A 144,179-nucleotide genomic window follows, 5' to 3' on the forward strand; every position below is an offset into this window, starting at 1 on the left:
TGCCGACCTTCTACCGATTAAAGCACAAATTTAGGGTCAGCTAAAAGCTCAGGTGGGAATCTGCTTTCTGCAACTGGGGAGCAAATACTGAGTGACTGTATCAATGCAGTTGAATGACAACGGCTCTCTTCCCCACCCCCAACCCTTTTAAGATATGTTTCCAGTAAATATGGGTGTCTGATTTGAAGGTTTCTTTCGATTCCTGAAACTGAACCGGGACTGTCTCCTTTAGAAACCAAAAGCGGATATTCGCGGTCCCAGGATTCCCTCAGTTGTCTAGGAAGCCCCATGTCCATCTCCCCTTTGCTCCCCCTGTGTACAACGCTTCGCCTGCTCAAACAAGCCAAGCAATCAGCTTATTCGGGGTGGCACGTCTCTGAGGACAGGGAGGCAAATGCAATGAGCCCGAGCAGACAAAAAAAGCACAGCTCAAGCGATTTAGAGATCAATGTCAGAATCTATAATATAAAATCCTTTTGCTGGGGAAAAGCTTAGCTATCTTTGGATGGCGTTGGCTTTCTCGGAGCAAAAACAATCTTAAAAAAAAATCCAGACAATGCACGTTAACGACCCGTAGCGAAGGAATGACCCCCCCCCCCATCTGATCTATAATGGTGTTCTAGTCTGGAGGGTTACTTAATTTATGAACCTTTATTTTATTTGCCAGGTAAATGAGGGAGCTGCAGCTGATGTTACACGGAAGGGGTATTTATGGCCTTGCTTACAGGCTTCCTCCCTCCCCCATTCATAATTCTTTGTTGATACAGCGCGAAATCTCGGCCATTCGAAGCAAGATCCAGGCAAACAGCAAGATCTTGCTATCCGCCGAGCGCGCAGCACTGCCTGCCCCCTTCCTCCACATGGGACTAACTAGATCCTAGATTCTCAGCTAGCCACATTCATTTCTCTTGACCAGCGTGGATGAGTCAAATTCTCCCTTACCATTGTGCTCTCACTAAAATGCAGATTTCCCAACGCTGCCCAGCCCGCCCCGTTTTGATTCCTTTTAACGCCTGTGAAATGGATTTGATATTTAATTACTGCTGAACTGTATAATAAACCCTGCGTGGGGAAGTCACTCAGAATCCAGAGCGTTTCATCACCTCTCTCCCTCTCCCTGTGTTGCAAATGAGAAATGACTAATTATTTCGGAACCAGGCAAATCTATGGTAAGATTTCAATGGAATCAGAGAACCACCTCCTTAAGCCGACGGGCTCTGTGCATTGGCTCCGACCTCAAGAATTTAAAAACAGACCCTTTAAGTAAGAAAAGTTGCTCACCAAATATTTTATTGTTGTTTTAGGCTGCTTCATACAGTATTGATCCTGCACATGCTCTACAAGTCACCTGTGCACATAGACAACAAGCCAAAATAATAATAATAAAATAATAATAGAAAAATCTACCATAGCAATCCCTTAAATAAGTAAATAAACATTATATATATAAAAACCCTTTAAAGTAAAGCAAAAAAAGAAAATAATAATAATAAAATAAAATAATAATAATAATTAATAACAGCGTCTTTTCAACATGAAATACCCACGCGGGATACAGGGCGGGCGCTCAGACATTTTGCAACTTGGCATTTTTGTTTTCGAGGCATCGTTTCAGCAGATCCTTTTAAATAAAGGCGACAAAGATTTCTGTTAATAGAGTCTCCTACGGGTCTAAGACGGAATGCGCCCGCCGTTTACACGGGAAGAGGGCATGCTCATGGATCATGGCGCCCTGGCAATTTGGCAGCCCGGGGTAGGCTCGGAGTGGGGACGCGAGCCAGGGTGTTCTGTAGGCAGGCACGGTGTTTAGCTCGATCTCTCTCCCCCTGTTTTGTCCTGGCTGTTGTGTCAGATGTCACATTCGCTGTCGCTGGATGTGATGGAAATGGCAGAGGTGGCCGCTTTGCTGGACAGGCTGGCTGCGGGGCTGGAAGCGGCCCGCAGCGGCTCCCCTGCGCTCTCCTCCTCGGTCTGCAGCGAGCGCACCGAGCCTTGGGATAAGACCTGCTGCTGTAGCCTGCAAGGAACCAGGAGACAGACACAATCACAGCGCAGCAACAGCCGTATATCCCACCCCGGTCACCCATCCCAGCCAGCAGCCACCAGCTCCCCCACCCCGGTCACCCATCCCAGCCACCAGCTTCCCCCACCCCGGTCACCCATCCCAGCCAGCAGCCACCAGCTTCCCCCACCCCGGTCACCCATCCCAGCCAACAGCTTCCCCCACCCCGGTCACTCATCCCAGCCAGCAGCCACCAGCTTCCCCACACAGTCACCTATCCCAGCCAACTATACCCCAGTCACCTATCGCAGCCAACAGCTTCCCCCACCCCAGTCACCTATCGCAGCCAACAGCCAACAGCTTCCCCCACCCCAGTCACCTATCGCAGCCAACAGCCAACAGCTTCCCCCACCCCAGTCACCCATCCCAGCCAACAGCCAACAGCTTCCCCCACCCCTGTCACCCATCCCAGACAACAGCCAACAGCTTCCCCCACCCCAGTCACCCATCCCAGCCAACATCCAACAGCTTCCCCCACCCCAGTCACCCATCCCAGCCAACAGCCAACAGCTTCCCCCACCCCAGTCACCCATCCCAGCCAACAGCTTCCCCCACCCCAGTCACCCATCCCAGCCAGCAGCTCCTCCACCCTACTCACCTATCCCAGACAACAGCCAACCAGCCCCCCACCACCTATCCCATCCACAGCCACCTAACCCCCATGCCAGCCACCTATCCCTTCCAACAGCTCCCACACCCCAGTCACCTATCCCAGCCAACCGCCAACCAGCCCCCATCATCTCTCCCATCCAACAGCCAACAGTTCCTCCACCTCAGTCACTTATTCCAGCCAACTAGCCCCCATCACCTATCCCAGCCAACACCTCCCCCACCCCAGTCACCTATACCAGCCAACAGCTCCTCCACCCCGTCACCTATCCCATCAAACAGCTACCCCACCCCCATCCCAGTCACTTATCCCATTCAAAAGCCACCCACTCCAGCCCAGTCACCTATCTCATCCAACCAGCTCCCCAGTCACCCATCTCATCCAACAGCCACCCCACCCCACACCAGCCACTTATCCCATCCAACCACCAACCAGTCCCCATACCCCAATCACCTATCTCTTCCAACAGCCAAACAGCCTTCGCACCCCAATCACATATCCAATCCAACCACCACCCCACCCCACACCAGCCACCTATCCCAGCCAACCAGCGCCCAAAACTCAGTCACCTATCCTAGCCAAGAACCAACAGCCCCCACTCCAATCACCTATCCCATCCAACAGCCAACCAGCCACCCCACCTCAGTCACCTATCCCATCCAACAGCCAGCTGGTCACACCACCCAACCACAACCTCCTCTCCCATCCAAGAGCCTACCAGCCACACTACCCCAATCATGTATCCCATCCACCAGGTAGCCAATCACCTACCACATCCTAAGAGCTAGCCAGTCACCCTACCATTTGCAATCAAACTAATTCCAGCAGTTAACTCTCCACTCCATCCAGTCTATCCCCATCTCAACCACCTATCTCATTCCAACAGTTAACCAGCCTCCACCTATACCTTCCATCCCCATGCCAAATCACCTACCCCAACAGCTGACTAGCCTCCACCTATACCTCCCACCCCCATGCCTAATCACCTACCCCAATAGCTAACCATCCTTCACCTATACCTCCCACCCCCATGCCTAATCACCTATTCTACCCCAACAGATAACCAGCCTTCACCTAGATCTCCCACCCCCATGCCTAATCACCTACCCCAACAGCTAACCAGCCTCCACCTAGACCTCCCACCCCCATGCCTAATCACCTACCCCAACAGCTAACCAGCCTCCACCTATACCTCCCACCCCCATGCCTAAGCACCACCCCAACAGCTAACCATCCTTCACCTATACCTCCCACCCCATGCCTAATCACCTATCCTACCCCAACAGGTAACCAGCCTTCACCTAGACCTCCTACCCCCATGCCTAATCACCTACCCTACCCCAACAGCTAACCAGCCTTCACCTATACCTCTCACCCCATGCCTAATCACCTATCCTACCCCAACAGCTAACCAGCCACTCCATACTGCCACCCTCGCTGGCCAAACCAGCCCCAGTTCCCCAGTCAGCCAAATCTAGCCACGTTGGACCAGCCATTTAGCTTTTGGCTGCAAACACACAGCCAGGACCCCCGGCTCCTGATGCTTCAGCCTGCGCCCACGCGTTGCCCCCACTCCCTTCCTGAAGTCTTTCCAGCAGCTTTAGTTCTTTTGAAAGGGGATCCCCGTACAGAGCATGATTTTGCCATTCACAAGGGCGGTGTGTCCTGCCCATGTTTAGAAAGGCTTAAATTTTTTCTCTTAAACAATTCCAGAAATAGGGATTGCGGTATTTTTATTTAATTCACAGCCGTCAGGCAATATTTATTTTTTAATTATGTAGTCACGTCTTTTCAGAACTCTTTTTGAACCAGTCCAGGGTGCGACCCATGCACTTTACCTAGTTATCTTCCTGCTGACTTCTGAAAAAGACAACAACCCAGGAATCACTGGCAGGAATTTGATCCATAATTTGGAGAGTCGTTTCCGCTTTCCAGGACATTTGCTTATGTCGCCAATTTCAGATAAATAATACAAAACAATAACATTGCAAAGGAAAAAAAAAACCCAAACAAACCATTTTCTATTGAAAACAACAACCACCAAAAATAATCCAGAAACGATTCCTAAGGGTTTAAAAGCGCCCGCAACTAAACAAAATGAAAAGATTGTGTCTTGTAAATAATAAGGCTATTTTAAAATCAGATCTTGAAATATGTGTACAACATTGTTTCCTATTAGAACAATTGATGATGTTTTCTAAAAGGAGCCTGCAAAATTATACTAATGGTTTAATAGATGGGTCTATTTTATGTAGCTTTCTAAATACTTTAAATCAAAACTTGGAATGCGAATAGATTTTTTTTAAATATATGTTTGGTTAGCTTCTTTATATATTTGATATTTAAAGGGCAAAAGGCTGGAAAATGAGTGACTGAGCGAATGTTCCCCATCTCTGTATCATATTCATTATATTAACTATTAGAAACCGTGCAGAAAATCCTTTTCTGATGCCCCACCTAAGGCGCTACTTCTTCAAGGGAAATACAAATCGTTTCTTGCAGCTAATCTATTAATTTAAGCTTCCCCAACACGGAGAATCTTTCAAGTATGTCATTTCCTATGTTGCAATCTGAAGAATAATGTAAAAGGCAAAACCATCCTCATAAAACAAAGCATCCCCGAAATGGCAACAAACCCCATGTCTTCCGCAATGGGTCCAAGACACAGAAATATCGTTCAGAGCTTTAATATTTGACATGGGGACAAAAGGCGAGCAAGTACTGGGATTGGGGAAAGGGCGCAGATTTTAAGGGACTAACTGCATTAATTTCCGCCTTCCTTCTGTATTTATGCAAGTGCCAGTGAAAGCCAGCAGCGTCCATGGTACGCATTGCAACCTTTCAAAGTATTAAAAAGCAAGTCTATCGCTCAGCTGGAGGGAAATGCGGCTCTGCCAGCTTTATTCCAGCCGCCAAGCATCCCCTGCTCAGCGCGGAGGAGAAGAACCAGGCTAGGGGCAGCTTGTTCTAAACCGAAAAGCAGGAAAACAGCAAGGTACCGACCTGTTCTTAGCGGCTGCTGCCCTGTCTCTTTGTCTGCGGTTTTTGAACCAGTTGCCCACTTGTGTAGGGGTAAGTCCGGTAGCCTGGGCCAGTTCCCGCTTTTTGCTGGGGTTGGGGTAAGGGTCCTGCAGGTACCACTCCCGCAGCAAGTGCCTCGTCCTCTCCTTGAAGCAGTGCGTCTTCTGCTCCCCGTCCCAGATGGTGCGGGGCAACGGGAACTTCTTCCGGACCCGGTACTTGTCCACGGGCCCCAGGGGCCGGCCCCGCAGCTTCTCGGCTTCCTGGTAGTGCGCCTCCAGCCAGAGGGCCTGCAGCTTGGCGTGCGACCCCTTGGTGAACTTGTGGTTCTCCAGGATGTGGTAGAGCTCCCGGTAGTTGCCCGTGTGGAAGGACACTATGGCCCGGGCTCTCAGCACCGACTCGTTCTTGTTCAGGGCCTCGCATGCCGCGGGGGCCACCGGCAGGGACCAGAGGAAGCGACCCAGGCGCTCAATGTCCCCGCTCTCCTCCAGGGTCTCGCAGACCCCGGCCACTTGCTGGGGGCTGAAATTAAGGGAGGGGAGCTGGAACATCGAGGCGGCCGCGGCAGCGTCTCCGCCCGGCTGGGGAGCGACGGGAGGAAGGGGAGGAAACCCACGCGCGGCGGAAGGACCCCGAGATTCCCCCCCCCCAGCCCCGCACACCCACACGGGAATCTGGGGGTACTGGGCGGATTTGCGGCTCCGCGTGCGCCTTTCCCCGGGCTCGCAGGGGCGCTCGGGCGGCGGCGGCTGCAGCGGTGGAAGTGGCAGGGAGGGGAAGGAATTGGGAGCGCTTAGGCGGCGGTTTCCAGGGGGGGGGAGGTGTGCGCGGGGGTGGGGGGATGGAGGAGGATGGCGTGGGGGGCGGGGGGAGAAGCGAAGAACACGCTGCTGTTCAGATGCTGGAGGGGAATCCTGGTTTGCTCTTGGACTGGGCAGATTGGCTCCCCGGTTTCCATGGAGGGGCCTGCCACTCACTGTCAGCCTCTGCCCATCAAGGCGGAAGGCAGCGCGCTGGAGAGATTTCAGCACCTCCCAGGACTCGACAGCGCCCAGCGCCCTTTGGTGAAGCGTTTGACTTTCAAAGGTATTTGCAAAAGCAGGAGGAGGTGCACCCACCCACCGGCAAGGGGAAGGACTCACACCGGCAGAGACGTGGGGGGATACTGTCTGCAGCTTTCCCCAGCAGCCCGTTGCCCATGCGTCTCAGCGGGCCGAGGGCTAGATCTTTCCCAAATCGCAGCCTGAAAACAAAACTAAAAACCAATCCCCCGCCTCCTCCCATCTCCACAGGCACGCGTGGGAAGGCTTTCTTCCGTGGAGCGGGCACCCTAACAGGGCCGCGAAAAGGAAAATAAACAGAGCACTTTGGGGAGCGGACAATATCAAATTGCAGTTGGAGTGAAGCATGCGAATGTCACCCCCACCCACCCCCACCCACACGTACACCCCCCGCCTCTGCTGGGTTCCAGTGAACCAGGGGACTTGTCTAGCTTCTTTCGAAGACTGCTGCGCCCACCCTTGTCTCCTATAGAGCCATCCAATCCAGGAGTGAGCTTTGCACTGCCTCCCAGACAGCTCTGCACAGTCTACTGCCAAGGAAAAGATGAGATCAGGTCCAACCAAGAAATCAGATAATAAATGAAGCAGGCAAGCAACCATAATGGAATATTGTCAGAAGCACTAAATGGGCAGCCAATATTCGACAGATCAACCTCTCCCTCCAGTGATCTCCCACCCAGGGCCCTGTGACCCCCCTCGGTAATTAGGGCGAGGGATTCATTTCGGGGAGTCCAGCTCCCTCCTTTGCCCAAATAAAGCTTTATATGTTTACATTTACAACCTAATTGGTTTCGGTTGAGTGGCCCAGAATAAACACCGAGAATAACCATCGAGAGTGAGAAGTCATTTGTAGGTCAAGTCAGCAACTTAAAGCAGATTTTAGGGATCTTTTAAAATATTGATGGCCTTCTAATAATCAGCTCCGACTGTTCCTAAACTGAGGGTGATGATTCTAGTCCTGGGAGAGAAGCGAATTTATTAATATCCCTTCCACTCCTGCCCAAATAAATAAAGAGATGCATTATTATCATGGCTGCCAGGAAAGAAATGAAATCACTTTCTGAACTGTTAAGATCCGTTGTGTTTTCTGGAGGGGGATGGGGGGAAAAAAGCAGCCAAGCTTTATTCTAGATGGGGCTGTTAGGTAGCAATTTGTTTGTGGGAACATTAGGAGCCAGGCTTGGAAAGGCAGCATATATTCGGAATTAAACTCAAGATGTTCTCTTACGCCCTGTGCGATGCATTTTTTCCCCTGGAACAGTTGTCAAAAGAAATGCCTTCCTAATCTGATTTTCTTGTGCTGTTGTTTCTTAAAAACAAAACAAAACAAAACAAACAAAACAGGGGGGGGATCTTTTGCCAGTTGCCTATAGACTGAAATTAACCAGATTTACAGTTTCTCCCATCATCTCTCCGCAGAAAGGCCCTGGACCGGAGCTCGCCGTCTTTTCTTTAGTATCAAGTACAGTTTGTCTTTTGCTTGTGAAGATTTGGTAAATCAGAAGGCGGATAGATAGCGCAGATGGTTGGAGGTGTCGGGTCAGATTATGGCATGCCTCAGTACCGTGCTAAGCTCATTCTGACGGAAACCCCTGATATTATTTTCACAGATCTACACAGTTCACTTGAAAAAGAAACCTCGGAGCCATTTACATCATTTATGTGAGGCTCACAGCTAGCGGGATGGAAAGGCTTTCAATACTGCTCATTTTCATAAAACCCGACAGCGCGGGGGCTGGGGCCGGGGGTGGGGAGAGGGAAAAGAAGAAGAAGAGAAGAGAAGAAGGAGAAGGAGGCGCATGCACACAAAATCCCAAGGTCCGAAACACGCCCTAGAAACTTTTGAAATAGAAGACTTTTCGGCTTCAACCTTCTACACCAGTGTTTAATTTGTGAGGATGTGTAGAAGGACAGGCCTCGGAGAAGACCTAGCTTGTAAACGCTTCTGAAACTCAGAAATCCAGGAAGAGATCCCCCTCCCTTCCCCTCCCCTCCAGTGTTGTGCAGGAGAATTAAAATGCGTGGCACAATTAAGGCAATAGGACTCTGTAAATGAAAAAATAAATCCCCCAGACACCCCCCAGCACAAACCATCATTCAAAAGAGCATCGGAGGGTGTGAAAATATTGCCGAGCAAGCGGGGGACAAGGTGCTCGAGTTTATAGAGCTGGCGGGTTTCCTGGTATTATTTTCAGCTTTCCCCCACTGTAACTAAAGCGCCGATAACTCGTCCCAACGATTTATCTTCCCTGTCTTGCCATTGTACGTTGAGATATCTCCAGACCCTAAGTTCATCGTAAGGTGAACGAGGCAGGCTGTCCTAGGCAGGTATAAGTGACCTTCGAGCCTCATTTACCGCCGCTGAGACCTTCCTGCTTCGGTGTGGCCGGAAAGTCTGTCTGGTTCACGGTGCTAACGCGGTAGTTATTCAGACTGGTCAGATTTTTAAAAACAAAACAAAACATAGGTAGGCTTTTAATGTGCACATGATCTAACAAGTGAATTACTGGGATGCAGTGTAATGACCATGAACAGAGTGGAGGCAGTCTAGATAATGAAAGTCCAGACCGTAGGCTAAGGAAATTCTAATGAAGAGATCCGGTGCAGCTAGAGAGGACAAGAATCAGCACAATGTTTTGGAAGGCTTCTTCCCCTTGTCCCAGTTTTGTTTCCCAGAGCCTGGGCTGGGTGAGAAAATGCTAGCAGCCCGAAGGGGACTTTCAGCACCTTCCTGAGGGGAAATAAAAGGCACTGTACATATATAAACCCAAATCGACCGGCTTAAATACGGCACTAGCTTCCAAGAAAAAGTTCGGGTCTCCAGGGAAACTTCTGAGCATTCAGTGCCCACCCGCCATGATTAGTGAGTCTTAAATTATGAGAATTAAATGCAAACCTCTGCGTTTAAATATTGTTACAATCTGAGGCAACCAGACACGGTTCTGAACTCGGTTGTGTCTTTGTAAAAGAGGAGTTAAAGACGGCGCACGGAGGGACTGCTTCTTTCTTTCTTTCTTTCTTTCTTTCTTTCTTTCTTTCTTTCTTTCTTTCTTTCTTTCTTTCTTTCTGGGGTTTGTGACACAACTGAAACACTACTTTAGAGGTGCATTAGTTTATTTTCTAAATAGATAGGACTTCCCTGATCCCTTCCACTTTTAGGGGATTTTTTTTGGCAACTTTCTGCGAAAGAAAAAAATTAAGGGCTGGTAAAAAATTAATGGTAAAAATCTTCATTCTCATGCTGGGAACCCCCACAATATTTGCTCTACAACTGTGGGGGCAAAATTTTGCTCTTTGGAAAGAAAACTTTGCATTACCATATAAGAACAATTCTGGGGGATGTATGTGTGACCAAGGCATTGTAATACAGCACATTCGCCTGCCTTTGGATTTGGCTGCTGGCATGGTTTCTAAAGCGCACTTCTCAGTACCAAATAGAGTTTTTTTCATATATGCTTTTTATGTGTACTGTGTGTCTTGATCGGTTTTCTAGTCTGATCAAGTAAATCACCTCGATGTAGCAGATAATAGATTCGCTTATCTATGAGTAGCTTCATATGAAAAACAAACGATCTTTAACTCCATGATATGTATGACTAGGAAATACCATCTCTCTCTGTATGTACTGTTTGTGATATGTAGGCGTATATATATACACGCAGAGAGAGGGAGGGAGACAGAGAAAGGTAAATGACTATTGCATTTATTCATAGTTTGTATATTACATGAATATTCTCATTTTTATTATTATTACATAACAATAATGATAATGATTTAGAGCCCAGTTCTGAACTCAGATACACAGGGATGGTTGTGGGGAATTATCCTTGTGTAATTGAAGTCAGAATTGGGCCCTACATGAAGGATATTCTTGCATATTAGAACTGAAGATTATTATCCCTATTATATCTTTCACAGATGAACATAATCCAATCATTGGCCTATGTGGGCCAGACATCCATGAGGAAGTGCCACAAAGCCAAATTATGCTAAGGAGTGATTTTGCTGTTTATCTTTAAATACTTTCACATGCAGAAGCAACTGTATCCCAAGGACTAGGCGCATTAGTCTGTATCCACAAAACCAACAAGGAGTAGGGTGGCACCTTAAAGACTAACAGATTTATGTGGGCATAAGCTTTCGTGGGTAAAAAACCACTTCTTCAGATGCAAGGACTGTTAATCACAGTCACTAGAGATGTATAAAATTTTAAAAATACATATGATGAGAAAATACATTTTGCCTTGCAGTGGGCCAGATGACAGCAAATGATAGGTATTCTAATATAAAAAAATCTTGGGGGAGGAATACTCCACTTTCCACTTCAGATTACATAGTATGTCTGAGGGGCATAGACACACTACAGGTTGAGAGGAGAAAAATCTTCCAGAGATGCTAAACAATTTTATGTTTACTGTTCTAGAGAAAGGTAATAACATTCCATTGAATATCACAGAAGTTACCATTTTACTGTACCACATTAGCTGGCATATATTCTTTTTAGGAGCAAAACTTTAACCATAGTTAAAAAATAAAACTATATACACCACTCCTGCACAGCACATGGCAATCACGTAACAGTAGCAAAGCAGTTACATGAAATAACACAAAAGTGACAGAAAAAGAAAGTTATCAGGTAACACATTTTCCATTCTCTTTCATAACATCTCTGTTCTTTCATGATGAATAAGAAGTAGCAAGCAGTGAAAAAAGAAGAGGAAGGGAAATCAGAAGGGAAAGGTGCAAGGAGAATCCCTAATGCCAAGAGGACTTCGTGTTATCTAGGGACCACTAACTGAAGCATCTTCTTTCCAAATATACATCCGCAGGCCTATCTGATAGTATCTCCTGAATTTAGTGTGGAGGACAACATTTCTGTTTTCCATATCTCCTCTGTGGATGCTGAAGTTCCTTCTGTCCAGGACCTGGTAGTTGTGGACCTGGTGGAATGCCCTCAGAAACTGGTTTGTCTCTCTTTTTATAGCAAATAATAAATCTTGATATTGTTGGTTTTGAAGGCTTGGTACCTTTACATTTTGGATGGAAGGAAATGAGAAGTACACAGGTTCTCCTTATTTGCTACTATGCTTCAGGTAAATCTTTACTGCTCTTCAAACTTGTAAGTTTATGCCAAAGCTCCCCTTGAAGGTCATAAGAACTGCCGTACTGGGTCCATCTAGCCCAGGATCCTGTCCCTGCAGTGGCCAGTGCCAGGTGCTTCAGAGGGAATGGACAAAACATGGTAAATTTGAGTGATCCATCCCCTGTCCTCCAGTCCCAGCTTCTGGCAGTTGGAGGCATTGGAAGACCTGGAACATGGGCTTGAGTCCCTGACCATCTTGGCTAATAGCCATTAGCGAACCTATCCTCCACTAACTTACCTAATTATTTTTTGAAACCAGCTCTACTTTTGGCCTTCACAACTTCCCCTGGCAGCGAGTTCCAGAGGTTGACTATGCATCCAGTGAAGAAATATTTTCCTTTGTTTGTTTTACACAGGCTGCCAATTAATTTTATTGGGTGACCTCTGGTTCTTGTGTTATGTGAAGGGGTAGATAACTCTTTCTCTACACCATTCATAATTTTATTGACCTCTGTCATATGTCAAAGTTGTCTCTTTCCCAATCAGAATAGTCCCTGACTTTTTAATCTCTCCTCATATGGAAGCTGTTCCATACCCTTAATTTTTGTTGTCCTTCTCTCTACCTTGTCCAATTCTAATATATCTCTTTTAAGAGGGGGCAACCAGAACTGCATGCAGTATTCAAGGTGTGGGAGTATCATGGATTTATATAGTGGCATTATGATATCTTCTGTCTTATTATTTATCATTTTCCTAATGGTTCCTAACATGCCGGTAGCTTTTTTGACTGCTACTGAACACTGAGCAGATGTTTTCAGAGAACTACCCATGATACTCCAAGATTTCTTTCTTGAGTGAAAACAGCTAGATCCCTCATTTTGCACCTATAGTTGGGATTATTTTTTCCAATATGCATTTCTTGGCACCTATCAACATTGATTTTCATCTGCCATTTTGTTCTTTGGATTTGGACAAAACAAGAGGAGAACAATTTATGGGGAATTGGGAATGAAGTGCTACCTTAGAATGAAAGCAAGGGATGTACAGAAGACTTTTTTGTCTTTATGAAAAATACAGTATGGCTCTTCAATGGATAATACTGAAGTTACTGATATTCCCTTGCTGGAGTTGTGGGCTATAATTAGGAAAACATATTTTAATAGAATATAGGGCTCTGCAGAATTCATAGGTTTAAAGGTGGTAGAGATAGTTGAAGAACCAGATTTAAATCCCATACTGGGAGAATGTGGTATCTATGTGGTTTTAGCTAGTTTAATTGCTTTCTACATTCTAAGTATTTGGGACTGTGAAGTCAGGAAGAATAGCATTTTTTTCCCAGTGTTAGAATATTTTTGATTTCCAGATACTCTTTTGGAAGTCAGTAGGATTACATACATGAGATCATGTGTATATCCTGTTTCACAAAGAATCCCCATTTCTGTTTCAATACAGTTAGATCAAGGGAGGATGGTGCAAAATGGAGCTCTGGGATAGGAGGGTTGATCTGTGAGGTAGAAGAATGTGCCAACTGGGGCATCTTATTAAGTGTGAGTACCAAGGTCTTCTTAGCCAGGCTGGAGTGATTAATATGATTGCTGCTCTTTCTGTTTGTTGTTGTTTGCAATTTGGGGAAGTAAAGGTATGGGAAGGAATGCACACATGGGATTTTGACTATTGATGAAATAGGCCATCTACCGATACAGATTTCTGGGATTATTCTCTTTGTTATTGCTTTATTATAAAGGAGGATATGTAATAATGGAAATCCCCTTCTGAAGGAAACACCATTTCCTCAGACAATGTGACTGCTGTGTCTATTTTTGGGATAAAAGGTGTGGAGCTAAGGGGTGCCTTAAGTTTGTAGAAATGTAATGCCTGATAGCTTAGCTTCTTTCCATTATCTGGGCATTCTCATTCTGATTTAATTACGTCCTCAAAAGAGGAGAACAGAGGCATGCAGGATTCTGATTTGGATTTAGAAGGAAGGTATTTGTCTGGGACATTTTTACTTTCCTCTTGTTTCATTAGCTGGATGCCTATGGTGTTAATCACTTGTCTGCATATAGTTTCTACACACTCTGGGGGGAATAAAGTTTCTATTTGTCATGGTATGATTGTTTAGCTTGAGAGGCTAATAATTCTTCCTCTTCAGGAGGAGAAATAGGAGAGGACTAAGAACAGAAGAAAGATGATGCTTCCTTGCTTTCTTATAGGATTTAGATTAAATTTTCTTGGTCTTTTTCAGCTATTTTTTTTATCTTTTTAGACTTTTTGAGAGTACCAATGACCTATAGACTTCCTCAGAAACAAATTTCCTATTACACTGGGATTGCACTGGATTTGGTTTTGTGTTTCCTGATCATCTCCACCATCTTGAGTGGAAGGGAAATGAAGATCTGAAGGCAGCTTTCCAGAGGACAGCTTCCTGAGGAGACAAATATATGTATGTACTCCAAAATGAGAGGGAAAGGGCATGAGTAATGAAGAAAAGAAAATTTAAAGAGTGGGTGTGTTAGAACAGTCTAACTGTCTGGTGTCAGAGGCAGAACTTCTTCTGGTCATTTGCCAGATATGTTGGAGGGGATCAGGTCCTGAGGACCTTTTCAAAGCACTGAACTGCCCACATCTCTCTTCTGAGGAAGTCAACCTACTCTTCATTGATTAGTGAAGGTATTATGAAAAAGAATTAACTCTTGCTTTCCCACTGATAATTGTTAGTTATTTATTGCTAAGTAAAGAATGGCATTTAAAAATATCAGGTGCACATAAAGCTTAAGATATTACAGTTTTAGGAAAATGTCTATTAGGCTTGCAGTAATGACACCTGGGTCAGGCATTTCCAAGCAATTAGTGAATCCTGGGTTAAAGGAACTCTTGGGCCATCAAAACTTCCAGTAGGGAGTTGATCCAGAAAGTCCTTACTTAAGTAACATGCTGAATTCAATGGAGGTCTTTGGAATCTGATCCAAAGTTTATTGAAGTCAATGGTAGTCCAATGACTTCAGGCCCTGGACCATTAACTTCAGAGAAATGCCCTTTCCAGTGACCACTGTTGCTTACATACAAAACTAAAAATCACAGAGATGTGCAAACTAGCATTGCTATAATTGAATGTGCACTACATTATTTGTATTACAAACTCCTATTTCTAGAAGTTTATAAGATTCCTGTTGACATTTGAACCAACACTGAACAAATCTGAAGCAATTTTTAGTGGATTTCAAATTCTAAAGCATTTTAGAGCAGTGATGTAAAATTGGAATTACTGATGCCCTAAGATCACCTACGGAGTAAAGAGCTCAAAGATGGACAGGTGTTATGGGCTACTTAAGCCCTCGTGAGTATGGAGACAAAGTCCCGGCATGATGCTATAGGCAGCAGTGATTTTTGTAGGTGACTCCGGATTAAATGGATGGACTGAGAGAGTGAGAGACTCTTAGGTAAGAGACTACGTTTACTGTAAGTTCTGAATTCCAGATACAAGGGGTGGTGGATGGTAACTCTCTTAGAAAGTTTTTGAATAGATACATCTATAAACATTTTATTTCTAGAAGAAATGACTGTCTTCTATTTTGTCTCTCTTTTTTCCCTTCATTTTTGACTGTAGGCCAGGTAAGTCAGCCCTTCCACTTTGCACCTGCATTTCCTGATGCTTGGTTTAGCTTTACTTGAGTTAGCATCTCCTGTTTGTAATTGACAAGAGGTGCTGTTTATGGCAGAATTAATTCTCTGCCTTTTTCTTCTATCTTAACATCTGCCTTTTTTCAATTTTTAGTGTCCTTTCTTCTTTTCCTGATGTGTCTTCTCTCCTCCTATCTGTTTTATTTCTTCTATTTATGTTCAAGCATTTCCCCGCTATTTCTCATTTATTTCCCTTACTGTCAGTCCTGTTTTCAACCCATCTCTGCTCACTCTCTATATGCTCCTACCTTCCTTCACCCTCATTCCATCCATTTCTTCTATACTCCTTTACTCTCTCTGCTATATTTTTTGAGCACCAATTGCCATATTACCTTGGTGAGTAATTCACAAACTGCAGTCCATGAACTACTGTGATCCACAATGATCACATGATGCGGACTCTCTTTATGTAAACTGCTTCTACTAAAGGTGTAAAGGATTTTGAGGACTGATAAATGCAGCTTTTGCTCACATGTCATTGACTTCAATGGGACTGTTTGCAAGAATATGGACTACTCATGTGAATAAGGGCTGCTAGATTGCATCTTATGGTTGTCAAAACTCATAATACCCCAAACAGCTTTGATTTAATGTAAAATTACTGTTAAGGCACTAGCCCATGATGTAAGCTATGATACTTTCATGTATTTTTAAAAAATCTTTTAAACTTTTTGGGCCAGATCCCTGGGTCTTGCCATGATGTACTATTGTGTAGGATCTATGGTTAGGGGTGGAGGGATAGCTCAGTGACTTGAGCACTGGCCTGCTAAACCTAGGGTTGTGAGCTCAACCCTTGAGGTGGCCATTTAGGGATCTGGGGCAAAAATTGGGGATTGGTCCTGCTTTGAGCAGAGGGTTGGACTAGATGATCTCCTGAGGTCCCTTACAACCCTGATATTCTATGAAGGTGGCCCAATGGAACCTTTCTGCTTCTCTCCTGAGGCTGCCAGGGGGGTCATTTTGGACCCTGGTGTAATTAGAGCAGAATAAGGCTTGCTCTAATTTAGGGACACAAGGCACTCCAGCCATGCTTCCTATGCTGGGCAGCAGGCTGGGGGCAAGGGAGCTAGGAGCAGGTAGCATAGGCTCAACTGTATCAACTTTTTGCCATCAAATCATGCTCATATACAAATTATAAGGCCTGAAGATACGTGGCTATTCACTTTATCTATGGAAAATATACAGGGCTTGAATCTCCTGTCTTGTATACTCCATTCACTTCTCTAGAGTTACTCCAGATTTACACTGATGGAAGTGACAAGAGAATTAGGCCCTTTGCAGTCAAAGGCCAAAGTACCACGCACAACCAAAAGCCAGTTTATCATATTAGGTAATAGCTTTTACATGTGTTGGATCAGAAAAGGAGCCCAATCCTGCAACCTTTATCACATGTGTAGTCCCATTGGAATTACTCCAGGAGCAAGGGCTACAGGATTGTACAATCGTGTGTGTTTATGTAACATTTTAGAAAACAGACTGGATTTCAAGAAAAGATTTGTCATTGTAAATTAGTTTAATACCTTAATTTTACAATTTATCATTATGTGTTTCGTATAGTGCACCAGTACTTTCTAAATCTTTAATATCAGTCAAACCTTTTTATTAGATATTACTTTTTCAGAAAAAATAAATATTTTCCTTTAAAAATGACTTTTTATTTTTGCCTTGGTCATGAATCTTACACAAGTTGCATGAAACACCTGGAATAACTTGACAACAGCAAATATTAAGGTGTACAATATGGAATTTTTTTTTGTTTACTTATTCAGTTTTTGTTTTGTTTTGAGATATATTGCACAACCTCTCCAGTAGATGGAGCATCTTCATTGCTTTTCCTGAAGTACTTGCAATAAGAATAGGGTACTCAAGGCAAAATATATTCCTCCCCCCAATTTTTTTATCTTTTGCTTGTTACTTAAGATTCGCTGTAAGAAAACAGAATTTCTGTTTTGGGAACTCATAGAAGCTGATCTTTCAGGGTTTCCACAGGCTGGAACCAACGGGCTATGTTGTAGGAGGACTATTCCTGCATTTTCTTAACTTCTGTTACAATGGGCATACTTCAGAGTAGCAGCCGTGTTAGTCTGTATTCGCAAAAAGAAAAGGAGGACTTGTGGCACCTTAGAGACTAACCAATTTATTAGAGCATAAGCTTTCGTGAGCTACAGCTCACTTCCTCAGATGCATATCGTGGAAACTGCAGCAGGCTTTATATATACACAGAGAATATGAAACAATACCTATTCCCACCCCACTGTCCTGCTGGTAATAGCTTATCTAAAGTGATTTCCAGCACAAATCCAGGTTTTCTCACCCTCCACCCCCCCACACAAATTCACTCTCCTGCTGGTGATAGCCCATCCAAAGTGACAACTCTTTACACAATGTGCATGACAATCAAGCTGGGCTATTTCCTGCATAAATCCAGGTTCTCACATCCCCCCACCCCCATACACACAGAAACTCACTCTCCTGCTGGTAATAGCTCATCCAAACTGACCACTCTTCAAGTTAAAATCCAAGTTAAACCAGAACATCTGGGGGGGGGGGTAGGAAAAAACAAGAGGAAACAGGCTACCTTGCATAATGACTTAGCCACTCCAAGTCTCTATTTAAGCCTAAATTAATAGTATCCAATTTGCAAATGAATTCCAATTCAGCAGTTTCTCGCTGGAGTCTGGATTTGAAGTTTTTTTGTTTTAAGATAGCGACCTTCATGTCTGTGATCGCGTGACCAGAGAGATTGAAGTGTTCTCCGACTGGTTTATGAATGTTACAATTCTTGACATCTGATTTGTGTCCATTTATTCTTTTACGTAGAGACTGTCCAGTTAGAGGGGCATTGCTGGCACATGATGGCATATATCACATTGGTGGATGTGCAGGTGAACGAGCCTCTGATAGTGTGGCTGATGTTATTAGGCCCTGTGATGGTGTCCCCTGAATAGATATGTGGGCACAGTTGGCAACGGGCTTTGTTGCAAGGATAAGTTCCTGGGTTAGTGGTTCTGTTGTGTGGTATGTGGTTGTTGGTGAGTATTTGCTTCAGGTTGCGGGGCTGTCTGTAGGCAAGGACTGGCCTGTCTCCCAAGATTTGTGAGAGTGTTGGGTCATCCTTTAGGATAGGTTGTAGATCCTTAATAATGCGTTGGAGGGGTTTTAGTTGGGGGCTGAAGGTGACGGCTAGTGGCGTTCTGTTATTTTCTTTGTTAGGCCTGTCCTGTAGTAGATAACTTCTGGGAACTCTTCTGGCTCTATCAATCTGTTTCTTTACTTCTGCAGGTGGGTATTGTAGTTGTAAGAAAGCTTGACAGAGATCTTGTAGGTGTTTGTCTCTGTCTGAGGGGTTGGAGCAAATGCGGTTGTATCGCAGAGCTTGGCTGTAGACGATGGATCGTGTGGTGTGGTCAGGGTGAAAGCTGGAGGCATGCAGGTAGGAATAGCGGTCAGTAGGTTTCCGGTATAGGGTGGTGTTTATGTGACCATTGTTTATTAGCACTGTAGTGTCCAGGAAGTGGATCTCTTGTGTGGACTGGACCAGGCTGAGGTTGGTGGTGGGATGGAAATTGTTGAAATCATGGTGGAATTCCTCAAGGGCTTCTTTTCCATGGGTCCAGATGATGAAGATGTCATCAATATAGCGCAAGAAGAGTAGGGGCTTTAGGGGACGAGAGCTGAGGAAGCGTTGTTCTAAATCAGCCATAAAAATGTTGGCATACTGTGGGGCCATGCGGGTACCCATAGCAGTGCCGCTGATCTGAAGGTATACATTGTCCCCAAATGTGAAGTAGTTATGGGTAAGGACAAAGTCACAAAGTTCAGCCACCAGGTTAGCCGTGACATTATCGGGGATAGTGTTCTTGACGGCTTGTAGTCCATCTTTGTGTGGAATGTTGGTGTAGAGGGCTTCTACATCCATAGTGGCCAGGATGGTGTTATCAGGAAGATCACCGATGGATTGTAGTTTCCTCAGGAAGTCAGTGGTGTCTCGAAGGTAGCTGGGAGTGCTGGTAGCGTAGGGCCTGAGGAGGGAGTCTACATAGCCAGACAATCCTGCTGTCAGGGTGCCAATGCCTGAGATGATGGGGCGCCCAGGATTTCCAGGTTTATGGATCTTGGGTAGTAGATAGAATATCCCAGGTCGGGGTTCCAGGGGTGTGTCTGTGCGGATTTGATCTTGTGCTTTTTCAGGAAGTTTCTTGAGCAAATGCTGTAGTTGCTTTTGGTAACTCTCAGTGGGATCAGAGGGTAATGGCTTGTAGAAACTCGTGTTGGAGAGCTGCCGAGCAGCCTCTTGTTCATATTCCGACCTATTCATAACCTCAGCCATGCGGAACGCAATGCCATCCACAGCCTCAGAAACAACTCTGACATCACAATCAAAAAGGCTGACAAAGGAGGTGCTGTTGTCGTCATGAATAGGTCGGAATATGAACAAGAGGCTGCTCGGCAGCTCTCCAACACGAGTTTCTACAAGCCATTACCCTCTGATCCCACTGAGAGTTACCAAAAGCAACTACAGCATTTGCTCAAGAAACTTCCTGAAAAAGCACAAGATCAAATCCGCACAGACACACCCCTGGAACCCCGACCTGGGATATTCTATCTACTACCCAAGATCCATAAACCTGGAAATCCTGGGCGCCCCATCATCTCAGGCATTGGCACCCTGACAGCAGGATTGTCTGGCTATGTAGACTCCCTCCTCAGGCCCTACGCTACCAGCACTCCCAGCTACCTTCGAGACACCACTGACTTCCTGAGGAAACTACAATCCATCGGTGATCTTCCTGATAACACCATCCTGGCCACTATGGATGTAGAAGCCCTCTACACCAACATTCCACACAAAGATGGACTACAAGCCGTCAAGAACACTATCCCCGATAATGTCACGGCTAACCTGGTGGCTGAACTTTGTGACTTTGTCCTTACCCATAACTACTTCACATTTGGGGACAATGTATACCTTCAGATCAGCGGCACTGCTATGGGTACCCGCATGGCCCCACAGTATGCCAACATTTTTATGGCTGATTTAGAACAACGCTTCCTCAGCTCTCGTCCCCTAAAGCCCCTACTCTTCTTGCGCTATATTGATGACATCTTCATCATCTGGACCCATGGAAAAGAAGCCCTTGAGGAATTCCACCATGATTTCAACAATTTCCATCCCACCACCAACCTCAGCCTGGTCCAGTCCACACAAGAGATCCACTTCCTGGACACTACAGTGCTAATAAACAATGGTCACATAAACACCACCCTATACCGGAAACCTACTGACCGCTATTCCTACCTGCATGCCTCCAGCTTTCACCCTGACCACACCACACGATCCATCGTCTACAGCCAAGCTCTGCGATACAACCGCATTTGCTCCAACCCCTCAGACAGAGACAAACACCTACAAGATCTCTGTCAAGCTTTCTTACAACTACAATACCCACCTGCAGAAGTAAAGAAACAGATTGATAGAGCCAGAAGAGTTCCCAGAAGTTATCTACTACAGGACAGGCCTAACAAAGAAAATAACAGAACGCCACTAGCCGTCACCTTCAGCCCCCAACTAAAACCCCTCCAACGCATTATTAAGGATCTACAACCTATCCTAAAGGATGACCCAACACTCTCACAAATCTTGGGAGACAGGCCAGTCCTTGCCTACAGACAGCCCCGCAACCTGAAGCAAATACTCACCAACAACCACATACCACACAACAGAACCACTAACCCAGGAACTTATCCTTGCAACAAAGCCCGTTGCCAACTGTGCCCACATATCTATTCAGGGGACACCATCACAGGGCCTAATAACATCAGCCACACTATCAGAGGCTCGTTCACCTGCACATCCACCAATGTGATATATGCCATCATGTGCCAGCAATGCCCCTCTGCCATGTACATTGGTCAAACTGGACAGTCTCTACGTAAAAGAATAAATGGACACAAATCAGATGTCAAGAATTGTAACATTCATAAACCAGTCGGAGAACACTTCAATCTCTCTGGTCACGCGATCACAGACATGAAGGTCGCTATCTTAAAACAAAAAAACTTCAAATCCAGACTCCAGCGAGAAACTGCTGAATTGGAATTCATTTGCAAATTGGATACTATTAATTTAGGCTTAAATAGAGACTTGGAGTGGCTAAGTCATTATGCAAGGTAGCCTGTTTCCTCTTGTTTTTTCCTACCCCCCCCCCCCAGATGTTCTGGTTTAACTTGGATTTTAACTTGAAGAGTGGTCAGTTTGGATGAGCTATTACCAGCAGGAGAGTGAGTTTCTGTGTGTATGGGGGTGGGGGGATGTGAGAACCTGGATTTATGCAGGAAATAGCCCAGCTTGATTGTCATGCACATTGTGTAAAGAGTTGTCACTTTGGATGGGCTATCACCAGCAGGAGAGTGAATTTGTGTGGGGGGGTGGAGGGTGAGAAAACCTGGATTTGTGCTGGAAATCACTTTAGATAAGCTATTACCAGCAGGACAGTGGGGTGGGAATAGGTATTGTTTCATATTCTCTGTGTATATATAAAGCCTGCTGCAGTTTCCACGATATGCATCTGAGGAAGTGAGCTGTAGCTCACGAAAGCTTATGCTCTAATAAATTGGTTAGTCTCTAAGGTGCCACAAGTCCTCCTTTTCTTAATGGGCATACTGTGACTTTAGTGGGAGCTGGTCTGCTTAAGTAATGCAAGTTCAGGCCTTCTGTTAGTGCAGCCTTCTGTGTGTATCTTTACTTTTTTGACCTGCTCATATGAAAAATGTCCTGCCTTTTGTTTTCAGTCAGGTGGAGCTCTTTCAGAATTCACAACTCAAAGCACAACCCTGTGCTATTGCAACCTTCCCTCTGGCAAGGAGGATTGGAAGCAGCTTCTTCCAGAGCCTGTTAAAGCTGCAATGAAGGGTTACATGGGGTGTTTTGACTTCCTGGGGGCAGTACTCCCAACCAAGGATCCTGCAGTTGTGCCAGTCAGTAACCAAAGGACATGAACTGGATTCTGTACCTGAATACCTAGTGTGGCAGCATGCTGCATTGATAATGGATGCAATCCCAGTAATCCCAACCCCAAGCATTCAAAAACAGGAGTTAGATCCCCCACACTAATGAGATTGGCTTAAATATAATGCGGTTTTTAAATAAAAATAATGCATTTGGGGTTCTTTTGTATGTACTCTTTTAAAAAAAGACCGTCCGAGGTACCTTTAGGCCTCACTTTCAACGCTTTCCTGTGCAACCATGAGGCTTAGAAACGTCTTTTCGCGACAACCCAAAAGTCTGGGGGGGGGGGGGGGGCGTCTCAGGTCCTGGCGTGCCGGTAGGCGCGCCGATGTAAAGACTTCCCCCACCAAATGTCTCCAGCAGCCCCGCAGTTCTTGCCACGGCCTCGACGGCAGAGGGCACCCGGGGAAGAGGGGAGCAGACAAGCCGCGGGCAAGAGCCACCGGCGTCCGTAGGTCCGATCCTGCTCGCCTTGGCCGCCCCTAGGGCTAGCAAAGGGCGGGGGGGCCAGAGAGAGCTCCAGGCTCGGGCGGGGCTCGCCTGCAGGCAGAGCTGAAGGGTCGGGTCGGGAGATTTGGATGAAAATGGGGGAGGGGAATCCCGCCCAAACCTCAGGACTCCCGGGTCTGGATCCTTGCCCCCCCGTTTGTCTCGTCCTCTGCCCGGCTGCCCCCCTCGGTGCCCCCCTTCACCCGGCTGCGGGCAGCCGCCGTCCCGCCTCCTTCCCGCGCTCCGCAGCGGCGGGCCGGGCCTTGGAGGCAGCGCTGAGGCGGTGCCGCGGCTTGGCGGGAGCTGCCCTGGGGGTGCTGGGTACTTGCCGCTCTCAGCCCCCTCTCTCCGCGGTGCCCTGGGGCGGGTGTTCGCCTGCCGGATCCCGCCCTCAGCTTAGTGCCTGGGATGGGGCAGGCCTGGGTATTTACCCCTGTGACCCCCCCCAGCTCTTCCTCACCGTGCCCCGCGGGGGGGGGCTGGGGTATTTACCCCCGTGATCCCAGCTCACTCCCCACAGTGCCCCGAGGGGGGAGGGGCTTGGGCAGGCCTGGGTATTTGCCCCTGTGACCCACCATCTCTTCCTCACCGTGCCCCGAGGGGGGAAGGGTGGGTGTATTTACCCCCATGATCCCAGCTCACTTCCCATAGTGCCCTGGGGGGCAGAAGGGCTGGGGCAGGCCTGGGTATTTAACCTGCTTCTCTGTCTTGTTAGTATGTAGGAGGGTGGGTTTTTTACTGTATTTTATTTTTATTCTCATGGAAGTTCATAGAATCATACAATATCAGGGTTGGAAGGGACCCCAGAAGGTCATCTAGTCCAACCCCCTGCTCAAAAGCAGGACCCATCCCCAAATAAATCATCCCAGCCAAGGCTTTGTCAAGCCTGACCTTAAAAACTTCTAAGGAAGGAGATTCCACCACCTCCCTAGGCAACGCATTCCAGTGTTTCACCACCCTCCTAGTGAAAAAGATTTTCTTAATATCCAACCTAAACCTCCCCCACTGCAACTTGAGACCATTACTCCTTGTCCTGTCCTCTTCTACCACTGAGAATAGTCTAGAACCATCCTCTCTGGAACTACCTCTCAGGTAGTTGAAAGCAGCTATCAAATCCCCCCTCATTCTTCTCTTCTGCAGGCTAAACAATCCCAGCTCCCTCAGCCTCTCCTCATAAGTCATGTGTTCCAGACCCCTAATCATTTTTGTTGCCCTTTGCTGGACTCTCTCCAATTTATCCACATCCTTCTTGTAGTGTGGGGCCCAAAACTGGACACAGTATTCCAGATGAGGCCTCACCAATGTCGAATAGAGGGGGACGATCATGTCCCTCGATCTGCTCGCTATGCCCCTACTTATACATCCCAAAATGCCATTGGCCTTCTTGGCAACAAGGGCACACTGCTGACTCATATCCAGCTTCTCGTCCACTGTCACCCGTAGGTCCTTTTCCGCAGAACTGCTGCCTAGCCATTCGGTCCCTAGTCTGTAGCTGTGCATTGGGTTCTTCCGTCCTAAGTGCAGGACCCTGCACTTATCCTTATTGAACCTCATCAGATTTCTTTTGGCCCAATCCTCCAATTTGTCTAGGTCCCTCTGTATCCTATCCCTGCCCTCCAGCGTATCTACCACTCCTCCCAGTTTAGTATCATCCGCAAATTTGCTGAGAGTGCAATCCACACCATCCTCCAGATCATTTATGAAGATATTGAACAAAACCGGCCCCAGGACCAACCCCTGGTGCACTCCACTTGACACCGGAGTTGTGTCAAGTTATGGTTTTCTATAGCATCCACCATAGTATCACCATTCCTGGGTCTCTTGTCAATACACCTTGGGTGAGGGGGCTCCCTATAGGTTTATTTTTTAAGGCCATTACTCCCTTTTATTATCACTCTTCATTAAGGCCCAGAACCCCCATTGTCTCCCCAGTGCTGGACTCAATTCATGGGCCTCAGATGAACAGTATTGTGGTGTCACCAGATAAAAGTGAGGCTTCAAGTTGCCGGAGGTGGAAGATTGTATCTATACATTGTCTTCCTCCCTCGTCTTGCTGACGGGAAGACTGGGGTAATGTGTGTGTTGAGGAGTCTCCCCTAGGTGCCAAACATTTATGTTGCTTTTGCCTAAAGGTAAAGCACAGGTGGTGCCTGCTGCTTGTGAGCAGCTTTTTGCTCCATCATCTCTTCTGTCTTGTTCCTGAAATTCTTTCAGAGCCTGTAAAGTTCTTTAGTGGACCATGTCCTGCTAATTTTTCAACACAGGGCCTAATAAGTGCTCCTCAAAAGTATATGCAGCCTTAGCAGTAGCACCTGCAAAAATTCACATGTAAAATTTTGGGCCTGCAACTGGCATCCAGGCACACATTTTTGGGGGTGCACCTTTTCTATCCTGCTTTGAGAATTTAGCATAAGATGGTTAGTATTTTAGTGCTTATGCACAACCAACAGGGTGGCCTGCAAGATTTTCTTTCTAATGCTTTGCAGACAGTAGACTCGGTTTTCAGTCCAGGGAAACTTCTTCATCAAAATCCTTCTATTTGGCACATTTCAGCAGAAATAGAGCATGTCAATCAAGTGATCATTCTGATTTTGTGAGGATTTTAGGGATATGTTGTGCTGACAGATATTAATGAAGACATTGCACATGAATGCAAAGAAAATATTTGTTAATGAAATACTCGTTTGAAAATATAAACGTTAAAAGTTGGGAAGTTCATAAATCAAGGTATCCTATAGTAATGGTTGCTCTGCCACATTAACTGTAATTATGAGTAGTCATATGAATACTATGAGGACTATCATTAACTGTAATTAATTGTAATCCGTCAGCAAAAGGACGTATATGTCACTATGGACAGCTCAGTGAAAACATTTGTTTAAGGCAAAGTGGTGATAAAAATATCCCCGCAAGATTCTAGGGTTGTATTAAGAAGGAGACAGAGAATAATACTGAAAGTATAATGCAGTTACATAAACAGATGGCATGGCCCTTACCTTGAATATTATGTTCAGTCTTATCTCAGAAAGTATATGAAAGAAATAGAAAAGGGTTGGAGAATGGCAACAAAAGTTATTAGACATATGAAAATAAATTGAAAAAAGATTAGAACTACTACATTTAGAGAGATGTACAAGAGAAGATATAAAAGAGTCAATAATTAGCAGCATAGAGTAGGTGATGCTACCATCTCCTATAACATACAAGGGGTGTTCCAATGAAATTTAAAGGCAGCATAGTTAAAACCGATAAAAATAAATACTTTTCACAACACATAAGAATCTGTGGAACTCAGTACCGCAAGATATTACTGAGGCTAATATTGTAGTAGGATTTTAAAGAATAGAGCATCATATGAATACTATGAGGACTATCCATAGTTACTCTAGCTAGGATAAATATGTGTAAGGGATGTTATTTCTTGTGCTTCAGGTCATAATCCAACCACTAACTGCTAGAGATTAAGAAGAAACTTGTCCCATAGCCATGCTATCCACTATGAGTATTTTTCACCTTTATCTGAAGCATCTAATATTGTACTGTGCTAGTAGTTAGACAGTATATAGGGCTACACTATTCGTATTTATTATTAGTATTATGGTGGTGCCTAGAGACCCCAGTCAGGCTAGATGCTATATAAACATACTGTTGGTCTGATCCATTATGCCATTTCCTAAGTATACATTGCAAGTACAATATATGGTGTTTTTATTACTGCTTATCGTGCTAACTGGGGCCTTAACTATGCTGCAGCTTCTCCAAGAGGTGTGAACAGAGCAGGGAGTAGCCTCTTCCCTGTTGGGATGGCCTTTGACAGAATGGCTAAACTGGGGGGAACAGTGGCTGCAACTTTTGTACAGGTATAACAAGGGGCACCATTCCCTGCACTGCCCTAGGCCTCTGAAGGTAGATATGTGTTTTAGAGGTATAATTCCTCCAGACAGCTTTGCTCAGGTGATGCACCTCCTTCTCTCCTCAACGTAGCTCAGAGTCATAATGGAGTCCATTACCATTTGAATGAAGTACATGTGAGAGTTCTATCAAAACAGTTTAGACAGTTTATAGTTTTTAAAATATTTATTTTCTTTTTATCTTAAATATCTGTTATTTTCTTATAATTTTGTCTTGTTTATTCTATTAATATGAGCTTTTGAATTTCTTTCAGTAAGTCCTTGTATTGTTTTTTTCTTTTGCTGTAGTTCACACAATGAATGACACTCTCTTAAGCAACTTAGACAAACTTCTGCTAGAGCTTGGTAGGTCACTATATATTATATTGAGAGTTCTGGAATTGAGTAATATTTTATGTGAGGACTGATTTATAATGAAGATTTCAACTTTAAGCAGTCATTCTTCATTTAAGTAATCAGTTTTTATTTTTGTCTTTATTTTATTCTGTTATGTATGGGGTTTTGTTGGAGGTTGGTGCTAGGAGTTAGTTAATAACTGGGGCAAAGAGTCCTGTGGCACCTTTATAGACTAACAGATGTACTGGAGCATAAGCTTTCGTGGGTGAATACCCACTTCTTCAGACATGCATCTGAAGAAGTGGGTATTCACCCACAAAAGCTTATGCGCCAATATGTCTGTTAATCTATAAGGTGCTACAGGACTCCTTTCTGCTTTTACAGATCCAGACTAACACGGCTACCCCTCAGATACTTAATAACTGGGCTATTTGTAGGGAGAGATAATAATTATAGGTAACTCTTGCTAAGATATAATATTAAAAAAGAATAAGTTGTGTTGTGAAATGTTAATTGTTTAATCATTCAATTTCTGTTTAGAAAATGATAGTAAACAAAAAATGAATATTTTTATTTCAGTTTTCCAGCTTGAGAAAACTTCTTATGCTAAGGAACATGTGAAGCACCAGATAAATTGTGAGTAGTCTTACATTATAAGACTTTTTTCAGACATTTGAACGTATTGCATTTAACCCATTAGTCCTAGTACATCAGAGCTGTTTTGAGCTCAAAGGGTGGATGAATGAATAATGAAAGCTGCCTGCAGCTACTCTTATTCTTATTCCTCCAGCAGCCTTTACTTTCTCCTTTCACTATTATCTCGTGGTGCTCAGTTTCTTCTGTACATCCAGGGGCATGCTGCTCAAACAACTGCCCCTGCCCAGTTGGCTGGCACACAGCTGTAGCTCCTCACATCTGGCTGGCACTTCTTCCGCTCAGCTTCCCTTGCTCAGCTTCTAACATCTCCCCTACCTGCCTCTCTTGTTTTCTCCAGCCTCTTTCTAGAGCTGGTGAAGAATTTTTTTTTTGATTGGTTGGAAAATGCTGTTTTGTTAAAATCAAAACTTTTGAAATTTATCAGTTTAGACATAATTTTTGTCAGGAATGTTTCTCCAAAATGGAATTTCTGGTCAAAACCAGAAAGAGATACCTACCCCAGAACAGCCAATAGCCTGGTTAGTGTGCTCACGTGGGATATGGGAGACTCAGATTCAAGTCTCTGTTTTGAATCAGTGAGGGTAGATATTTGAACTGTGTGTGTGTGTGTGTGTGTGTGAGAGAGAGAGAGAGAGATATTCTTGATATGATATCCTGTGGCACGTTAATTCATAATGGCTCTCTCCATTTATTTTTTACCCTTTCGGGGGGGGGGGTGTGTGTCAGAATTTTTAGACTCCTTGCAAACCCCAGCCTCAGCTGCAGGAAATAGCCTATTCACTGCAATATATAATCATTTATCCAACGTATCTACAAATACATCAGGTTATTTCTCCACAGCTATCTTTATCAGTAAATTGTGCCAAAAAGCTTACTGTATTTTGCAGAAGGTCAGAACAATACAGATTAAAAATGATAGAATAGACAAAAGTAAAACATTGGAAATATTATAACTACATGAAACCTCTCTTATAGACCTTCCTCATGTCTTAGAAGACTTCTTTAAAGAAGCCTTAATGCATATGGGGCAGTTCCTCAACTGGGGTAAATTAATAAAGGTCCTTTGCTCTCAGTGGAGCTACGTCAGTTGATGTCAGCCGAAGAGTACAGTTTTCCTCCACCTTTATTGGGAGACCACCTCCATTAAGCAACTTGTTTTTGTCAGTCCCTTGAGATAGGTTTTGCTATACTATGAATTATGTGACAGCAACTTAAATCTGCACCTCAACTTAAATATCACACTTTTTCTGAACATGTTTACTTGCTGTTACAAGAAACACTTAAGATGACTATAACTAACAGATTAGAGTAAAATATTTTGCTAATATTTTTATCTATTTTTTGTTTGTTTTGCTTTGTTCATTTGTTATTCTTTATAGTCAATGTCACTGTTACCCCTGTACAAACAGAGTCACATTCCCCTGTTTGTGTGGGTCATTCACCCAGCAGCAGGGGAGAGAAATGTGAATGGAAACCCACAAATACTGACATGAGGATTCAAAGGAAGCTGTAATATGTGAAACTACTTTTTACTTAATTTTAAAAACGGACTAGATTTTAAGTTGATGTAATCCATTTAAATTCTCTGCCAATTTATGTAACCACAGAATAATGGGAATTCCTTATTCATATTACAGTAGTACCTGGATACCACAGTCAGGATTGGAGCCTGATTGTGCTGAGATGATTCCTACCCTAAGAGCTGATTTTATAATTAAATCTTGTGTATATAACATGCAGAAATACTGCAGCTGGCAAAACCTCAGTTTATATTTTATTGACACCCGTCCCCCCACAAATAAGGGAAGAACAGAAAAAGTAAAAAAAAATGGGAAACGAGGGAAAGGTAAGGAAGGAAGGGGAGAAGAAGAGCAACATTTCAGTTTCCACCCACTAGGAATTAATCAAAGGTTTCTAAAAGGTTAGACCAAATCTTTTCAGATTTGTCTGATGTCCCTCTTCTTCAAGATTTTACCCGATCTTTAGCTGCTAGGTCAGCCAGGTCTCGGTGCCTTCTGTCTTTGAAGGCAGTCTGCTCTTCCATCTAAGCAACATGAGTCATTTGACTAAATGCACCGCTCTAGAGAACCAACTTGGAGAGTTTCCAAGATGATGGAATATATTCCAAAATACAGTTTTGGGACATAATTTTTAAGGAGATATGTATTATCATATTAATTCTCCTGTCTACTTCTAGCCAAAAGGATTGTATCCTGAGACATTCCCAAAACACGTAAGCCAATGTAACTCTGGGAGACTCACATCTCCAGGAGCAGTCTGTGGCCCATGCACTTTAATCTATGTGAGGACCAGTGTGAATGAAATATAATTTTCTGCTAGATCAGCCTAACCTCAAATACTTCCTTGTAATTGTTGGTAATTTCAGTTAGTACAACATACTGTTTCTTCTTTGAGTAGTGTTCCTATGGGTGCTCCATTTCAGGCATGCATATATGCCCCTGTGTCTTTCATAGGAGATGTGTGTCCCTGTGTGTGCTCCACTATCTGTCCTCCTTCCTCTCTGCTTCAGAGTTTTCTTTCAGGGACTTTGCGGTAGAGAAGCAACTGAAGGCAATTCACCTGTGCAATCCTATGTATCCTTGGTAGGGGGCACAAGGATGTGTAGGTTGCATGTGTGGACCAAAAGGACTGCTGTGCTACTGAAAATCTTTGATGGAAGGTGCAGGGGCACGTGCACGTTTGAAGTGGAGCATCCATAGAGACACAAATCTCAAAGAACTCCAGATACTGCACAAGGCCAGATCCTAGTATTATGTAAATCCAGTCTATTATTTTGTCTGTTGTGAGTGATATATGGTAAATAAAATAAACATATTCTTTATTTCAGTATATACTGCAAGTATTGTGGAAAGAAAGAATGAAATCTGTAGATTACATGAAAATATAAACAACAATAATGATGCAATTGTTTATTTGCACAAGCATAACAAGACTAGTAAGGACAATTGCAATGTGTAAGTATGATATAAGCTGAACTTTTAATTACAGATGGTTGTAACCATAGAACCACAGGGTTAGAAGGGAGTGTAAGGGTCACTGAGTCTAATGCGGCAAGAAGCTTTACCAAACAGTAGTCTAAAAGTGTGTGTATGAGTAATGGTCTCTAGTTGCAAAGGGGGAGGTTTAGATTGGATATTAGGAAAAACTTTTTCACTAGGAGGGTGGTGAAGCACTGGAATGGGTTACCTAGGGAGATGGTGGAGTCTCCTTCCTTAGAGGTTTTTAAGGTCAGGCTTGACAAAGCCCTGGTTGGGATGATTTAGTTGGGGATTGGTCCTGCTTTGAGCAGGGGGTTGGACTAGATGACCTCCCGAGGTCCCTTCCAACCCTGATATTCTATGATTCTCCCTGGTACAATGTCCTGGTTTAGCTCCTATGTAACCTAATTGATGTTTTATAAAAAAAAATCTTGTTTCTTTTGTTAATATTTTCTACTTAAATAAAAATGTTGGAATAAAAAAGTATACAACATATATTTGAAAGATTTTTGATACTAGAAAAATTAGGCTTTAACTTCAGCCTTTGAATGAAAAGTGTAAGTAAAAGGAGAAGTGATGAGAACATGAAAGTTCTTGTTATGCCTATTAGGAAAGAATAAATTAGTGCTAGAACTATCTAAAAGCCTAGAGAGGAAGGGGAAGGAGTGGAGTCATTGGTGACTGGAGAAAGGGAGGTGACTACTTGGTGGAATTAACTGTCATTGGATACTGAGCCGCGATTATGGTAATTTATGAAAAAAGGGAAAGGAAAAGACTTGAACTTGACAGGAAAGTTGTAGCCTTCTTTTATATTAACAATTCACCTCCAACATAGTACACAATGAACAGTTTTAATGAACTATTGAAACATTTTGCTTTGAATGTATTCCTCCAGACAGGTTTTAAATTCTCAGCTCCACTACTGGACACAGAAATAGAGACAAAAGTAAAGGAGGAACTAAGGACCTGATTTAAAATCCATTGATCTTCAGTGGGCTTTGGCTCAGGCTCTAAAAAAAAAGAATAAACTTTGACATTAACACAGGATGATTGGTTGAAAATGAGAAGTAACCTGTTAGTGGCTACAGTGTCCATATAAGGAAAATGTATTCAGAAAACTTCAGAATATTGTGTTTTAAAATGATGAAGAAGGCATTCAAGAATGCATTGAAAAGTATAATAAAGAAGCCTTTTCCATTTATTCAGACAATAAAAATGAAATGAAAGAAATAAGAGATCTGCTCAGTTAGAATCCCTGTAAACTTCTGAAATGTGGTCAGCACACTATTTAAAGATAATTGAGAAAGTAGGAACACTCTGGCCTCCACTGTCCTGCTATACAGAGTGAAAGTTCCTCAAGATCATCCTCATGGTTGGTTGACGTAAAAAGGAGGATTAATATACTAGCTTGTAAATAACATTCAGAGGAACTTTCAAGAAGATAGTCTCTACATTTGTATCCAAATACCATAAGCAGTGCTTAATTTGTAATGAAAGAGGTGCCAGGGCTCAAGCAATTTTTTTTTCTTTCATAACTGACTTGGCAAGCCCAGAGGAGCCGGTGCTATAAACTGCAAAGCCTAGAGGTGCTGGGGCTCAGCCCTGGCAAGCCCTGGAAACAAATTAAGCACGGACCATAAGCATATTGAAATTTGCATTGAGTATTAGAAGACTTTGAACGCAACACTGGATTCATTTTACACAATGGAATCTACAGAAAAGGAGGTCTCTGAGAGCTTTGACAGATTACAGGTGGATGATACCTATTGTCATATCTCTGTGGAAATCTTTCTTGATCTAATTAACAGGAAAGAACTGGAATCATACAAGGACAAAACTGAAAAATGGTTTAGAAAAACTTAGGTAACTTTTCCATTACCTACCCACCATGGGTGATCACAAATACAAAGGTTGAGCCCAGAACTGAAAGAAGAAGATGAAACAAGGTTGATGGAATCTAATCCTGATCTTCCTCCTTCTCTTCTAGCATTTAAATTTGAAAATCCAGATATTTATCCCAATTTTTTGTTTGAGAAGGAGACTATATCACAGTGTGTTGCATCAGAGAACTTGTAGAAGTAAAATCATAGAAGACAAGACAGATCAATCCAGAATTTCATTAGTTTTTAAAAACCTCTACTCTCATTCTGCTGGCTAACTAACAATCAGATGTATTTCTAGCATATTTGGACTGCTTTGGTTGAAACTTTATAATAGGCTGAGTGATGGAAAAGCAAATAAATGTGGTAACAGTGTAGTAGTATTTAAGGGAAAATATGAAAGTGATAAGCCTAACTTGTTAGACTGGTGTCTTGCATATTGCATTCCTGTGTTTTACTTCAGAATTCCAATTCTTCAGTTTGAACAGTGTGTCTTTTTTTATATCTGAGGAATAAATATGCTTGCATAGTGAGTTTAATAATAAACCTTTTTGTGTTTCATTTAATAAAAGCTTCTTGGTTTTTTTTTTCAGTGTTATTTTGTTTTCTCCAGAAGAAAAGCAGGGGTTTTGGTTTTTGAATTGAGGAAAGTCACAGCAATCCCTGTGTGCCAGTGGGTTTTTTGTGTGTGCACCATCAGTCTCTGCTGTTTAAAAACTTGGCCCTTTTTTAATGTGGCTTTTTGCCCAATTTGCAATACATGTAGTGAATTAGAATTTTGTAATTACATTTTTAGTCATAAATAGTATCAAACATTTATTACAGTAATATTAAGTTGTCTGGATGGATATTGCATTTTTGTTCACTTTTTATTTGCAACTTTAATGCTGTGGTGAATGTTGATTATATCTTCTTGTGTCTTCTCAGCACCTGGAATATATTATTTCTTATTCAAGGTTTTTGCAGTCCTGTTCAGCAAATTAAATGTCAGGTCTTTGTTCTTTAAATATTTGTCTTCTTGCTAGCAATTACACTAAATCAGCCATTATTGAAGTCACTATTTTGGTAACAGTCATGAAACCAACTATTTTTCAGGTTTTGGTTATATCCTCCATTTTTAACATTATTTATATAGTGGTATATGTATATTGACAATGTACAATAAGTGAGTTTCTGCCAAGTTACAGGATCTTGCCCTAAAGACCTTACAACACAAGCAGGGACAATACAGCACAATACAAATTGGGAAAGTTCTTTGAATAGATGGATATTATTGTTTTTTGAAAGAAAGGCAGGGATCTTGATATATGTATATTATTCAGAATAAAATAATCTAATTTACTGATTATATTCCTTAACCTAATATTTTTACAACTAGCAAACAATTAACACAAGAAAAAATGAAACGGTCCAAAATATTTTAAAGAATTAATTTGTGATTTTACCGACTATCAACAGGGATAAGTTCACTCTGCTGTTCTGGAGCCACAGAATCTGCTGCAGAATCTACTCCTGCTGCAGAATTGTGTAGCAGAATATCTCCTTTCATTTAAAAAAATAAGTTTCTAACTTTCTGGTTATTAAGAAAATTTTCATTGTGGGAATGTAAATGGATGGGATGCTGTTTTCCTTTGTCTGCAAACAGAGCGTGAATAAATACCTATTTGTGATGTGAACTGCCCCATTTATGTCACTAAGGTGTTACCTCTGAAATCTAATTACAATGACATAATTGCCCACAGTGTTAACTACTTCATGATGACTGTTTTAGTTGCAACATGAAACTGATATGCTTATCTCACAATTCCAAATCAACCCCTATGTTTTTCTAAGTGCCAAAAGTCACAAAAACTTCCTACTAGATTTCCAAAACATCCAGATTCCTCCCTGAGAACTTTCACAATGCAGTTTTACATTTTCAAAACAAAATTCTGCATCACATTTAAAACTGAAGATTTAGGGGCAGTGTAAAAAAAAAAGAATTTAATACTGAAATAAATAACAATAAATAATTTAACGATAGGATAATAAAGTATGCAAATAGTCCTAACCTAAGGTTTCAGAGTAGCAGCCGTGTTAGTCTGTATTCGCAAAAAGAAAAGGAGTACTTGTGGCACCTTAGAGACTAACAAAGTTATTTGAACATAAGCTTTCGTGAGCTACAGCTCACTTCATCGGATGCATCTGATGAAGTGAGCTGTAGCTCACGAAAGCTTATGTTCAAATAAATTTGTTAGTCTCTAAGGTGCCACAAGTACTCCTTTTCTTCTAGTCCTAACCAAAGGTGCTCATATGTTAATTTGGTGGTCTTAGTCCCATTAACAAATGACAGGGCCCACATCTCAAAAATCAGCATTACAGTTGGTGCCCTTGTTTCTAGCCTTAAGAGAAGCCAGAGGTTCAGTGAGCATGTGGATGGAGTTCTCTGCTTACTCGCAAAGGTCATTCTTTCAGGTAATGTTTGAGACTGAGCAAGGTTTGAGACATTAGCTATCCCTGGCATCATTCATGTTGTACCTTTCTATGGATAGATTTTATTTGTGCTAGTTTATAAAGATGCATTTGGCCCATGTTCTTGAGAACTTCATTGTCTAGTCCTGTCAGTCAGGTTTCTTTTCTTAAGACATTGGAGATCAATTAATTATTTTAGATGGTGCAGACAAGTAGTCTGGTTTGATTTTTCTTTGGAAAAAGAAACTAGGAGCTAGATTCACAAAAGCACCTATGTCCAACACTTAGGTACCACTCACATTCACAAAATCACTGTTCAGCTGCCACTTAAATCCCCTTAGGTGCCTAAGTTTCTGCTGGTGGGAATGCACAATGCCACCAAAGTCCTGACATTACTGAGCTGCTGGATAGCCTAGCTCACACTTGAGTTTGGGCGGGATTCTCAAACTAAGCATTCCCAAGCCTGTGTCACCTGATCCGGTAGGCATGCTCTTGAGCAAGCCTAACCTGCACAAAAGACAGCTGGGAGGCAGGTGGTGTGTACATGCATGCATCAGAATTCCCAGCAGCTAGGACACTCGTTACTTAGAACGTGTGGGAGAGACAGGTTTGAATCCCCACTCTGCTTGATTTAGTTTAGGGACTTGAACCCAGGTTATCTACGTCCTAGGTGATTGCCCTAACCACATGCTCTTGGCTATTCTGGGGTGGAGATCTCTCAATCTCTTCTGTTGAAGCTGTTCAACTTTATGTACCTAATTAAATAGTCATTGGAGCAGAGACTTGAACCTGATTTATCCCCCTCATAGGGGAGTTCCCTGACCACTGGACTATTTGGTTACATTGGGAGTGGTCTATCTCTTCATCCTCTCCCCACCTTCCATCTAAGCCAGGTCAGCCCTAACTCCAGGAGAGGGTTTATTGCTGAGAATCCTGAGCAGAGATAGGTGCCTCCCTCTGGCCTGTCAGTCATGTAAGGCCTAGATCAATGGGAGTTAGACACCTAAGGCTCTGTAGATCTGGGCCCTAAGCTGTCATAAATATAAAGGGAAGGGTAAACCCCTTTGAAATCCCTCCTGGCCAGGGGAAAGCTCCTCTCACCTGTAAAGGGTTAAGAAGCTAAAGGTAACCTCGCTGGCACCTGACCAAAATGACGAATGAGGAGACAAGATACTTTCAAAAGCTGGGAGGAGGGAGAGAAACAAAAGGTCTGTGTCTGTCTATATGCTGGTTTCTGCCGGGGATAGACCAGGAATAGAGTCTTAGAACTTTTAGTAAGTAATCTAGCTAGGCATGTGTTAGATTATGATTTCTTTAAATGGCTGAGAAAAGAATTGTGCTGAATAGAATAACTATTTCTGTCTGTGTATCTTTTTTGTAACTTAAGGTTTTGCCTAGAGGGGTTCTCTATGTTTTTGAATCTAATTACCCTGTAAGATATCTACCATCCTGATTTTACAGGGGGGATTTCTTTATTTCTATTTACTTCTATTTTTATTAAAAGTCTTCTTGTAAGAAAACTGAATGCTTTTTCATTGTTCTCAGATCCAAGGGTTTGGGTCTGTGGTCACCTATGCAAATTGGTGAGGCTTTTTATCCAACATTTCCCAGGAAAGGGGGGGTGCAAGTGTTGGGAGGATTGTTCATTGTTCTTAAGATCCAAGGGTCTGGGTCTGTAGTCACCTAGGCAAATTGGTGAGGCTTTTTACCAAACCTTGTCCAGGAAGTGGGGTGCAAGGTTTTGGGAAGTATTTTGGGGGGAAAGACGTGTCCAAACAGCTCTTCCCCAGTAACCAGTATTAGTTTGGTGGTGGTAGCGGCCAATCCAAGGACAACGGGTGGAATATTTTGTACCTTGGGGAAGTTTTGACCTAAGCTGGTAAAGATAAGCTTAGGAGGTTTTTCATGCAGGTCCCCACATCTGTACCCTAGAGTTCAGAGTGGGGGAGGAACCTTGACATAAGCCCTGGCTTTTTCCTCTGCATTTCAGTCCTAGGCAGGAGGGACTCCATACTCAGCTTGGTGGCTTCTGCAAATCCCTTTCTTAGGTGCCAACTTTCCCCATGCATTGTATGGGAAGCCTGGATGCCTAACTCAAAGCTGTGAATTCCACTGCATAGAAGGCTTCTAGGAGTTAGCATTGCAACACCTATGTCCCCTTTGTGAATGTAGCCCTGTGTTTTCTTTAAAAAATGAGTCTCATCAAACAGTAATCACTGGCAGGTTTTCTAAGCCATGTATGCTTTTGGACTCACAGCTGTAAAAGCTTTGGGAAAACAAATTTCTGTATATGAAAACCTTTACAGAAAAAATCCTTGCTTGATTTTCAAATAATAAGATGAATAATTCGTATGGATTAGCCCCAGTTAAATTGATTGATTTAATTAATCTTCTTGATGTGCTTAATTCTGAAATGACTTTTAATTAATAAAAAAAATCATTAATACACTTTTTAACTTGTGCCATAGCTGGAAACCAACATATGTAGTTCTTAGCAAGCATGAAGAATATTTGAATAACCGACTCAAAAACTGCCAAGAAACTACAGAAAACGACAAGTAAGTATGAGAATTTGAGATTGTTTTATGTTAAGAACACTTTCAAACAATGATAATAAGTACTCTAGCCGCTAAGTGTAGAAGTCTGCAAACAGCATTGCAGGGGAGCTATCATTTTTTAATTGATACTTTCAATTTTCCGGACAATAACAAATGTCTTCATAATTGAAAGAATATTCATTAGAGATATATGAGTTCATGCATATTCAGAACGTTCTGTCTTATACTAATTTTGGGACATATTTTATCCTTATGCTTGTACAGCTCTTCATGTAAGTATACAAAAATTAAGGGTCAAATGTGGCCCTTCATTAGAAATGACTCCAACTCCTCACTGCTTTTCAAGTACATATTGGAATATTTCAAACCCTTGCTCTACTGTATACAATTTAAGGAAAAAATTCCTCCTTGAAACAGAGACCAATAATATTTCAGGTTTGGCAGGCATATGTGGTAAAAACCAGTGAGTACTAATGAGAAACCATTTAAATAGTGTTAGCCTGATGCCTGCCGTGACTTATCTGTCATCACTATGACATATTTCTAAGTATACTGTAGTGTCAATAGTTTTAGGATAATACAGTAGAATCTCAGAGTTACAAACACCTCAGGAATGGAGGTTGTTCATAACACTGAAATGTACGTAATTCTTTGAACAAAACATTATGGTGGTTCTTTCAAAAGTTTACAACTGAACATTGGCTTAATACAGATTTGAAACTTTTTACTGTGCAGAAGAAAAATGCTGCTTTTAATCATCTTGAAATAAATCATAAATGAAACAAGCACAGAAACAATTTTTTACCTTGTCAAATCTTTTTTTTTTAATTTCCCTTTTTTTAGTAGTTTACGTTTAACAGTACTGTAATGGACAGCATTTGCTTTCTTTTTTTTTGGTCTTTGCTGCCTGATTGCATACTTCTGGTTCCAAATGAGGTGTGTGGTTGACCGGTCAATTCATAACCTGGTGTTCATAACTCGGAGGTTCTACTGTAGAGAAGTAGTTCAAGTAGTCTTTTTAAAAAGCATTCAGTTTTCATTTTTTTAATGAGATACATCACTTGACTGAAGCCAGTGAAGTGGGGCACCACATTCAGATAATGGTAATTACAAGTACTAAAATAATTCTGCTTCACTTTAGTGTTACTATTTAAATGTGATCATTATATTGCGTAGTCAAATCAACTTTTGTATACTTTGGCTCTGTATTTTTCAGAGTGCCCAAAGAGCATGCCAAATTGAAAATTGTGCCTTGAAGATTAGGGGATGTAGGTCAAGAAGGCCATTTCTGATGCCATGTTAAAGTTTGCTGGGGATGAGATTCTGGTTAGTTGTGACTATGCACACTGTTGAATGAGTAGTGTTCCACATAGGTTTCACTTTCACTTAATAGAGACATTTACACCTTCTGAAGACAAGAATTGTGTAGCTGCATAAAACAACTTCCATGTGATCAAGGACTTCTTTACGTGGATCTTAAGATTCTGGCCAAAATTTACAAACCTGAGTGCCCAAAAGTTAAACTCCTGTATCTATATTTGGGTACTTAGGCTACATCTACACTACAGAGTTAAGTCGATGCAAGTTACGCTGACGATTACAAACTGTTATAATTATATCAGTTGTGCATGTTCACACAACACTTCACGTGTCAGCAGAGTGCGTTCACAGTTGACGCTCTAGCATTGACAGTGAGAGCAGTGCACTGCGGGTAGCTATCCCATTGTGGAACTTTCCACCTTCTGCAGCTAAGAGTTGTGGGAAGGTGGAGTGGATTGCATGCATCATGGGTGGAGGCTTAATGTCCCATGATGCATTTTTTCTGTCCCATCATTCCATGGCCTTCCAGCTATATTTTCAGCAGCCCCTATATATTGCATCCCTTCCATCTCTGCCTGAATGCATGGATCCTGCACTGCTCTCCCGTCTTGTGGTCAGTGTTATGAACACGACATGGCTGATCATGCAGTATTTCATGAGCTTCGAATCTGAACAGGAATCCGTGGTGACTGCCTTGCTGTGTGTCATGGAAAGAAACAATTCCAGACTACTTTTAGAATTCATGGAGCAGCTGCACATAGTGGACCATTGCTTTTGGGCTCAGGAAACAAGCACTAAATGGTGGGATTGCATCTTTATGCAAGTCTGGGATGATGAGCAGTGGCTGCAGGATATTTGGAAAGCCACCTTCCTGGAACTGTGTGTGGAGCTCGCCCCTGCCCTGTCCCAAAATGAGAGCTGCCCTCTCCCTGGAGAAGCATGTGGTGATCACTGTGTGGAAACTGGCAATTCTGGACTGCTTCCGGTCAGTTGCAAATCAGTTTGCAGTCAGGAAGTCCACCGTGGGAGTTGTGTTCATGGAAGTGCACAGGGCCATTAATCGCATCCTGCTATGAAGGACTGTGACTCTTGGAAATGTGCGTGAAATAGCAGATGGCTTTGTGGCAATGGGATCCCTAACTGTGGTGGGGCTAGAGATGGCATGCAGATCCCAATTTTGGCCCCGGACCATCTTGCAACGGAGTACATCAATAGAAAGGAATACTTCTCTATGGTATTGCAGGTGCTTAGAATCATAGAATATCAGGGTTGGAAGGGACCCCAGAAGGTCATCTAGTCCAACCCCCTGCTCAAAGCAGGACCAATTCCCAGTTAAATCATCCCAGCCAGGGCTTTGTCAAGCCTGACCTTAAAAACCTCTAAGGAAGGAGATTCTACCACCTCCCTAGGTAACGCATTCCAGTGTTTCACCACCCTCTTAGTGAAAAAGTTTTTCCTAATATCCAATCTAAACCTCCCCCACTGCAACTTGAGACCATTACTCCTCGTTCTCTCATCTGCTACCATTGAGAACAGTCTAGAGCCATCCTCTTTGGAACCCCCTTTCAGGTAGTTGAAAGCAGCTATCAAATCCCCCCTCATTCTTCTCTTCTGCAGGCTAAACAATCCCAGCTCCCTCAGCCTCTCCTCATAAGTCATGTGTTCCAGTCCCCTGATCATTTTTGTTGCCCTTCGCTGGACTCTCTCCAATTTATCCACATCCTTCTTGAAGTGTGGGGCCCAAAACTGGACACAGTACTCCAGATGAGGCCTCACCAATGTCGAATAGAGGGGAACGATCACGTCCCTCGATCTGCTCGCTATGCCCCTACTTATACATCCCAAAATGCCATTGGCCTTCTTGGCAACAAGGGCACACTGCTGACTCATATCCAGCTTCTCGTCCACTGTCACCCCTAGGTCCTTTTCCGCAGAACTGCTGCCTAGCCATTCGGTCCCTAGTCTGTAGCTGTGCATTGGGTTCTTCCGTCCTAAGTGCAGGACCCTGCACTTATCCTTATTGAACCTCATCAGATTCCTTTTGGTCCAATCTTCCAATTGGTCTAGGTCCTTCTGTATCCTATCCCTCCCCTCCAGCGTATCTACCACTCCTCCCAGTTTAGTATCATCCGCAAATTTGCTGAGAGTGCAATCCACACCATCCTCCAGATCATTTATGAAGATATTGAATAAAACCGGCCCCAGGACCGACCCTTGGGGCACTCCACTTGATACCGGCTGCCAACTAGACATGGAGCCATTGATCACTACCCGTTGAGCCCGACAATTTAGCCAGCTTTCTACCCACCTTATAGTGCATTCATCCAGCCCATACTTCCTTAACTTGCTGACAAGAATACTATGGGAGACCGTGTCAAAAGCTTTGCTAAAGTCAAGAAACAATACATCCACTGCTTTCCCTTCATCCACAGAAACAGTAATCTCATCATAAAAGGCGATTAGATTAGTCAGGCATGACCTTCCCTTGGTGAATCCATGCTGGCTGTTCCTGATCACTTTCCTCTCATGCAAGTGCTTCAGGATTGATTCTTTGAGGACCTGCTCCATGATTTTTCCAGGGACTGAGGTGAGGCTGACTGGCCTGTAGTTCCCAGGATCTTCCTTCTTCCCTTTTTTAAAGATTGGCACTACATTAGCCTTTTTCCAGTCATCCGGGACTTCCCCGGTTCGCCATGAGTTTTCAAAGATAATGGCCAGTGGCTCTGCAATCACAGCCGCCAATTCCTTCAGCACTCTCGGATGCAACTCGTCCGGCCCCATGGACTTGTGCACGTCCAGCTTTTCTAAATAGTCCCTAACCGCCTCTATCTCCACAGAGGGCTGGCCATCTCTTCCGCATTTTGTGATGCCCAGCGCAGCAGTCTGGGAGCTGACCTTGTTAGTGAAAACAGAGGCAAAAAAAGCATTGAGTACATTAGCTTTTTCCACATCCTCTGTCACTAGGTTGCCTCCCTCATTCAGTAAGGGGCCCACATTCCTTGGCTTTCTTCTTGTTGCCAACATACCTGAAGAAACCCTTCTTGTTACTCTTGACATCTCTGGCTAGCTGCAGCTCCAGGTGCGATTTGGCCCTCCTGATAACATTCCTACATGCCCAAGCAATATTTGCTTGTGGATCACCGGAGTCGTTTCACTGATATCAGCCTAGGGTGATCAGGAAAAGTGCATGACTCATGCATCTTCAGGAACATTGGCCTGTCCAGAAAGCTGCAAGTAGGGACTTTCTTTCCAGACCAGAAGATTCCAGTGGGGAATGTTGAAATGTCCATAGTGATCCTGGAGACCCGGTGTACCTCTTACTCTCATGGCTCATGAAGCCTTACACGGGAAACCTGGACAACAGCAAGGAATGCTTCAACAATAGGTTGAGCAGGTGCAGAATGACCGTTGAATGTGCGTTTGGCAGATTAAAATCTTGCTGGCGCTGCCTTTATGGCAGGTTAGACTTCAGTGAGGAAAATATTCCCATGGTCATAGCGGCCTACTGTGTGCTGCATAATATTTGTAAGGCTAAGGGCGAAAAGTTTCCCCAGGGGTGGCATGCAGAGGCAGATCATCTAGCAGCTGATTTTGAGCAGCCAGATACCAGGGCTATTAGAGGGGCACAATGGGGGGCTATTCAAATCAGGGAGGCTTTGAGGCACCATTTTGACACTGCACACCAGCAATATGTCTTTTTATAAAGCAGTGGTCCCCAATCTTGTTCCGCCGCTTATACAGGGAAAGCCCCTGGCGGGCCGCACCGGTTTGTTTACCTGCTGCGTCCACAGGTTTGGCCGATCGCAGCTCCCAGTGGCCATGGTTCGCTGCTCCAGACCAGTGGGAGCTGCTGGAAGCAGCGCAGGCTGAGGGACATACTGGCTGCCTCTTCCAGCAGCTCCCATTGGCCTGGAGCAGCGAACCGCGGCCACTGGGAGCTGTGAACGACTGAACCTGCAGACGCGGCAGGTAAACAAACCGGTGCGGCCCGCCAGGGGCTTTTCCCGCACAAGCAGCGGAACAAGTTTGGGAACCACTGCTATAAAGCATTCTGCCATGTTTTCTTACCTTGCCGCCTTGAATGAAAATTTTGATCAGTGCTTCCTGACTATGATTTGTAGTGTGCAAATGTGACAGTTGCCATTGTGTATTAATTCCAGCAGCAACCACCATGTATAGGAGACAAATAAGGATTGATTATCTTTCAGAGAGTATTTTTTTATTAAGCAGCAATAACCAACACGCAAAAAACGCTTTCTTGAAAGGGACATAGCACTGAGAGGAGCATTTTCCTGATGGAGGCTTTCATTGCTGTGTGTAACTCCAGCTATCATTTGGGGTGGAGTGAACAGGGTACTGCGATGGGCCAGGAGGATGCAAGGAATATGTGGCAGGAGTTTGGGGAGGGCATGGCAATCAGTTCTATACAGGCTGTGGGGGGAGTGGTCAGGGAGAGTTGGGGGAGCACGCATGTGTTCTTCCTGCTGCGCAATTAGGGATTTCAGCATCTCCTTTTGGGCCTCCATCACTTTTATCATCTGCTCCTGGCCATCTAAAATTCGCTCCTGGCCCTGCTTCCTGTCCTGGCTATCTATTTTAAAGTTTTCATTAATTGTCGCTCTCCACACCCTCTGTTCTTGATCTACAGCATCAGAGGATTGGAGCACCTCCCGAAACATGTCCTCCTTGCTCCTTCTGGGTTGGTTCCTTATCTGGTGGACACACTCTGCTATAGAGTAGAGGGTTCCCCTCAAGGGCACATCTGCAGAAGCACAAGAAACAATAAACAGAGGCAAGATTGTTAGTGCACTCACAGCATTAAATCATAATAGTAAACTACACCTCTTTCTCACTGCCCCTTGGCAAGCACACAGCTTGGCGGAATGCCCTAAACATGGTGAGTTTCGCCTGGGGTCGGGGTGGGAGGCACAGTCAATATGGGGAAAAGGGTCTAGGTCAGTGGTGGGCAACCTGCGGCCCGCAGTCCATATGTGGCCCATCAGAGTAATCCACTGGCCGGCTGCAAGACAGTTTGTTTATGGCCTCCCAGTGGCCATGGTTTGCCGTTCCGGACAATGGGAGCTGCGCGAAGTTGCGCGGGGTTGAGTCAGCTGGCTGCTGTCTCCAGACCCCCCAAAGTATCCACAGGGCTCTTGGCGGGGGAGGTGGGGTCTCCACCGAGGATAGAGTCCGGCTCCTTATAGAAGTGGCAAGTATTCAGTGCAGCACCAGAGTGACTTGACAAAGCCCTGGCTGGGATGATTTAATTGGGGATTGGTCCTGCTTTTGAGCAGGGGGTTGGACTAGATGACCTCCTGAGGTCCCTTCCAACCCTGATATTCTATGATTCTATGATGGTTTGACTCCCTTGCCTTCTGATATGCCTGCCTCAGCATCTTGATCTTCTCACAGCACTGATGCCTGTCCCATTCGTAGCCTTTATCCAACATGCCACGACAAATCCTCCAAAGGTATCAAAATTCCTATGGCTGGAGCAGAGCTGAGATTGCCCAGCCTTCTCTCCCCACCAAGCCGGTAGATCAAACAACTCCAGTGTACTCAAGGTGGAAGATCGTTTAGTGCATGGAGCCACTGTGGTCAGTTGGAAAGATGTGATATGAGCAGTCCACACCGAGCAAACAGAAAGTGGAATTTCAGAAATTCCCAGACCTTTAAATGGGGAGGGGCGGATGCCTGTGTACCTGGGTGCAGGGCAGCAAAGTTTGAACTGCTGAGCAGAGCAGTCAGGATGGGTATACCTCCTAGGGGCCATTTACAGTGATATAACCAAGCGTAGTGTCTACATTGACATTGTGTTGATCTAACTTTGCCGCAAAAAGCTCTATGCCTCTCGCCGAGGTGGTTTTATTTTGTTGGCTTAGCAAAAGAGTTAAATCAGTGGGCGGAGCATTGAAGTGTGTACACCTCCACTATTTTGTTGACAAAAGCTGATTTTTGTTGCCAAAACTGTGCAGTGTAGACAAGACCTTAAGTAGAACTGGGCTTCTTTTTCAAGGTGCTTTCAAGTTCCCTTGAGTATCAGCAGAAGCTGAAGTTGCTTAGCAATGCAGCAAATCAGGTCAGATCTATTTAATACAGATTTAGGAACCTAAGTTTAGGCACTCAAGTTTGAAAATTTTGGCCTGAATTCATATCTTGTTGTAATTGTGCTTTTTGCCAATGGAGTCTATGATTACCAAAATAACATGATGTGCCTGATAGTCTTTAATTAACTCAGCTAGTAGTTTATCTGTCTTGTTACTCTTTAGAACTGTGTATTTGGTGAAAAACAAGTCCAAACTGGCTTTCGGTGAGTTTTTGGTTAAGCCATTCTAGCTTTCACTAATTTAAGGTGACAAGCCGGAGAAGCATTACTTTTAAATTGCTTGTTTAGTTGACTAGTTTCAATTCTAATATAAAAGTGTTTGATTTAATTTATTATTTTTCTGTGTCAAATTATAAGTATTGTGACTATTTGTAAATTATAAAATAAATGTAATGGATTTAATAAGTATTCTTTAAAAGTGGTCCACAATTTAAAAAATATTCCATTTATAGCTGTATGTGAGGAGTGATTCAGAGTCACATGATGGGCATTCAGCAAATTCTAAGTATAAAACTTGTAAAGAAAAATAAGCACATTTAAAACTTAATGTGTTGAATGCCCCACTTAGTCTGGCTGCTGGAGGCATTCAGCACATATTTGTACAGTTGGAGGAAATTTTTAAAAAAAAGATGGCTAGGTCAATTTGCATTTTGTTATTACAAAGTGAACATTTAATTAGGCTTGTCGTATGAAGGCTCTCCATTCTAAAAATGTTGCATTCTAAGAGAGTGTCTCTAATAGTGTTATTGTCCGTACAAGTAATTTTGGAATTGAAAAAATAGTCTGAAAATTAGTGATATAAAGCAGGAAAGAAGGAACAATCATAGAAATGTAGGGCTGGAAGGGACCTTGAGAGGTCATCAAGTCCAGCCTCCTGTGCTGAGGCTGGACCAAGTAAACCTAGACCATCCTTGACAAGTGTTTGTCAAACTTGTTCTTGAAAACCTCCGATGGTGGGGATTCTACAACCTCTTTTGGAAGCTTATTCCAGAGCTTTACTATCCTGATAGTTAGAAAGTTTTTCCTAATATCTAACCTAAATCTCCCTTGCTGCAGATTAAGCCAATTACTTCTTGTTCTGCCTTTAGAGGACACAGAGAACAATTGATTCCTGTCCTCTTTATAATAGCACTTAACATATTTGAAGACAGTCATACATATAACTTTAAGGTTTTTGATGGGTCCAATCTATGCCCATTGATGTTAACTGGGTGTTTTGTTACAGACTTCAGTGGGAGCAGTATCATGCACTAAATGGCAGCCTTTAAATCGCTGAGTCTGAAAATTTGGATTATTCTTAAGGAATATTAAAAACTATGACAGTCTTTCAAGGCTACTGGGGATATACTGCCAGAAATATTCATTTGGCTGGTGGTATTCTGGGAAATGTAGTCCTCTAAGAATTCGTGGGGATGGCCGAGTATTCTGACATTATTTTCAACAGCTTGCAATTTAGTTTTCTGAGTTATCCAAAATCTCTTTATTTTTATTTTATCGGTAATTTTTAAAATATCTCTGGGAATCAATAATTGGCTTGTCAATGAATTATTTTGTTGTTCTGCTACAGTCATCTTTATTTTTACGGGCATCTATTATAATAAACAAAATAGTGTTTTATATTTGTAATATTATTGATGTACATTTTCCAACATACATTTTCTAACTGTCACATCCAGCAAATCTGATACAGAGCCCAGAAACATTCAGTGAATCAAAAATGTGTTTGTAACCCAGATTCAAAACTATTCATGTACAAGATGGAAGACTTAAGGATCTACACATCAGATTTGAAATACCTAGCTTCCCTAGATTCACAGATTTGAATCCTGGAAGGGTCAATTTATAGCTTTAGTCTTAGACTCATAGACTTTAAGGTCAGAAGGGACCATTATGAGCAACTAGTCTAACCTCCTGCACATTGCAGGCCACAGAATCTCACCCACCACTCCTAACCTCTGGCTGAACTACTGAAGTCCTCAAACTTAAAGACTTCAAGTTACAGAGAATCCACCATTCATATTAGTTTAAACCTGCAAGTGACCTGTGCCCCATGCTGCAGAGGAAGGCGAAAACCTCCTACGGTCTTTGCCAATCTGACTCCGGGGACAGTTCTTTCCCGACCCCAAATATGGCTATCAGTTAGACCCTGAACATGTGAGCAAAACCCACCAGCCAGACACCTGGGAAAGAATTGCCTGCAGTAACTCAGAGCCCTCTCAATCTAGTGTCCCATCACCAGACATTGGAGATACTTGCTGCTAGCAGTTGCAGATCAGCTACATGTCATTGTAGGCAGTCATCATGCCATCCCATCCATAAATTTATCAAACTCAGCCTTGAAGCCAGATAGGATTTTTACCCCCACTGCTTCCCTTGGAAGGCTGTTCCAGAACTTCACTTCTCTGATGGTTAGAAACTGTATACTTTCAAGCCTAAACTTGTAGATGGCCATTTGTTCTTGTGTCCACACTGGTGCTTAACTTAAATACTTTCTCTCCCCCCACGCCACCCTCGGTATTTATCCCTTTGATGCATTTATAGAGAACAATAATCTCTCTCCTTAGCTTTCTTCTGATTAGGCTAAACAAGCCAAGCTCTTGAGTCTCCTCTCATAGAGTAGGTTTTCTATTCATTGGATCATCCTAGTAGTTCTTCTCTGCACCTGTTTCAGCTTCAGTTCATCTTTCTTAAAGATGGGACACCAGAATTGCACACAGTAGTCCAGATGAGATCTCACCTTAGTATAATGGTACTAACACTTCCCTGTCTCCACTTGAAATTTTTCACTTGATGCATGCTAGGACTGCATTACTTTTTTTAACAGCTGCATCACATTGGTGGCTCATAGTCATCCTGTGATCAGCCAATACCCCCAAGTCTTTCTCCTACTCTCTTGCTTCCAACTGATAAGTCCCCAGTTTATAGCAAAAATTCTTGTTGTTAATCTCTCAATGCATGACCTCGCACTTTGCACTCTTAAATTTCATCCCATTTCTTTTACTCCAGTTTACAAGGTCATCCAGATCACATTGTATGATATTCCAGTCCTCTTTTGTATTGGCAATATCTCCTATCCGTGACAATATCATAGCTTAATTCATAATTTTCAAATATAGGAGGAAATGTGAAAGCATTGTTAACTCTGCATCTATATATGCACTGCTTTTTATTACATTGATTTTTGAAGGCTGTACTAGTGAAAATTTTATCTTTGTAACAGTATAAACTTCCTGTAGACCCACAACTTGTATTATTTGTGGGTGGCCTTAAGAAACTAGAACTAGTTCCTAGTTTGAAAAATTTGCAATGGAAATGGTCTGCAATACTTGAGATATATTCAGCCAAATTATTGGCATACATTAAAGACTCATGCCAATGAGACAGTTGGAGATATGATCTGTCATTGGCCATCTATCCTATAAATAACTTGTAAGGATGAAGAAACAGACCAAAGTTAGTCATTTGCAACATGGTTTACCTTTATTGATTTAACACAGGATGATTACCTTTCTATGCAACGCTCCTTTTCTTTCCTGTGTTTTCCAAAGATGATATGGATCATGTTAGCACTTTTTGTGCTGAATGCTTCCAATGACATGTTTTCTATATTGTGTTTATTTTCTGTTTGTAGTAATGCCTACAAAAGCATTCCCAAACATTGCTGGTTTAAATTTAGAGAATGAAATAATTTTTTAATGTGGTCTCTTTTACTGATGCTATGTATCTTTTTAATTTTGGGGATGTGTACTCAGATGATTTCACTGGATTTATACCAGCATAAAATTGATTTCGGGTTCAGTCCTGCCAACTGGTGAGTGTTCTGGCCTTATCCAGCAAAATGTTTAAAGCAATGTGAATAGTTCCATTTAATGGGACTAATTTGTGTGCTTTCAGAGTGCTCAGTACCTCCTAAGAGAAAGCCCTTAAACGAGTTATGAATTAGGCCCCTGTTTGTTAACATAGAAAGCTGAGAAGCACTTAAGGAAGCTGGGCCATAAATTGGTTCAGCTCCATTGAAAGAGAATTTGGCCTCCTGTATGTTTTATGTTAAGCCATATAAAAATGAAACCATCTGAATGCTGCAAGGCTGTCTTTGAACATGTATATTCTGCATCACTTTCAGAACAATGAGAACTTATTGTTTTCATTTCACAACTGTGTACTCTGTTTTGTACTGCATAGTATTCCATGAAAGGGAATAATTACAGCCAGATAAGGTTGTACTAATTATAACCTGACCTTTTTCAACAGAGTAACAGATCTAATTTTGTTGATTTTTTTTTTTTACATAATTAACTTCTTTCTTAAGTTAAATGACTTACAATACATCAATGCAAGAAATATTCTGAATCAAAACATTATTCCACTTTGTTGTTTTAACAGGAAAATGTATCAGGATCACATGAATCAGTATAAAGAGATTTTGAAACAACACAAAGCAAAATATGCAGAAAATGCTCTTGCTCAGGAATATTATATGAAAAAAAAAGAGATTGAAGAAATCCAGAATAGAGTTCTGACACATTCTGAACAATTTAAATGGAAGGAAGCTACCCTTCTGGATATTTTAGGTACCAGTATTACCATATTGTACACTATTTGTATAATCTAAATAATAATAATTTATAGTGCATTGCAAATTAAAAGCATTGTACAAACATTAACTAACTAATCTCCTTCATAGGTAAGAATTATTTTCTCCATTATACAAATGGAGTCAGTGGCAAAACCTGGATTTCATCTCAGGGCTTTCTGAGTGCTCATTCCTCTAGGCCACATGTCCTTTGGCTTGTGGTAACAGGTCCTTAGAGTATTCCATTGCACTGGAGGCTTCTTTTACTATTTTGAAGTTAATTTTCAAACATTTATTTTATGCTGTTCCTAGTATTGTTGTTGTTCTACATCTGTATTATATTGCTCTTCTGTACAGCACTTCAGCATAAACGCAAAGTGCTTCCCCAACCAATTAATATTCTATATTAATTGTCTTTGCAAAGAATATGACATTAGTGAATGAACATCCTAAAATGCAACTTTATTTTTTCAGAGCCTGCTCCTTTTAGGTCACTTTCTGATTGGGCATTACAGATGTATCCATGACACATTCTCTATGCATTCTTTACTGGCTGGTTGGTAGAAAAGTTTGTTTGGCTTTTTCACTATCTTTGTAGCCTTGAATGTGATAATAGCCACAAGAAATTACTGTAATTAAATTACAGCTTTACACTTAGACATTATTTCTGCAGGAGTTTTGCCCGAGGGAAAATTGAGGGCCAAATAGTACCATCCATGAGTGGGGCCCCTGGAGGAAGAAAACTGAGGTTCCTTTCATGAAGTTTTTATCAAAATCTTCCAATAGAGAAGGGTGGGGCTTTGCTACACCATGGAAGAATAAGAAGATTTAGTCTCCAAACCTTGACTCAAGAGTCTGCTGAGGCTATCTGCACATATAGCATGTGCCTCTGCACTGGTTCCAAGGCCCCTGAAGCAGCCAGCTGCATAACTACATTGTAGCTGCACTACAAGGTAACCTCCAGAGCAGCTTGGGGGAGGAAATGCTTTTCTTCAATCCAAAAGGGTTCCGCTGAACCTCACTGGCTCTCCACTGTGGATCTGGAATCCGAAAGGGCTCCAGGAAATAGGTGTGTGTGCGCACACATGTTGGAAACAGTGCTGTGTAGCTGGCTGGACCCTTCTTCCCACTTACTGGTCAAATACTGCCATTTCTTACCCATTCACACCCCTTTTTAGTTAAAATGGCAGTTACATGCATACAATTAAGGAAACCTCTGGCCCTCAGAACTTACTCATACAAAACTCCCATTGGCTTTAAAGGGAGTTTGCCTAAGGATTGAGTAAAAACTATGGGCCAGATCCTTACCTCAGAGGGGTTGCCCTTTCATGAATCTCCCCATTTCTGCACATTATGGGAGATCAGCCAACTCTTCAGCACCCCCACCACCACCTGGGTGTGGCAGAACTCTTTCAGTATATCCAGTGTCTGCACTGAGGGGATAAGGGTGTGATTGGGTGGGCTGGGACTCCATGTACCTTATCTGGAAAAGGGAGTACAGTCCCAGAGTACTTCTAGTGCCCAGTCCCTTACTGTGACCAGCAGGGAGTCCCTGTTAGTGCAGCTCCAGTGGATTCAACACTAATGTGGAGGCACATAGCCTGCACGTAGATGACCCTGGTCTCCTTGATTCTGCAGGCTTGTGGGTGGCCCTTGTACCCTTTTTTTGTGAGTGGACACACTCTACTCCCCTGACAGACAATGTAGGAAAATCTCCAAAAACAAATTATCACTAAGATTTCCTCCCCCAAATCTCCCTACAGCAGGTTTTAACAGTGCAGGTGACATTCAGACCCTGAGTATAGGACTTCAGCATATGACCCAGTGGGAATTTTACCCCTTATAGGGATCATATAGGTGTAATTCATAGACTGTGTAGATAGAAACTTTTTCAGTATAATATACATACAGATTTAATAGTTTAATGTCTGTATTCTTTGACATGACTGTCAAACATGTCATGTCATACATATGATACTCACTGATTCTTTAACATAAAAGTGCTTATCTGAGGGAAAAAACACAAGACGTCTTCAAGCATGCTGCAGTTTTTACCCAGAAATCTTTTGAACTAGAGAAAGAAGCAGATGAAGTAGAAATGAAAATTAATTATTTCAAACAGGTAACAGTGTATTAATATATAATTTAATTATATAAAATTGTATTTTACATTTGTATATGCATGGATATACACTAATATGTCACTGTGTCTTTCTGTAGTGATAACAGTATATTGTGTTTCTTAGCACACAGGATGATTCCAGAATGAGTAATTACTGTATTGTTTCTGTTGCATTGTAAGTGTTCTATTTAGGAAAGGGGGTAATGTGACTCCATGAATTTATGGACTCTTGAGGATTCCCTTATATTGATCTCAGCTTACACCATCATTTTCCTCAAGGCACAGTGTCATGGTGGCCTCTCTTCCAGCTCAAGAAGGCTAAACCTATCAGTGCCATTCCTAAATGAGCCACAGTGCTCCCAGCTCCTGCTGGCATTTAAGATGTTTCAAGTTAACCTTGTGAATATGAATGCATTGTACCTAAATATGGAGTTCATTGTCAGAATGGCAAACATTCCTGTTCTCTTTTGAATAGATGTAATGCTAGATAATTCTCAGTCTCAGATGATCCTCACCTCCACAGCTTGTGCCTTTGCACCAGAGCTAAACATAATCCCGTTGGGTACCAGAAGCACTGCTTCCAGCTAGGTCCACCTTCCTAATGAGTTTCAGAGTAGCAGTCGTGTTAGTTTGTATTCGCAAAAAGAAAAGGAGTACTTGTGGCACCTTAGAGACTAACAAATTTATTTGAGCATAAGCTTTCGTGAGCGACAGCTCACTTCATTGGATGCATTCAGTGGAAAATACAGTGGGGAGATTTATATACACAGAGAACATGAAACAATGGGTGTCACTATACACACTGTAAGGAGAGTGATCAGTTAAGGTGAGCTATTACCAGCAGGAGAGCCAGGGGGAGAGGGGGAAGGACCTTTTGTAGTGATAATCAAGGTGGGCCATTTCCAGCAGTTGACAAGAATGTCTGAGGAACAGTGGGAGGGTGGGGGGGGGGGGGAATAAACATGGGGAAATAGTTTTACTTTGTGTAATGACCCATCCACTCCCAGTCTCTATTCAAGCCTAAGTTAATTGTATCCAGTTTGCATATTAATTCCTATTCAGCAGTCTCTCATTGGAGTCTGTTTCTGAAGTTTTTTTGTTGAAGAATTGCCACATTTAGGTCTGTAATCAAGTGACCAAAGAGATTGAAGTGTTCTCCAACTGGTTTTTGAAAGTTATAATTCTTGACATCTGATTTGTATCCATTTATTCATTTATGTAGAGACTGTCCAGTTTGACCAATGTACATGGCAGAGGGGCATTGCTGGCACATGATGGCATATATCACATTGGTAGATGTGTAGGTGAACGAGCCTCTGATAGTGCGGCTGATATGATTAGGCCCTGTGATGGTGTCCCCTGAATAGATATGTGGACACAGTTGGCAACGGGCTTTGTTGCAAGGATAGGTTCCTGGGTTAGTGGTTCTGTGGTGTGGTGTGTGTGGTTGCTGGGGAGTATTTGCTTCAGGTTGGGGCCTGTCTGGAAGCAAGGACTGGCCTGTCTCCCAAGATCCATGAGAGTGATGGCTCGTCCTTCAGGACAGGTTGTAGATCCTTGATGATGCGTTGGAGAGGTTTTAGTTGGGGGCTGAAGGTGATGGCTAGTGGCGTTCTGTTATTTTCTTTGTTGGGCCTGTCCTGTAGTAGGTGACTTCTGGGTACTCTTCTGGCTCTGTCAATCTGTTTCTTCACTTCAGCAGGTGGGTATTGTAGTTGTAAGAATGCTTGATAGAGATTGTGTAGGTGTTTGTCTCTGTCTGAGGGGTTGGAGCAAATGCAGTTGTATCGTAGAGCTTGGCTGTAGACAAACACCTACACAAAGCCCGTTGCCAACTGTGTCCACATATCTATTCAGGGGACACCATCACAGGGCCTAATCATATCAGCCGCACTATCAGAGGCTCGTTCACCTGCACATCTACCAATGTGATATATGCCATCATGTGCCAGCAATGCCCCTCTGCCATGTACATTGGTCAAACTGGACAGTCTCTACATAAATGAATAAATGGATACAAATCAGACGTCAAGAATTATAACTTTCAAAAACCAGTTGGAGAACACTTCAATCTCTTTGGTCACTTGATTACAGACCTAAATGTGGCAATTCTTCAACAAAAAAACTTCAGAAACAGACTCCAATGAGAGACTGCTGAATAGGAATTAATATGCAAACTGGATACAATTAACTTAGGCTTGAATAGAGACTGGGAGTGGATGGGTCATTACACAAAGTAAAACTATTTCCCCATGTTTATTCCCCCCCCCCCCGCCCTCCCACTGTTCCTCAGACATTCTTGTCAACTGCTGGAAATGGCCCACCTTGATTATCACTACAAAAGGTCCTTCCCCCTCTCCCCCCGGCTCTCCTGCTGGTAATAGCTCACCTTAACTGATCACTCTCCTTACAGTGTGTATGGTAACACCCATGGTTTCATGTACTCTATGTATATAAATCTCCCCACTGTATTTTCCACTGAATGCATCCAATGAAGTGAGCTGTAGCTCACGAAAGCTCATGCTCGAATAAATTTGTTAGTCTCTGTGGTGCCACAAGTACTCCTTTTCTTCTTCCTAACAAGGTGTGTGTAAGGACAGAGCCATAGCCCCACACTCCTAACACACTACCCAACTGAGCTGGCTTGGTGTGGAGGAAGGCACACTGTATACCTGTCAGTGGATACTCCAGCATGCACTGCCCAGGAGGCATTTTGGCTAACTTAACCAAAATTCCTTCTGTTGCCCTGTGGCTCCTCTGCACCCCGAGATTGTGGGCAGTGGCATTAAGGCACAGTATGGCCCATAATATCCAGGTTAGCTCACGGTCAATAGTGTTTCATCCAGAATACTTTTAGCATAATAAAATATATACTGTATGGGAATTTGGAATTCCTTAAATGCTTGGGAAATTTTCTCCAGTCCAGGACCTCTTGGTGATATCTTCCTGAACAGTTTATCCTGAGTTCTTCCTGAAGACTCCCAAAACTTTAGAAGCTGGGAAATTAGTCTCCAACCTGAGTATAGCATTATGTAGTTGATGCCTTGTTGGAATTATTGTAATACATTTATGCACGTTAACCAAAAAAGAATTAAATGTTAATGAATTTTTAATATAGACTCTTATAGTTCCACTATGAAGGTGTGAGAATTGGAAATCACATAAAAGGATCGGATTATCTAAAACATACACATCTCTTTGTAAATGTGGAAGCTATGGGAAGAAAGATTATTCTCCCATGTAAAGATTTAGCATTAGGACAGATATTTTTGTTTCATCTGATATTGGTTTCATGTTTCCTGTATATATTAGTCCAATTCTTTATTATTTGCTCTTCTTTTGATATATTTCTATTAATTTGCTACTTGCTGGCTTGCTGCAGATTGATAAAGGATTTTGAAGGGGAACAATAGCCTAAATTGATCCATCACTGATACAACTTCATTGTATCAAAGGCATAAAAATGATCAAGAAGCTGCATTGCAGTTCTATAAACTAAGGGACAGTCCTGATTCCATTAAAGTCAATGGCAAAAATTAAGTCAAAAGTGCAGTAGGAACAGAGTCAGTCCCTATTTGAGTTTTATTTATTTATTTATTTGTATTACCGTAGTGCCTAAGGACCCCAATCAGAGAAGGTCCCACTGTGCAGGGCTCTGGATAAACACTCAATAAAATGGCTTAGGGACAGTCATGTTATAATAATTAAAGAGCTAAAGAGCTCCTAACTATGAATGGATTTAGCAACATCAGCAGACGTCTGTGGCAGGGAGTTAATATTTTTCAACTTTTGACATTTATTTTATTCATTAATTTTTAAGCAGTTTGAAAGGAGTACAGAAGATCAAAATCATTCTAAAATTATTGAAGGAAAAAATAAAAAAAATCTAGAGAAAAGGAAGGAGCTTAAAGAAAGGTAAACTTTTAAACTCAGTTCTACAGTCTGTAGATAAGTGTGATGCGGCAAAGCCTGGAACCCTGTATAGAGCCTGGGATCTCTGTGGCACTAGAATTTTCCCACAGTCCTGTGCAGAGAACCAGCTCAGCTTCTCCACAGTGGCTTCACCAGCCCATTGGTGTAGTCTGACTTCTGTCTATGGGGGAGCAGCTCCTGTCAGGCAAATGGGGCTATACGTCAGGGAGAGGGGGTGGAATTCTGCGCCTGCCCGAGGCTTGCACTTTCGGGGGACAGTATACCACCTGCTCCCCAAACTACACCCATGGTTGTGGCTATGACTGCTGCACATCTCATCTCAACACAAAGGGATTTAATAAAATTTCATATATCTTGGGTTTTTAGTAAAAGCTGGGGAACACTTGATTTTAAAAAGCTGAATCTGTCTGAAGACATCTTATTCAAATCTGTTAGGTGTTGGTCTTTGATTCACACCACCACTGCTTAGATTTATGTATACATGTTGCAGCTGTTGAATATTGCTGCAGTTATTGTGAAATCAGAAGTAACAGCCACGTCGTCTTTGCCACACAAAAAGAGTTGTAAATATTTGGTGCATAACTAACAATCCAGGTTTTATAGGCTTCCAAATGTCATCTGTGATCAGTTCATTTTTTGAGCCACTTAAGAAATCTAAACCCTAATTTAATTCTTAAAAAAATGCATGATTGAAAGCTGTATAGACAGGATTAATGGCTTAGTAAATTAGTCAGTGGTCATGTACACCTAGTATGTCTTAAGGACTTGACCTGATCCTTGTGCATTAAATTGTCTTGCATTATGATCTCCTTGTAAAATGAACATGATATATTTTTAAAGCTTTTAAATTAGTGTTTATGAGACAAAAAATGGAAGCATTTATCATTTTTATTATCCTTGAAATCTCTTCCAGAAATCTCCACTCATTGAAGTCTCTGTTTATGTCTTCTCACAGACTTTGGATGTGTTCAAATAATTTCTGATTATTTGGACATGTACATCAGTTGCACCTGAATAAATATGTTAGTGTGCATCCCTGTCTCCTTTTCCCCCCTTTTGTTGGTAAGGCTTCAGAAATAAAGAGAAGCAAAAAAGGCTAACAGACTAAATAAGAACGAACTGAAACTCTTCAGGTGGGATTGTCAAAAACACTTAAGATCCAGATCCTCAAATTTCTCTCATTCATTTAAGTGTGAATTAGGTACCTAAATACCTTTGAGGACCTGGACCTAAGTAATTTAGGAACACAGATTCCTTTGATTTTTCAAAGGGATGTGTGCTCCCAAGTGACTCAGTCTCTTTTGAGAAATCCCACCCTCTGTTTATCAGTTATAGATAATGTGCTATTGCTCAGAAAGGTCAAAGTATTAAAAAATGACACTGACACATGTGGTGTTCATGCTCTAGGTCAGGGGTCGGCAACCTTTCAGAAGTGGTGTGCCGAGTCTTCATTTATTCACTCTAATTTAAGGTTTCACGTGCCAGTAATAAGAATCCATACGATCCAAGCTGAGCTGCGTCCCCTCTTGGCCCTGTCTGCACCCCTCACTGCCCCAGGCTGGGGCCAGAGGGCCACAGCTGGGGGCGGCTGCAGAGCCCCGGGCCAAGGCCAGGAGCAAAGTCTCGGGCCAGCGGCCGGGACACCGGGCCGGCAGCAGAGTCCCCCAGACCGGTGGCTGGGACCTGGGGCCTGGCAGCGGGCTGAGCGGGACCAGCAACCGGTACCCCAGGCCAGCAGCAGAGCCCCCTGGACCGGGCTGAGAGGGGCCGGCAAACCCCGGCTAGCAGGGGGCCGGCGGCCGGTACCCCAGGCCAGCTGCAGAGCCCCCCGGACTGGTGGCCAGGACCCGGAGCCAGCAGCAGGCTGAGCGGGGCCGGCGGAAGGAACCCCAGCTGGCAGGGGCTGGCGGCCGGTACCCCAGGCCAGCAACAGAGCCCCTGGGATCGGTGGCTGTGACCTGGGGCTGGCAGCGGGCTGAGTGGGGCTGGCGGACAGAACCGTTGCTGACAGGGGGTCGGTGGATGGTGCCCCAGGCTGGCAGCAGAGCCCCTGGGACTGCTGGCCAGGACCCGGGCAGTGTGAGTGCGACTGAAAATCAGCTTGCGTGCCGCCAAAATTGTTTGAGAGACAAAGTGCAAATTGTTTCCCAATTTGACTAAAGATTTTAATTCTCCCTTTGAGTATCTACAATATTTGTTTCCCAAATAAGAGATTTTTGTCAAAGCTGTCTGGAAAGCCTATTCCATTGTCTATAATTGTAATTCTTTCATCCTCTCTAGATCATGACTGATTAGATTTTATTTACTAGGAAAAAGGAAAAAGTTCATGATATGTTCCAGAATAAAAATATTCATAAGGGGCTTGTCTGTACTATGAAATTTAGAACATGACCTTGAAGAGTCAGTGCCAACCATGAAAGCACAGGCGCTGTAGGTAAGGACAAGTCATGTTCAGCATCATGTCAGCTAGTCATGGTTAAAAATACTCAGCACTACTTGTCTTTGTCTATGCTGACTGCAAAGTCACCGTGAGCATTGTGTTAATGAGGCTCTTCAAGGTTGTGTTCTAACACAATAAATATTGTAGTGAAGACAAGGCCATGTTCACTGATGTCTCGCAGCTTCATCAAGCTAGGATAAAGAAATTACTGCTGTGGACATGAGATTTTATTTTGGCTTTAGAGCCTCTACTTTTGCCATCTGCAAAAAACCAAAAGAATTATCTGTTTTGCAATTATGGTCAAGATAAAGATTTCTTATATACTCAGATGTCTAATAACAGTATAGCTGAAGTAGATACTGAAAAAAAATTATCCTTTTAGTTTGTGCTGCAATTTTGAAGCTTTTGAACTTCAGTCTGTAGTTTGATTTTTCATTTAATGATTATCAATTAAGTCAGAGAGAAGGAAAGACCATATGATTCCTATGGATTTTTCAATGGCATTTTTAGGGGGGAAGTATATAACCACCTTGTATATGTGTTAAGTTTAACTCCAAGCTGATTTGAAGGTCTTTATTCCTAAGACTTCATTTATATATTTATCTTTGTCATCTTAAGAAATTATGACATGTCACTGAAGTCTTGTTTCAGTAGCTGTGATTGAAAGATGTATTTTCCTGGAATGATAAATAATGTAAAAATACTTTATTCACATAGGGCCGGATTGTTAAAGGTATTTAGGCACCTAAAGATTTCAAAAGCACCTGGATGCCTAGCTCCCACTGGCTTTTGAACATCCCACTAGGCACCCAATTGCATCTTTAGGTATCTAAATACCTTTAAAAATCTGGCCTGTAGTATCAGGTAGTTTTTGCTCATAACCGCCATTATATCACAGCCTTGTCCAATTCAGTGCAGAATGAAGGCCTCAACAAGGTGTCACCAAACAGACTAATCCTGAACAAAATGCACCTAAGTAGTCCTAGCAAAAGCTCTCAGTTTATCTCCAACTTTATCCATGGTTGCTTTTCAGCACTTGCCATGCATTGATTTCTATGACATCTTAAAATGACACCATAAGCTTTAATATCACACTTCTTTTGGAAGATTTAGTATCCACTATTGCTAGAAGTAATACATATGAATACTATAGCCGAAAGATTCTTCTCTTTTCCCGCAGTTCGTTTATTTTGTGCATTAGACAGCACTTGGTGTATGATCACCTGTTTAGTTCATTATGCCTCAATCCAGCAAAGCAATAAGCATATGCGTAACTTTAAGCCTGTGAGTAGTCCCATTGACTTCACTGGAATTATTCACTTGCTTAAAGTAAACACTTGCGTTCATGTGCTTAAGTGCACTTATAGATCAAGTCAAAGTTTCCTCTTTTGTGTGTGTGTTGCTGTGTTATGTGGATCTTTCAGACAGCAACACGGAAGGAAAAACTTTTGTTTTTAATTAGGAAATTTTTATTTCAAAATGACAAAATAATGCAAAGAGGACTTGAGGGCAGGTACCTGAAACTACTTTTATTTTTTTCTTTTATAATGACATACTTTCAGATTGACTGTGTCCCTTTAGTTATGATCAAGCCATTGCTACTTTCAGCTTCTGCTGTCTTCAAGACCTCTTGATGCTTGGTTTGCAAGCTTTAAGGAAAGTTTGAAATCTGATGGATTTCTGGGCTAAAAGGGTTTGGATCTTTCTTGAAGTGTGGCTCTTGGGAGGAAAACACCTTTGAAAACTCCACTTAGAATAGTCATGTTTTACTAAATTTCATTTTTAATTGTTAACTCCATTTTTAATTTAGGATGTTTGAAGAGGTTGGAAATCTACATTTATTAAATGGGAAAAATCAACAGTATAAACCATTACGTCTGCCTTGCATTCCTCAGAAATTAGTCCAATCTGTACAGACCTTTAGACTGTCTTCGCAAAGGACAGAAACAGGTGCAGTGTGTGTTTCTAATGATATTCTTTCTTTTATTTGTTTTGTGGGGGGCCAGAGGTGTGTGGAATTTGGTTAAAAAAGTAATGAAAATATAGAAACCATAGTAACTTATCTAATCAATAGTCTCTACTATGGCACTGAATTTGAACTTTCAATGGGAGTTGGACATCTTACTGCCCTTTGTGCTTTGAAAATCTCCCCCACCTCTGATTCTTGTCTCTTCTCTGCCATAAGGGACATGATAGTATTTTACTCATTTTAGGTAAATCCAGTACAAAGTATTGAAATATTAGAAATTTTGCATTGATAAAATTTTTCAAATACAAATAAAATATAATAACAGCATACATTAGTTTACAGTAAATCGCCTGGTACTTCTATACTGTGCAATACTTTTCCCTCAGATCCATATTAAATGCCAAGTTGATTAGTTTTATTCACAAGTTCAATTTAATTATGGCACACTGTTTAAATATAATACTGCTAACAATGTTAAGTAATGTTTATTGAATAATGCAGGTGGAGAAGAAAGAGACAATTCCATGGACCATTCAGGCATTGCTAGTATTTCCTTGAGCCAAATGGACAATGAAATACAGGTATGCAGTTCTCCACTTGAGGACATGATGCCACAGAATGTGTTTTATTTGTTTAAATTAAAAGCACTTAAATATTTCCAGGGATACTGTATCTTAAAACTAGATAACACAGGGATGTAGATGGCTCAGGATTTGGTAAAAGGGTAGAGAATCTTTCCCCCTAGGGTTGCTATTTCAAATCAAACTCCAGTCACTAGTGACTGAATGCTTTTAGTCTCTGATGGCCATTATGAAATGAGATTGGTCATCATACAATGCATTCCACCATTGCCCTCTTTTTCAAAATCCAGGTCTATGACTATGCCTTACGCACTCATACATGGTATCCAAGTCTTTTAAATGACATCAGAAGATTCACTTGGGCATGTTTAGCAAGATCTTGGCATCCTAAAACAGGGGCATGTTCCTGAATCACTGAAGAATCATCAGCTGGCTACCCCAATAAAAAGAAAAGGAGGACTTGTGGCACCTTAGAGACTAACCAATTTATTAGAGCATAAGCTTTCGTGAGCTACAGCTCACTTCCTCAGATGCATATCGTGGAAACTGCAGCAGGCTTTATATATACACAGAGAATATGAAACAATACCTATTCCCACCCCACTGTCCTGCTGGTAATAGCTTATCTAAAGTGATTTCCAGCACAAATCCAGGTTTTCTCACCCTCCACCCCCCCACACAAATTCACTCTCCTGCTGGTGATAGCCCATCCAAAGTGACAACTCTTTACACAATGTGCATGACAATCAAGCTGGGCTATTTCCTGCATAAATCCAGGTTCTCACATCCCCCCACCCCCATACACACAGAAACTCACTCTCCTGCTGGTAATAGCTCATCCAAACTGACCACTCTTCAAGTTAAAATCCAAGTTAAACCAGAACATCTGGGGGGGGGGGGGTAGGAAAAAACAAGAGGAAACAGGCTACCTTGCATAATGACTTAGCCACTCCAAGTCTCTATTTAAGCCTAAATTAATAGTATCCAATTTGCAAATGAATTCCAATTCAGCAGTTTCTCGCTGGAGTCTGGATTTGAAGTTTTTTTGTTTTAAGATAGCGACCTTCATGTCTGTGATCGCGTGACCAGAGAGATTGAAGTGTTCTCCGACTGGTTTATGAATGTTACAATTCTTGACATCTGATTTGTGTCCATTTATTCTTTTACGTAGAGACTGTCCAGTTTGACCAATGTACATGGCAGAGGGGCATTGCTGGCACATGATGGCATATATCACATTGGTGGATGTGCAGGTGAACGAGCCTCTGATAGTGTGGCTGATGTTATTAGGCCCTGTGATGGTGTCCCCTGAATAGATATGTGGGCACAGTTGGCAACGGGCTTTGTTGCAAGGATAAGTTCCTGGGTTAGTGGTTCTGTTGTGTGGTATGTGGTTGTTGGTGAGTATTTGCTTCAGGTTGCGGGGCTGTCTGTAGGCAAGGACTGGCCTGTCTCCCAAGATTTGTGAGAGTGTTGGGTCATCCTTTAGGATAGGTTGTAGATCCTTAATAATGCGTTGGAGGGGTTTTAGTTGGGGGCTGAAGGTGACGGCTAGTGGCGTTCTGTTATTTTCTTTGTTAGGCCTGTCCTGTAGTAGGTAACTTCTGGGAACTCTTCTGGCTCTATCAATCTGTTTCTTTACTTCTGCAGGTGGGTATTGTAGTTGTAAGAAAGCTTGACAGAGATCTTGTAGGTGTTTGTCTCTGTCTGAGGGGTTGGAGCAAATGCGGTTGTATCGCAGAGCTTGGCTGTAGACGATGGATCGTGTGGTGTGGTCAGGGTGAAAGCTGGAGGCATGCAGGTAGGAATAGCGGTCAGTAGGTTTCCGGTATAGGGTGGTGTTTATGTGACCATTGTTTATTAGCACTGTAGTGTCCAGGAAGTGGATCTCTTGTGTGGACTGGACCAGGCTGAGGTTGGTGGTGGGATGGAAATTGTTGAAATCATGGTGGAATTCCTCAAGGGCTTCTTTTCCATGGGTCCAGATGATGAAGATGTCATCAATATAGCGCAAGTAGAGTAGGGGCTTTAGGGGACGAGAGCTGAGGAAGCGTTGTTCTAAATCAGCCATAAAAATGTTGGCATACTGTGGGGCCATGCGGGTACCCATAGCAGTGCCGCTGATCTGAAGGTATACATTGTCCCCAAATGTGAAGTAGTTATGGGTAAGGACAAAGTCACAAAGTTCAGCCACCAGGTTAGCCGTGACATTATCGGGGATAGTGTTCTTGACGGCTTGTAGTCCATCTTTGTGTGGAATGTTGGTGTAGAGGGCTTCTACATCCATAGTGGCCAGGATGGTGTTATCAGGAAGATCACCGATGGATTGTAGTTTCCTCAGGAAGTCAGTGGTGTCTCGAAGGTAGCTGGGAGTGCTGGTAGCGTAGGGCCTGAGGAGGGAGTCTACATAGCCAGACAATCCTGCTGTCAGGGTGCCAATGCCTGAGATGATGGGGCGCCCAGGATTTCCAGGTTTATGGATCTTGGGTAGTAGATAGAATATCCCAGGTCGGGGTTCCAGGGGTGTGTCTGTGCGGATTTGATCTTGTGCTTTTTCAGGAAGTTTCTTGAGCAAATGCTGTAGTTGCTTTTGGTAACTCTCAGTGGGATCAGAGGGTAATGGCTTGTAGAAACTCGTGTTGGAGAGCTGCCGAGCAGCCTCTTGTTCATATTCCGACCTATTCATGACGACAACAGCACCTCCTTTGTCAGCCTTTTTGATTGTGATGTCAGAGTTGTTTCTGAGGCTGTGGATGGCATTGCGTTCCGCATGGCTGAGGTTATGGGGCAAGTGATGCTGCTTTTCCACAATTTCAGCCCGTGCACGTCGGCGGAAGCACTCTATGTAGAAGTCCAGTCTGCTGTTTCGACCTTCAGGAGGAGTCCACCTAGAATCCCTCTTTCTGTAGTGTTGGTAGGGAGACCTCTGTGGATTAGTATGCTGTTCAGAGGTATTTTGGAAATATTCCTTGAGTCGGAGACTTCAAATCCAGACTCCAGCGAGAAACTGCTGAATTGGAATTCATTTGCAAATTGGATACTATTAATTTAGGCTTAAATAGAGACTTGGAGTGGCTAAGTCATTATGCAAGGTAGCCTGTTTCCTCTTGTTTTTTCCTACCCCCCCCCCCCCCCAGATGTTCTGGTTTAACTTGGATTTTAACTTGAAGAGTGGTCAGTTTGGATGAGCTATTACCAGCAGGAGAGTGAGTTTCTGTGTGTATGGGGGTGGGGGGATGTGAGAACCTGGATTTATGCAGGAAATAGCCCAGCTTGATTGTCATGCACATTGTGTAAAGAGTTGTCACTTTGGATGGGCTATCACCAGCAGGAGAGTGAATTTGTGTGGGGGGGTGGAGGGTGAGAAAACCTGGATTTGTGCTGGAAATCACTTTAGATAAGCTATTACCAGCAGGACAGTGGGGTGGGAATAGGTATTGTTTCATATTCTCTGTGTATATATAAAGCCTGCTGCAGTTTCCACGATATGCATCTGAGGAAGTGAGCTGTAGCTCACGAAAGCTTATGCTCTAATAAATTGGTTAGTCTCTAAGGTGCCACAAGTCCTCCTTTTCTTTTTGCGAATACAGACTAACACGGCTGCTACTCTGATACCCCAATAAAGAATTTAATAAAGAACTGACGCCAAGACGCATTAGACTCTGTGGTTGACAGCTCAGTTTTGAAGATTAGACAGGGAAAATAAACCAGGGCCCTATATCTTAAAGGCTCAGACAGAGCCTCTCCATACACTGGAACAACCTGTACTTACATTTTGTCTCTCCCTCCCATGCCCAGAAAAACAGATTTTGTGGTATATTGAAATGTATTACAGCTTAAAGCACATCCAGTAACTTTTATTTTTTATGGGGGAGAGGGATAGCTCAGTGGTTTGAGCATTGGCCTGCTAAACCCAGGGTTGTGAGTTCAATCCTTGAGGGGGCCATTTAGGGATCTGGGCCAAAAATTGGGGATTGGTCCTGCTTTGAGCAGGGGTTTGGGCTAGATGACCTCCTGAGGTCCCTTCCAACCCTGATATTCTATGATTAAAATAAATAGCAATCAGTAAAATGTACCTAGCATTCATATTTATATTGTGAATACAGGCTTTTCATTTGGAAAGCTGCTTATTTTATGCTGCCCCCGAATGTCAAAGTGCTGCTGCAGAATTTAATATTAATAATACATAACTGCAACAGATATACGTTGAAGCAATTGTCAAAGGAAAAGGTAGACTTATGGGCAGCTAGGTGTGTGGTGAGGGTGGCCTTTTGCATTTTTAGAAGAGTGAAAGAGGAGTATCTTTCAGCACTAGAAAGGTGATGGGGGCTTTCTTTTCCCTACTGCTTGTGGCAGTTTTCTTACCTGCAGTTCTTCCTTCTAGGAGAAAGGAGTATTCCCTGTCTCTCTGTAGAGGGAGAGGTATACATGGCTCTTTTCCCTCCTCCTCTTATCAACCCCAGCATTCTCTATCCCTATAGGGGAGTGGGATTTTCTATTGGCTCCTTCTTTCAATTCAGTCCCAGAAAGCTCTCATATCACTGGAGTCCACTGTCTCATGGTATGTCTGCACTGCAAAAACAGGGTATGTTCTTAATTTAGGTTAAAGCAGCAATGAAGACATGGCAACTCGGCTTTTAACTTTGGTTAGCAGCTACAGTCAAAGCCTGTAGAGGAGCCTGGTATTAAACTGTTAACCTGAGTTAATAGCCAAGTTGCTGTGTTTTCACTGCTATTTTAACCTGAATTAGCTAAACTCTGGATAGCTAACCTGATTTAAAAAAGACATTCACACGTGCATGCATACACACACAATGATCCTAGTGTTTTGCGGTTTTTTTCAAGCCAGTTTATAATTCAGCCCTCAGATCCACCTACTTCCCGTCGTGTCATCCCTTCAAGGACCATGCAAAGTATTATTCCAATTATAGTATTGATTTCTGGATTTCATATATGCCTTTATAGAAGAGTGAAAACCACAAATGCTGAATAATGATTGTTTTTGTTTTCTGTCAGCAAAGGTTTACACTGAATCAGACTATATACAGTATTGTAGCATTATGAAATCAGTACAGATTTTTTTTATGTTCTATAAGTTTTCTCTTCATCAATTTTCTGTATTTAATGAGTTAAGTTCTATTCCCATTTCTCCAAACATTAAGATAATTGACGGAATAGCTGGAACAATACAGTTAAACTAGTTCTTTCCTGGGTACAGATTAGTTCCAGATACATACAATATTAATTAAGGCCCTGTTTATGCAGAGGCTTTAAGCATAAACATTATTATTAAGCATGTGAATAGTCCCTATTGACAAAGTTGAGCAAATGTAAATGTTTTTGCATGATTGGAGTCTAAGAGGTCTTGGCATAATTTAACACACCATAATAGAACAAAGGGGGCTAAGCAGAGAAAAAGTCCAGTTATTTAGTAGAAACACAGTATACTGATACTTAACATAGGGTGTACTTTGGATTCACTGTTCACTTTGAGTCTAGTGAATCAGTTTTGAAAATGTCTCATAGCTAAAATATTTCAGATAGTGAATCTAGAGATACGCTGAACCACAAGGCTATCTAACCCATGAGTAAATTAGGTCTATTTTGGCCCCACAGCATTTAGCATCCACTAAACTACCTGGTTCCAGAATTATGAAATATTTTCTGGAAGATTTTAATGATCAGAATATGTAAAAGTCATACATCAGTTGCAGGATAATGCTTCACAGGGCAAAAGATGTAGAGAAACAGGAAACACACAAACTTAGCCATATTTTGCCATCTGTTACACCTGTACAACCTCACTGGTTTAAAAAGTGTTGCCCAGGAGTACCTGATCTTAGAATTTAGCCTATTAACTGTATTCTCTAAAATCCCAAACAGGGTGAGATAAGTTAATGAGTGTCCTCTTTTTGGTGCTCAGTTCATTTTGGTATGTGCTTTGCAAATAAAAAAAGCCTTTAAGCACCTTATAAAGTACAGTGTTTCTGCTACGTAGGCATTCCATTAAGGCACAGACATGTGCTACACACAGCGTGTAGGACCACCCCAGGGGGAACTCTGCTGGGCGGTATTAGTTCTGCTTTCTGGAACTCCCCAACACACAGGAACTGCAGGCTCACTGTATCTCAGCTTAGGAGTGTGCACACATCGGCCTTTAGAGATGGAGGCAGGCTATGGCCCCACTCTCTGCATGGCTGTGAAGGAATAACTACCAAGAATGATTTGGGTTTGCTAATAGACAAATCAAATGTGGGCATGAAACATGAAGTTGCCACAAAGACGCCAATGAGGTTTTAAGAGGGAAATTATAGTATTACTTTAGGAACCAGGAAATATTCCCCTCCGTACAACATTGTTGAGGTCATATTGGCAAAAGGACATCATTTGGGAATCCATACTGTAGAAAAAATGCTCATCTGGAGGTAATCCAAAGAAAAGCAGCAAAACAACAAGGTTTGCATGTTATGACCTATAAATAGAGGTTAAGAGGACAGAATTTGCACAGCCTAAGGAAAAGTCAAAATATCATTGCTGAAGTAACAATTTTGTAAATGCCTTCATTTGAAATATTTCCTGTGTTCTAGAAATTTAATGAGACTGCAGGGTCTAACAATCCCAAAATTGCCAAAGTTCCATCCATAGCAAGCTTGCAAAACCAAATGCAGTTCAGGTAACTTTTTTTAGTAAACTTGTTTTCATTGCTGAAATTATAGATGAAGATGAATTGCATGGAAATAATCCACATTCAGACAAACAGCAGCATTATTTCTGTTTTCTTAGGTTGCTAGTTCCTCAGAAGCAAACAACTTGCAAGCAATGGTTTGAAAATGAAGCTACAGTAATAGGTAAGGGGCTATTTGAGATTTTTGGATGGAAGGTGCTATCAAAATGCAAGCTCCTCTATACCCGGATAAAACATATGACATAAAAAAGATGAGAGGCCAAATTTTCATCCTGGAATAAATTGGGCCTCCATTTTTGCACCTGCAATTTGGTTACTTAGGCAATTTAGGTTTGTAGATGCAGTGAGGTTCTGAGACATCCAAGTGACTTAGAAATTATAGACACAAATTGGCTGCATAAAAATGGAAGCCAGTGTCTGAAACAGTGGTCAGAAAGGTGTAAAAAAATGGCAAGTAAAGGGCTGTAACAAATTAAGTGATTTTGCTGTCAAGAATGGTCGAAGTAAGATCTGATAAATAACTTATAAATAGAAGGGAAACAAACACTAAATAAGAGAATAAAAGACATAGGAGGGCAAAGAAGAATTGGGAGAATAGGCACAGTAACTGTAGTTTTTTTTGGTAAATTGTAAGGGAATAGGAATTTATTTGTGGGATACATGCTGAACAGGTACAAAATTAGAACAGAAATAAGAGAAGATAACCAATAATTTTAAAATCACAAGTCTGAGTTTTGGTTTCAATTGTATTTCCATGGTATTGTCAGGTTAAATCCTTGTCAGAAATTGTAGTGCAGTTTGTATATGTGAAGATCCTACCTATACCTCCCAGTACTGCAATGTGGGATCAGGATCCACAATATGTGGGACACTGCAAGTTTCACATTGTAAATCCTAAAATTTAGGACAAAAAGTCTGATAACATTTCCCATTTCCCTCTGTATCTTTTATCTTTCCCATCTTGTTTTTTCCCTATCGCTAGAGATTCCTCTGTCACTCCTTGTATGGGGATGCTTCCACATCAGCAGATCTGCTTCTATTCTTGTGTCTGCTACTAACATTCTCAGAGAGTAGTAGCATCAGTCAGGAGGAACAGAGAAAACCAGGCATTATGATAGCAGCCTAAGCAGTGCTTCCATAATATTGGAACAAGTGGCAGAATGATGGAAAACTACTTGGAAAATGGCCACAAAGTGGGATTCCATTAAGATTACAGGTTTCAGAGTAACAGCCGTGTTAGTCTGCATTCGCAAAAAGAAAAGGAGTACTTGTGGCACCTTAGAGACTAACCAATTTATTTGAGCATGAGCTTTCGTGAGCTACAGCTCACTTCATCGGATGCATGCCATGGAAACTGTAGCAGACTTTATATATACACAGAGAATATGAAAAAATACCTTCATATTCTCTGTGTATATATAAAGTCTGCTACAGTTTCCACGGCATGCATCCGATGAAGTGAGCTGTAGCTCACGAAAGCTCATGCTCAAATAAATTGGTTAGTCTCTAAGGTGCCACAAGTACTCCTTTTCATTAAGATTACAGGACACTTGAAAAGCATTGTCATGGAATTTGAATTGGTTTGATCATCATCAAATGCTTTGCAGAATCAGTAAGATGAATATACAAATTCAGCAGCTTCAATACAAATGTTACCCAAACTAGTGTAAATGGTGGAATCTCTGTAACTTGAAGTCTTTGGCTATGTCTACACTACAAAGCTTACAGTGGCACAGTGTACGGCTCCAGATGCGCTGCTGTAAGATCTCCTGTGTAGCTGCTCTATGCCGACAGGAGAGAGCTCTCCTGTTGGTATGATTAAACCACTGCCAATGAGTGGCAGTGGCTATGTCGATGGAAGAGCATTTCCTGCCAACATAGCGCTGTCCATACTGATGCTTTTGTCAGTGAAACTTATGTCAGTTAGGGATGTGTTTTTTTTCACGCTCCTTACCAACAAAAGTTTTACTGACAAAAGTGCTAGAGTAGACATACCCTTTCAATCATGATTCAGTAACTCAGCCAGGTCTATTCTAGGAGTGGGTGGGTGAGGTTCTGTGGCCTACAATATGTAGATCATGGTGGTCCCTTCTGACCTTAAAGTCTGCGAGTCTATGAATAGCAATGTAAAGTTAGTAAACATTTTCAAGTACCCTTTTCCCATATCAGGTTTCTCATTTTAGCTACAAGAACTATCTTTTTTAAAATAAATGCTATTTGTTATTTGTGATACAAACAATGCCAACTTCTTTGTATAGGAAACAAAGATGCTGAATGTGCAGATAAGGGAGCAGCAAGTAAGTCAAAAGATTCTGCGTATATATCTCAAGTAAGTTAAACATTTTTCTTGTTTAACTAGTTATTTTTTTTAGAATAATGAGATTACTCTGCCTGAAATGAGACTACTGGCAAGAACAAGGAGAGCAGGATTTAGTCCTTGGTTTTTACAGCCTTCAATACAATCATTTATCTGCACATTAAAGACTTTTTTTTCAATTTTAAAATGATATGTTCCTCCAATATCCAAGTCACCCCTAAAGATAGCTTAAGTTCACTACATATCCTCCAAGATGTGACAATTTTTGAATTAACATACTCATGATACTTGTAAAAAGTAGAGCTTTCTGTCAGGGCAAGAAAGTTTTTGGATAGTGGTCAGATCGCTATGAAATACCATGCATTCTTTCGGCACAGTCAGCTTGTTCGTGACTCTAGGACCTCAATGAAATGACTTACTTCTATAGTTTTGTCAGGGAGGAGAAAACGTGGTTACTATAATATATGAGTGTCCCTGAGATTCTGTTTTGTGGCTGATTGAACAAAGGAGTTGTTGCTGTAGCAAGCAAGCTTTAGTGTCTTCTTTTGTTTTGGATTATTAAAGATTAGTCCTCCTGGAGGGAATTTTTACTGAAAGCCATATCAGCTGGTAGTGAAAATTGTGCGTTTTATATCTATAAGAGCTCTGAACCTTTCTGTTATAAAATTTTTCTTCAGGAGGCTATGGGCTTTTTGTTGCACAATGAATTTCAGGTGGCTGAATAAAGAACTTTTATTAAGAAACCAGGGACTTCTTTGGTTGGTTGGTTGGTTGTTTGTTAGAAACAACAAGTGGGCCAACATTAACTTGTGAAATTTTCTGGTACATGTTTGTGGATTTTGGTATTAATTAAAGTCACTAAATAATTAGAGTGTTACCTAATATGAACCTATTTTGATTTATTACTGTATTTGTATTATGGTAGAGATGTGCTACATTCAGATTGCCATTGCACTAATAGTTTGGGAATTAATTGTATACAGAGCCTGGTTCAAATAAGGTGGTAGAATGAGGTACAAATTATATTTCCATATAACAGTTGATTTCTCTGCGCAATACAGGAAATTTACCTGGTGTAAGGACAGATGGTGATACTTCCTTGTTCCTTTTGCTGCATGAAGGCCATTTATTTTCTACAGAGGGTAGATGTTGAGAGGATGCACTGATTCATCACATACCTCAATCATTCTGCCTATATGCCCCTTCCTCAGCCAGCACTAGCCAATTTTGGGGCTATACTGACTCCTATAGTCCCGCAGCTGAGTGGTGCTTGTGGCAGCTTTCAGCCACTTCAACCTCTTCCCAGAAACTTTCTATCTTGGGACCCCTGTATCTACACTGGCAGAAGCTCAGAAGCTGTCCTATAAAATAAGATATTCAACATTTTTGTCCTTTCTACTTCATTATGTACAGACACATCACAGTGGCACCTAGAAGCCAGTGCTTAATTTGTGCCAGAGCTTGCCAGGGCTGAGCCCTGGCACCTCTAGGTGTGGCAGATCATAGCCTGGTGCCTCTGGGCTTGCCACATCAGTTATGAGAGTAAAAAAATTGCTTGAGCCCCAGCACCTATTTGCTTGAGCCCTGGCTGGCACCTCTTTCATTACAAATTAAGCACTGCTAAAGGCCCCAGCTGAGATCAGGCCCCATTTTCCAGCCATGCCAGAAGAAAGACAGGAGGCAATGCATGTGGTTTAATTAGGTTGCAGCTTTATTCATTTAAAACATCTGGGCGCATTTGACAGTAAATTGTACAGTGCAGGTCATCATCATTTTCTTAATCATTGGCACATAATCCCCAACCTGGTACCCTGCCCACCCCTTGTCTGAGGCAAGAAAGGAGCTAAAAAAGAGGTGGGACATCTTCCCACTGTACCAGACATAAGAGCCCCAACCCGCGCTTACTCAGATCTCTTTACGGAGAATTCCCTTCAGATCCTCTTCTAGTCCCTTTTGTCCAATAACCATATTCTTTCCATAATGAGTACATGCCTTGGACCTCCACCATGAGTTTTACTTACTGAGATGAGACATTATAACTTATCCCCTCAACCCCAGCCCACCAGGTCCCAGAACCGCTGTGGGGAAGGCAAAAAAACGCATTTCGCCTCCTCCAATCACGAGGTGAGGGAAAAATTTCTTCCCCACCTCCAGAAAAAAAGGGTATCTAGCATAAGCACACAGCAGGTCCTGATGAAACATGGTCCCTAGGCAGATTTTATGGGTGGGTGCTACCAGCCCAATTCAGGTAAAAGAGAGCGTCTCCAGGGCTGCATTGGGTATAAATACCACCCTCATATACTCCTCCAGTCAGCAGATCTCCTGCCTGGTCCAGTCCTTTCCTGCTTGTCCCTGCTCTGTACAAGTAAACTTTCCTCCCTTTCTCCATCTTTGCTACTAGTTAGGTGGGGGACCCTAATGGGACAACAACCCTTTTATTTGAGACAGCTGGACAGGGACACACCACATCAAACTGAGATGAGCACATTGTGCTAGGCGCTATACAAACACATAGTAAGAGACAGGTCCTGCCCTAAAGAGCTTGTAGTTTAAATACACAAGATACACCAAGGAAGTGAAATGACTTGTTTGAAGTCACACAGCAAGTCAGTGGCTAATCTAGATCTCCGGATTCCCAGTCCGTTGCTCTGTCCTCTAGCCCATATTGTATCCCCTGACTCCCTACAGTACCTTAACTATGCGGAGTTTGTGGCAGCTTTCTGCTATATGTAAAATCTCTCTTTCACACACATTAAATATAGCTTTATAAAATTGGTGCACATCAGCTTTTCGTCAAAGTGAATTACAATTTTTAAATATATATATTTTTAGAATTGCAAATAAACTGGAGTGAAACCCTAACCCTTCCCTGTTCCCACAAAGCTAGAGCAAATAGACTCTGTGCAGCCCATGTGAGTGAGAGTATGGGGCAGCTTCACAGACCCTGCACAGCTTCTCTATCATTGATTTCAATAGGAGCAGGATCCAGGACCGCTTTCTCTTGGCCTCATTTGATGCATATCCCTTTGTGGTGTGCTGTGTACAAGTGGTCACTTCTGCCATGTACAGAGGTTACAGAGCCCCATGCACCCCCATGCAGGGGAACAGCCATGTGCATGGGCAAATTTCACCCACTCAGAATAATTAATAATTAAGACATCTTCTACCAGATTAAACTAAAGTGCTAAATCCTCAGTTGTAATGGACAAAGTTGCTATAGTGAAAAGCAGCCACAGCCTCCATGGCACTAGATATGCTCTAGATCAAATAGGAATTATTTATGGAAGTTATATTGTCTGTGTAATGCAGGTCAGACTTGGTCCCTTCTGGCATTAGAACCTATGAATTTCACTGGGCTCTCTGGGAAGAGCCAGCACAATCTAGAAGAGCAAATAATGCTGCCTGTGAAGGAGGTATGGCCAGGTGGTGAAAGGATGTGCTGATTCAGTGTTTTGTACACAGATCTAAAAAACAAAAGAATTTGGTTGCTAAACACCAGGACTGCTTATTTCACTGAAACCACCACAGCCAGATAAAGGAGTATCCCATAGTCAAATATATATGTACTAACAACCATCCCCCAACCAAGTAATGATCATCCACAGGTTTCTGAATCCTTAAATTGCACAATCTAGACAAAGGTGGGGAAAACTGAACTTTAACTGTGTTAAACTACCAAGATTGCACTTTGCAACTTGTCATGGTAAAGCTCATTGAGTTTTCAGATAAATGCAATTTTTGCCTGAGTAAGGACTGTAGGATTTGGTTAATTAAGGACAGGCAGCAAAGGCCTCGATTCGTGGGAAAAGAGTTACATAGTAGAGGTCAGTTTAAGGATTCCAGGATTTGGCTTATTTAGTTAAATCAGGTTACTGAAACCCGGAGTGTGTTTGTACCTTTTTATTTCATAACTAATGTCCCATACAGTTATCACAGTAGAATTTTTGTAGTTGTTCCACTTGACTCTGTCTTCCAAATATAGGATTCCATTTATTGAGGTTCATAGATTCCAAGGACAGAAGGGACCAAGTCTGATCTCCAGTATAACTCAGGTCATAGAACTTCCCCAAAATAATTCCTTTTGACTAGACACTGCATTTTAAAAAGAAAATTCCAGTCTTGATTTAAAATTTGCCAGAGATTTAGATTCCACCATGACTATTGGTAAATTGCTCCAATGCTTAGTTACCCTCTCTGTTAAAAGTTTACACCTTATTTTCAGTCTCAATTTGTCTAGTGTCAACTTTCACCCATCAGAACTATGTTTTAAGTTCTAATAAAAGCTCTCATTTTGAGTGCTGCTTGTAGAGAAGGATCTCCTTTACAAAAATATCACCTGTGTCCTGGTGGAGATTTCCTGTTCAGAGTTCAAGTGTCCATTCTCATCTAACCTTTCCTTTGGGAAGAGAGAATCTCGGTGAACTGAAGTATGTTCTCATGGTGATGTCCCCTAATTCCACTAGAGAGTACTGAAAGGTTATCCCTTTCCACTGCTATTAAAAGCATTAAATCTAAATAGTTCCACTGTGAGAAATATAGTGATCTGTTGGAGATGGGTAAGGTTGAGGTGGCTCTTCCATTCTAAATCCCTATTTTCAGTCTTTTTATAAGTTTTCCCAGTTTCTTTTTGTGCTGCAATTTTTAATGTATGGTCTCAATCCAGCTGTGATTTTTTGTAAACCACATAGGTTAATATGCAAAGGTAACTATAGTGTGCATATGTAGTGGTGTTGGTCCCAGGATATTAAAGATACAAGGTGTGTGAGGTAATATCTTTTATTGGACCAACTTCTGTTGGTGACAGTGACAAGCTTTCGAGCCCTGTGTAAACTTGAAAGCTTGTCTCTCTCATCAACAGAAAGTGGTCCAATAAAAAATAAAATATATTAAAATTTTAGCAGTTTATTAAAGTCTTCCCTTATTTTTTATGAAATATTAAATTTTTACCTAAACAAAGGAGACAAAAATACAGTCAATATATTTATTGATAAAAGGACTATTGACATTTTGTAAAAGATGAAAATGCCATAAGCTTGTTTTTTATTATGTGACATTTCTTTTTAACAGAATGTACACACAGAGTGTTTTATTAAGTCAAGTGAGGATAATCCTGAAGCAACAGAAGGAAGTAGTGAACATTTTCTGCAAACCCCTGAAATGCCTTTATTTATAAGAACACCAAAATCTAATGGGAAGAAAGCCCAGTTCCCTAAAACTCCTCCTTTTGAATTGTAAGGTTTTAATTTTATTGATCTTTCATGAATCATGTGATGTTGATATGCATTTTATAAATATTTTGATTAATTTTTCTATGCAAAAACACACTTTTTTTCCTGCAAGACAGTGCTGAACAATGTTCGGGTTTTATTTAAATTATTATGATAGCAAATAGAATTTTGTTTTGGAGGGACGTTCATACTGAAGCAGACTTGAAAGAGAACATTTATACATTCAACAGTGTACTGGGCACTTATTCTTTGTTTTTCTTTTGCTTTATTTGGGGCATTGATGCCTAAATAAGGGCCTTTTCCCCCTTGATTTAAAATTTGCCAGAGATTTAGATTCCACCATGACTATTGGTAATCTAAAATGCTTCTTACTCTCTTTGATACTGAAGTGAAATCATAATCCTGCATTTATGATCTCACACTCTATTGCCATTGGGAAAACATAAATCTGATATTATTTCTTAACTACAGAATCTGCAGGAGAAAAAGATCTGCCTGTTTATGTAGCCAGAAATGGCACTGGCTTCTTTTGCTGCCATGTTAGATTTGAAATTCATGTCTAACTAGCTCTCCAGCACACTAAATCTTTTTCAGCATTATTGCTTTCCAAATAACTCTCTTGTTGAGGATTTGTGTATATGAGATTGTATTTGATTGCTTATTTTTTTGTTTTTTACTTCCAATTTCTTGCCACATATTTGTAACAAGTTTAAATGTTTCCCCGGTATGAAAGTCCTTCTGTTAAGGGATATTTTTACAGTATATTATTGATTTTAGTATTACAGCATTTATCTGTAAATAAGAACCAATGTTTGATCTTTTGCTCTGACTGGCTACAATGAGCTCACTCTGCTTCTCCTGGTGGAGAAAAGCTCCATAGACAGGGGTTATTTATGACTGTGGGAAACATTCAAAGGCTGAACGTTTTTTTTTAATCTAGTGAAAAAGTTGCTAGACTGTGTGTTTTTTCTTTCTTAAACTCTTTGCTTGGGGCATCCGTTCAGGGGGAGAAACATGTGACATGCTTAGAGTTGCCCTGTCTCAAAAAAGATATATTGCAATTTGAAAAGGTTCAGAAAAGGGCAACAAAAATGATTAAGGACATGAAACGGTTTCCACATGAGGAGAGGTTAATAACACCGGGACTTTTCAGCTTAGAAAAGATACGACTAAGGGGGATATGATGGAGGTCTATAAAATCATGACTGGTGTGGAGAAAGTAGATAAGGAAGTGTTGTTTACTCCTTCTCATAACACAAGAACTAGGGGTCACCAAATGAAATTAATAGGCACCAGGCTTAAAACAAACAAAAGGAAGTATTTCTTCACACAGTGCAGTCAATCTGTGGAACTCTTTGCCAGAGGATGCTGTGAAGGCCAAGACTATAACAGGATTCAAAAAAGAACTAGATAAATTCATGGAGGATAGGTCCATCAATGGGTCCAGGTTCAGGAATGATGTCCCTAGCTTCTGTTTGTCAGAAGCTGGGAATGGGTGACAGGGAATGGATCACTTGATGATTACCTGTTCTGTTCATTCCCTTGGGGGGACCTGGCATTGGCCACTGTCAGAAGACAGGATACTGGGCTAGGTGGACCTTTGGTCTGACCCAGTATGGCTGTTCTTATGTTCTTATGAGTAATACTGTTACCTGCTTTGTGCTACAGGAAGCAATTGTTGGTGTAAGGGCCAGGAATTAATGCCTGGTTCTGATTTCACATAGGTGTAAATCAGGAGTAACTCTGTTAAGGTCAATGAAGTTACACCAATGTAAAACCATTGTGAGATCAGAATCAAACCCAGTGTACCTAGGGTCTTCTATTAAATCATAGGGAGACTCTGTTTTATAACTCTCAAGATAAAATGCTTTCTTAAAATGTTTCTTCCTTTCTTTCATTACAGGAGTCATAATTTAGGTTGTGAAGGACCAGCCCCCAAATCACCTGCTTTTTCTTTTCTTATGCCCTGTACCCAGAAGTCACCTGGCTTTAATTTATTTGACTCATCTATATTTGGAGCAGAAAATTTATCAGACCAGGTAATATTGAATCTTAAAGATATGATCTGTTGATTTTCTCAAAGTGAAGTATTCTTAGAAAACTTCATTGATTGCGTAAAAGGTTTCCAGCATCCTTTGTGTTCACTTACGTTGTCACTTGTTTACTAGCTTGTTTACTTTTATAAAATATAACCTTTGGCACTGCTTTTCTACTGCTAATTCCAGTACGAGAATTTCAGCTCAGGTATGAATTTTTTCTCGCTGGGGCTGGCCCTTGTGCATTTGGTACAATGGAAGGCAACAGGGCTCAGATTCTCAAAGGTATTTAGGTGCCTAATTCTGATGGAAATGAGGCACTTAAATACCTTTGAGAATCTTGGCCAAGGACCCTTCTGCAACTTTTGGCTCCTGAACAGGGAAAAGAGGAGATGGTTCCACTACTCTTCCCTTCCTTCAGCCTTCACTGTTGTGTCCCCCTCTTCCGTGCATAGCTCCAGTGCCAGCCTCTGCTTAGGTTTCCTAAGAGGCAGCAGAAGGAAATTGCTTTGATTCTTATCAACTTGAAAAACAGCAGTGAAAACTGACAGGACTTTGCAGGTACAAGCAAACAATGCATTAGTAACACTCAGTTCCAGTTTAGAAGGTTTACTTTGCAACCATATATTAGGGTTTTGGTTTTTTTAAAATTATTTTAAAGAAAGCTTAGTTTCTGCAGAAGGTGATATCATTTCCATGGGAAAGTTTCCTACTCATGCAGAGCAAATGGATTTTTCAAGCCCTGAATATGAATATGATGTCATCCCAAGTTATCTTTTGGTTGAGTTTCTGTTGTGTAGGCCCACTGCCATGTGTAAGCCTGGTTGATCTGGCTGGGGCAAAAAGGACATGGCTAGAACTCCATGGAGTACTTAGGCACTGGGAGCTGAACCAGCCCCCTGCTGCTCCCCAGGATGGAGAGTCGCAAATGTAGCATTGAGCCACTTTTACCTTCCTGTTCCCCATCTTCACACCTCAGCTGCATAGAGCATCTGAGGATTGATCCCCTCATGTTGTCTGGTCTATAGAACTTTTCAGAAGCCATATGGAAAGATTAGTAATTAATCGGAACATCTTTATAAGATGGCTTACAAGAGTAGTGAGTGCTTGTAGTGAGGGCTTACAAGAGTAGTGAGTGCTTGTGCTCGAACTTCATTTAACAGAAGAATTATAGAATTGTAGAACTGGAAGGGACCTTGAGACCATCTAGTCCAACCTCTGCACTCATGGCATGGAGATCAACAACTTTTTACTGCAGTAGCTCTTTGCAATGTAGGATATAGCTTCATACACCAAAGAGTAGTCATATAAAGGCTATCCAATAGGGTGACTTTAGATGCCATCTTTCTGAGAGTTATTGATTACTTTTTGGAATTAAAGATGGAATAATAATGACAATATTAGCCCTTTGCAGGCATATGCTGCCGGAATTAGAAGCTGGTCAAAAGTTGATTTTGGGACTGTAGTTTTACTGGTTACCACTGCAGTCGTTGAATCATCTGTAATCTTTAAATATTGACTGAAGAGGTAAAACACACTATTTTAATGTCTTTAAATGTAACAATTTAGCTAAATTAAAAACTTTAATCATTATGAAATTATGTAAAATTAATCAATACTACATCAGTATTATAGTTTATATTGTAGTTTTCTCATCTGCTAAACATAATGGCTTCTATGTTTCAGACTGATGAAAGTTATTCTGCAGGAAATATAAACCCTATTTCCCCACACAAAGATATTGGTAAGCTTTGAAAGTGAAAAGTAGTTTTATATTTCATATTCATGTAATTGATAATTTAACTACATGTGGCTCTGTTCAAAAAGAGATCCCTGATGAATAGAAATGTTGTTCAATAATGATGCAATAGTAAAACTGTGACCCTGTAATTAGTGGCCCATTGTATATATGTGTATTTGAAACAGCACAAAATATGTCCCTGAATATTACATCAGAGCCACAAAAACTGGACAACATTTACATGAAGGAGGAGGCAAGAAGAAGTGGGAGGAGAGAGGGAGGCAGTGGAGGGGCAGGGGGAAGTCTGGCATTAGATGTACTTGGAACAATCCATGAGAGAGAACACCAAGGTGAAAGGAGCAATTCTGAGAGCTTTGTCACTCATTAAAAAACCTCATTTCTGTCCTATTAAATGTTAAACAGCCATAGCACAGCTAATGCCTATGGGTTACCCCAAGGCTTCCACTTAATTGTAAGTGCACGTTGGTTCTGTTAATAACATTTTGGGTTATCAATGTAAGAAGGAGAAGTTGTGTATCTTTGGGCATCTCTAAAGTACAAGTAATGTTTCCATCTTGTTAGTGAAATGCTTGGACCTGACTCTGCTTTCACTTCCTTCTGTTTAAATCAATGTAAAATTGAAGTGAATGAGAGGAAAATCAGCCCCTCTGGGCCAGGTCCTCAACTGGTGTAAATCAGCATTGCTCCAGTGAAATCAAGGGTGCTATTCTGATTTGTACCCTCTTGTTAACATCCTGCCCTCACTGAAGTCAATGGAAGCTTTGTGCCAGGATTTCACCCTCTGTCTCTCTATAACCTCATAGTTGGGAATTATACTCTCATCTCATTTGGAGCACTAGAACTTCAAAGGCCAGTCATTATCTGTTAGAATATAGCGAAGCAAGTATATATAATTATATACATATGTGTGATACAAGCTCATCTTTATCACATTTCTGTATGTGCAGGGGTCCCCTTCACCAGTCCTCAGCAATCCCTCTTGCTAGTGACAGGTGCGTCAGACTTGGGCTGGGGAGCACATTTGGGAGACCTCAGAATACAAGGCCTCTGGTCTCAGGCGGATCTCGCGCTACACATCAATGTCAGAGAGCTAAGAGAAGTGCACCTGACATGCCACACTTTCAGAGCCCACCTAGCAGGGAGATGTATATCAGTCATGACAGACAACACCACAGTGGTGTTTTATATCAACAAACAGGGGGGGTGCATGCTCCTCTCCCCTCTTCCAGGAAGCCCTCATTCTGTGGGACTTCTGTATAGAGGACTCCATATACCTGCAAGCATCGTACCTCCCTTGATTCCAGAACAAGTTGGCGGACCATCTGAGCAGGTTGTTCCACGGCCACAAGTGGTCCCTTCACCCGGACGTAGTGAACTCAATCTTAGAATATCATAGAATCATAGAATAGTGGGGCTTTTCATTTTGTGACCACTTTGTAAGAAAAGAGATCGTTTTACAGAACACCTCCCCTCTCAACACCCAATCCCTCTAAAGCTTGTCTCAAAATATTTCATTCTGTGGACCATCAGGAAGAGCTCTATAGAACGCCATGAAAGACTCTAATCAATTAGATGCAACTGTCTTGCTAGCCTTCATTGAATACAGTGTCTCGGTAATGGGAGCTCCATTTCTAATGCATGAATAAACATGCCATTGTATGCTGATATTCAACAGGATGTTAAAATACAGTACATTATTTCAGAAATACAGTCAATTGCAGTTGTCTTAAAATAAGATTTCATCTAATTTAACAGATTAATTAAAATATGTATTCCCTCTAGGAAGCTTATTTGGGAAATCGGAAAATGAAGATGTATTTACATTTTCCTTTCCATCAGAGTCGTCTTCTCATGCATATGGGGAAGGAAAAGATGACTTCAGCTTTCCATTTGCATTTGGACAGGATCAGAGATCATCACATTCTTCCTCTCTGAAAGGTTTTCACTCTTCATCACAAAATACAAAGCCATTTACACTCTTTTGAATAGATTTCTTGACTTTCTTTTGAATATTTTTGCTGCTTAGCCTTGACCCTTGTTTTCAGCAACTTAAGAAAAATTCATAACATTTCACTTCTCTGTCATTTAATGTAAGGTGACATTACTGTACTTGCATCAAGAGCATTTAAATATTCTCCACTGATCATACATGCTCTTAGATGTTTTTATTTTTTTTATCACTTTAATGATTTAATGTATTGTTTGCATGAAACCTTTTGATAAGCTCTCCTTTAACCTGCACACGTTAACATAAACAGAAAAAATATCAATGGCAATAGCATATTCCGTTTATTCAGTACCTCTTACTGAATATTAAACCTCCGTGTTGAATACATTAAATGTATGATATCAAAAAATGGAGGCTGGTTTTGGTGTCAGTAATAGCAACAGAACACTTGTTGTCAGTGGTATAAATACTGTTTTGTATGGTTTTAGTTAACTCATTTATTGTAAAAAAAAATAACCATTTTACTGCAGCATTAAACAGTGTTTGAATTTGTTTATTGGGTTAAATACAGCATTCAGAAATTGGCTGATTGTCTCATTTAAAGTAAAAATTTACACATTTTTAAAATAAACTTGTTTGTCAATTACCGTATATGTTTTTGTGAATGAGTGTTTTAGTCAACTTTGCAAACTGAAATAATTCTGTAATTAGAGTATTTGATATTTTGGCCAGAATGCACAAAAGGAGTTAGGTGCCTAAATCCCAGTTTTGGTACCACTGTGATGCACAAAACACCCACTTAAACCCCAGAGCAATTCACAAACCCAGGGAAGACAGGCATTCAGCCACCTAAGTTGTGTGTGAAGTTTGATGATTATTTAAGTATTTATCCACAGTGGAACAGTTGTTGGGCCAGAAAGAGAGAGAATGACTGGGTAGCCCAGTGGTTAGGGTACCCACCTGTGAGGTGGACACCCAGGGTCCAGTTATCCTGCTCCACACACTCTTTCATTATTTTTCCACAGTGGAACAGTTTCAACAGGAGAGACTGATGCAGTCCCACATCAGAATATTCCATAGCTCAGTTGTCTGAGCACTCTCCTGAGATGTGGAAGACCCCTTTTCAAATCCTTGCTGCCCCTCTGGCAGAGAGGGGGGAACGGAACCTGCATTTCCTACATCCCAGTTGAGTGCTCGAACCATTGGGCTATAAGTTGGGTAGCAGCACCACCTTGTCCAGTGATCATATTTTGAATGAGACCTGGTAGGCACCCTCTCAGCACACCTATGGGAGTGGGCCCAGCACACAAGATAGGCATTCATCTGCCTGCCTTCCCCCAGTTTGTGGATCGCTCTGGAGCTTAGCTGGGAGATAGACATCTGGACACCTAGAGTTAGGCAGCTGTGTGCATGCCCAGAATCAGTTAGGTGCTGAGGGAATTTTTACCCTGAAAATATAGGCACCAAGTGAGTTTAGGTGCCTACAGAGTTCAGTGGGAGTTTTGTGGATTGCAGTGGAGCCTAAAACTGGAACTTAGTGCCTTAATACCTTTGTGGTGTGGGGCCCAAATGATGTAGGCCTGATCTGTCTCAGAACTCTCTTTCTGACCCACCATCCAATCAGTACTTATCGGGAACACTTAAGGTAAGGGTGAGATTTGAGGGAGCTGGAGTTAGGTCATTGTAGATAGAAAGCTTTGGAATATGCTACAGCCAGAAAGTCTCCTAAGTCCAATACTGGCCACATCTAGAAAGCCTTGCAAAATGTACCTATTTGTCTAGTTATTCCATAATTGACTCTTGGTTTCCTCTGTCATCTACTCTCTCAATGTCATCCTTGTCTCTATCTTTTTAAAGTTGCGTCCCTGGAAGTGGAGGAAAGAGGGGTGGTGTGTTAGAATATTAGTTACATACATGGGAATTGTTTTTTGTCTCAGTGTAAGCAATGTACAGTGCTCCTAGACATGGGTATGTCTGCACTGCAATTAGACATTTGCAGCTGGCCTGTGACAGCTGATTTGGGCTCCCAGGGTTCAGGCTGCAGGGCTGTTTAATTGCGGTGTAGACATTCCAGCTTGTGCTGCAGACTGAGATCTGGGACCCTCCCACCTCGCAGGATCTTAGAGCCCAGACCCCAGCCCAAGCCTGGACATCTACACTGCAGTTGAACAGCCCCTTAGTCTGAGCCAGCTGGCACGGGCCAGCTGTTGGTTTTTAATTGACATACCCTATAACGAAAAGCACCATATCAATGCCTGTAATGGATACTATTAGCCAAATTCTCTGCAGGTGTAAAGTGGTATAACTCCATTGACTTCACTGAACCTGTGCCAATTTACATCCGTCGGGGACCTAACTTTATATTTCAGTTGTTTTTTAACTGTTAGTGGCTGTCTGAGGTTTTACTTTGTGCCCATCAACATAGAACCTACGCACTGTTAAATACTTTCTCTCTTCCAAAGGAAACATTTAATAAAACTAAGCAGCACACATAAGTCCAACAAAATGTTAATAAATATCAGGGTATTTAGCTACTTTTCTTGTATTTGAATCTATTGAATACAATATGTATATACCATAGAGAATCGTTATCCTGTTACCCACCCGGTGCTGCCAGGAGGAAAACCCTGCATGCCTCTCAGTCATCTTTCTCACAGAAAAATACCCACAGAAATATGTCAGTATTCTGGTATTTCAACCAGAAATGCCACAAGAATATTTTCCCATCATATTTACTTCAAAATGAGTTTTTACTGTTCAGAAGAGGCTTCCACTTAGTACAAGTATGTTTGTATCCATCATTTAAAAAAATTTAAGGATGAGAAAGGAGTTAATGGGAAAACCATGGGGGGGGGGGAAAACTCTCCCTGTCCTCCAACAATGAGCGAGATGAGTTATTTGTCCACAATAAGCCCCTTAAAAGAGGGGTGCCCAAACTTTTCCTCTTGCACTCCCCTTACCAGTAATGGAATGTGTCCCCGCCTCCGCAAGCTGAGAGCGGAGTCTCAGCCAGGCTGTGGGCTGGGAGCCAGGAGTGGAGCCACAGCCAGGGGGCGGGGGCTGGAGGCCGGTGGTCGAGAGTGGGGGCTGGCGGCTGAGCAGGGGCCAGGAGCAGAGCTGGGGCTGCAGCTGTATCTGGAGACTGGGACCAGGGGCGGGGCTGGAGGAGAGCTGGAGGCAGAGTGGGCCTGGTGGGGCTTCCCTCCACCCTGGGTGGTTGGCCCCGGGCATGCTCCACAGTTTGGGGACCACTGCCTTAAAAGGTCTGAAGTTTGTCAAGGGACATCACCTTAAAATTGGGAATTCATTATCATTGTTTATTTATATGGTGGCAGTGTCAAGAGGGTCTGATAAGGGGCAAGGGCAATAAAGAAAGATAGTCTCTGCCCCGTAGATCTTACAAACTGTATAAATAAGACACAACATGTGCATAAAGCAAATAAATGACAGGAGGACAAGTTGGATCACAAAGGATGAATTTCAAAGATAAGTGAAGAGAACTGGGAAGTCTCTGTGCTCCTCCTTGTATACAGAATTTACTTTGCTGAAATGCTGTTATATTATGGCGCACTGCACAGCTGGTGCAAAATTGGACACTCACAAAATTGTTTTCACTCAAAATACAGATTTCCCAGATAGCAGCTGCAGTTCGTCTTCAGTCATTTTGTGGTTGACATTCACACAATAAAAAAAGTGTTACATTAATATTCTTCACTACAAAGTTTTTGTGATGATTAAAAATGCTTACAAATAAATACAGGAGCACCTGGATTTTACATCTGCGAAAACTTTAGCACTGACACATGAGAACATAGTTTGCTTACTCTCAAATAATAGTGTTAGAATTCACAACTGGTTCATTGCCATATTTGTTTTTTACTGACAATGACAAGTCAATATTTTGAGAAAAATTGTCCCTCTGGATTCATGCTGTGGTTCTCTGTCACATAATTATTCATTCATTTCATGTGTGAAATACCCATCAACAGGAGATCTGCGTTTGGAACAAGTTCAGAGCGTACAAGGGCTACAGCACTGAGCTTTAATCCAAAATGGTGATGGGAAAGAATGTTAATTGTTAGTAGTGGTTTTCATTGCCTTTATCTGTTGAGAAAATTTTAAAATGCAAAAATACAACCTGACACTTTACGATATTAATCAGCTAATTAAAAGGCTGTTTTCAGTTTGAGCTATTTAAGACCTGATCCATTACAATCAATGGACATTCTGCATGTGCATTGCTGGCAAGATCAGTCCCCTAGTAAAGAGAACTTTTGTTCTGGAACATCTCTCAAGAGTTTGAACATAAGTGAGCCTTGGTCTACACTAGGAGTTGAGGTCAAATTTAGCAGCGTTAAATCGATTTAACCCTGCACCTGTCCACATGAGGAAGCCCTTTTTTTCGACTTAAAGGGCTCTTAAAATCGATTTCCTTACTCCACCCCCGACAAGGGGATTAGCGCTGAAATTGGCCTTGCTGGGTCGAATTTGGGGTACTGTGGACACAATTAGACGGTATTGGCCTCCGGGAGCTATCCCAGAGTGCTCCATTGTGACTGCTCTGGACAGCACTCTCAACTCAGATGCACTGGCCAGGTAGACAGGAAAAGGCCTGCGAACTTTTGAATTTCAATTTCCTGTTTGGCCAGCATGGCAAGCTGCAGGTGACCATGCAGAGCTCATCAGCAGAGGTGACCATGATGGAGTCCCAGAACCGCAAAAGAGCTCCAGCATGGACCGAACGGGAGGTACGGGACCTGATCACTGTATGGGGAGAGGAATCCGTGCTATCAGAACTACATTCCAGGTTTCAAAATGCCAAAACATTTATCAAAATCTCCCAGGGCATGAAGGACAGAGGCCATAACAGGGACCCGAAGCAGTGCTGTGTGAAACCTAAGGAGCTGAGGCAAGCCTACCAGAAAACCAGAGAGGCAAATGGCTGCTCCAGGTCAGAGCCCCAAACATGCCGCTTCTATGATGAGCTGCATGCCATTTTAGGGTGTTCAGCCACCACTACCCCAGCTGTGTTGTTTGACTCCTTCAGTGGAGATGGAGGCAACACGGAAGCAGGTTTTGGGGATGAGGAAGATGATGCTGATGAGGTTGTAGATAGCTCACAGCAAGCAAACAGAGAAACCAGTTTTCCCGACAGCCAGGAACTGTTTCTCACCCTGGACCTGGAGCCAGTACCCCCCGAACCCACCCAAGGCTGCCTCCCAGACCCGCCAGGCGGAGAAGGGACCTCTGGTGAGTGTACATTTTAAAATACTATATAGGGTTTAAAAGCAAGCATGTTTAATGATTAATTTGCCCTGGCATTCGTGGCTCTCCTGCATGTACTCCCAAAGCCTTTGCAAAAGGTTTCTGGGGAGGGCAGCCTTATTCCATCCACCATGGTAGGACACTTTACCACTCCAGGCCAGTAGCACATACTCAGGAATCATTATACAACAAAGATTTGCAGTATATGTTTGTGGCGTTCAAACAACATCCGTTCTTTATCTCTCGGTGTTATCCTCAGGAGAGTGATATAATTCATGGTCACCTGGTTGAAATAGAGTGCTTTTCTTAAGGGGACATTCAGAGGTGCCCGTCCCTGCTGGGCTGTTTGCCTGTAGCTGAACAGAAATGTTCCCCGCTGTTAGCCACAGGAAGGGGGGAGGGATGAGGGGCTAGCCACGCGCTGGGGGGGGGAGGCAAAATGTGACCTTGGAATGAAAGCACATATGCTATGTATGTAATGTTAACAGCAAGGTTTACCCTGAAAGAGTGTACCCATTGTTCTATAAAATGTGTCTTTTTAAATACCACTGTCCCTTTTTTTTTCTCCACCAGCTGCATGTGTTTCAAGGATCATAGGATCTTCTCCTTCCCAGAGGCTAGCGAAGATTAGAAGGTGAAAAAAACCGCACTCGCGATAAAATGTTCTCTGAGTTCATGCTTTCCTCCCACACTGACAGAGAACAGACGAATGCGTGGAGGCAGAAAATGTCAGAGTGCAGGAAAGCACAAAAATGACCGGGAGGAGAGGTGGCGGGCTGAAGAGAGTAAGTGGCGGGCTGAAGCTGAAATGTAGCGGCAGTGTGATGAGAGGAGGCAGGATTCAATGCTGAGGCAGCTGGAGGATCAAACTAATATGCTCCAGCATATGGTTGAGCTGCAGGAAAGGCAGCAGGAGCACAGACTGCCACTACAGCCCCTGTGTAACCAACCGCCCTCCTCCCCAAGTTCCATAGCCTCCTCACCCAGACACCCAAGAACGCGGTGGGGGGCCTCCGGCCCCCTAGCCACTCCACCCCAGAGGATTGCCCAAGCAACAGAAGGCTGCCATTCAATAAGTTTTAAACTTTTAAAGTGCTGTGTGGTCTTGTCCTTCCCTCCTCCACCACCCCTCCTCGTGCTTCTCTCCTCCACCACCCCTCCTGGGCTACCTTGGTAGTTATCCCCCTATTTGTGTGATGAATGAATAAAGAATGCATGAATGTGAAGCAACAATGACTTTATTGCCTCTGCAAGCGGTGATTGAAGGGAGGAGGAGAGGGTGGTTAGCTTACAGGGAAGTAGAGTGAACCAAGGGGCGGGGGGTTTCATCAAGGAGAAACAAACAGAACTTTCACACTGTAGCCTAGCCAGTCATGAAACTGGTTTTCAAAGCTTCTCTGATGCACACCGCGCCCTCCTGTGCTCTTCTAACCACACTGTTGTCCAGCAGCCAGACGATTTGCCTCAACCTCCCACCCCGCCATAAACATGTCCCCCTTACTCTCACAGATATTGTAGAGTGCACAGGAAGCAGTAATAACAATGGAAATATTGGTTTTGCTGAGGTCTAAGCAAGTCAGTAAACTGCGCCAGCGTGCTTTTAAATGTCCAAATGCACATTCTACCACCATTCTGCACTTGCTCAGCCTGTAGTTGAACAGCTCCTGACTACTGTCCAGGCTGCCTGTATACGGCTTCATGAGCCATGGCATTAAGTGGTAGGCTGGGTCCCCAAGGATAACTATAGGCATTTCAACATCCCCAACGGTTATTTTCTGGTCTGGGAATAAAGTCCCTTCCTGCAGCTTTTGAAACAGACGAGAGTTCCTGAAGATGCGAGCATCAGGTACCTTTCCCGGCCATCCCACATTGATGTTGGTGAAACGTCTCTTGTGATCCACCAGTGCTTACAGCACTATTGAAAAGTACCTCTTGTGGTTTATGTACTCGCCAGCTTGGTGCTCCGGTGCCAAGATAGGGATATGGGTTCCGTCTATGGCCCCACCACAGTTAGGGAATCCCATTACAGCAAAGCCATCCACTATGACCTTCACATTTCCCAGGGTCACTACCCTTGATATCAGCAGATCTTTGATTGCGTGGGCTACTTGCATCACAGCAGCCCCCACAGTAGATTTGCCCACTCCAAATTGATTCCCGATTGACTGGTAGCTGTCTGGCATTGCAAGCTTCCACGGGGCTATGGCCACTCGCTTCTCAACTGTGAGGGCTGCTCTCATCTTGGTATTCTTGCACCTCAGGGCAGGGGAAAGCAAGTCAGAAAGTGTCCTTACACATGCAAAAGTTTCGCAGTCACTGGGAATCGTTCCAGACCTGCAACACTATGCGGTCCCACCAGTCTGTGCTTGTTTCCCGAGCCCAGAATCGGCGTTCCACCGCATGAACCTGCCCCATTAGCACCGTGATGCCCACCTTGCCAGGACCCGTGCTTTGAGAGAAGTCTGTGTCCATGTCCTCATCAGTCTCGTCACTGCACTGACGTCACCTACTCCCCCGGTTTCGCTTTGCCAGGTTCTGGTGCTGCATATACTGCTGGATAATGCGTGTGGTGTTTAATGTGCTCCTAATTGCCAAAGTGATCTAAGCGGGCTCCATGCTTGCCGTGGTATGGCGTCTGCACAGAAAAAAGGCGCGGAACGATTGTCTGCCGTTGCCCTGACGGAGGGAGGGGCGACTGATGACATGGCTTACAGGGTTGGCTTACAGGGAATTAAAAACAAGAAAGGGGGTGGCTTTGCGAGAAGCAGAATGGCCCCCTCAAGGATAGAACTCAAAACCTCAAGGTTAGAACTCAAAATTGGGTTTAGCAGGCCCTTGATTTCACGGAGGGAGGAAGGAGAAAATGAATACAAAACAAATCTGGTCTATTTCTTGTTTTGATCCACTTCATCTATCTTTATACATCTTGCTGGCAGCAGACTGTGCAGTACGACCGCTAGCCATCGTCATCTCCTGGGTGCTTGGCAGAAGACGGTGCAGTGTGACTGCTGGCCATCATCTTCTGCTGGCTGGAGGTTAAAAGACAGTGCACTGCCAGTAGGACTGAATCACCATGAGATGAAACTTAAAAGGGAAATGACCTGGCTGAGTCACTCCCATGTTTGCCCAGTCGCCCCTGACCTCATCGAGGTCGGTTAAAAGAACACCCAGGACTACGTCAAAGACGGCTACCAGTCATACTGCACTGTCTGCTGCCAAAAGGCAATAAACTGCTGCTGTGTAGCAATGCAGTACCACATCTGCCAGCACCCAGGAGACATACGGTGATGGTTAGCTGAGCGGGCTCCATGCTTGCCGTAGTATGGTGTCTGCACGGGTAACTCAAGAAAAAAGACACAAAACGATTGTCTGCCCTTGCTTTCACGGAAGGAGGGAGGGAAGGGGGGCCTGACGATATGTACCCAGAACCACCCATGACAATGTTTTAGCCCCAACAGGCACTGCGATTTCTACCCAGAATTCAAATGGGCAGCGGAGACTGCGGGAACTGTGGGATAGCTACCAATAGTGCAACGCTCCGGAAGTCGACGGTTGCCTCGGTACTGTGGACACACTCCGCCGACTACATGCACTTAGACCATTTGTGTGGGGAGACACACAATCAACTGTATAAAAACGCTTTCTACAAAACCGACTTCTATAAATTTGATCTAATTTCGTAGTGTAGACATACCCTAAGACTTAGCTACAGGTGAGAAGTAAAGTAGCATCTGAATCGGAATCCTTTCCAGGCATGACCACGGCTCTACTATCCCTGTCTATCTTGGGCTGCTGTTTGCATGTCCTATAGTTGTTAAGGTCCACACGTTTTCTTTTGCTGAGTAGTGTTCAATGAAGGAATTCTTTTGGTTGGCACCTTTTGCACGTCCCTCCAGCAGCACAATGGCATGCCTGCCATGGCAGATTCTCTGACTTCATTCTTAACACAGCCCAAATTTTTCCATTGTTTTTTCTGGATAACTTTAGAGATAATGAACTATTGACTCTCTGACAAATCTTGGCATTTGTTATAAATTGATTCCATTTCACACTGTGACCTAAGAACCTTTCAATTCCAGCTGGCAAGGGGAGGTGCTGAGTGATTACAGGCATCTCATGGGTCTGCTGTGTACATTCTAGTTCACCAAAGTGTGTCATGTGAGGTCTCGAATACAAGCCTGTGTCTTCTGGGAATCACTATCCTTGTGCAATGTATGTACAAATATTATATAAAGAGTTATGAATATATACTGAAAATATGGTCTTAAAGTCTGTAGGAACTGGTGAAAAGCAAAGGTTAAAAACAGGTTTTCTATCAGATGAGGCATTTTGTCCATCTATCCGTTTACACGTACATTGAGTATTGGCTCATTCACAGTGGGCTTCCTATTGCCATTCTGCCGTGAATGCAATTAAAGGATTGTCAGAACTTAAGAAAGAATCTAACAGGAAGAGTAAAACAGCAGGTGCAAGAGGCTTATCTGGAGGTGCATGCCAGAGGTTTGCTTAACTATATGTGGGGGCTGGGGGTGGGGGAGGCATAGAAGACTCCCAGGCACCCTTCAATGAGGAAGTAAAAAGGATGGAGTTTTGCTTATGGGAAAGGGGTCAACCAGGCTTGGTTGAAAATACTGAGAAGAACTTTGGCTAAGATAAAACTTCTTTAGACAGACGGTTGAGCTGTTAGTTGTTTGGTCTCTCAAAAGTTTTATGTTTTTGTTTTATCTGTAACCATTTGTTTCCAATATTCTGACCCACTCTTACTGGAAGCTCTGTTCTTTGATGATAAATTTATTCTTGTTTTCATTATAAATATATCTAAGTGCTGTGGTGTTAAACGAAGTGATGGTTTTGCACTAAATCTTACAAGCTGGTGTGTGTTGTTCCTTTGGGGACAGTGGGCCTGATAATTCAGGCACAGACAGTACTACCTAACACTAAGGGCAGGTAGTGGTGAGGTACCCTACAACTGTAGGTAGCTCCAGGGAGCATCACAGATCCCTAGTATTTTTTCTAAGACATTTACTTTCAAAGAGACAAGGCGGGTGAGGTACTCTCTTTCATTGGACCAGCTTCTGTGGCTGAAAGAGACAAGCTTTCGAACTTTCACCCACAGATGTTGGTCCAATCAAAGATATTACCTAGCCACCTTGTGACCAACACAGCTATATCAACGCTGAAATTTACTTTCAAGGGCATTTGGGGCTAGATTCGCAAAGGGGCTTAGGTGCCTAGCTGCAACTTTAGACACCTAAGTCCAGCATTTAGATGGCACTGTCATTCACAAAACCTCACTAGGTTGCTGCCTGAAGTCCCTACATTTTGGCAGCTGAGTTTGTGCACAGTTGCCTCAGTTCTGCCACCATCCAGTGCATAACATCACCCGCCCCCCCGGCCGCCCCCATGGCAGAGATAGATTAAGGTTTCCAGGGGCCCTGGGACAGAGCAAGTGGGGAGCCCCTCCCCACCCCTTTCTGCCCCTTCCCCAGGGCCACCCCTGTTCCATCCAGTATCCCCCCTTTCCACACCCCGCACTGCAGCCCTACAACCTCTTTAGGTCCTTTCTGCCACCCCTGCCCTGCAGCCCCAAGGCTGGAGAAGCTCTGTCCCAAGGTCACTGCCCGTGGCCTCAGTAGGGATGGAGAGCTCCTCCAGTCCCAGGGCTGCAGTGGGGGTTCAGGACTTCCCCTGCCACCCTCCCGGGGAACCAGGGTCAGGGTGCTGGGGCTTTTCCTGCCTCACCTGCCAGGTGCTTCTGCCAGAGAGCAGGTCCAGTGCAGAGGCTTGCCCTGCTGTCCCATGGCTTCTGCTGGGGATGGTGTCTGGGGCCACTGGCGGGGGCTTCTCCCTGCCCAGTGCTGCTGCTGAGGAGTGGGATCGGCATGCAGAGGCTTCCCCTACCCTGCCCGCCTGGTGGCCAGGACTTTGGGCTTCTGCCGGCAGTGGTGGGTTTTTCCAGGAGCCCCCCAGTTGGCTGGGGCCCCTGGGCATGGGCCCTGTTGGCCCAGGGGCTAATCTGCCACTGCCCCAGTGCTCAAACTAAGCATTGTCCCACCTATCTTGCTTTTGGGGCCCCAGCTGGTGCTGTGAGCACACTTAAAACCATTCAAAGTACACCAGAGGAGGAGGCAGTGCCCCCCTTCTGGCTTTAGATCACTTGTCTAGCTTCAATACCTTTTTCTGCCTGATGTAGAGCACTGATTTGAATGTGGGTCTCCCACGTCCCCAGTGGGTGCCTTATCCCCTGGGCTATGGGGTATTCTGGGACAAACCGCTCAATCTCTTCTGTGAAAGCTGTTCCACTGTGTATAAATACTGAAATATTTATTGGGTCCCACGTGTACGAATGCCTCTGGAACAGTAGTTAGGTACTCACTTCAGAGGTTGAACACTCAAGTTAAAATCCCTGTCCTACACCAGGCAGGGGAGAACTGAACCCAGGTGTCCCTGTTCCTGGGGCTAGTGTTAGCCCCTCTGTTAAAGGGGGCACCACCACCACCTTCATAAAGGGCTGACCTGGTATAAGTGCCTAACTTCAGGAGAGGGCTCACAGCTGTGAACCCAAGTGGTGATAGGTACCTCCCTCCAGCCTGGACTTGGGTGCCTAACTCCCTTTAAGGGGCAGGACTTAGGCCTCAGCCCTCCCCTCAGCATTGGCTAGTGTAGGCTGCTCCCCAAACAGTGTGTTAGCTTTTGTGAATCTCATTTTAGGTGCTTAGCTCTCCTCATACATTGGATAGGGAAGCTGGGCATGCAGCACTGGGAGTTCCACAAGGTGGCAGGGTGCCTAGGAGTCAGGCATCACACTACTCACTACTTTGTGAATCTAGCCTTTAGATGTTTGGCTGTAACTTTGACGGATTTCCAGCTTTCGCATCCTTTTGTCAAGATGGAAATGACATTTTGGGGGAAATGACATTTAGCTGCCCCCTTGCTAATTTGGCATAGTTAAAAAATGTCTTCTGGGAAATAGTGTAAATACAAAGTTTAGTCGCAGTGACAAAGGAATCATTGCATCGTAAGAAAACAGTCGTACATACTACAGCATTAATACGCTTAAGCATTTCAAGGAACTAAGCTTTAAATGCTACTTACTGTAACAGCTTGGAATGTGTAGACTTACTGTATTAGAAGGCAGTAATCGCCCTACTACAAGGCTGATTGCATGGGTAGCAAGAGTTGGTTAATCCTTTTCGGTCAATGGCATAAAATGAGGATTAGTTTTTCATTTACTGCAACTGAGTGGGTCATTAGGATCCTAAAGACACTAATGAGCCTGAGCAGGTGATTGGATTCTGCTTTCAAAAGTATGGGCTAGTCTAAGACATAATCATAATTTAAAACTTGACGTGTTAGTGATTTTTTTTTTCCTGGGGGGAAAGAAATGAATGAAGGCTTTAACTGTAGAACACAAACTTGGCATGTTGACTTCTCCCCTTGGAATTGGAGTTGTTGCCAGATTACTTGCCTTAGAGGCTGAATGGCTCATTTAGAAATATCGCTGTTGCCTTGGTTTTCTATTTTTCTCTTGATGTCTCCAGAGTTGACACAAGTCACATGCAATCAAGTCTATATTCCTGGTGGACAGGGCCTGTCCTAATATTCTCTGACTCACACCCAGGTTGTTTGCAGCTCAGCAGTTCTGCTTCCAGACACATCACTTTCTGTTCTGATGTTAACATCTTGCTGAAAAATTGCCTGTTGGCACAGTGCTTCTTGAATCCTGTACCTAGCTTGATTTGATGTGAAGATGATGCTCTTTTTAGCACTTGTAACACTTTACCTTTGAAAAGGTAACTTCTTATTTTTCAGTATTTCCTTCTTTCCAATAGTCTTTATTATATTCCTTAGAAAAGCATTTATGCCCTGTACTTGTGTTCTTTTCACAAGATGCTGCAAAAGGATTGTTAAATCAAAGAAAAGATGGACATTTTTCAGTTAAAGAAGTCTAAAAATACACAGTATACAACTAATTTAAGCTACAAGTCTCACAGAAGTAGAGCAACATACAATATTTTAGTGGCATAAATTTGGTAACCATAAACATTATCCAAAAGGAACTTCCACAACCCACAAAATGGTCCCAAAAACGCCCCCCCAAAACCCAACCCAATTATGTGCCACACTATATCCCACAATCCTTTTGGATTTGTGTCATGGGAAAAAATAACAGGAGGTCTTTGTGTGCCATGGGTGAGGGATAATCACAGGCAAGAGGCCTGGGTTTGAAATTGCTGAGGGTGTTGGCTGGTGAAGGCTTGGGGGTTGCCAGTCCAGGGCTGAGTTTGGGGCTTGGAAGGCTTATCTTCTCTCCCATGTCTGCTTAGTGCTACAGCAGAACAGCCTGGAGCTAAGCACCATCTCTGCTTCCTTTTCTTTCCCTCTTGAGACATGGGAATGGCAAATTTTGCTCTCTCCACAAAATGCAGCATGCTGCGATGGCTGACGCTGCCTTGTTACCCTGGCCACAGAGCTCTGCTCCCCAGAAGTTATGGACTCCACTGGAGCTGGTCTAAATACGTTTTCCTTCAAAAGTTTCTCTGACAAATTTTTTAAGTGAAATTTTCCATGAAAAATTTTTCATGGACGTTTCAAACACTTTGAAGCATTCTAGCCATGACCCAATCAGGACAGGTGTGTGACCCACTTCCAAATCGTGCCTCATGGTTCAGAGATACCACTCTATCTGATACATATTTTGGGGATTTTCACCTCTAAATGTGATAATCTTGCCCCAAACATTTGGCCCGCTCATGCCTCTTCCAAATCTGCATGCAGAAGGGGCTTGCCACATGCAGTTTTCCTTCATCTTCTCCCCGCCCCTCCCACCACACAGCAGAAAGAGGGTCTCAGCTGCCTCCACTGAAGTTATGCCCCAGAGATGACATTTTACAGATAAGATGTAAACGTGAGGCCCTGATCAGCTATGGTAATTAAAGATCCCATGGCAATTTTTATTTTATTTCTGTTAATAATAGAGATGATAATGCTGGCTTCCTAGCCAGTTTTGAACCCTAGTAATTACATTCCATCTAACTACATTCTCCCTGTATTTTCAGTTAAATATAGTCTTTATTCTGTGTGCATTGTCTAAGCGCAAATCCCCTCAAATCATGAACTAATGTTCATGAAACATAAGGAGAGGCCAAGCAGCACTCGTTTATCCAGTAAACTAGAGTTTAAATCACAGATCATGTGGAGAACTTCAGCATTGAACTTCAATGCAAGGGTCCTTTAAACTCAACTTCTCATCGGTTCCAGAGTGCTCAAGAGGAGTTAGTTTTGAGGAATGGGTAGCTGTGTCCTGTAAGTCTCCACTTCACCTTGGATTGTGCCATTAAGAGATCTCACAAGATAAGCAGGCTTGGTATTAGCATAGGCGATGCAGTCTGATGCCTAAAGGTATATTGGATATACATTGAATTTTTAGCCAACTTTACATGATTAAAATAGGTAATATTAATTTGGCTCCAGCAATTGGTATTTTTGCTACAGAATCTTTGACTTCTAGATTGCGAGTTCAAATTTAGCACTGGGCAGTAGTGTCTGAAACATGGTTGTTTGGTCACTGATATGATAAGAGCTTAGTGGCCATCTACTTCCAGTGGGTGTCCATATCCCAAAAGCCACCACTGAAATTGGTAGTTAGAGAATAAAGGTCAACAATTTAATGGCCATGATGGAATTACTTGCTCAGCTTCCTAGAAATTGCCCTCCTGGGGCAAGGTTCAGGGACGTCAATGGGGCACTAGTGGTACTGCTTCTTCTCCTGTACCTGATCTGTGGATCAATCTATCTATCTAAGATACTTTTATTGGCCTGCTACCATAGTATCAACACATCTTGTGTCTTTAATTTATCCTAGAACTGAGGCACAGAGAGACTAAGGGTGGAATTCACAAAGATATCTAGGTGCTTAACTCTCATTGATGTCAGTGGGAGTTAGGCACCTATGTACTTTTGTGAATCCCACCCTAAGTGACTTACCCAAGGACAGGAAGTCTGTGGCAGTGAACCACTTGACCCTCCTTCTTCTCCATGCATAGGTGGAGAACATCACTCTTCCTGACTGCTAATTTGGTAAATTTCACAAGCACTAAATACAGATAAAAATCTTTAAAAATTAACCATTGGCCTGGCAAAAAGGGGCCATTAAAGTGCTCTTAACTGGGCAGTCATGAATAAGGTAGCATGGGGGAATCCTCAGCTGGAGTAGAGCACCACCACTTCTCTCAGCTCCCTGGGTTAAGGGACAGATTAGGGCTGTTCCTGGTTGCAGCACTGCTGCATTCTGGCAGTCTCCAGATTGTGTAATGGCCCCTGAAGTGGCTCTAGCTTGTGCTGGGGGGCTGAACTGTCCCTTAACAATCCCAGGGATCGGGGGAGCGCAAAGGTAAGCATGCAGCATTCTGTGTCCCTCCTCCCACATCGGGTGCTGTGTCACACACACTCACCTGGAATCAAAGATTGGTCCCACGAGCCTAACATACTATACATAATCTCTTTCACATCCAGTTATTTGCATCATAGCTATTCAAAAACACCTTGGGAGCTGGGACATTGTGGCTCAGGAGTGACACATTGTGAATAGGCAGAAGGCTTGAGTGAGCTTTGTTGATCCTCATGCCTTTTTGCTGAACGTTAATTGTGTTTTCCCTTATGGAACAGTCCTATAGAATGTAATGGGGACTAACAGCCTCTCTTTAGAATGATTAAACGAGGCGGTAGAATTCTGAAGCAACCATACAATTCTCAGTTAAATTATAGTGGCTTGTTTACTAATATTGTACAATAGATCTCATTCCCTCTCAAATTCCACAGAATAGCTTTTTCTTTTTGCGAATACAGACTAACACGGCTGCTACTCTGAAACCTGTCAGAATAGCTTTTGGCTCCATTCCTATTAAATTCTATAGGATTTCTCCAAAGTCATAAGAATAGATATAAATGTGTACATGCTTGTTTTCCAATAAAATGGTTTATGTCTTATTCCAGGTGTTGAACTAGTGGAGCTGTTAACTCTGACATACGCCATCATAATACAGTGCGGGGTTGTCAGCAGGCCAAACTATAAGGTAGCTGCAATTCCTAGCTGCAGCTAAGACACCATAGCATTATGAGCAGTGGGTAGCGTGACTGGGTGCCAGGCCAGTTCCTCATGTAGAACCGCCTCAGGGCTGTTCAAAATTATGCTGGATGCCCATGGCCCCAGCCAAGGATTGCTGGGGTAGAGGGAAGCCCTGGCCATGCCCCCTTTCTCTTGGCCACACCCTGATGCTGGATGCAGAAAGAGGATGGCATAGAGGGTCAATACCGAGGTCATCCTTCTCTGGCCAAACTGGATTTAGGATGACCTTATGTTGCTGCATGATGCAAATGAGAGGGCAAGGACCACGTCTTTCTCTGTGTGTAATTTACAGCTGCCAAAAAAAAACATAAGCCTGACAGCTCTATGATTCACATTGTGGTTTTTTTACAACTAGCTCACATATCATAATGTCAGCACAGAACACTTCACATCTTACAAAAAGATAGAGAGAAATTCTAAAGGGTATTGTATTTCCATTCCTTTTGTTCAGCCTTACCTAAGATGACACTATTGGAATAAAGTAGATTGTCAAAGGCTGGGCAGAGTGCTTAGATCATTTGCAAGTATTGGCATAAAGTAAAATAATGATTTGGATTTCTGTTTTCTGTCTTTTGTTGCTTACATTGTCAGGTACAGGGATGGTTTTGACAAGGAAGTGCTGCGGGCTTAGTGATTTCTTCCAAGGCTTCAAAAATAGTTACGCTATCTCTTGTTATTATCATATCGGGGTGACAGTTGATGGGCAGTGCTTTTACATTGTCTTTGTAGATTATAAAGTGAAGTTAGGATCAGTGTATATATTTCTCCTTACTTATAAGGTTAATTTCATTGAATCAATTGTCATCTATTTATAATGCAGTATTGCTAATTATCTTGGTATCTCATGTGCATGCAAAGCAATTTTAAAACAAGATTTTTATTGCATTAGTAGAGTAGGAAAGATGATAGTACTGAGCACATACTCTTCATCCTCTAAGCATTTTACAAATAACTATTAATCCTCAAACCTCTGTGGGGTAGGGAATTATTTCCCTTTCACAGAAGAGGAAACTGAGGCAGAAAGATGAGGACCAAACTTTTAAAATGGGTGCCTAAAGTTAAGTATGGATTTAAATGCCTAAGTGCCTAACGAAGAAACCTGATGTTCACTGGTGTGCAGTATCCACGACTCCCAGTGATTTTTGAAAAACAAGGGCATTTATTTAGGTTGGATAGGGGACTAATTTTAGACACCCAAGTTTGAAAATGGTAGCTTCAATGACTTTCCCAAGTCTACAAACAGATCATCAGTCCTGTATTTAACTGTGGTAATTGTATTGCACCTGACAAGTGGTAGCTGGTGTTGTATCATTTGTTTCCAGACCTACCAACTCTCACAAGCTAAAAAAACTTCCATGAAAAAACTCAGGTAGCTTTGGGAGGTTGTTTCTGTGATCCCCCCTGCAGAGTCAGTACTAGACTAAATGCAGAGTGGTACAGGGTGGGGAGTGTGTTGCTGCAGGTGCTGTCTTTCAGGTGAAGTGAAAAACTGAGGTCCAGGTTGATCACTGGTGATTAGTAAAGATCTGGTGGCATTTTCCCCCAGAGCAGTGATGTTCACCCCAGTATCCCAGCCAAATTACTGTTTGAGTAATTACCATTTGGATCTATTTATATCAGGGTTTTGGCCTGTGTGGTATAGGGACTGCTCTGCTAAGATGTTTAGCTGATCTAGGAATGACCGCTAAATGTGGAACGAATATTTGATCTTTTATTTCATTTATTTGTTCCATTTTATAATATGGTGACTAATTATATAGTAAGAAGAAAAGGAGGACTTGTGGCACCTTAGAGACTAACCAATTTATTTGAGCATAAGCTTTCGTGAGTGACAGCTCACTTCATCGGATGCATTCAGTGGAAAATACAATAGGGAGATTTATATACATAGAGAACATGAAACAATGGGTGTTACTACTCTGAAACCTGTAATTATATAGTAGTTACCTGGCAATTACACTCTAATTACACTAGAGCAGTAATTACCACTAATCCTTATAACTGGAGGGTCTTACATGATTGAAAGTTACACTGTACATACAATTTGATTAATGTGCCATTGTATTAATTTAGGTGGAATAAAGGGGACCCAAGGAGTCAAAGGTGTTAACATGACCCTGAAACTGTCCATTTTAAACAAGGTTCTGGGTTGGGTATACAGAGACTTCAGCCTTCTTGGTACCATAGCTAACACACCATTACAAATATTTTAACCATTTATTAAAGACACAGAAAAGAAGAGGGGGCGGCTAAAATATCTGAAATGTAAAGTATTAACGAAGGCTTTCAACCATATCCCAGGTTTCCTTTCCCTTTAGCTGGAGCTAGTCTTTAGAAAGAAACCCTCCTTAGCTGGCAGTCTCTTAGATCAGGGGTTCTCAACCCTTTTTTCTCTGATGCCCCCACCCGCCAACATGCTATAAAAACTCCACGACCCACCTGTGCCACAACAAACTTTTTTCTGCACATTAAAGGCAGGGCCAGCATTAGGGCAGAGCAAGCCAGGCAATTGCTGGGGGCCCCACGCCAGAGGGAGCCCCGCAAAGCTATATTGCTCAAGCTTCAACTTCAGCCCCAGACGGCGGGGCTCAGGATGGGGCTCAGAGCCTATGGCTTCGGCTTTCTGTCCAGGGCCCCTGTGAGTCTAATGCTGGCCCTGCTTGGCGGACCCCCTAAACCTGCTCACAGCTCTCCCGGGGGGCCCCAGACTCCTTGCTGAGAACCATTGTCTCAGATGGTATTAAAGGTGGTAATAACTGTCTGTTTGGGGAAGAGAGAAGAAGTTAGTTGAGATGGGCGGGAATTGTTTTTAAAGTCAGATCCTGCTTTCTTTCAGACCAAACAAAACAAACACACACAAAAGAGAGAAACTGCCGCTTCTGTCTCTGATGTTGATTCTCACTTGCAGCCTTGTTGATGGAAAAACATAGGCACAGCACACGATCTGATCAGCCACTCCAAGACCCCGCAAACTTGTACCAGCATCGGGCTGTTTAGGACATTGCTTTTAGCAGCCCCTTTCTTGACACAGGCTTATAGCACCATTGCAAAATATACAGTCTTGCCTGGCTGAGTCAGACTCTTATTGGACAGAAGGCAAAAAGGAGGGGGAGAGGAAAGAGGCAAGACAAGGTGGGGAAGGAAAAGGACACACACAGAGAGTGTGTATGTGTGTGTGTGAGAGAGAGACAAAGTCTCACATCTCAAGGGGTGTTTGGGGTATAGCTGGAGCCTGAAGCAGTGGCGGGGGTGATGGCATGTGGGTCCCACTCTCTGGCCGGGCCTGGTCCGGAGAGTTCTCAGGATTAGGACTGTAAATGAGTTGGCTTCTCCCGCGCACCTTCTCAGAGCCGGGATGCCTCTGCACTGGCCTGCCCTTTATTCTCCCTCTTCCAGGCCATTTTACAGCAACCCACACACTAGCTTAGCCAATCACCACCCTTATTGGGCTCTGGATTTAGTCAGACAACTAACTCAAAAGTAAAACTCAAAGTCCCACAGACCTGTCCCCGAGGCCTGGGTCTTACCTCAGAGCCTGGGTAAGGACTCTTCCTTCACAGCGTCCTTTTTTAAAATGAGTTCTCAGGGGGTGACTGCCCAAAGTCAGCCCTCTCAGACAACTGTTTCAGCTCTCTTATAAGGATCTGGCTGCTTGAGGTTCCCTCGCCATGGCAGGTGTCTCTGGCTGGCTCATTTAGGAAGCCTGCTTCTGGCTTCTAGACTCCTGCAGGCAGCTGCCTCATGCCCTCTCACTCCGTTTGCTCTCTGACCAGGACAAAGAAGGTCCAGCATCTTAAAAGATGGCGGGGTGGCAGCCTGATACAGCTCACTCCTTCCCCTTCTTTCAGGCAGCCAGGACTATGGTAGCTTCTGTCTGTTCATTCATATTTTCCCCCAAATGTCTCTTTTTTTTAAAAAAAAAAGAGCCCCAAAAGGGGGTAATGGGGGTGAATAACCCATCTCCTCATTATTTTGTCCACCAGTTAAGCCTAGTACCTAACACACCAATTTTAGTTCATTGATTTCTGGTCTCATGCTGTTCTTGTTTATCAGGCATGGTCTCAACACAGTCCTTGACTTATGTCCATGCTGGATCATCTTGAAGACTGGGTTGAGCTTCCTGGGACACCATAATGTTGGTCTGAAGCTTATTTTTATGACACCAGACTTGGGGAGTTAATTTGCCCTTTCTTTTCTTTTTAAGTGGCAAAAGAAATCAGCCACTGAGTTTGCTTTGAATGATAATCCAGCAGAACTGTAGGAATTATTATCTATGTTACACTAATGCCTAGAGACCCCAACTGATTTTGGACCCTCATTGTGTTAGGCACTGTAAGATTTAGTTCCTGCCCCTAAGACTTTACAATCTAAATAGACAAGGCAGACAAAGGATGGGCTTGATCACACAAGGTGCTGGGTGCTTCCTAGAGATGCTAAGCACCCTGAACTTCCAATGATTGTTGAGGGCACTGGAGACATCTCAAAAGCATTCATCATCATGCTGGACCAAGCCCAGTGAGCTAACTGAAAAAACTGTGTAAATAAGTGATTTCTTTGCTAGTTGCCCAACAGCTGAAGTGAAAAATGCCACGACTTAAATGTTTGCAATTCCCAAATCATGCAAAATAAAATCCAGAAACTAAGAAAACCAAGATCCATACCTCCTTTCCTTAGGATACCTGGGAAACACATTGTGCATCAAATTCAGATTGGCCTTTTCCACTAAATCGATGCTACTGCATGACAAATAATGCTCTGAGCAGAGCTGTCATCAAGAACTAAGCCAGGAGAAATTTATAAAACTTGAAAAACAGCAGCTTCCAAAGTGTTGAATGTCCATTCAAGTGTATGTCAGCCCTGGAAGATGGTGAAAAAACAAATCTGATGAGGGAAGGAGAGACCAGTGGCGAGATGGAAATGTGATTTTAAGGATTGAAATAACCCTTAATATCAGCTAACAATAAATCATGACACTGATACGGCATGCTGCTCCTTGTTGTGTACAGAGCTGGTTACCAGAAAGATCAAACCCTGCCTAGACACGCTGGTGATGGGTGCTTTCCAAATAGAGTTAGGTAGAGTCACAGCATGGTGGAACGTGCCTCTGTATTAAAAATGTCCCATTGTACCACAGTGGTGCAACACAGTAGGCCTATCCTTGGCTGGTGTAAATCAGCATGGCACCATGTAAATCAACAGAACTATGCCTGTTTACATAGGACCTGGTCCTATTTTTATGTGGTAAAAACCACCAGCAGTAGGGTTACTTTTATTGTTGTTGGTAGAGTCAGATAAACCGATTCTAGCATCTGTTGCTGGATATGAAAAGAAGGCTGTCCATGTGGCTCCACTAATCTTATCGGAGAGATCTTGCATTTGGTAGCAGTTCTTACAGATTGTCACTGGCAGGTCATTTAAGGCCTGGTATTGTATTATTGAAGCCAGTGGACTTCAATGGACGTAGCCTTTAATCCTCAGCAACAAGATAATAATTGATGAGAACAATCACGGTGTACACAGTGGCACAGGTGTGCACAGCACGTGACAACCCTCCCCCACTACTACTCCCCCTCCACGCTCCCTGCAAACTAAACAAAAAACACAAGGCTGGACCTGCCCTCACTCGCTCTCCATGCAATCCCACTGACATCAGTGAGGTTGAGTGAAGTCTACCTAAGGGTAGTGTTTGGCCCACAGTTTAGCCCAGTGGTTCTCAACCTCTTCCACACCTTGACCCGATGCCACAACAGAAAATAGTTTTGAGCAATGCTCCCACCCCTTCCCATCTAGACATAAAACAAGGGACAGTGGCTGTGACAGCCTGATGCCTACTTGTGACCCCCAGCTCGGGAGCCCCTCTCTAGAGGTGCTTCCAATATAAACTGACCAGGCTCAGTCCATCAGTTATATAATGTGCCATGAGGTATGGAGCAGAGGGGTGTGGGCTTTATGTGGAGATTTGAAGCACAAGGATGAGAACACCTGGCATGCATGAGAAGAGGGGCACCATGATAAAAAAAGGAACAGAATCCAGAGTGGGAGGAGGCAACAAATGAAACAAGGATTGAGGCCTGAGCTAGAGCACATATCCTAAAATGGAGGGCTGCTCATTTCAACTCTGTTTCTTTCCTTTATTTCCCGTGTCTTCCTGCTTAAGTGTTCTTCCACGGGTGTACACGACTGCTGTGGAAGACTTGCTCTACGCCTAATGAATGGAACTATTGCAGTTAGTCAAGGAGTCCAGCTCTTTGATTGCTTCTCCTGCTTACTGTCAGTAGCTAGATACAGTTGATTGCCACCACTAAAGCAACTTAGATGAGGAGTAATCTAAGGAATGACTAAAATCTAGCTTCTCCTACAGCACAGATGTTAGTTGTATAGTGTTTGTTTAGCTTCTGTTTTGCTTATGATGTGATTCGAGTGTATGAATTACTACACTACATTGCTCGGGAATGCCAGGGCTTTTTGTCCGTTCTGCATTTTTGACCTGAGCAAGCGAAGACTGTTTCTCTTTGCTTGTGAAATAGACTGCATTCAAGCTTGGTGCCACCCCAGTTTGACATGCTGTGTGGAATGTGACTGCTCTGTTAATGCTGATCTCCACATCGCAGGGGTTTGCAGACTAAAAGAGTAAGAACACAAGAATGGCCATACCGGGTCAGACCAAAGGTCCATCCAGCCCAGTATCCTGTCTACCGACAGTGGCCAATGCCAGGTGCCCCAGAGGGAGTGAACCTAACAAGTAGTGATCTCTCTCTTGCCATCCAACTCCACCCTCTGACAAATAGAGGCTAGGGACACCATTCCTTACCCATACTGGCTAATAGCCATTAATGGACTTAACCTCCATGAATTTATCCAGTTCTCTTGTAAACCCTGTTATAGTCCTAGCCTTCACAACCTCCTCAGGCAAGGAGTTCCACAGGCTGACTGTGCGCTGAGTGAAGAAGAACTTCCTTTTATTTGTTTTAAACCTACTGCCCATTAATTTCATTTGGTGGCCCCTAGTTCTTATATTATGGGAACAAGTAAATAACTTTTCCTTATTCACTTTCTCCGCACCACTCATGATTTTATATACCTCTATCATATCCCCCCTTAGTCTCCTCTTTTCCAAGCTGAAAAGTCCTAGCCTCTTTAATCTCTCCTCACATGGGACCCATTCCAAACCCCGAATCATTTTAGTTGCCTTTTCTGAACCTTTTCTAACGCCAGTATATCTTTTTTGAGGTGAGTACCCAGTATTCAAGATGTGGGCGTACCATGGATTTATATAAGGGCAATAAGATGTTCTCCATCTTATTCTCTATTCCTTTTTAAATGATTCCTAACATCCCGTTTGCTTTTTTGACTGCCGCTGCACACTGCGTGGATGTCTTCAGAGAACTATCCACGATGACTCCAAGATCTTTCTCCTCATTAGTTGTAGCTAAATTAGCCTCCATCAGATTGTATGTATAATTGGGGTTATTTTTTCCAATGTACATTATTTTACAATTATCCACATTCAATTTAATTTGCCATTTTGTTGCCAATCACTTAGTTTTGTGAGATCTTTTTGAAGTTCTTCACAGTCTGCTTTGGTCTTAACTATCTTGAGCAGCTTTATATCATCTGCAAACTTTCCCACCTCGCTGTTTATCCCTTTCTCCAGATCATTTATGAATAGGTTGAATAGGATTGGTGCTAGGACTGACCCTGGGGGAACACCACTAGTTACCCCTCTCCATTCTGAAAATTTACCATTTATTCCTACCCTTTGTTCCCTGTCTTTTAACCAGTTCTCAATCCATGAAAGGATCTTCCCTCTTATCTCATGACAACTTAATTTACGTAAGAGCATTTGGTGAGGGACCTTGTCAAAGGCTTTCTGGAAATCTAAGTACACTATGTCCACTGGATCCCCCTTGTCCACATGTTTGTTGACCCCCTCAGAGAACTCTAATAGATTAGTAAGACATGATCTCCCTTTACAGAAACCATGTTGACTTTTGCGGAACAATTTATGTTCTTCTATGTGTCTGACAATGTTATTCTTTACTCTTGTTTCATTTAATTTGCCCAGTACTGACGTTAGACTTACTAGTCTGTAATTGCCAGGATCACCTCTAGAGCCCTTCTTAAATATTGGCATTATATTAGCTATCTTCCAGTCATTGGGTACAGTAGCTGATTTAAAGGACAGGTTACAAACCATAGTTAATAGTTCTGCAATTTCACATTTGAGTTCTTTCAGAACTCCTGGGTGAATGCCATCTGGTCCCGGTGACTTGTTACTGTTAAGTTTCTCAATTAATTCCAAAACCTCCTCTAGTGACACTTCAATCTGTAACAATTCCTCAGATTTGTCACCTACAAAGGACGGCTCAGGTTTGGGAATCTCCCTAACATCCACAGCCATGAAGACTGAAGCAAAGAATTCATTTAGTTTCTCAGCGATGATTTTATTGTTTTTAACTGCTCCTTTTGTATCTCGATCGTCCAGGGGCCCCATTGGTTGTTTAGCAGGCTTCCTGCTTCTGATGTACTTAAAAAAACATTTTGTTATTACCTTTTGAGCTTTTGGCTAGCTGTTCTTCAAACTCCTTTTTGGCTTTTCTTATTACATCTTTACATTTAATTTGGCAGTGTTTATGCGCCTTTCTATTTACCTCCCTAGGATTTGACTTCCACTTTTTAAAAGATGCCTTTTTATCTCTCACTGCTTCTTCTACATGGTTGTTAAGCCATAGTGGCTCTTTTTTAGTTCTTTTACTGTGTTTTTTAATTTGGGGTATACGTTTAAGTTGAGCCTCTATTATGGTGTCTTTGAAAAGTGTCCACGCAGCTTGCAGGGATTTCACTCTCGTCACTGTACCTTTTAATTTCTGTTTAACTAACCTCCTCATTTTTGCACAGTTCCCCTTTCTGAAATTAAATGCCACAGTGTTGGGCTGTTGAGGAGGTGTTCTTCCCACCACAGGAACGTTAAATGGTATTATATTGTGGTCACTATTTCCAAGCGGTCCTGTTATAGTTACCTCTTGGACCAGATCCTGCGCTCCACTCAGGACTAGATCGAGAGTTGTCTCTCCCCTTGTGGGTTCCTGTACCAGCTGCTCCAAGAAGCAGCCATTTAAAGTATCCAGAAATTTTGTCTCTGCATTTCGTCCTGAGGTGACATGTACCCAGTCAGTATGGGGATAACTGAAATCCCCCGCTATTATTGAGCTTTTATTTTGCTAGCCAGGGGGAAGGGATAGCTCAGTGGTTTGAGCATTGGCCTGCTAAACCCAGGATTGTGAGTTCAATCCTTGAGGGGGCCATTTCCAGCAAAAATTGGGGATTGGTCCTGCTTTGAGCAGGGGGTTGGACTAGATGATCTCATCAGGTCCCTTCCAATCCTGATATTCTATGAATAATCTCCCTTAGTATTTCATTATCACTGTCCTGGTCAGGTGGTCGATAATAGATCCCTACTGTTATATTCTTATTAGAGCATGGAATTACTATCCATAGAGATTCTATGGAACATGTGGATTCATTTAAGATTTTTATTTCATTTTATTCTACATTTTCTTTCACATATAGTGTCACTCTTCCCCCCCACCCGCATGACCTGTTCTGTCCTTCCAATATATTTTGTACCCCGGAATGATTGTGTCCCATTGATTGTCCTCACTCCACCAGGTTTCTGTGATGCCTATTATATCAATAGCCTCCTTTAACACGAGGCACTCTAGTTCATCCATCTTATTATTTAGACTTCTAGCATTTGTGTACAAGCACTTTAAAAATTTATCACTGCTTATTTGTCTGCCCTTTTCTGATGTGTCAGATTCTTTATGTGAATGTTTCTCGTCTGATCTGGTCCATACTTTATCCTCTTTCATCCCCTCCTCCTGACTAAAACCTAGAGAATCTCTATCAATAGACTCTCCTCTAAGAGAAGTCTCTGTCCTATCCACATGCGCCTCTGCAGCAATCAGCTTCTCCCATCTCCTAGTTTAAAAACTGCTCTGCAACCTTTTTAATGTGAAGTGCCAGCAGGCTGGATCCACTCTGGTTTAGGTGGAGCCCATCCTTCCTGTATAGGCTCCCCCTATCCCAAAAGTTTCCCCAGTTCCTAATGAACCTACACCCCTCCTCTTTACACCATCGTCTCATCCACACTTTGAGACTCTGAAGCTCTGCCTGCCGACCTGGCCCTGCGCGTGGAACTGGAAACATTTCTGAGAATGCCACCCTAGAGGTCCTGGATTTTAGTCTCTTTCCTAGCAGCCTAAATTTGGCCTCCAGGACGTCTCTCCTCCCCTTCCCTTGGTACCTACATGTACCACAACCACCGGCTCCTCCCCAGCACTGCACGTAAGTCTATCTAGAGGCCTTGAGAGATCCGCAACCTTCGCACCAGGCAGGCAAGTCACCGTACGGTTCTCCTGGTCATCACAAACCCAGTGATTTATTCTTTTAATGATCGAATCTCCCATTACTAACACCCGCCTTTTCCTAATGACTGGAGTTCCCTCCCCCGGAGAGGTAACCTCAGTAGTACTGGTATTTTGACGTCTCCCAGTATCTACTGTTAAGGATTTAAGGACATTCAGAGCATCAGATATCAGCGATAAGCATGGAATTTTGTTTGGTTTATTTTTGCATTGCTAGTCTCCTCAATCCCAATCTGCGTGGATTCAGAAGTCACATTGAAGTTTATCTCCTTGTCTGTCCTCTGGTGACAAAAACAACTCTTCAAGCACTATAACAGTTTTAACATGGAGTCACAGACAGGCCTCTTGGGCACTCCAGTCTATCTTGCCACCCAGGCAAGCTTGCCTTTGTGATAGATGGCCCCTTACACCAAAAATCACAACAATGTTCAGGCTTGGGGATCCCTTGCTTAAGTTTAGAAATATTGCACTCTCCAAATTCCAAGCAGCACAGTGACGACAATGTCTTCTTGACAGGAATTTTTATTCCCTTTCCCTAGAATTCAAGCTGTGATGGGACAAGACCCTTCATCCTGGGTGATGAGGAAAAACAATCAACAAAGTCTTTTGTCCACTGATATTCCACAATGGTTTGACTAGTGTCTATAGGCCTTCTTTTGTTGGGCAGGAGATACCATCTCTTGTGATAAACTGCTATTTCACACTTGGTAGTGCTTTCATAGCAAACACTGTTATAGTTACTCAAAACAATCACCCTGCATCTGACCTCAGTCCTTATTCTCAAAGGAAACCTGCCCAACACCCTCAAGAGATGAGCCTGGGAGCATAAATTCAAAACTTTGCTAGACACTAAAAATCATGGAGTAAATAGAGACCCTGGACTGATGGCTTATTACAACAATCTCTAACGCACTAACAACTCCCCTCCCGGTCTCCCCCCACCAGCTGCCTTCCCCCCTCTTTCTTTCCCCTTTATGACTGGAGGGGCCACTTCACTTTGTCCACATCAGTGTCCTGGTGCCAGTACATAGATTACAAGATCCTGCTGAACAGATGGAAGAGCTTTGGGGCCCTCTTTTTTATTTTTATTTATTTTATTGCACAGTGCTGAGCACACTGCTGGCATTAAACAAATACAGAATAGTTTATGTTGTCTCAGTTGTTTGAAGATACGGCCCGAACCCGATCCTACCGAAATCAGTGGCAAAGTTCCAAATGAGTTCTCAGGGAGAAGGAATAATTCCCTTAATTAACTTTGTCCATACAGATCTCGGTTCATTTCCCAGCTCTGTCCCAGACTTCCTGTCTGCCCATGGGCAAGCCACTGGCTTGTCTACACCATGCAGCTTTTAGCGACAAGGCTGTGTCGACATAGCCTTGTTGCTAAAAGTCAGCGTGTATAAAGGCTCTTTGTCAGTACCTTGTCAGCACTTTTGCAGACAAAATACTTCCAGCCCTGCAAGCCCTGCAAGAGAGTGCTCCTGCCGACAAAGCCGCATTCACACTGCCACTTGTGTCGGCAAAACTTTTGTCTTTTGTAGGGAGGGAGGGGGTTTAAGTACCCGTGAAAGACTTCTCAGTTTAGACATACCTTTAATATTTCTGTACCTCAGCTCCCCACTGGTAAAAATAAAGGTACATAAATAATAACAAACAGCAACAACTTATTTTCTCACCCCTTTTGTCTTGTCTGTTTAGGTTGTAAGCTTTACTGGGCAGGGACAGTCTCTTGCTATGAGCATGTATGGTGCCTACAAGGATAGGGCCCCAGTCTTTGCTGGAGCCTCTAGATACTACCACAGTAAAGTTAATAAATAATAAACAAGCCTCTTCTGAATTGGTGTTAAGCAATTAGCATCACTCACATCAGGGATCCAGGTCACAACTGTCCCTTTAAAAATAAAAAACCCCTCACAACTCTCTACTGACATGATCCAGCTTGTCTCACTGACCTTGTCTTTCTCTATGCTTCCTGCTCCCTCCCTTTGTCTGTCAGCATCCTCCTCCCTGGCCCATTGCAGAGTGTGGATGTTGATGTGCAAGAGACCTCTCCACAGGAGCTCCTGCCCTCAGAAACGGCCTTTGTGTACATCTCTGCTCCTTAGACCCTCCGTCTGCTTTTCGAATCCCATCTGGAAGCATGTCCTTTCCTCATTCCTTATGCCGGCTGAACTGAGCTCCCTCTCCATTCCTTGTTCATTTTGCCTTTGTGATGGTCTTCTCTAACGCTGTAATGCAGTGTGAGATACAGTTTGTAAGAAACATGTGGAAACTTGGAGCAGCATGAAGGCCGCTCTTAAAAAACAAACCGCACTCCCACCCTCCCAAAAACCCCGATGCCAACTGGAACTAATCCCAGGTGCTGACCTCTTGGTGAAGAGAGCTGGAGCACAGGCGTCTGCGGCCATACTCACTCCCAGCTTTCCCCACCATGCCAGGAGGTGGTGTACGAGCAGCTCTCTCCAGCTGGGGCACTGTGGACATCTTCCAGGCCTTTAACATTAAGATACATTTTTATTTATTCATGGCGAGTAATGCTTCCTATGTACCTGTCAGACTGCTGGGCTGAGGACAGAAGTGTTTATAAGAATGCCACTCTCACATGAGCTTGTTAATTGAGACATACCTTTGAAAAGCAATTGAAGAATGCATGATCTTGGGGTTCAGAACCTGGCATAAGAAGCAGAAGATGTGAGTTCTTCTTCCCCTGAGTACTTGTGGGGCTTTGTACAAGTCATTTATACAGTTCTCTGCCTCCAATTCCCCACCTTTAAAATGGGGATGAGGACACTTCCCCTACCTTGCCAAGGTGTTGTGGGGATACAATCATTGGTATCTGAAACCTTACAAACACTCATCAAGACGTCTATACAGTCCTACAATAATAAAGACAGTACAGCATTGTTCAGATGCTCAAATGGAAGCCAGTTCCTAAAGTACGATGATAAAGATTATACATGAACTCACTTTAGAGATTTAATTATGAGCACATTTTCACTGCAAGAGGCCCACCCAGTCTTGTTCACCTCATTCAATGGAATGTTTAGTTACTGTTACAAAAAGTCCAGCACTGTCCTCAACCAGCACAGCTGAAGTCATGCTGAAACAGCCTGTCCCTTTCCACGCCTCTTCCTCCTGTAGGGGCAGTGCCTGAATCTTTGAGAAGTCAGGGTTTGTCTACACTACCCACTGGATCAGTGGGGAGCAATCGATCCAGCGGGGGGTTGATTTATCACGTCTAGTATAGACGCGATAAATTGACCGCTGAGTGCTCTCCCATTGACTCCGGTACTCCGCCAGAATGAGAAGCGCAAGCAGAGTCAACGGGAGAGCGTCAGCTATCAACTTATCGCAGTGAAGACACTGCAGTAAGTCAATCTAAGTACGTCAACTTCAGCTATGCTATTCACGGAGCTGAAGTTGCATATCTTAGATCGACCATGCGCGGTAGTGTAAACAAATCCTCAAGGAGAAGGTATTTGTATTTGGTTTTGTATTTGTATTATTTGTATGTGTAGAGGCTTGTAGGGGCTTTGTATTGGAAGAGAAGCTGAGCCCTGATTAGAGGGCGGGGCTTCTCTGACTAGGGGTCCTATAAAGGTAGTCAGGCAGTGGCACAGACAGCTGTAGGGGCACAGGAGCCAGCAAACAGAGCTGTAAACAGGGGAGTTTCAGTGGGAGTTCTGTTGGAGGGGAGTTTGTGTTGTGGTGCTTGTTTGGGGTTTGTTTTTGCTGTGGGTGGTGGTGTTTGGGTGTGGTTTGTGTTTCCCAGATTAACAGGATTTTAGGTCAGAAGGCTATGACAGATTCAGAGGCAGCAGTGGGAGTGACTCATGTCGTGGAAGACACAATGAAGATGACTGGATGTGGAAGCTGCGGTATGTACGTGATCCTGGAGGGGGTGCCTGGTAAGAGTTTTGTCTGCATGAAATGCCGTCTGATAGAGCTGATGGAGGAAAAGATCCGAGGTTTGGAGATGCAGGTGGAAAGTCTGGTTGAGTTTAGAAAGGGGTTTGAGCAGATTATGGAGCAAAGACATGAGGTATCTGAAGGGAAAAGTTCAGACTTGCAGATGGAAGCAGGACTGAGGAATTCTGAGGGGAGACTGGGTGAGGAAAGTGGTCAGTGGAAGCATGTGACTAAAAGAACCAGGCAGAGGAAAAGATGGGCTAGTGAAGGAGAAATAGAGCTCAAGAACAGGTTTGCAGAGTTGGAAAATGAAGAAGGGGCTCAGCAGGTAGTCACTGAAGGTGGAAGGGCAAGGAAGAAGAGAAGAGTGGCTAGCCCTATAGGAAAAGGGTAAGAGTCAATGGAGACTACACCAAATATGAGCCCCAGGAGGATACAGGATGGGTTGAAGAAGATTACAAGGGAGAATAGGAATGGAAAGAACTTGCAGCCAGAGGGAACAGGGGATAGACTGGAGAATAGCACCGTCACCAAGAAAAGGCAGGTCTATGTGATCGGGGACTCTTTACTGAGAAGAATAGACAGGCCTGTAACCAGAGCTGATCCAGAGAATAGAAGGGTGTGCTGTCTCCCAGGTGCTAAGATACGGGATGTAGACCTGAGGTTGAAAAGGATCCTAAAGGGAACAGGAAAGAATCCCCTAATTATCCTTCATAATACGGCTAGATTCTCACTGGAAAGTGTTAAGGGAGACTATGCTAGGCTGGGGAAGATGCTTAAGGAAATTGAGGCTCAGGTGATCTTTAGTGGGATTCTGCCTGTTCCTAGAGAAGGGCAACAAAGGTGTGACAAGATTATGACTATCAACAGATGGCTTAGGCAGTCATGCTATAAGGAGGGCTTTGGGATGTATGGCCACTGGGAGGCATTCATGGACAGAGGACAGTTCTCTCGGGATGGACTTCATCTGAGTAGGGAAGGAAATAGACTTCTAGGATGGAGGCTGGCACAACTGATTAAGAGCTTTAAACTAGGAATTTGGGGGAGATGGTTGGGAGATGTCCAGGTAATCTTCATGCCGGATTTTAGCATTGAGAGGGAAGAAAATGAAGTAAGAAAGGATACAGCCATGGGTAGGAGATGTATATAAGGAGGAAGGGCAGTGTGGATACCAGTCTAATAGGTTATACTGGCTGTAGAATGACCATGCCTAATAGGGTACAGAATGTGAGCGAGGCCAAACAGCAAAAATTAAGATGTTTGTACACCAATGCGAGGAGCCTAGGTAACAAAATGGAGGCACTAGAGCTACTGGTGCAAGAAGTGAAACCAGCTATTAAAGGGATAACAGAAACATGGTGGAATAGTCGTCATGACTGGGCTACAGGTATTGAAGGGTATGTGCTGTTTAGGAAAGACCAACATAAAGGTAAAGGTGGTGGAGTAGCATTGTATATCAATGATGAGGTAGAATGTAAAGAAATAAGAAGCGATGGAATGGATAAGACAGAGTCCGTCTGGGCAAAAATTACATTGGGGAAGAAAACTATTAGAGCCTCCCCTGGGATAGTGCTTGGGGTGTACTAGAGACCGCCGGGATCTAATTTGGATATGGATAGAGCCCTCTTTAATGTTATTAATGAAGTAAATACTAATGGAAACTGCGTGATCATGGGAGACTTTCACTTCCCAGATATAGACTGAGGACGAATGCTAGTAATAATAATAGGGCTCAGATTTTCCTAGATGCGATAGCTGATGGATTCCTTCATCAAGTAGTTGCTGAACCGACTAGAGGGGATGCCATTTTAGATTTGGCTTTGGTGAGTAGTGAGGACCTCATAGAAGAAATGGTTGTAGGGGATAATTTTGGTTCAAGTGATCATGAGCTAATTCAGTTCAAACTGAATGGAAGGATTAACAAAAATAAATCTGCAACTAAGGTTTTTGATTTCAAAAGGGCTGACTTTCAAAATTTAAGGAAATTAGTTAGGGAAGTGGATTGGACTGAAGAACTTATGGATCTAAAGGCAGAGGAGGCCTGGGATTACTTTAAATCAAAGCTGCAGAAGCTATCGGAAGCCTGCATCCCAAGAAGGAGGGAAAAATTCATAGGCAGGAGTTGTAGCAAGCTGCATGAGCAAGCATCTCAGAGAGGTGATTAAGAAAAAGCAGAAAGCATACAGGAAGTGGAAGATGGGAGGGATCAGCAAGGAAAGCTACCTTATTGAGGTCAGAACATGTAGGGATAAAGTGAGACAGGCTAAAAGTCAAGTAGAGTTGGACCTTGCAAAGGGACTTAAAACCAATAGTAAAAGGTTCTATAGCCATATAAATAAGAAGAAAACAAACAAAGAAAGAAGAAGTGGGACCGCTAAACTCTGAGGATGGAGTGGAGGTCAAGGATAATCTAGGCATGGCCCAATATCTAAACAAATACTTTGCCTCAGTCTTTAATAAGACTAAAGAGGATCTTAGGGATAATGGTAGCATGACAAATGGGAATGAGGATATGGAAGTAGATATTACCATAGCTGAGGTAGAAGCGAAACTCGGACAGCTTAATGGGACTAAATCGGGGGGCCCAGATAATCTTCATCCAAGAATATTAAAGGAATTGGCACATGAAATTGCAAGCCCATTAGCAAGAATTTTTAATGAATCTGTAAACTCAGGGGTTGTACCGTATGATTGGAGAATTGCTAACATAGTTCCTTTTTTTAAGAAAGGGGGGAAAAAAGTGATCCGGGTAACTACAGGCCTGTTAGTTTGACATCTGTAGTATGCAAGGTCTTGGAAAAAAATTTGAAGGAGAAAGTAGTTAAGGACATTGAAGTCAATGGTAAATGGGACAAAATACAACATGGTTTTACAAAAGGTAGATCGTGCCAAACCAACCTGATCTCCTTCTTTGAGAAAGTAACAGATTTTTTAGACAAAGGAAACGCAGTGGATCTAATTTACCTAGATTTCAGTAAGGCGTTTGATACCGTGCCACGTAGGGAATTATTAGTTAAATTGGAAAAGATGGGGATCAATATGAAAAGTGAAAGGTGGATAAGGAATTGGTTAACAGGGAGACTACAGTGTGTCCTACTGAAAGGTGAACTGTCAGGCTGGAGGGAGGTTACCAGTGGAGTTCCTCAGGGACCACTTTTGGGACCAATCTTATTTAATCTTTTTATTACTGACCTCGGCACAAAAAGTGGGAGTATGCTAATAAAGTTTGCGGATGATACAAAACTGAGAGGTATTGCCAATTTAGAGAAGGACCGGGAAATCATACAGGAAGATTTGGATGACCTCGTAAACTGGAGTAATAGTAGTAGGATGAAATTTAATAGTGAGAAGTGTAAGGTTATGCATTTAGGGATTAATAACAAGAATTTTAGTTATAAGCTGGGGACGCATCAATTAGAAGTAACGGAGAAGGAGAAGGACCTCAGAGTATTGGTTGATCATAGGATGACTATGAGCCGGCAATGTGATATGGCTGTGAAAAAAGCTAATGCGGTCTTGGGATGCATCAGGAGAGGTATTTCCAGTTGAGATAAGGAGGTTTTAGTACCGTTATACAAGGCACTGGTGAGACCTCACCTGGAATACTGTGTGCAGTTCTGGTCTCCCATGTTTAAGAAGGATGAATTCAAACTGGAACAGGTACAGAGAAGGGCTACTAGGATGATCCGTGGAATGGAAAACCTGTCTTAAGGAGACTCAAGGAGCTTGGCTTGTTTAGCCTAACTAAAAGAAGGTTGAGGGGAGATATGATTGCTCTCTATAAATATATCAGAGGGATAAATACCGGAGAGGGAGAGGAATTATTTAAGCTCAGTACCAATGTGGACACAAGAACAAATGGATATAAACTGGTCATTGGGAAGTTAAGACTTGAAATTAGACGAAGGTTTCTAACCATCAGAGGAGTGAAGTTTTGGAATAGCCTTCCAAGGGAAGCAGTGGGGGCAAAAGACCTATCTGGCTTTAAGATTAAACTTGATCAGTTTATGGAGGAGATGGTATGATGGGATAACATGATTTTGGTAATTAATTGATCGTTAAATACTCATGGTATATAGGCCCAATGGCCTGTGATGGGATGTTAGATGGGGTGGGATCTGAGTTACTACAGAAATTCTTTCCTGGGTATCTGGCTGGTGAATCTTGCCCATATGCTCAGAGTTCAGCTGATGTCCATATATGGGGTCGGGAAGGAATTTTCCTTCAGGGCAGATTGGAAGAGGCCCTGGAGGTTTTTCGCCTTCCTCTGTAGCATGGGGACTGGTCACTTAGAATCACAGAATATCAGGGTTGGAAGGGACCCCTGAAGGTCATCTAGTCCAACCCCCTGCTCGAAGTAGGACCAATTCCCAGTTAAATCATCCCAGCCAGGGCTTTGTCAAGCCTGACCTTAAAAACCTCTAAGGAAGGAGATTCTACCACCTCCCTAGGTAACGCATTCCAGTGTTTCACCACCCTCTTAGTGAAAAAGTTTTTCCTAATATCCAATCTAAACCTCCCCCACTGCAACTTGAGACCATTACTCCTCGTTCTGTCATCTGCTACCATTGAGAACAGTCTAGAGCCATCCTCTTTGGAACCCCCTTTCAGGTAGTTGAAAGCAGCTATCAAATCCCCCCTCATTCTTCTCTTCTGCAGGCTAAACAATCCCAGCTCCCTCAGCCTCTCCTCATAAGTCATGTGTTCCAGACCCCTAATCATTTTTGTTGCCCTTCGCTGGACTCTCTCCAATTTATCCACTTGCTGGAGGATTCTCTGCTCCTTGAAGTCTTTAAACCAATTTGAGGACTTCAATAGCTAGGACTTCATAGGTGAGGTTTTTCGCAGGAGTGGGTGGGTGAGATTCTGTGGCCTGCGTTGTGCAGGAGGTCAGACTAGATGATCATAATGGTCCCTTCTGACCTTAGTATCTATGAATCTATGATTTCCATTTATTCTAAGGTCCCTCCATGTTGCCAGAGTGGTGTAAGGGGGTCTTGTGTAACTGAGAATTCAGGCCAGTATGGGCATGCAAATCCCATTTGCCCAACCTTGTGGAAGCTAAGCAATTCCTTTATAAAAGAGATTGTATTTCAAACATCAGCATCTGGCGTTATGCTGTAGCTTTAGATTTTTAGTTATTTAGATTTTTGAAGTGGTCTGATAATGGAGTTTACTAGCATTGGAGAGTCTTTCTGCTCTTTCCATACTGTATTTGAGTCTGATTTTCAAAAACGCTGAGCACTCAGAGTTCAAACTGGAAGATACTAAGCACATCTGAAAAGCAGACCCAGATTTCTGCAGCAGTTAAGTGTGTCAGCGTTGGGCTTACTTTTCCTGTACTGTATCATACTAATAAAGCAACAGACATTTGACTGATGATGATCACTTCTTAGACTGTGAAAAGCTAACAGTTGACCTTTCCTTAGCAAACTGTTTACCTCTTAAATGTACACAGTAAACCAGATTTTGCTCTACTTTCATTATGCTTACTGAGTATGCACATGACATAAGTTAAACAAGCTTATCTTACTCAGGGGGAAAACATTCCTACTACAGTTTAGGTAAAACAAGCAATTATTTTGTTACTAAGTGTAATTACTGCCTAATGATTTGCTTTGATTAATAGGACAATCAACATCTGCTCCTACTAATAGGGATTAGTAAGTCCAAGCTTTTTCTGACATAGGAAGGGATGCTTTTTTCCACTATAAAGATTTATTTTACTCAGGCTCATCTCCAAGCAGAAAAAAAACCTTTGAGCTGCCTTCTCTAAGAAATGTAATAAAGAGAGGACACTATCTCTTTCAAACAATACTTCCTAGAAATCTTTACATGCTTCTCCATTCATAAATATGTATTTTTATGAAGCAAAGCAAATACTTTAATTTTCATCTGTCATTAATTAAAACACTTAATCCGTAACGGTCAGGAGCAGGAACTATATCAGAGCAAATGAAAATGACTGACCATTTTAAATTGTTTATCATTTTTAATGGAAGGGTTAGAAGAAAGAACTATACTGGAATCAACATTTGATATTACTTTACTACTAATCATTATTAGATACTTTTTCTACCTACTTAGGAAATGAAAGAATGGAATGTCTAGGGATATTTGACATTTTTCTAAAGCTACTTTTTAGTTTCTCTCTATTTTCTTCCTGTGCTACTCTGAAAAATAACAAAATACGAGTGTACAAGGCTAATCATTCTTCACTGCCACTCATCTTCTATTGATCCTAAAGACTCTCAGATGGAGGGTAGTTAGATTTGAGTGCTAATCCAATCGGATAACAGACATCCCCATATGGTTAGTCACCAGCTTTGCCATAAGCCAATCAATAATCACTTTGATGAAGAAAAATAAGTTTTTTTTGTGTGTGGAATGTTAGTGGCCAATCACTAGGACTCTGACAGCGACAAAGTACTGGGCAATACCTAGATGTTATTTATTGGACTTTTCAATTTCTGCTGTGTCCACATGAATACTGTTCATACAACTCTTGTGAAAAGACTTCTGACTGCCTGGGAGTTTTTACAGATACTAGAACTGAGTTAGCTTGGGCCACGCAGAGTCTAGCATCTTGCTTTTAAAGAAAGGGACTGAATACTTCATATAAGCATATTAAATATATATATGTTAAAACAGGAAAGTATCCCTTAGGAATCTGCATAACCATAAGTCATTGAACCCAGAAAGTTTGAGATTTATTTTTTAACCTCTGGAAGATGGATGCTGCAACAATGAAGAGTTAACACATAGTAAAGTATTCATAAAGCTCACAGATTTTTCACTTGCAGATCTGACATCCAAATGTACCATTTGAGCTGGGTCAAAACAGCAAAAAGAGTCCAGTAATACTCAAATTTTTAAATACATTTGCTCTAGACATGCTAATGTCCCTTTACATTTGCGTTCTGTAAGCAGTTGTGTGATTTCAGTTTTGCTGCCTTGAACTTTTACAGAAAGTGAACTTCAAAGTTGCATATGCAAGTCCTGTATTCACAGAAAATGCATTTCAGATTCTCCTGCATGAGAATTCATGCTGGAAATGTTTATGTACTCATCCAGTAAAAGGAACAGGAACAGAGATTGTCTCACCAATCACAGCTAACCAACTCCTCTCCAGGAGCCAAGACTGAATACCTACAGAGAACTGTCCAGAATTAGGCCATACATTAACAAAAATAAAAAATAAAATTAGTGTGGTAAATAATTTCAAATACTTACTAAATTCAAGGAACTCGAGCGGCTTGTCCACATTCAGTCAGCAGAAAAAGAGGCTGACTTAACTGGTTGGATGCATTACCTGTTGCAAATTGTTTGCTCAGCTTTTCATGCCATTGTTCCTTGTACGTCCACATGTGTGTTAGACAGGCTGTCCTCTTTCATAAATCTATGTCAGTCACAGGCTTAGGATCTTCCAATTACTTCCATACCCTTTTCCTTTTAGAATGTGGTTTAAGCAGCGCAATTTCCCCTACTCCCAGTCACAAGGGTACAGTACTGGTGTTTTTTCTGCATTTGAGAGTTGGAGCTGCCAGGTTATGTGGTCTCTGTGCAGGCATTTTATTAATATGTTAGATTTTCAAAGCAGAATAGATGATTTAGCCACGTATCAAAGGCACATCTTAGTCTGCCACATGCTGATAGATATATAGCTAAAACCTCTGCACTGCTTTGAAAACCTTAACCTTTATTATTATTATTATTATTTATGTGTATTGTGGTAACACCAAGGAGTCCCAGTCCTGGACCAGGACCCCATTGTGCTAGGGGCTGTACAAACTAAAAGAACAAAAAAGACTGCTCCTGCCCCAAAGAGCTCGTACATGTTTGCTAAGTTACAAGTCTCATTCACACAAGAATGGCCACACTGGTTGCACTGCAATATAGTACGAAAAGAACATTCAGAATGAGTAACCTCACATCAGCATCTACATGTACTTTCCCCAGGTAAGTCTCCAAATAGAGGTTCTCAGTATTGGAGGTACACAGATCTCTGGACACATTTGCAAGGGATTTGTGAGTGTGTATTGTTTGCAACAAATGATTTGGACAGCTGTCAAGCTGCAATAATGTTTCAATAGTGACTCAAAAGGGAAAAGTCCCACATGATCAAACCACATTGCTCCCTGAAGCATCTAGATGCTCCTGGTACTTCACCCATCCAACTAATGACCATGCCTAACCTTGCTTAGTTTACAAAATCTGATAGTATCTTAGCACCAGCTGGTTACAGGTTAGAAAACCAGATTCAGTCGTGGTAGCATGCATGAAACACAGCAGGTTCAGCTATTGGATGAGATCTGTTCTAATAAATGTTCTTCCGTATGCCCTACATTGCTGGTTTGCAGTGAGTTAAACTTGGTATTGTTCTACTTTATTTTCTTCTTAAACCCACTTTCTGGTCAGTCTTGACAGCAGTTTGAAGTGGTCTCTTTGTTAACAAATGGCACAGAGGAAGGTAATTCATAGAGAAATGTACTAAAAGCTGTGGAGCCCCCACATGACAATAGTTACTCTCCCATGCACCCTCTTCAACATAAAGGCACAGACAAGAGGTCCCACATATTTCCTTCTTCCCGTACACTCCATCTTTTACCACAGTTATTTCCTTTAACAGATTGGTGAGTGGCAATCACTATTTACATGTTTAATATTGAAAAGCATTTCTTAATTCATTGTTCTGAAAAGGACACCTCCATTCCCCTAGGTCAAGGGAACAAGTCTCTTTTTTCCCCTAGCTGACTTTCTCCCCAATTGTCTTTTTTTCTTCCTATGAAAAAGCTGATAGAGAGTGTCCTTCTATTGAAGGAGCTATTCAGAAAAGTTGACACTGCTAATCAAAATTCTCGCTATGTCATTAAACACCACACCAAGAATAGCAATATTCATATTCAGCATGAAGGCATAAGAACATGTACAGGTATTTAATTAAATAAATTCCACAACAATCACCGCTTACACCTTCATAAAAGAAATAATCTGCATGTGGAAAATTGGCTCGTAGGCAGATAATTTAGATGGAGTATAGAAAAACATACGGTTTCTAAACTGGAAATAATGAGATGAAAAGATAAGAATGGACCTATACATGAGGCAAGTATAGATCTCTGTATAGCAGTTCTACAGCAGAATACAGCCCTCCATTTTCCTATCCACTGAATAGGTGGCCAAACTTACTGACCCTCCAAGCCACATACAACAATCTTCAGAAATTCAGGAGCCAGGCCGCATCTGCCGGGGCTCGGGGCTTCAGCCCTGCGGGAGGTGCCTGACAGGGCTCAGGGCTTCAGCCCTGCTCCTGCTGAACCCCCGAGCCCTGGCAGGTGCACCCTGCAGGGCTGAAGCCCCAAGACCTCCCTCACCACTGGGCAGAAGCCCCTACCTCACCACCCTGCTACAAGGCAGAGGTCCCAAGCTCCCCACCACCCAGTCTAGCAGGTGGAGAAGGGGGATGGGGGTGAGGGGCTCCACAAGCTGCACTTTAATGGCAAAAGAGTTGCATGTGGCTCGCAAGCCACAGTTTGGCCACTCTTGAATATGCCATCAGTCAGCCCATTTTCTTAATTAATATACGTCTACTAGAGCCAAGACGCTTATTGCTTCTGGTAGTGACAAGGTTTGCCAATGGGAAAGACAAGTTCAAAAGATCCAGTTTAAGATTCACATAATTAATTTTCCTCCCACATCTGAGATGCGAGAGTACGTATAGTAGGCAGTCTAGGCTAAGGGGGAATGGCCTACCTGACAGTCTCTCTGCTTCCCCCTTGTAATACTGGAAAAGGCCAAGATTTGCAGCAGTCAGCTATATAAATGGGTTACACAAATTAACACACAGTATGGCATCCATCTCTGAGAAACAGGGACAGAGCTGCGAACACTCACTGAAGCAAGTGTAAAATATAGACATACCATGCCGAGACAGATGTGGAGCACTGCACTCCTATATATTACACACACACACAACAGCATCTGGAACAGGGACCCAAGACATTTGTAACTACAAAATGAATGCTTAACAGAGCCCCTTGCAGCTTAAAAAGAAGCCCACCAACCCACCATTTGCAGATGATCCCTTGCATACCTAGGAACCTAAGGAAGCCCATATACCAGGGGCACCTCTCTTGATTGCAAAGAGCCAGGACTCAGCTATTGAAGTAAGGGAGATTCTTTATTAAGGCTGCTGGACCTAGCTGGACCTTTTGGCACCCCAGTCCAAGGTGCTGATGTTTGTCTAGAGAAAGCCATCAGAGCAGCAATAGCTAATTACATTTTCTTTCTGGCACATTATTTTTCAGGTTATTCTACCTACAAGTTCACCTGTTCCCTGCTTCGGTAGCTCTGTAGGCCCCACCCCCATCTGTGCTTCTTTGAGGATCTTCTTAGTAAGCCAGTTCCTGTGTTGTAAATTGATATGACCTCATCCTTACCAAATAAGAGGTTTTGGCTCATGGTCATGAGTCCAAAGCTGTTGTAGCAAGCGACCATGCTTTTGAGGGCTAGAAAGATATGAGCAGGCCAGAGACGGCTGAAATTGAGAAGGCTAAAACCAGGGCTGGATTAACCTTTTGTGGGCCCTGGTGCCCACCCCAAGGCCCTGCCCCCACATTCCACCCCGAAGCCCTGCCCCTGCTTGGCTTCTTCCTCCCGAGGCCTCACCCTTCGCTCGCATGGGGGGAGGGAGTGGAGAGGAGCGAGCAGCGGGTGGGGGAAGGGAGAGGAAAGAAGTGAGTGGTGGCCAGGGCCTCAGGAGAGAGAGGCCAAACGGGGGCAGGGGTGGAGGCATGGTCTGGGTGCTGGGACCCCTTCTGAGTGTGGGCCCAGCACCATGCCATCAGTGGCTCTAAAATGCTTCACAATCCATCACTTACTATGCTCCAAATGAAAGGGTTCTGCAGGATGCAGGGACATACTGGATGTATTTCATATCTTCAGAGGTAATTATTTCCCACCAAATCTACCTACCCCAAATGCTAAGTCCTCTCACGCTTTTCTTCTGCAGACTAAATAAACCCAGTTCCCGCAGCCTCTCCTCATAAGTCATGTGCTCCAGCCCCATAATCATTTTTGTTGCCCTCCACTGGACTCTCTCCAATTTGTCCACATCCCTTCTGTAGTGGGGGGACCAAAACTGGACACAATACTCCAGATGTGGCCTCGCCAGTGCCGAATAGAGGGAAATAATCATTGCCCTCGATCTGCTGGCAGTGCTCCTACTCATGCATCCCAATATGCCATTAGCCTTCTTGGCAACAAGGGCACACTGCTGACTCATATCCAGCTTCTTGTCCACGGTAATCCCCAGGTCCTTTTCTGCAGAACTGCCGCTTAGTCAGTCAGTCCCCAGCCTGTAGCAGTGCATGGGATTCTTCCATCCTAAGTGCTGGACTCTGTGCAGTCTCATGGGTGACTCAGTGGAGTTCTGCAGAACCATGCCAAAAAGGATTGGTTCCTGGGGTCTGGTTATACAGTTAAACCTCCATGTGTACATGTTTTACAAATCATACAGTCTTACAGCCAAATTCCATTTTTAGAGATATACAGGCACAACTCCCATTGATGTTCATGAGCGTAGCTGAGTGAGTTTGGACACAAGTGTGAAAATGAAGACGTCATTAGATGCACCAATTGCCATCCCGTCTGCAGTGTCAGTACTTTAAGCAATAGGCTGTGTCATATGACAGCTGTAAAGAATCACGTAAGGATTCACTTTCTTCAGATGCTGAACATGGAACCTGATTAGAATAAGGAAAACAATATCATCCCCAAAGGTAGATGCTCTCTGCTTCACTTAGAATCTCTATCAGCTCCTGCCTTGCCTGCCTTTCCTCATACAAGGCTAAAGAAACAGTACATAAATCTTCACAGAGTGTGAGGGCAAAGCACTTCTCTGTAGCCTACATTGCATCTCTCAATCCTTATTTGCAAATACAGACTTTATTATATATTCTGCACTCACTCCACACAAGTGGAAAAGTTCATGTATGTATCGAGAGCAGAACTGAGATATCCTAGTGCAGGGGAGAAAGGCGAAATCTGTACTCACATATCATGCACTAATGCAGAGAGAGGGGGAGATTCATTCTGCTCACATGTATTCTGGTAGTAAGGGATGTATTCATTATATTTCCTAATTATTATATCTAACTCCTTTCTTAGGGACAGAAAATGTAGAGTTAATAAGATGTCAACAGACAAGGAGTATAAAGTAATTGCCCATTACACTATAAATGTATGATAATCAGTGGCCGGAGGAAAAGAAGTCTAATTGCATGAAAACTCTTGATGGTTTCATTATGCTTCTACTAAGAAGAGGCCATTACCCTCAATCCAAATAAAGGACTGGAGTCTCTGTGCACTTAGACTGGTGCAAATAAGAGGTTGTGTCACTGAGTTTACACTGGTGTAAAGCTGATATAAATGAGATCAGAATGAGGCACATAGGTGTATTGGCCAGTACAGGATGCAAAATTTTATAACCAGTTCGGCTGTGAAAGAAAAATTAAACAAAAATGAAAGCTTAGCTAAATAAAAACTAGAGTTCTGAGCAGCGCTTGCAGGAAGTGGACAGGGAATTGTAGGCAATGCAAATTAAGTGCCAGATTCTGCTCTCTATTACGCGGCTGTAAATCCAGAGTAATTCCACTGAATCCAATGTAGTTATGTATTGCAATGTAGTTATTCCTCTTCTCTGGCTTCCCTGATACGCTGCTCGCCCTTTCCAGATTGTTTGAAACACAGCCGCTAACATCACGTTCTTTGCTTGCCAAAAGGCTCATCTCACCATCCTCTTTGAATCCCGCACGGTCTCCCCCCCTTCTCTGCTGCATCACACTCAAGCTTCTTGTCCTTGCCTTCAACACCCTGCATAATTCCACACCTCTCCACTGATCTGGTGTAGTCTCTATTCATGCTGCTCCTTCACCCACTCCACTAGGGGACGTCTCAGTGTCCCCTTTATCTGCTTCTCTCAATACTTCCCTGTGCTCCCTCTTGTGTCACTACTCACGCCCTTCCTGAGCTGCTCTGCAAAGTTATCACCCTCAACTATTCTTATTTTATTTTATTTCCTCTTCGTCCACAGGCCCTCAAGGAAACCAGCTGACACACACATCCACTTAGCAATTTTATCCTCTCAGCCCACAAGAGCAAGAATTGTTGCTCCTTCCTGCTATGCATTAGTGTCATTGAGTATTTGCATAACCTCAGTGATGTGCCCCTGGTCTTTCCTTTCCTACATTTTTTTAACCCTCTTCATGTTGTCTCTAAAATTGGTTGTAAACCCTTTGGGGCAGGGATTTTAATGTTTTAGGTGTGTGTGTCTTTCATCTTTATTTGGGAGGCACCTCACACAAGTTTGGGTGCCTTTATTTTAAATAGTAGCAGTAGCTAGTAACTGAAGATTAAATTTGGCCCTAAGATGGCATATGTTAGGGAGAGCTCCTACCACCACCTATTAGTAAGGTTCCCTAGTGCTTTATGATAAGACCCTGTCTTCAGCTGCTTATAATTCTGCCAAACTTTAAATCATTGGGCTGAAATTCTCTATTCAGGCTGAAGGTTTGGGGTTTTGGTTTTGGAAAATTTCAGCCAAAACAGTGCAGCCATTTCCAAGCACGAGGTTGGGGGAAAATGTCTTGTCCATGTTAAAAAATTCTCGAGAGCTTTGCATTTAGCAGCTCTAGCTCCTCCATGCTTTAGAGCTGGGGCTTGAATTTGCCAAGAGGCTTCTGGCCTTTGAGTAAGGGAGGGGACTCTTGCTGTCCCCATGCGTATCCGCCCAAATGTGGCCAAGTCTTTGAAAAAATTGCAGCTAAAATCTTCAAAGATTTTGTCCTCACTGTGCATGCTTGTACCTCTCACACCTTCGTGTCAGTCCTGGGCATGTGACATCCCTACAGAGCATGTCCCAACCCACAGCTACAAGGCACAGAAGGACTTTCCCTGTAATGACTCTGCCTGCTCAACAAGATGTTAACACTATAAGAAATGTGACAGACATCAGAGGAAATGACTTAGCACATGGAATACAGACCAAGTGTCTGACTGGGCTCTCACATCAGTGTAAATCAGGAGTAAATCCGTTTGAATTCCGTAATCCAAACTTTCAAAGCTGGGCACCTAAAATTAGGCTCCTAAGTGTGGGGTTTTCAAAAGCATTTTGGCTTTTAATAGGCGTTGGGTTCCTAAATCCTTCACAGGTTCTTGACCCCCCCAAGCCCAATTACCTTCCTAAATTAAAAGAGACCTGCTGTCTCATTGATTTCAATTTTGAAAATCAGTTTTGAAACAGCTCAGCCGTTTTGAAAAAACGAGGCTTTTGTGCATGTGTGTTGAGGGAAGGAAGGGCTAAATCTGGATTTAGAACCCTAATTTTAGGCACCCAGGTTTGAAAATTTTGGCCAAGGGGGTCACACTGGGGTAAGTGAGATCAGATTCATGCCCAAACCATGGGGGAAAATAGCAAATCAGAAAGATCTTTTCAAGCACAAGGTTACATCCATTTCTGCAAAAGCTGCAAAAGATTCTTATAAGGCAATGATTAATGATCAGTGCTGCTAGGTCTTTAGCAGATGCAAAGGGAATATTGATATAATCCTATTAGTACACTGCACTCATTATACCTACTTATGTCAATTAGCTGAGCATTTTAGCAGAAAGGTGAATTTAAGAAATACAGTTTTAAAAAAGCCTGTGCAGATTTCCAGTGCAAAAATCAACTCTGAACTACCCCAAAACATCAAGGTCCATTAATGAACTTAAGCTGACACTAATATTGTATAATTATATTAAGATGTCACAACTAATTTAATGACATAATTGCTCCCTGTTCCATAAACAACCACAAGTTTGGTTACATTTCACTACCAAATAGAAAAAAGTGACTTTGCTACTTTTAGTATTTGATCATCATCATTTTATATTGTCTATTGATACCATTTTTCAACCTGGCTTTTTTATTGTTCTGAAATAAAGAATTTCAAATCATTCAGGGAGTAATTAAACGTTTACACTAACAAAAGTTAGAGACCATTTCTTAGTGCACCTAAAAGAATTGTGTAAGCTTTGTCATTTTTCTTCAGGAAATGCAGTCTAGAAGCTGTTGGTAAACAGAACATGGAACCCAGTGACGTACCATTTGATGTGTGAACCCTGGAAGATCAGTCAGATAACCTGGATGATGAAATGTGTTCATTTTATTCTTCACTGGCTTGTATCTTGAGTAGTCACTTACACACATGCACACTGTATGTAAAATGATACTATTCTGACCATTCACGTTGCAGGACTGTCTCTTACTCCGTGTCTCTACAATGGGATCCTGATCTCAGCTGGAGTATCTATGTGCTACTGAAATAAATATTACATTAAAAAAAAAAGATGTTAAAAGAAAATGCAGGTTGCACTGAAATGGTAGGAAATGCCAGAACATAGGCTGCCTGTGCAATCAGTCCCCTGTGTATCGGCAAAAAGCGTATTTTTCCCTAGACTCATTCTCAGAAATGGCCAAACCATTTTTGCTGAAGCTTCCCTAAACAAAGCAGCCTGTGGCAGACCTCCAGCATGGAAAATTTCAGCCTTAATGGTTAAAGTTTGGCAGAGTTAAAAGCAACTGAAAACAAGGTCTTATATGGGAAATGTTGGGCAACCTTAACAAGAGGCAGCTTTACCAGCTCCTCATATAAAAATAATTTGGCCAGGTGGAATTGCCTGCCTGACATACAAGCACAGTTGCCAACTTTCACGTGGTAAATAAGCATCCCGACTTTCATTATAAGCCAAAAATCAAGCTAATCCCATTTCAAAACAAGCCAATCCCTAACAACCCCAACACCCTATATGACTAGATCCCCCCGGCTTGCAGTCTGGGACTGTGGTGGGCCCGCTGTGCATCCCTGACTGTCTCCCCCCTTGCCCCTGCTTGCTGGGTGCTGATCAAAAAAAAGAAGCTACAAGCAACAAGCTACAAGCCAAAAACTAGCTAACAAGCAACTCACAAGCCAATGAAGCCATAAACAAGCCCAATTTCTGCATTTTTTCTGCAGGTTTGGCATGTCTGCATACAGGGTCCCAGAGATCCAAGTCCTGGAGTGGGAGTCATAGAGCAGAGGAAGTCAGTGGGGACAGGGTAGGGGCACAGTATGCTTTGAGTATAGGCCAAGAAGCAGATGAAAGAGAGGGTCTCCTTACTCCAATCAATCCAAAGGATTCAACTTGACTTTGAGCATGGGCAATGATTCACACTGTGAATAACTGACCAACAACCGAAACATTTGGTAGTGGCATAATTCCCATTGCAGGTTTCAGAGTAACAGCCATGTTAGTCTGTATTCGCAAAAAGGAAAGGAGTACTTGTGGCACCTTAGAGACTAACCAATTTATTTGAGCATGAGCTTCGGATGCATCCGATGAAGTGAGCTGTAGCTCACGAAAGCTTATGCTCAAATAAATTGGTTAGTCTCTAAGGTGCCACAAGTCCTCCTTTTCTTATTCCCATTGCAGTCTCCCTCAAAAAATAAAACAGCAAATTCCCTATGTGTGGCCATATTTTGGATCTGCGGTCGTCAACTACAATACATATTATTATTTCTTTGTATTATCGTAGTGCCCAGGAGCCCATTGTGCTAGGTGCAGAACAAGAAGATGGTCCCTGCCCCAAGGGGCTTACATTCTATGTATAAGACAAGCGACAACACATGGCTACAGACAGACTGGAAGTGAGCAAATACAAAATCAGATCTTAAATATGGCTGGTCCAGTTCCTCAAGATGAAAGCCTGTTATGAGAACATGGTGCCCAGAGTATGCAATGAAATACAAAGAAGTGAGTGTGTGTGTGTGTGTGTGTGTGTGTGTGTGTGAGAGAGAGAGAGAGTGGGGAGTGGTGGGTGGGGATGGTTTGATTTAATTGTATTTATTTAATGTTTACACAACTGAAATGTGCTGGGTGTTTTATAGGCTTCTTAAAATTCAGCATCCTGCCTCAAAGAACCTACAGTTTAAGGTTCCAGCCCAGTGTCAGGGTTTGCTACCACCCAAAAGCCTCTATTTCACTTGAATCCGTTTTCAGGACAAAGCATTGTCTCCCTGGTGTCTCTGTGATGGCATTGTAGCAGGTGGGCTCAGGGGCTACAACAGGTTGACATGAGACTAGGGGGAAAGTTGTTGCACAATGAAATTTTTAAGAATGTCCTCGCCCCTGTGTGGGTTTAATAAATACTTTATTCCTGTTATTTTCATGCTGCCATTTTCTACCAAAATATGTTTTTTTTACCTCCTATGCACTAGAGATTAAGAAAAAAATTCCTAATTTTTTCTGTTGCAAAGTTTTCCCCCTACAGTTCCCATGCAATAAATCAAAATGATTTCTAAATACAGACCTGAATGCTGCTGGTTAATGGTGGGCCAAAATCATCTCTGAATCCATAATTTATTAATATGTGATATAAAGATAACTTAAGGAAGAATACAGAGCAGCCTCTACTTTAAGTGGATCTAGGGTAGTTCAGGACATTAAATAGATGTCATTCTCTGCAATTTATAATTCTAAGTCAAATTGGTTTGTTCAGTTAACTATGAAAAAACTACTTTAAACACTAATGACTGGCTAAGCAATTCTGAACTGGTCAGTCACAAGCATGTGAGACTGTGGCAGGAGAGGAGTTGGACAATTTTTGTTTCATTAATAATACATCTTTCTTATTTGCAAGCTCTACCCTTAGTGCATTACATTTATGTCACACCTTGAGAACGAGAGTCCCAACTTTAATGCATTCATATTTAATTGTGTGTACATATTGAGTTCTGAAAATAAAAGGAACATTAAGTACAGGAGGGCAAGAGTACCAGACTACTTTACAAGCAGTACCTTATACAGAACAAATCTGACAAAAATCTACAGGGGAATCTATTCCAGAGTCTGCACTGTTCATGTGCATTTAGTGTTTGCAAAGCGGGGGAAACTACTGTTGTCTACATGGCAAGTTACTGAGTGGCAAGCCAGAGAATGAATCTACATGGCACCAACTTGCCCTCCAGTAACATCCTGTGTGGGTATTGCTACCGCACCGTGTAAGTCCTGAACTCTGGGACTTCAGTGTGCTCTAGCAGTGTCCATGGTAACTGCTAATGGTTCCAAGATTGCTTCAGCTAGTTCCTTAAGTATCCTAGGATGAATTTCATCAGGCCCTGCTGATATGATTACACTTAACTTATTTAAATATTCTTTAACTTGTTCTCTCTCTATTTTGGCTTGCATTCCTTCCCCTTTGTTGTTAATATTAATTTTGTTGTGTATCTGGTGACCATTAACGCTTTTAGTGAAGACTGAAGCAAAATAGGCTTTAAATACCTGACCTTTCTTGTTATTAGCTATCCTTCCCTGCTAAGTAGAGCACCTACACTTGCCTTCATATTTCTCTTGCTCCTAATGGATTTAAAGAACATCTTCTTATTGCTTTTTATGTCCTATGCTAGTTGTATCTCATTTTGTGCCTTAGACTTTCTGATTTTGTTCCTACACATATGTGCAATTCTTTTGTACTCCTCCTTAGCAATTTGTCCATGGTTCCACTTTTTTAGGATTTCTTTTTGATTTTCAGATCATTAAAGAGCTCCTGATTGAGACAGTTTGGCTTCTTACTATTCTTCCTATCTTTTCTTCACACTGGGATTTGCAGTTGGGTCTTTAATAGTCTCCTTGAGAAACTGACTTCTCCTGTACTCCTTTATCCCTTAGATTTTTTTCCCCATTGAACCTTACCTACCAATTCTGAGTTGTTAAAGTCTGTTTTTTAAAGTCCATTGTCCTTATTCTGCTTATACTGCCGTTTCACTGCTTTCTTTCCTTAGAATAATTAAATCTATCATTTGATGATCACTTTCATCCAAATTGCCTTCCACCTTCAGATTCACAACCAATTCCTCCCTTTTGGTCAGAATCAAGTCTAAAATGACTGTCCTCCTGCTTACATCCTCCACTCTCCAAAACAAAAAGTTTTCCCCAGTATGTTCCAAGAACTTATTAGAAATGTTGTGGTTTTCTGTATCACTTTTCCAATTCATTTCTGGATAAAGTTCCCCATTACTGCTAGGTCTTGTGTTTTGGATATTTCTGTTATTTGTTCTAGAAATGCTTCATCCACCTCCTCCTCCTCATGTGGTGGTCTATAGTAGACTCATACTATCACCTCACCCCTATCTTTACCCAGAGACTTTCAACCAGTCTGCCTCTTGCCTCCTTCTGCACCTCAGAACAAGTGTATATATTGTTGATGTATAATGCAACACCTTCTTTCTTTTTACTATGCCTGTTCTTCCTGAACAAGCTGTACCCCTCTATACCAGTCTTCCAGTCATGAGACTTATCCCACCAAGTCTCTGTGATGCTAATTAAGTCATAATTTAGCATATGTACAAATATTTCCATTTCTTCTTGTTTATTCCCCATACTCCTTGCATTTGTGTACAGACATCTAAGATAATGAGCAGATTTCACCACTGATTTCCCTGTTGTTAGTCCATGGGTGCTTTGCACATCTTGGCCAACCAAGTTTTTACTCCTCAAATTACACTGCTTGCAAAACACTAGTTTGGCATGCCCATCTCAGCATACTGCTGCCCGCTGCTGGCCTTCCATACTACTGCCCACTTCGCATACCTTAATACTTCCAGACAGATTTTGTGAGCTTTCTTCATTACGTACCTGTGTTGGGAAGCTCAGCATTGCACCCATTACTGCCAAAAATGCTGCTATGAATTTTAGTCCCTCCGCTATACATGCTGGAGGACACTGGTACAGACAAGGAGCTTGAGATGTTGAGGATTGTAGATGCAATAAGAGAGCACTCTTTACACTATACTTTTCCAAGTGGAAAGAAAAGGAGTACTTGTGGCACCTTAGAGACTAACCAATTTATTTGAGCATGAGCTTTCGTGAGCTACAGCTCACTTCATCGGATGCATACCGTGGAAACTGCAGCAGACATTATATACACACAGAGATCATGAAACAATACCTCCTCCCACCCCACTGTCCTGCTGGTAATAGCTTATCTAAAGTGATCATCAAGTTGGGCCATTTCCAGCACAAATCCAGGTTTTCTCACCCTCCGCCCCCCCAAACACACAAACTCACTCTCCTGCTGGTAATAGCCCATCCAAAGTGACAACTCTCTTCACAATGTGTATGATAATCAAGGTGGGCCATTTCCTGGTTTTCCAGGAAAAATCCAGGTTTTCTCACCCCCCTACCCCCCTCCAAAAACCACACACACAAACTCACTCTCCTGCTGGTAATAGCTCATCCAAAGTGACCACTCTCCCTACAATGTGCATGGTAATCAAGGTGGGCCATTTCCAGCACAAATCCAAGTGGCTGTCCCTGTTCTCATGGACGCTGGCATATGGAGGTATAATTTACAGCTCCTTACACCACAGAGGCCCTCGCACTGGAGGCAGGAATTCACCAGCAGGAAGGGAAACCAGTGGTCCCACCACCTTTTCTCTGTTGGATTCTCTGGGAGACAAAGGGTTAATTCTTGCCAGGTGCTCCCTACGAATTGCCCCACTGAAACTGGAGAGAAGAACTGAAATTAGCAAATCCCATTCCATACTGACCATGACCTCTATCTGCCATGCTGACCACAGAGTGGGACATCGATGATTTCCACTGGCAACCTTGCTAGCCCTGCCTCAGGGCTTTCATCTACCCATGCTGAATCCAGGCCAATAGCCAGAATTGTAGTAATTTGATAATATGAAGGAGAGTTTTGCATTGTAAGTCCTCTGTTGGAAACATCTGCATTTTGTCCTTTTCTTTGAATTCTTTGGGTCAAATCAGTGCTTAATTCATCATGAAAGAGGGGCCGGGGTTCAAGAAATTAGGTGCCGGGGCTCAAGCAATTTTTTTGTGTTCATCACTGATGCAGCAAGCCCAGAGGTGCCGGGGCTATGAACTGCCAAGCCTAGAGGTGCTGAGGCTCAGCCTTGGCAAGCCCTGGCACAAATTAAGCACTGGGTAATTGGAATGGCATCCCTTTACACCAGGGAATTTGGCCCTTTGTCTTTTTTTTTCCTTTTTTAGTTTTAAGTTACCCTCTACTTTTCATATAAAGTATGACACCTACACACACACACTCATACACATGAGATTCAGGCCTTGCTACAAGCATAAACAATAAATAAGAGCATCATGGTCATTTTAATCCATCCAAACTAGGGAACTCAGTTTCCCAATAACATACATACAAATGTCTCAATAAAATTAGGGTACTGCATCTCTTTCCTCAAAGACCAAACCTGAAAGAAGGACAAAGTGTATTTTCATGTCATTTAATAAAGAGGAAACATGCTTCAATAATAATCGGTATGTCTGATAAATACATTGTATTTTGCATCAATGGTTAAACACAAACTGGAATAAGATAAAAGACATTTTTCTCTGGGTGACTGAAGAACATAAGCAAGTAATGCAATTCTTAAACACAAATCCATATGCAAAACACCATGGAATCACAGAATTATAAATCTAAAATGGTTCATCTGAGCATGAAAAAGTATTTTCTCAGAAATAATCACAGCAAGAACCATTGTTCAGTTTACAGCTACCACTGGGACTCTAGATCAGATTCACTCCTTGACTTGCAGTCATTTAAGAGAGACAGACTGTTACGAAGAAATCTGTTTTGCAAAGTATATTAGTGGAAGCACTTGGAAAGTCACCAACCCCAAATGGTTAAAAGCAATTGCATTTTAATTAAGTTGCACCAGAACAAACAGGCCACGGAAATAATGGCAAATGGACAAATGTTTCATTGAGCATTATGATTAACAAAGAACATATCTTCTGAAACATCCCTTAAGAGCCATATAATGGCAGAGCAGACATGAGACATTGCGCTGCATAATATTTCAACTCATCTAAGCCAAGCCAAGCACAAACATTAAATAGTTCTCTCTCAGTTTAAGATTAAATAATGGTAATTTGGCCATCTGAAGCACAGTAAAAGGGAAACAAATGGATACATGGTATTAACAGAGTTAATTATAGATGCAGATTAAAAGGCAAGACTGAGTAGTGGAAGAAAAGGAAAGAGTAACCTCCGGCACAGAGATACTGACATGCAGCAGTTGTCAGTCACCTAGCAACAAGTTTCCTATCCCTGCTGTGCTCTTTAATTCAGCAAATCTGCTCAGGATGTTGGGCTGTTCTCCTGACAAAACGCATTATGTAGTAGACTGAAGGATACAAAAATCCACTGTACACAACACTCTGCTCCCTATTGACCACTGATCCTTTCTCTCAACCCACAAAAGAGGCTTGCATAATGCTCTGAAAAGAGGAAAGTCTCAGCAGAGAAAACATTTGCTTGTAATTGAGATTGACTACATAATGGTAATGATGTTCTTTTTTAAATTCGGCTTGTTGAGGCCACACTGTTTGTCTCCTGGCACTCAAAACACATCCCTGCTGGGAAAAGGGGCAAACATTGTAAAAACTCAACCCAGTGGGGCTTTTTCTTTTCATTGAAAACACAAACACATACACACACTTTGTAACTAAATGGGCAAGTCTGTTTCCTAAGAACTTAAACAAGGGAAGGGGGAAAAAAGGCAGCAGCAAAGAGGAAAATTACGCTAGTTTCTGCAAAAAATTGGTTGGCTGGCTTAAGGACAAAACCATAATGCAGGCAACATAGTTTGTAATTGGTTTGGATAACTAATGAGCACTTGTGGCGGAGAAAGTGTCTTGTTTTATTCCTGTGTATCCTCAGCCACACTGCTACAAGGTACAGGCAATACCCCATGACTCCCCTGAGTACATCTATATTAGAGTTAGTTTTGGGCTTTGGAGTACTGGCTATGTGAATGGGGGGAATAAACTGGGAGCTGGTTTTCAAAGACCTTAGTCTTGATCTAGTGATCTACAGTCAGTGGCAGAGGTCTGGTTGGTCTCTCCTCTAGAGGAAACTTATAGAGATGTTGCTATTGCCCCCATGAGAGTAAAAATGGTTACTGAAACAGCACTCCAGGAAGGGAACAGACTGGACACAACCAATGGGACTGTAAGAAGATTGTTTTATTATTACATTTTAGAAAATGGTAGATATTACACTGTTGATTTCAGGAGCGAGTTGGGGGTGGAGGGAAACGTGGGAGGTCACGAAGCAAGATTATGGTCCCATCTGGCTCTCCTTGATGCTTATAGGAAGAACTCACTGGAAGCGAATAAGCCCTCACAGGAACTAAGGGCTTGAGCCAAATCTCATTATTTAGACTGTAAGTTATATGGGACAGGGACTGTCATTGTTCTGTGTTTGTACAGCACTTTGCACAATGGGATTCTGGTCTATGACTAGGGGTTCCAAGGTACTGTGGTGATACTAGGAATGATAAATAGTAATGCAGTCTTCCCATTGACTTCAGTTGTCTTTGGATGAGGTCCTAAGAGTCAAACTCATGTCTCGTGTAATGCCATCTAAATCAGGGGAGTTGCCACAGCAGAGATGAATTTGTCCCAGTCGGTAGAATTTGACTAATCAACAATGATGAGATAGGGGCACAATATCTGCAAGTTTTGAGCACTGAGGACAAAAATTATTTAGGTTGGTGCCAGGGCATGGTATAGCTAGGTATAATGGGTTGAAGTTAAAGGAAAGTTTAGGTAGAACACTTGAGAAAAGATTTTTATGCAAAGTTCTCTGGGATTGTGAAATAGCCATCCAAGCAGAACGATAGAAGCCCCATCACTTGGAATGTATAAATCAACCCTTATCTATGATGAGTAGTATCACACTGCATGAGTAGCCACTGATATCCAGTGGGACTGGGGAGCATGGGGATCAGAATCCAACTCTGTTTTGATAGTATATTCTTTATACACAAACAGATGGGCCTGTGTACACAAAGGAAGTGTATGCTTATGATTTCTCTCCAAAACAGCTACACAAGAGAGAAAAATATCTCATTGCTCCACAAAAAGAGCTCCCATTCAGATTACAGAATAACTAATCCTTAGTATTTATACAGCAGAATCATATAAGGAATTTATGTGCAAACGGATGATTGGCAGCAAACTTCTAAATGACAATAATCAGAGCCAAATAAGTACCCATACAGATCAGATATTGCCACGTGGGCCTCCATTCTACAAACACCTCTATCTACATGTCTAGATAGCTTAGCTTCTTCATCACTGTTATGTCTGATCACTCCCCAATCTTTAATAATATCTACCCCCATGAGGGAGGCAAGGCCTCTTATTCCCCTTTAACAGATGGGAAACTGAGGTACCAACAGGCAACATGATTTATCTGTGGTCACACAGGGACTCAAACCAAGGTCTCTGAAGTCCTAGGTGAGATGAGGTGAGGACCCTAGCTACTAGACTACCCTTTCACTCTAACTTTAGTCTTGTAAGCAGTCCCATTATACTCAGTTTTCAGAGTAGCAGCCGTGTTAGTCTGTATTCGCAAAAAGAAAAGGAGTACTTGTGGCACCTTAGAGACTAACAAATTTATTTGAGCATAAGCTTTCGTGAGCTACAGCTCACTTCATTGAATGCATTCTCAGTGAGACCACTCATTCATTTTCACAATATCACTGACAAAGCAGATGATACACACATCCAGGCAGTCCATCTCCATGGGCCCACAGGTTTTTGTGGGACTCGTGTAAATAGGTTTTACACTAGTAAAACACTCTTCACTCAAATTGTGGTTCATGGTCTGATTTTGTCTTCTGAGCTCTGTCTGGTAGTATCTGACGCAGAGAGAGTTGACGCAGGCTCTCACCAAGAATGATTTGTTGTAATAAGGTTCTTTTTCTGTGCTTCATTAATAATTATGGAGTATGGATAATTTCTAGTTTATTCTCTTCCCTAGAGAGCACACATTTATACTTTCTATTTCATCTTGACCTTGTTTGTCTAGTTTTACTTTCATTTTGTGTATTGAGGATCAAGCTGGATGCTTTATTTCCCTAATTTTAATAAGTAATGTGCAAGTATTCTGACATGGATGATTTTTGTTGGATTTAATGCAAGTAGCATTAAGTCTGATATTTGGTATGACATGCGTCATTCAAAAATGAAGTTTCAAGGGTTGTGAAGGTCCTCTCTGAAGGGAGATTGGGAATTATACAAACATGCCATTTGCTTGCAATTATGAAAATGTAGTTTCCTTGATTTATCTAGAATTATGACAATCTAAAGCATTTCAAATGCTGTATCTTTAAAATAATTACTACTTCTTTTTTAAAAATTCAGATGATTTTCATCCTTATTTTAAAGAAAGCTAAAACAGGTTTTCAACCAGCAATATGCCTGTGAGAAGAATGTAAAGACAACTTCAGCCAATGAGTATAAATTTCCATGAGATCGCTACATAGCCTTATGAAAACATCAGGAGACTTTACATAGCATCACTAAAAGAATAAAATGACTTGGCAATATGGATGCCTCAGAAAGATCCCAACAGCTTGAAACTATATAGGACTTAGGGCAGGCGGGAGAATGTGATGGATGAAATAGCACAAAAACATGAAGCCAGTAAAGCACTGGTAAAATAGATCTTAGTATTCTACAGGAATTATCCAAGTGTCCAAACCACTATAGTTTACTGAAGATTTTTTTAGTCATCATCACTGTAGAATGCTGTCAAATATGTTGTAAGGGAGATAAACAGTAGAGTTTATAATAGACAGTATACAGGTTTTCTGTTGTAGCACTTGGATTTGAAAAAGGGACAGTTAAAATAGAATTACTCTGGTAAATGGAGAATTGTGGGATCAAGCTTAAAATACATAAATCAATTGGGATTTTCCTGTTGATATTTTAAACTTTTGCTCATGAAAGTTTTAATCAATTAAAATGTATTATCCACCCTCTTAACTTTCCCAGAGAGGATTACCTGACATTTACTATTCACCAATTTTGCTGAAAAGGTTAATAGTTCACAGGCTGAAGTTAGAAGTAAACAGAATTGGTAATTCCTAATGCCTTTGGTTGAAATACAAGGGCTTTCATTACGAGGGAATGTAATGAGTCTCTAGTACATTCTTAAGGCTTGTTTCATTTTGCTCTGTGAATAGGGAGAGTAAAATTATAGTCTATAGGTGTTTTCCATGGTTCTTTCATAAGCAGGCCTCCTGACACCAATTAAAGAGATTATGTCATCAACTGAAAAGAAAGCTATAATGTTGTATGGTAATGCTGTGATTACTAGAGACAGGGTCACTGGGCCCAATAGAACAGTGAATGACCTTGGTGAAATTAACTTCAGAGCTCAATTCCTAATTAACTGTTTTCAGTGAAAGAATGTGCGATTTCAGACTAGTGGTCAAAATAGTCACTTTTTTCTGTACAAGGAGTTTGCCATCAGAAGTTAGTCTCCAATAGTCTCGAAGTTGAGAATAAGGTTGAGGTCTCATGAACATTGTGCCTTTAGCTTTATAAAGTCAACTATTGTTTCTCAAGATTTTACTTTATATTGGCTCCAATCCAGTATTTACTTACTTGAATAATATTCACTCACAGTGTAAGGATTACTGGCATGAGTAAGAGACGCAGTATTGAGCCCAGCTACAGGAAGGCTAAAACTGCAAAACAAAAATCCTACCGTTGTTACTGCTAAGTGTTGTCCCATATGAATGTTTAAGTAGCTTCATGAAATACTTTCCTGAATTGCAACCTGCAGGAAAGTTCGATCATGTTATTCATTGAGCATTTTTTTTAAACAGAGTCTGAAATGGAAAAGGGCAAACAGTTTTAACTAGTGCTACTACATCATCATCCTTATGTAAAGACGAAGAGCAGGTGCTCAGCTGGTGGAAGTTGTCATAGCTCCATTGATTTAATCTGCCACACAACACATGCTTGTGTTTTGTTGCAGAAATTGTTCTCAGATACAAATGCAAGTTACACTAGAGTTTAGGTAGCGATAGCTGAAACTCACCATTAATGTAATACACATTTTCTAGCATCGGTGATTGTTTGTAACTCAGTTACATTTACACACACACACTCACACACATATATATGCTGGAGAAAAAAAAATCTATGATTTAAAAAATGTTTTAAAGCCAACATTGATCAACCGGTAATCCTTTTGTAATTTCTCTAGAGCGGAGGAAACTATTACTACTCTCTGCTCATGCAGGTAGTTCTATTGAGATCAGCAGTCCAGCTCCTGAGGCCCTTACTTATTCATTACTTTGGCAAACTACTTTCTAAGTCACTGTAAGGTCAAAGGGGTTTATCTGAGCATGGACTAAGTAAAAACTGTAGGCAGGCCTCAATTTTGGCCCCAATCCATCTACACATATGAGTTAACACTAGCAGCATGGGGATGAGTTTGCAGAATCACATTTTGCTTTTCGGGTTTATTGAAAATCTTTGGGGAAATAATTACATTCAGATATAATCATCTTTAAAGGTAATGGCCCTAAAGGTTAAAATATATACCCACCTTTAAGACCCATATACATAGCTAGGGTGGGGTAAAGAAATAGAAGAAAGGGGAAGTCGATAGTAATGAATATAAATCAGAAGCTAGGAAATGCAGGAAATTTAGTAAGAGAAGCAAACCAACACAATGAAAAAGCGATGACCACTGCAATTAAGCATAATAAGGAGTTGGGATTTTTAAAAAAAGTATTTTAGGAATAAAAGAATCTTAACAATAATAGTGGTCCATTACTAGGCGGAAGTGGTAGAATTACCAATAATGCAGAAAAAGCAGAAGTGTTCAACAAATATTTCTATTTTATATATGAGAAAAATCAGATGTGGTCATATCACATGACAACACTCTTTCCATTCCACTGGTATCTGAGAAGGATGTTAAATTAGTAACTACTAAAGTTAGACATTAAGTCAGCAGGGCCAGATAATTTGCATCCATGAGTTTTCAAATTGCTGGGTGGGGAACTTGTGGGACTCAATTTTGATTTTCAATAAATCTTGGAACACTGGGGAAGCTCCAGGAGACTGGAAGACGGGCTCATGTTGCGCCAATATTTAAACAGGGTAAACGAGATGACCTGTCAGTCTGATATTCAATCGAGGGCAAGATAATAGAGAAACTGATATGGGAGTCTTAATAAAGAATTAAAGGAGAGTAATATAATTAATGCCAATCAGTATGGGTTTATGGAAAATAGATCTTGTCAAACTAACTTGATATATTTTTTGATGAGCTTGCAAGTTTAGTTGATAAACATAATAGGGTTGCTGTAATATATAGACTTCTGTAAGGCATGTGACTTGGTATGGCACAACATTTTGATTGCAAATCTAGAACAATATAAAATTGACATGGCACATGTTAAATGGATTAAAAACTGGTGAAGTGCTAGGTCTCAAAATGTAATTGTAAATGGGGAATGATCATAGCATAGGTGTATTTCTAGTGGGGTTCCGCAGGGATGGGTACTCGGCCCTACACAATTTAACATTTTTATTAATGGCCTAGAAGAAAACATAAAATCACCACTGCTAAAATTGTCAGATGACACAAAAATTGGGGGAGTGGTGAGGACAGGTCACTGATACAGAGAGATTTGGATCACTTGCTAAGCTTGGCACAAGCAAACAAGGTGTTTTAATATGGCTAAATGTATACATCTAGGATGAAAGAATGTACCCATACTTACGATGGGGACTCTAACTTGGGAATCAGTGACTGAAAAAGATGTGGGGGTCATGGTGGATAATCAGCTGAACGTGAACTCCCTTTGTGACGTTGTGACCAAAAGGGCTAACATGATCCTTGGAGGCATAAACAGGGGAATCTTGAGTAGGAGTAGAGAGGTTATTTTACCTCTGTATTTGGCACTGCTGCAACTGCTGCTGGAATCATGTGTCCAGTTCTGATGTCTACTCTTCAAGAAGGATGTTGGTAAATTGGAGAAGGTTCAGAGAAGAGCCATGAGAATGATTAAGAAATTAGAAAACATGGTTTAGTGAATGAGGACAAGTCTATCTATTAAGCTTACCAGAGAGAAGGTTACGGGGTGACTTGATTACAGTCTATAAATACCTACATGGGGAACAAATATTCAATAAGGGGCTCTTCAACCTAGCAGAGAAAGGCATAACAATCCAATGGCTGGAAGCTGAAGCTAGACACATTCGGCCTGGAAATAAGGTGTACCCTTTTTAACAGTGATTGTAATTAACCATTAACTCAATTTATCAAGGGTTCTGGTTGATTCTCCTTCACTGGCAATTTTTACATCAAGATTGGATGTTTTTCTTAAAGATCTGCTCTAGGAATTATTTTGGGGAGGTTCCATGGCCTATGTTATACAGGAGGTGAGACAAGATGATCACAATGGTCCCTTTCTGGCCATGGAATCTATGAATAAAATGGCCTTAGTTTAAATAAAAATCAGGCCCTGTGCATGGAACAAAGCATGAGCACAGTCCTGAAAACTCTAGTGGCATTTACTTCATCTGGACTATTTGCATGAGAAAGGAGCACCCAACAGAACAAGCATATACAGGGTCAGGACTAACATTTCCTAAATTGGATTTTAATGCTTGGTGATGATAGTAGTGCAGATATCGCACCGCTCATTTCTAGTGAAGATAGTCAAGAGACATGGCAAAGCCATCTAGAGGTAAGACTCACCGTTGGATTGCACGTCGTGTAGTCACTAGTCAGACCTGTTTGTGCAAAGTCAGTGTTTACTACTACCACACCAGAATGGTAGCCTTTTACAGCCATTGCGCTTAGGTGGGATTGACCACACTAGATGCAAGAAGGGTGGAGAATTGAGCCCTATCTTTTATATTTGTATTTATTTGTCTTATGTATGTGTGTGTCTCTCTCTCTGTGTAAATCTACATATTGCTGTCTTGGCTGTGAGAGCTACTGTATGGTAACTACTTATTTGTGTTTCAGCAACACCTAGAGGCCACGACTGAGACTGGGGTCAAAGATGTTTAAAAATGCTCAAAATCAAAATGAAACACTTTGTTTTGGGTCAAACAAATGTTTCATTCAACTCAAGATGATTTTTTTCTTTAACATCTACATTGGCCAAAAATTTCAGTAAAGAAATAAACCAGTTTTCTCTTTGGTCCAACCTAAAACAATTTGTTTTTTTACTGTTTGAAGTTGCCAGTGAACCAAAAAATCCATTATTTGCCCAGCTCTAGACTGGGGCATAGTCATGCCCTCTCCTGGCCACAGCTCAATGTATCCTGGTTGTGCTGGGGGAGGAACTCACTGCACCTTTTTAGCACAAGTATGGACAGATTTAACAAAGCCAGCCACAGCTGAGGTTATGTTCCCCTTTGCTAAACACACTTAACAGAAACAGGTCAAGATTTTGTGGCTGACTTTCTCTTCAGCAACCAGTTCTGTGTTAGATCCTCAAACTCACACCTATCCTTCAGGTAGGACCTAAAATGGAACCCTTGACTTGTAGTCAACAAAGGATCATGAGGTGCTTCTCACAGGATTGGGATACTAAGGTACATCTAACACAACAGTGAGTCTCAGAGCTAGGGTTACCAACTTTCTAATCACACAAAACCAAACACCCCTGCCCTGCCCCTTCTCTGAGGCCCCACCCATGCCCCACCCTGTCTCCAGGACCCTGCCCCTGCTCACTTCATTCCCCCCTCCCTCTGTCATTCACTATTCCCCACCCTCACTCACTTTCACCAGCTGAGGCAGGGCGTTGGGGCTATGGGCTCTAGGCTGGGGATTCAGGCTCTGGGGTGGGGCCAGGGATGAGGGGTTTGGAGTGCAGGAAGGGGATCCAGGCTGGGGTAGGATGTTGGAGTGCAGGGCGGTGAAGGCTCCATCTGGGGGTGTGGGTTCTTGGGTGGGGCCAAGGATCAGGGGTTTGGAGTGTGGGAGGGGACTCCGGGCTGGGGCAGGGAGTTGTGGGGGTGAGGGCCCCAGCTGGGGGTGGGACCGGGGATGAGGGGTTTGGAGTGCAGGATGGGACTCCAGGCTGGGCGAGAGGATTGGGGGGGCGGGGGGCAGGATCCCAGCGGTGCTTACCACGGCTCCGAGGAAGCAGCTGCCTCATCGCTGTGGCCTCTAGGCGAATGGGCATCCAGGTGGCTCTGCACGGTGTGCACTGCTTTTGTGCCCACAGGCACTGGCCCCCGCAGCTCCCATTGGTCATGGTTCCTAGCCAATGGGAGCTGCGGAGCTGGTACTCGGGGTGGGGGCAGCACGCAGAGCCTCCCAGTCCCTTGCTGCCCCAGTGCCTAGGGGCTGCAGGGACCTGGCGGCCGCTTCTGGGAGCAGCGCAGAGCCAGGGCAGGTAGGGAGCCTGCCTTAACCCTGAGCCCCCGCTGCGCCTCTGACCAGACTTTTAATGGTCAAAAATGGACTCCTGGCAACCCTACTCTGAGCCCAGGTCAATTGACTCAGACTCTCACTGTGGGGCTAAAAATAGCTGCATAGACATTCAGAGTGGAGCTGGAGCCCATCCAGGCTCTTCAACTACAGGGCTAAGACCTTCAGCCCCGTAGCACAAGGCTGAGTCAGTTGACTTGGGTGTTGAGACTCACTGCCACAGGATGTTTTTTTCCTGTGTAGGCAAACCCTGAGTTATTTCACACACCTGAGCAATTACCAGGATAATGTTACACTCGCATTTTTCATCAGCCAGAAGCTGGGAATGGGTGACAGGGAATGGATCACTTGATGATTACCTCTTCTGTTCGTTCCCTCTGGGGCACCTGGCATTGGCCATTGTTGGAAGATACTGGGCTAGATGGATCTTTGATCTGACCCAGTATGGCCGTTCTTATGTTCACTGTCCTCATAGCACTTTACAAAGGAGGCAAATATCATTGATCAGCTTCTCCATTTAACAGAGAGAGATGGAGGCACAGAGAGAAGTGACTTGTTCGAAAATCAAACACCTAACACTAGCAGACCCAGGACTAGAATTCCTGTTTTTTCAGTCCTAGGCCAACAGCCAAGCCACTGGGCCACAGTACAGCCTCATAACTAAAGAGATCTATGGAGATCCTACTGTCAGCTAGATCTCTGCTAAGCAAACAAATAAAAATACATGGTTTATCTAACAAAACAGTTAAAGAAACATGTTAATGTTTGAAAGCCTCCATGTACTTTAATTGATTTAGTTTACTAATGATCAAATTGAACTGCTTAAATTTGGCAGGATTGTAGTCAAACAAGCAACAGAGCCAGATACCGCCACCCTTACTAGGATATGCCAAATAACTAGCTTTTCAAAATGCTTTCCCCCTGTTAATGAATGGCACCAGAATGGTTAGTAAACTCACAGCAAGGTACATGTCATGAAAAGCCATCAGGACATTCTGCTTCCTGAAAGCACTGTATTCTTTACTGCTGTTTGTAGAGGATGGAAAGAAAAAGATTTCTCTCCACTTGTGGACCACCCATGAAACTTTGTTTTGTCCCTTCATTCTGACACAGTAGAGAAAAGAGATACTTGTTGCCTATGGCAGTTCCTTGAGCCCTGTGTGTTTTTCTCCCCAGACAGTAAGGGTTTTCAAGCTAATTGTATGAACACCCTGACAGAGTAACGGCCGGTGTCGCAACACCTGCATTTTCTAAAACTCAGTTTCATTAAGACCCTGTACATTTGCTCA

At 42.6% G+C, this 144,179-nt stretch overlaps 2 protein-coding genes across 2 annotated transcripts; one reads left to right on the forward strand and one right to left on the reverse strand.

The window, feature by feature from the left end:
* Positions 1–1,485: 1,485 nt before the first annotated feature.
* Positions 1,486–6,429, reverse strand: SIX6 (SIX homeobox 6). The gene is made up of 2 exons (XM_084632448.1): positions 5,676–6,429; positions 1,486–2,017 (listed from the first exon to the last, which is right to left on the reverse strand). The coding sequence occupies exons 1-2, from the start codon at positions 6,245–6,247 to the stop codon at positions 1,849–1,851; spliced, it is 741 nt and encodes a 246-aa protein (XP_084488574.1). The 5' UTR covers positions 6,248–6,429; the 3' UTR covers positions 1,486–1,848.
* A 223-nt stretch (positions 6,430–6,652) lies between these two features.
* LOC311521494 (protein SIX6OS1) lies at positions 6,653–80,868 on the forward strand (the record flags this gene model as incomplete). The annotated part of the gene is made up of 17 exons (XM_084629821.1): positions 6,653–6,782; positions 27,219–27,275; positions 30,772–30,898; positions 37,722–37,811; positions 49,621–49,808; positions 50,285–50,327; positions 51,812–51,932; positions 55,753–55,847; positions 60,116–60,255; positions 60,776–60,855; positions 67,443–67,528; positions 67,639–67,703; positions 69,799–69,869; positions 74,925–75,088; positions 76,989–77,124; positions 78,808–78,865; positions 80,666–80,868. The coding sequence occupies 17 exons, from the start codon at positions 6,653–6,655 to the stop codon at positions 80,866–80,868; spliced, it is 1,854 nt and encodes a 617-aa protein (XP_084485947.1).
* Positions 80,869–144,179: the final 63,311 nt, after the last annotated feature.

Source organism: Lepidochelys olivacea (genome assembly GCF_965140295.1).
Source record: "Lepidochelys olivacea isolate rLepOli2 genome assembly, chromosome: 6".
In the NCBI taxonomy this organism is placed as follows: Eukaryota; Metazoa; Chordata; order Testudines; family Cheloniidae; genus Lepidochelys; species Lepidochelys olivacea.

What these genes read in the sequence shown, in the direction of transcription:
- SIX6 (XM_084632448.1), bottom strand. Translation starts at nt 6,247, where the DNA reads ATGTTCCAGCTCCCCTCCCTTAATTTCAGCCCCCAGCAAGTGGCCGGG. An exon ending in GCAGCAGCCGCTAAGAACAG is followed by an intron (nt 2,018 to 5,675) that starts GTCGGTACCTTG and finishes GGTTCCTTGCAG; the next exon opens with GCTACAGCAGCAGGTCTTAT.